Here is a 144,179-nt window from a genome sequence, read left to right on the forward strand (position 1 = left end):
TTGTTTTGACTCGTGTTTACCATACCAACTACTGATCCGTACTTTCCCTGAGCAGTAGCTATTTTGTGCATCCATCTTGCTTTTTGGTGTAGCGTAACTTTTTGCTGCAATGACACATACCTCTATTGGTTTTCCCACAACTACAACATTTCCTCTCACATTAACCCCTGCCATTTAATTTTCTCCAACTGATGTGCCACATTAGTAGTTTTTCAATTGTTCAGTTTCAATTGAGCTGCATCCACTCCTGACAAAATTAAGTTCAGTATGCCCACAACTAATCTGTTTTCTATAAATCTATTGTACGTGGGTCCAAAATTGCAGTTTCACAATTTGGAATACAGGGACATAATAAACAAATCAACAATCTTATTTGGAAGTTGCATTCTGTGGTTGAATTTTGCTTTCTCATATATAATATTAACATTAAGTACAAAATACTTTTGCTTAACTGTGCCAAACTGTCACTTCTCTTCTCCATTTAAATTTAACTCTTTTAAATTGCATCTGCCTTGTCCCCTACTCAGTACATCAAAATGTTCTACAGAAATATGCTATTGACTAGTAAACTGAAAGTTTACAAACTGTCTGATCCAAATCTCCCCTTCAAATTGATTTGAAAAATTTGAACAAGTCAAGAAGCTGAATTGTGAACATGGCATTAGTGCTTAATGACCACCCAACTTTTGCTGTCTCCTTCACATGCTGCCTTTGCTTGATGAATGTCTCTGTTTTTGTCTTTTTCCTTTTTAAGCTGGGAACCAGTATTACAGTTTTGTATCACAGCACTCCTGACACCTTGCTGAAAAGCATTATTGATTTTTTGCCTTTATAATATACAGAATCACACTGTCACTCCAAATCTTTATCTTTATCTTTGTCCTCTTTTACAGTTCATAGTAACTACAGTACACATTTACTCAGAAAATTGGCTTGCTACTGGCCACACAGTCTAAACTGCTGCATTTTTTCAGACCTGGGGGCTGCTGCAGCTGCAGATTTTTACTCCAAACAGTTTCAAAATCACAGCCTCTTTCTCACTTTTAATTACTCTCATTGTTTAATGAGCTGTCATTTATATTGTTATTTTCATAAAATAGTAAATATTTGTATTTTTGGCAAAGCTTCTAATGCTTAAGTTTCCTTTGCCATTTTCTTTTTAATTCACCTCTTTCTGTAAAGTTTGACCCCTTAATTGTATACAAATGCTGACAAAGCTGAATGCTAAACAGAAACAATTACATCAGTGCCTTAGTCACTTGTCTGCTCTTGTGTAGGAATCATTTCTTAATGAGCAGAGAAGTGAAAATGGCAGTGAAGTAATTGTTCTTCTTTAGCAGTCAGTCTTGATTGCACCCTTATCTGAACTGTTCATTGCTAATCATCAGTGTTTGGATAAAGTTAAGGGAGCAAACTATATAGAAAAGGGTAAAGAAGATCACCTCAAAAATGTAAGGATTTAAGCAAATGTCCATGAATTTCTTATAAATATTTGTAACTAAAAACAAGATTAATTTAAAGTAGTAAGGATACACTGATTGTGAAATTGGCTGGAGTAAAAACAAACAGCAATGGTGGACTGAAATTGAAAAGCGTTGTCTAAAGTGTAGTAGAAGCAAAGCTGAATATAAAAAAATAAAACACACTTTCTCCTAACAATCCAGAAATATTAACATTTAGCAGCAGCACCCGGCATTGTCTGAGTAAATAATTTTAAAACAGAACTATATAACTCCTATCAATGGTGTATCTTAAACTGTAATGTAAGAAAAAAAGGGATCTCTGTTTCATTTTCCAGCCAGGATATCAGAAAAAGGGACAATAACAAAGAATACAAAACATAAAATTACATTAGCTTCTATAGAAAGGGAATGTAACTTAGGAATTCAGTCTCTTGGCTTAGATAATTTTTTTCTCTCCTATAGAAAAAGGCATATAGCATTTGAATTCTGATCTTTCAATTCATGGAGTAAGATGAATAAGTTCTCTAGATGGTTATTATGCTTCTATTGTCTGCATTGCCACTGAAGGTGGCATTGTTTTACTTACAGCTAGTCTGACTGGCTTAAACCCCACTTTTAAATTTGGTGTGTGCATGTGTAAAATGCTGCTCTTAGCTTTTCTTTACTGGATTTAGGAAGAAACTTATAACAGCTAGAAGTTATCCTTCACAAAGGTTTGATCATTTTATTATTATTATCTTTCAGTTGTAGTAAAGTCAATACAATTATACATACATTAGTCAGCTTTGTCTTCAGTGTAAACAATGCTTTGTTACTTTCCTAATTGGCTTTCTCCAGACACATGAAAGGATCTTCAAAGTGCTTTTCTTTATTTGTTTTAAGAGCTCATTTTCTTCTTCACCATGGACAAAGCTTCTGGTTGTGGGTGATCCTGCAGTTTCTCTTCGAGGATCAAACACACTGCGTCATTCCTCTTGTTTCTAACAAAATCACGTCCACTGGGCAGCTGGTGATCAATCAGCTAATGTTTCCATCACGACAAACACGACTCTGTGTAGGTCTTCCACTGTTTGTGTACTTGCTATCTTAGCAAGATTTTAACTAAAAGCACCTCTCCTCCAACTTCTTTTAAGAATGGTCTTCCATTTTTCCTGTCCATTGGTTTCTGGGGTGTACATAAGCCCACCCTTCATGGTTGACTATTGGAGCAAAGTTTTGTCAATCAAGGCTGCCAGTCATTGAGTTACGGCTCTATGTTTGAGTTTGGGTATTTAGATGGTACCTTGGAGAGCCATTTCTGGGATGTCCCTTGGCTTGTGATTGGGCATATTATCAGATAAGGCAGTGCTCCCCAACTTTTTTGACAGCAAGGACCACTTTATTAGATGCAAATTTTTCCACGGCCCGGTGGGGAGGCTGGGGGGGTGGGGAGGTGATTGGTTTGGAGGTTTGCAGTTTTGTACACAATTTACATTACATTTCTATTATTATTAAGTTATTAAGCAGTTCGCAAACGTTTGCAACCCGAGATTTTTCTTCTTTTTTTGCATATACTGTAACAAAGACATATGCTTTGCATTTTCCATTCCAACAGATTGCACATCACAAACATTAACACTGCTATCTTTTTCTCGCATCTGCCGTTTCTATAGGAGGGTGACAATGAGTTAAATTCCAATGGATGTTTTTCAAATGTTGACGAGCAATAAGTAAAAGATATCACAGAAAACCACAGAAAACAAAAACAGCAAAAAAAAAACTACGAGGAAAGTTTGAAGAAAGAGATTTTTTTTTTTACAATGTTTCTGTTTGGGGATCTTTGTGCAAACGTGCACAACTGAGCTGTGACCACAGATCTAACTGCACTGTGGATGACTCATTCAAGCATTTCAAAGTCACTTCGTTGTAATGAAAGTATCTGCTGAATGTACTTCGTAGTAACGAGATTTCTATAGACTCATGTCATATGGGGAAACTGTCAGGACCATAAAAATACATTGTTGTAATACTCTCTCACCTCGGTCTCTCTCCTCTCTTTGCGCCGCTGCAAAGCCCCGCCTGCCAAGCGTTCTGAAAAGTCTGAGTGAGTCTCCGTTGCTGGCAGTTCTCTCGCGGCCCAGCTGTCAGACAGCTGCGGACCGGTAGTGGGCCGCGGACCGGGGGTTGGGGACCCCTGAGATAAGGCACAGAGGCCGCAGTTTGAAGAGAAGCCCTGTTAGGAGGACTGAGGCTCTTTAGCTGACATTAAAAGTGCCTAGCAGTGGCTTTTTAAGCCAAAGATAATGTCAGCCTGTCCTACAGTACCTCCCAGCCACAGACAAATTAATGTAATTTATTTCAGGGCTAAAAACCCAGGAAAAGGCACTGTCCTTAAAATTCATTGTAGTAAAAAGGAACCCACCCATAAAGGTACCTGCAATGTCAAGATTTTTAATTCCAAAGTATTCTAATGTCTCTTCTTAAAAAGCGTGGTTATGTGTGATGCATCATTTTGTTGAGACTGGGCTAAGGGTATGGAATTGTATAAAGAACAAACACACCCACATTGTGTGTTATGTATTAGATTTAGAATCCATGCAGGACTGTGGGCATTGAGATAAAAACTGAAGAATGTGAAAATACAGTGGATTTATAAAGTATTTAGACCCCTTCACTTTTTGCTATGTTGCAGCCTTGTGCTGTAATCATTCATTTTTTTACCACTTCAAACAATGCTCAACATCCCAGAATGACAAAGTGAAAACTGGGGTTCAGAATTATTTCCACATTAATGAAAGTAAAAAACTGAAATATTACATTGACAGAAATATTCAGACCCTTTGATATGACACTTGAGATCTGGTTCAGGCACATTTCATTCTATTGATCCTCACTGAGATGTTTCTACACCTTGTTTGATATCCACATTTCAATTGATTGGACATAATTAACAAAAGCACACATTTCTGTAGTTGACAATGAGTATCAGATCAAAATCCAAGCTATGTGATCAAAATAATTTTAATAAATTTGCAAAAAGTCTAAAATTCTATTTCTGCTTTATCATTCTCGGTTATTAAATGTTGCCTGATGGGGGAAAATGAATTTCAGTGATTTTAGCATAAGGCTGCAACATAATACAATGTGAAGAAAGTGAAAAGGTCTGCATACTTTCAGAATCCACTGTATGGAATATCAAAGGTTGCTCACAATGGAGCTTTCTTTCCTTTTATTTGTATTGCCTGGCCCAGTGGTAACTAGTCTACAAAACAATTATCATTTTATACCTACAGTATACAGAACCATTGAATGATCCATGCACGGGGTGAGACCAGATGATGGTTTTCTATCTTATAGTAGGAAATGCTTCACCTGCTAATATTTGTTCTGAAAATAGGAATGCTGCCTCGGGCACACTCTAAGTTTGTATAAAGCTCATCCTCACAAGAATACAATAGGAGTGGTGGTTTGTAATACTTTTAGGAAGCAATGGGCTCAAGGCTTTGTATGCACCCACAGAGTTGCATTTTTTGTGTGGTGTGTGTTAGGAATCATGTAAGGTCTTCCTGTCTGCTATAATAAAGTCCAAAGACTGACCAACCCTTTAAATGCGCTGAAAAAGTGGAAATAATGTTCCTTGTGGGACAATTTGTTTTTAAACAAGTTGAAAATAAAGTTAGTTTGTAGGACAAGGTGGCAACTACCCTCTTTTCTTTGGCATGCTACATGAGACATCAGCTGCATCTGCAAACCTGAGCTGCAGACGTCCCTCTACTAACACTTAGCAGCAAGCCCTACTTCAACTAAGGGGTGAGTTTCTCCATGGGATTGTTACAGTTGGCCTTTGGAATGCAGCATCTGGATCTGATAAAGCTGTATCAGTTGCATCTAGGCGTGGAGATGCCTCAGCCTTGTTTTGTTTTCATCAATGACAAAAATTGTTGTAATTCAACCTCATCAATCTTAATGGACAAAACTTCACGCCCATTATCAACCAAAGGGTTAGTCTTGTGTCCACTCAAGAATAGTATCAGAACTAACTCCCCTTTCTCTCTCTGCAACAGCAAAGACTTGAGTGTTACTTCTGCCCAATAGCAGTAACCCTATTGCCTAGGTGGTTGTCTGCAACAAAAGGCTGGATCAAACTTTCATTTCTAAAGATATAGACCATAAGAGTCAATAATGGAGCTGGATGTGGGTGCTACATTGAGTTCATACTTGCTAAAAGAAAGTTAAGTGCACAAGCAGGAGAGATTGTATGTAAAAGTAATGCATTTGTCCTGCTAAAGAGAAGAGCTGACAAATCCAAAACTCTCAGCAGATGTATTTTATGCTAGCAAAGCAGTACCTCTCTGTAAAACCTCAAAGACTGTAACTGTGGTATACAGCTGTCTATCACAAGGACTGAAAAGCAGCTGGATAATGAAACACAAAGCATGCTGATTCATCTCCTTTCATATGACCCTGTGAAAATCTCCGTGTAGGCCATTAAGAAATAACAAAGAGTAAGTGCATTCATATTTATGCTTTTGACTATAAAATTAATATTGTGTGTAAACTTGCAGCTAGTGCAGAGGCAATTAATGTTTAGCATCTGTATTTCTGGTTGATGCCCTGCGGTGGGCTGGTGCCCTGCCCGGGGTTTGTTTCCTACCTTGCACCCTATGTTGGCTGGGATTGGCTCCAGCAGACCCCCATGACCCTGTAGTTAGGATATAGCGGGTTGGATAATGGATGGATGGATGGATGGATTTCTGGTTGATTGTGTTACTAAAATTAAAAGTAGTCCTACCCTGTGTGATGGTTAAATCTTAAGCTTTTATAAACTTCCCTTACTAAAATTAATAGGACAACTAAACCAATAAGAGCACCTTCCAGTAATTCACAACACCTTCAAACAATGTGTGACATAATCACACACCCTCAAAAAGGAGATGAGAAGAAATTCATTGCTGCCATAGCAAAGCACACTGGAAATGAGAAACCTATAAACTAGACAAAGATAAACCTATTCCACTGGCTGACACAACAGAAATCTTACCTAAGCTTTACAAACAAGCCCGGACTGAAGAATGTTTCCTTTAACAATTCAGTAAACAAGAATAAAGAAGGGGAGATGTAATTCATAAGTGTGTTTCTCTTTATGGGAAGAAAGGGAGAGCCCATAGGAATGAAAAATCAAAAATGGTATCTTTTTAATATCGTTTTGGTTTCTCCTAGACAGCAATGAAATTAGAAATAAAGAAAATGGAGACATTTTTCTTTTGTCTCCTGATTCTCAGATTTTTCTCCTGAGAAAAATACTCCAGAATTCTCACCGGTGTCTCCTCTTGAGTTTCAGCAGAGATCTCAGCAATGTCACACAATGGGCTCTGATTTTCCAAGTAGTGTCTTGACATTTTCTTTTTTTTTTGTAAATTCAAAGTATTTGCATTATATGCTGTGTAATATATTGTGATATGTAGTGACTGTAGTAACAAAACACTTTATTATAATTACAAAGCTGTAATTCTTGCTTCTTAATCTTACTATTAGTTGCTCTAATTTATATTGCTGTTCACCAATTAGATCATTCTCAGTGTGGAAAAAAGGCAGGCAGTGTGGCATAGTGGTCAAGACTTTGGACTTCAAATCCTGAGGTTGTGGTTTCAAATCCCACTACTAACACCACTGTGTAACCATGAGCAAGTCACTTTGAATGCCTGTGCTCCAACTGAAAAAACAAAAGAAATGTAACGGATCAAAAGTTGTAAGTCACCTTGGATAAAGACATCAGTCCAGTAAAAAAATACTATATGAAATTTTAAAAGAGACTAAAACAAGGCTAGAAACAAATCCCACAAAAAATTCTGTGCTTTTCAAACCAAATTCTGACTTCTTTTATTTCAGTTGTACCTCATGTCTTCTTTTTGTCTGTTTCTCCCAAGGAATTTAAGGAGAAACGTCTATGACAAAGTTGATTATTAAATGAGACATAAATGAGTCTCATGAGCCATCAAAGATCAAGCTTTGAGTGGTATTTTTTTTCTATGGGAGAGAAACTAACTAACTTGGATGGATGTTTTGTGTTGTCTGTTTACTGTCTGTGTTGTCCTATGTCTGTATACACCTACTTACATCCATCTTCGATCATCCAAACACAATGAATACACTGTTACTTTGTTTATTGCAGCAAAAAAGTGTTTGTCTTATTTGTTTAATAGTTATTTATCGCCACATGTGAACCACAAACCAGGAAAGTAATGGTTGATTTGTATGCACCTTCACCAATTTATGAACTTTAAATTTTAGACTGGCTTGGTTCCTGCCTTGTACTCCATATTGTTGGAAGAGGTTGAAGTCTTGATGGCCTTAAAATGGATGGAGGAGGCTGTAAAAATTAATGAATAAATGGATGCAATGTACAAGAATGTTAGGTTAGTCACCAACTTAAGAATTTTAGCTTGGCTTTCAATTCTTTTAGTTATTTGCTTAATTTTGCTGTTTTGAAAAACACTATCAGTCACAATTAAAATACAGAAATGTAAATAATGAAATGAGCTATCAATGAAATGAAACACATAGTGAAACATGCATAGAAAAGAATAATGAATAGTAGCTAGTAGTTTAAGTACACTGTGGCCGGGTGAAGGAATGACAGAACACTTGATCAATATTTGGGGAACCAACCAGGTCGTCCCATTTAATAGATAGGAAAAATAAATGAAAGTGCTGAAAGTGCATCTGCTCCGGCTTGATGGCCAAAACAAAAGAGGAAAAATTACATAAAAACTTTAGGCAGTGTTTTCGGGAGCTCCATATCATGAGTAGTCTATCAGCCAAATGATTTTGCCTTCCAGGAGCCTAGGGTCTTTCCAGCTGGTGAACCAGAAGGGGTGAAGTCAGGATGCCCTCACTGGACAGTTTCCTGTTGCTGAGAGGAGAAAAGGAGAGAAGACAATGAGCAATAGCACAGCCTTTCATCTCAGCAGGTTATTACATACCTTTGATAGATCCCCAGAGGAAATCCTGAAACGCACATGCATGACAACTTATACAGGAAACTACACACTCGATTTGGCAAAGAGTGTAAACAACTTAATCAAAGAATGCAGCTTAGTTTGTTATTCTACCTTTTATGTTATGTTAATACAATATAAGTATTGTGGCACCCAGATGGGACTCATGCCCAGCCGGGATGCCCAGGAAGACAGGAGGAGGGCTCATTCCTCCTCCAGACCACGAGGGGGCGTCCGCCCTGGTTGTATTGGGGGCCACGGGTACAGGGCTTGGAAGCCCAACCCTGTAGAGGCCCGTGGTCACCACCAGGGGGCGTCCCCCTGCCTGAAGGACCCTGGACCCCAGTACTTCTGCCACACCAGGAAGTGCTGGGGGGAAGAAGAAAGGGAACACCAGGGGTGCTTCCAGGAGGACAGCCGGCACTTCCGCTACACTGGGGCGTGTCCGCGGGATTGCCGGTGCACACCTGGAACACATCCGGGTACGGATAAAAGGGGCCGCCTCCCTTCATTCGAGGCTGGAGTCGGGTGGAAGCAGGACAAGGTGCAAGAAAGAGAGAAGGAGGCGGTCCGAAGAGGCAGAGTGGTTGGCCTGGACTTTGGGGAAGTTTGGGGTTTGTGGCACAATAATTGTAAATATTAGTAGTATAAATAAACGTGTGGTGGTGATTAAAACATGTCTGCCTGTCTGTGTCCTGGTCGAGTTCCACACTGGCATAGCCGGTAGGATGTTCCACCTGATACAAGGTGGGGACCTGTGTTTAAAAATGTTGTGGACGGCCCAGCACAGCAGGGGAGCCCACCCATGTGCCTCGGGAGCAGCATGCCTACAACTCCGCGGAAAAATCTTGCTTCACGGATCGTCAGCGGACCGCGATCACGAGGTTCTCTCCTGGTGCGGCAAAACTTTGATGGGCCTTACCTGGGTGCAGTGGGCTCAAGGGAGCGTGCCGTTACAGAAGGCGCCCAGGACGGCGCGGTGTCGAGAGGCCATGCCGGGGACATTTCCCCGGACAGACAGAACCCATGAGGTGAGTGCCCTGCTTGTCGGCAACCGACCCTGTGGGGCCACGTGTGTTCTATGTTTAGCAGGCAGGGGCTGCCCGGATCCTTGTCGGTGGCAGACTAGCGCTGGTCTGCGGGGCTTCCAAGAAGCGGCAGCAGCAGCAGAGGCCAGCCCGTCACCGCACTAGGAGGCGAAGAGCCAAAATGGCCGCGGACCGGATGTCCCTACTCGTGACAGGCACGGGATTGGTCGGTGTGTCTTGTGTACCCGCCAATGACTGTATAGAGGCAGGACCAAGGAATGCCAGTCTCGTGCCGGGGGAGACCCAATTGGGCCGGAAGAGGAGGCCCACAGGAAGCAGTCGAAGCAAGGGCCTGACAGACAGGTAGGCTCTGCTCCGGCTGACTTCCTGTCTTTGCCAGTAGTGCTGCAGGTCTTGGAGGAGTTCCTTCAGGCTGCAGCGCCGCTGTTACAGATGCTCGGTGCACTCCATGCAGACCTGCAGGAGCTGGTGGTGAAGGCAGGCGCATCATCACAGACGCTGCATGCCGCAGTAGAAGGACGTGTCGTTGGATCCTTTGGCCGGAGTCGTACAGCGGGGAAGGTAGGTAAAGCCGACCCCGTACAGCATGAGGAGAGCCTACCGAAATTGGCCGTGATCCGAATGAGCGGTATGAAGTAGGGGGATCTCCGACAGCGGATGTGGCAGTGCAGGCTGTTCGCAAGGTGAGGGGAGCAACATCGAAAGGGCAGGCAGGACAGGGGCTGATGAGTGCCCTGGGTCCTAGTGCCCGACGCCCCGAGCCTGCGACAGTCTCCCGTCGTTCTGTATGGACGCAGATGGGCTTGGATCTGTGCGTTTCCCATGCGCAGACCCACACCGTCGGGGCGTCCAAGAGTGATAGGAGGAATCGAGGGGTGAATGCCGGTTCCTCTGATAGGAAGGGACATGCAGCTGGGTGCGCACATCCAGAGAAGGGCCAATCCCCAAAGTCAGCGGAGAAGGAAAGAATGCAGGCGGTCCTGTCAGTATCATCATCAGGAGGGACACGGAACCTGCGGAGGGGGGTGCCGAACAGACAAGTTCCGGTGTACCCGTCAGGGGGGGAGCGCTACCAGTGTGTGGCACAGAGGGACGCCAGGGAAGGGTGTCCAGGCAGTGGCTCTGCCCCCTTGTTTCAGGACCGGGCCCGGGACGAGCAGTAGGACCTGCTTCGTGGGAAGCTGGCCCTCATCAGACGGACTGTCTGGCAGGAGGACACTTCGCTGCCGATGGAGCAGCCCCACAACCGGAGGAGGCTACGAAGATGCAAGCGGCGCAGAACAGAGGAGCGCGAAGACCTCGGAGAGGGTGCTGAAGAAGAAAGTTCCAGGGTGCCGGATTGGACCATGGACAAATAGTAGGACCCACTTCGGGGTTGAGCTGCCCTCACGGGTTGTGTCGCTCAGACCGACATGTCTTCACTGGCGATGGGGCACTGTGGCACCCGGACGGGGCTCATGCCCGGCCAGGACGCCCAGGAAGACAGGAGGAGGGCTCATTCCTCCTCCAGACCGCGAGGGGGCATCCGCCCTGGTTGTATTGAGGGCCACGGGTACAGGGCTTGGAAGCCCAACCCTGTAGGGGCCCGTGGTCACCGCCAGGGGGCGTCCCCCTGCCTGAAGGACCCTGGACCCCAGTACTTCCGCCACACCAGGAAGTGCTGGGGGGAAGAAGAGAGTGAACACCCGGAGTGCTTCCTGGAGGACAGCCGGCACTTCCGCTACACTGGGGTGTGTCCGCGGGATTGCCGGTGCACACCTGGAACACATCCGGGTACGGATAAAAGGGGCCACCTCCCTTCATTCGAGGCTGGAGTTGGGTGGAAGCAGGACAAGGTGCAAGAAAGAGAGAAGGAGGCAGTCCAAAGAGGCAGAGTGGTTGGCCTCGGACTTTGGGGAAGATTGGGGTTTGTGGCACAATACTTGTAAATATTAGTTGTATAAATAAACGTGTGGTGGTGAAATTAACATGTCTGCCTGTCTGTGTCCGGGCCAAGTTCCACAGTATAAAACTCGTATAAGCTTAATGTGCAGGATACAGCACATTTTACAGTTACAGCATATACCTTCTTTCAGTGACAAGAGGAATGATGCAATCATAAAATATCAATGGGATTTCCCATAATAATGAGGCCTCTTCAATCATTTGCCCCTTGCTTGCTTACTAATGGATGTGTATTATGCTTTAGATGAAATAAAAAGTCAAGGACCTTGCCGGTGCACATGACCCTTTTTTTTTTGTGCTTCAGTATTGATGTCAGTATATTCTTTTTATAGACATTGATCACTTCTATAAGATATGCATTATTAATAAGCAGATTAGTTCTTGATATTTCACTAAATTGTTTTGAGGAAGTGAACATTTCAAGAACCTTTTAAAATAAATTTATCCATTAAGGCCTAATTTTAAATGTAAATAGGAAAACTGAATGTACTTACAAAATACAAGCATTACTCAGTCTAAACAAGACAAAAAAGATTATTTCTTCTCAGTGAGCAATTTAATTCAGTTTATTTTTGTATAGCACTTTTCACTGACTGATCAGTTTTACAGTAATTCGTATTTAGTGTTGTATTATGCATAAACTTTTTAGGATCATGACTTTCGCATGGTTTCCTCTGGGCGCTCCAGTTTCCTCCCTTAGTCCAAAGACATGCAGATTAGGTGGATTGGCGATTCTAAATTGGCCCTAGTGTGTGCTTGGTGTGTGGGTGTGTTTGTGTTTGTCCTGCGGTGGGTTGGCACCCTGCCTGGGATTAGTTCCTGCCTTGTGCCCTGTGTTGGCTGGGATTGGATCCAGCAGACCCCCGTGACCCTGTGTTCGGATTCAGTGGGTTGGAAAATGGATGGATGGATGGACTTTCACATGGTGGAGGAACTTGCTAACTGCAGTGATTCTTTAAGCTAAATTGTCAAGTGTCAAGTGATCCTGGTAAGGTTACTCTTAGAAAATATTATCTTTAGAAACAGCCAAAAAGATGAACTTCTATGAAGGTTCATATGATAACAAATAAAAGGCTGCATAGAGCTGGGATACTGTGGCCCCTTGCTGTGAGCCGTTTCTGAGGTTTGATGTCTACTGCCACATGGCCAGGTGACCCACATATTCTGGTTGGACTGACCCTGAAGATGCTGCATGAATCTTCCAAAAAATACATAACATTGCCTCTGGGACCTAATTTTTCAATCAATGGTTGTCTCTCTTCAGTTTGTCCATTGGAAATTCTCCAATACTCAAGTCCACCATGTGCACTAAATGTAGAGCTTGTACCAATGATGAGTTATTTTGATGTGAATTAGAGTTGCAGAAAGGCTTTGCTCTGCACCTAACTCTCTTTCATTGTACATGGCATTTTTAAAGATAGTGGGTTTAATACAGAAAAACATTTTCTTACTTCTCTAGTACTTCTGGGAGATTTTAACATCATCAAGGAAATGACAGAGATATTTGAAGAGGCATCATTGAGAGTAGTATTTCTGCCTGTTCACCACGCTAAATCTGTATGGTGAAAGGTGTTTGGATTTCTGTAGTAGTTGTAGTTTGTCCATAAGAAATCATATGATTGAGCACTAAGTTGCTAATAAGCATATTCAGGACCTAAGGCCAAAGTCAATGATCAGTGCTGTAGTTGCCTCATTTGATCTGAGATCATACTATATGTAGTGGGCACATGAATAAAGTGAAGTGCTGGACTGTCAGCAGCCACTAGACAGGCATGGAGGACCCTAAAGGGTTGTGAGTGAATTCTGGAAGTGTCTAATGGACTTGTATATATATGTTGCATGCTATGTATACTTTTTATTTATTTATGTATATTTATTTATTTTACTGAATTTTTGTCAAGTGTTCTGAGGAGAAAGGTAAGTAAGAACTTCATTGTACTATGTACACTTGATGGTAAACTGGACTTTGATCTTGGTTGCTTCTGTTCAGAATGAGTTCATCTCTCCACTTCTGAACAATTTCTTCTTCCCTTAAAATATAAATCCCCTTTTCTCAAATGCATGGATTTGTTTTCTCTCGAAGACTGTTATATGTTACACCTCTGTTGCTACTCATGTTTGTCTATTCTTACACTTACAAACCTTTAGATGTTTACAGTCCACAGTTGTAATGCACTTGCACCTTAGACTTACAGTCCACTAACTAAAGATTTCACCCAGATATGATTGTCACTGTAACTTATTTCTTACACACTTGACTGGCCTAGCTGACAACTCACTTTCTCCATTCTAAATAATAAAATATAACAAAATGTACCAGCAGGAGGAAAGCAGGCTTTATACATTTCAATCTTTAAATATTACTAGGGGGCTCCGCCCCCCTGCTCGCTTTGGCCGCCCACCCCCAATATACAATTTTAAGAGATTGTTATTTTCATGGGAATTGTTACATATGTATTATTTTCATTTTTACTTTAAAACTTTAGTATAAACAATATTTGGAAATAACTTTTCTTCAAGATTGCATTGAATTTTGATTCCGTGTTTGAACTTTCATCGTGACAACGCAGTGTATTAACTGCCTGTTAGTGAATATCGTTTCTTTCTCTCTAATAAATAAAACAACTTTTTCGAATGTTTGTCCATGCTCTTTCTTCTTCGCTTAGTTGTTGACGTATCATCTAGAACGTATAAAATTATTGTCCTGATAAAATTTATAAGAGCTGAGAGCGCAGGAAGTGTGTCTGACAAAAGCATTCACACGACTGAGGTTAGATGACAGTGGTCTTGTTTGAAAATAGTTGTAAGTAGGGCATGACTTGAAAGAATCTCAAGTTAAAGGTCTCCATCTAACGGGACGTCATACCGCGCCAACACTTTTGGCGTCTTTTAATTCTCGCTGGCAACACGAATTACACAATCTACAAGTCTCCGACTTAAAGTTTGAATTCCGAACAATATATTCGATCTCTTCTTCCTGTTCCATTATTTCACAGAGTAATAATTTCCATTTGTTTGCGCTAATGCGATTTTTCCTATCATTTTTTTTTGAGACTTTCAAATTTTAGTACTTTCATTATGTCTAACCTGCTCTGCATGTGTACCACACCAACATTTTTGAATTCTTTATGATGTTCTACTTTGTCATCTACTCTTTGTCCTTTATTTCCAGCCCCAGGTGTGGACTCGTCTCACAGGACGTATAAGTGTCTCTCCGAGAAAATCACGTCTCGTCTCCTTCCAAGATCTCCTTCCAAGATTTTTTTTAATAGGGAGATAATTAGTGCCATAAACAAAAGAAATCAGAAATGTATAATTTCATATCATAAGACCTGAATTATACTGTAGTTCTGAAAGCAGGCAAAGATCAGCTGGAAATTCACTATGTGTGTGGTGATCCTAGGCAGCCTTAACTTTAGCTACAAGAACTCTTGGTTCTGTCTTTTCAGCTGTTGTGATTCTGGCACCACAAAATAACACAAACAGGAGAGGCCTTCAAAAAGACTCACAAAAAACAAACCAGAAACCTGACTGGCCAGCTACAATATCATAGGCAAGCTTTATTCTAGGCAACTAGTAAGCATTTAGGCCAGACTAGGTCCCAAAGTGGAGAACAGGCTTTTAAAGTAAAAATAAAAGCAAATGGTCTCAAAAAGCTTCAAGTATGACCCTTCCTGGGGCTAAAGACGTCTATAAAAATCTTATAAAACTGAAGATCTATTCACAAAAATATGACAAATATAACAAAATTCTCAAAAGAGTGAAAAAGAGGCAAAAGAAGTTGTCAACAAGGCAATCTGAATGCAAACAAGTCTCAATACAAAATACTAAATCAAAATTCTTTTTTTTTATTTTATTGATTTTATTGATATCACACAACATTCCATACAAATAAATCAATTTGTACAAAAATAAGATCGAAAAACAAATCAACCCCCACCCCCGAGAAAGAGAGCTAAGCCAGCACAGTAAAACTTAAAGCTAGTAAAAAATAAATAAATAGATGAATTAATAAGTGAATAAATGGAAAAGAAAAAAAAGGACAAAAGGGGAGAGAATCTGCTTCTTCAGTGCTTTAAAAGCTTATTTTAAAATGTTATTGATTAGATCCTGCCAGATTTTGAAAACGTTCTGTACAGATCCTCTAAGTGAGAATTTGATTTTTTCCACTTTCAAATAGTATATAACATCAGTTACCCACTGACTTAGAATAGGAAAGTTAGGATTCTTCCGGTTGAGCAAGATAAGTCTACGTGCCAATAGTGTAGTAAAGGCAATTTCTCCACTTTAAGCCCATCTGGGAGTACACCAAACACAGCTGTTATTGAGTTAGGAGAGATTGTGACACCAAAGCTGTCTGACAGGCATTTAAAGATTTTGGTCCAGAATGATGTTAATTTGGACCAGGTCCAGAACACGTGGCCCAGTGAGGCTGGAACTTGATTGCAACGTTCGCAGGTTGGATCTTGCTCTGGAAACATTTTGGACAATTTTAAGCAAGACAGATGTGCTCGATATATAATTTTGAGTTGAAAAATTGTATGCTTTGCGCATATGGAGCTCAAGTGGATTCTCTGCATTGCTACTTTCCACTCCTTTCTGAAATATTGAGTGAGAGATCCTTTTCCCACTGTCCTCTTTTATCTTTAATAGGGGGGCTGTAAAATTGTATTATATATTGCAGAAATACTATCTGAGTCTTCAAGACAGATCAATATTTTTTCCAGCATCGAGGTAGGTAGGAGGTGAGGAAAATTGGGCAGGTTCTGTTTAACAGAATTTCTGATTTGAAGGTAGTAAAAGAAATGTCTTGCTGGGAAGTTAAATTTGGAATGTAATTGTTAATAGGATGCAAAGACGTTGTCTATGTACAGATCTCTAAGTGATTTAATCCCAAATGTTTTCCAGACATTAAAAACTGCATATGTTTGAGTGGGTAGAAAAAGGTGGTTCTTGTGCAGAGGTGCCACAGATAAAAGCTTCTTTATCTTAAAATGCTTCCTACATTGGCTCCATATTCTGAGTGAGTGAAGCACAATTGGGTTGTAGTATATTAGTGATAACTTGCATTTATTGGGGTACAAAGCAAAGAATATAACAAGTACTGCAAGATTTTATTTAAAAATTCTAAGATGGAAACAAAAAGATTAAAAAAAAACAGAAAATTCAATAGAAATAATTACAACAACAACATTTATTTATATAGCACATTTTCATACAAAAATGTAGCTCAAAGTGCTTTACATAATGAAGAAAAGAAAAATAAAAGACAAAATAAGAAATTAACATAAGACAACATTAGTTAACATAGAAAAAGAGTAAGGTCCGATGGCCGGGGGGACAGAAAAAACAAAAAAAACTCCAGACGGCTGGAGAAAAAAATAAAATCTGCAGGGGTTCCAGGCCACGAGACTGTCCAGTCCCCTCTGGGCATTCTACCTAACATAAATGAAATAGTCCTCTTTGTATTTAGGGTTCTCACGGAAGGACTTGATGATGATGTTCATGCAGACTTCTGGCTTTTAATCCATCACTGTTGGAACATCACGGTGCTTTGCACCACCACCAAAAGGACACCGGAAAAGGAAACAGAAGAGAGAGTAGGGGTTAGTACAGATTTTAGAGACACCATGAATAGTTATTATAATGAATTGGATATACAGAGTATCAGGATTAAATTACAGTGAAGTTATGAGAAGGCCATGTTAAAACAATGTGTTTTCAGCAGTTTTTTTAAAGTGCTCCACTGTATTAGCCTGGCGAATTCCTATTGGCAGGCTATTCCAGATTTTAGGTGCATAACAGCAGAAGGCCGCCTCACCACTTCTTTTAAGTTTTGCTCTTGGACTTCTAAGGAGACATTCATTTGAGGATCTGAGGTTACGATTTGGAATATAAGATGTCAGACATTCTGATATATAAGATGGGGTGAGATTATTTAAGGCTTTATAAACCATAAGCAAAATTTTAAAGTCAATCCTGAATGACACAGGTAACCAGTGTAGTGACATCAAAACTGGAGAAATGTGCTCGGATTTTCTTTTCCTGGTTAGGATTCTAGCAGCTGCATTCTGCACTAGTTGCAAACGATTTATGTCTTTTTTGGGTATTCCTGAGAGGATTGTGTTACAGTAATCTAGTCGACTGAAAACAAACGCGTGAACTAATTTCTCAGCATCTTTCAATGATATAAGAGGTCTAACTTTTGCTATGTTTCTTAAGTGAAAAAATGCTGTCTTAGTGATCTGCGATTTAAAATTCAGATTACAGTCAACAGTTACCCCTAAGATTTTTACCTCCGTCTTGACTTTTAATCCTAATGTATCCAGTTTATTTCTAATAGCCTCATTGTATCCATTATTGCCAATCACTAAGATTTCAGTTTTCTCTTTATTTAGCTTGAGAAAGTTACTATTCATCCATTCAGAAATACAAGTCAGACATTGTATTAGTGAATCAAGAGAATTGGGGTCATCAGGTGCTATTGATAACTACAGCTGTGTGTCATCAGCATAGCTGTGGTAGTTCATGTTGTGCCCTGAGATAATCTGACCTAACGGAACCATGTAGATTGAGAAGAGCAGCGGACCCAGGATAGAGCCTTGTGGAACACCATATAGGATATCATGTGTCTTTGAGTTGTAATTACCACAACTAACAAAGAATTTTCTCCCTGCCAGGTAGGATTCAAACCAATTTAAGACACTGCCAGAGAGGCCCACTCATTGACTAAGGTGAATTCTAAGAATATTTTGATCAATGGTGTCAAATGCGGCACTCAGATCTAAGAGGATGAGAACAGATAAATGGACTCTGTTTGCATTTACCCGCAAATCATTTACTACTTTGACGAGTGCAGTTTCTGTGCTGTGATTTGTTCTAAAACCTGACTGAAATTTATCAAGAATAGCATGTTTATTGAGGTTGTCATTTAACTGCATAATGACTGCCTTCTCTAGAATTTTACTCAAGTAAAGTAGGTTAGAGATGGGTCTAAAATTTTCAAGAGCAGAGGGGTCAAGATTATTTTTCTTAAGTAGGGGTTTAACTACAGCAGTCTTAAGACAGTCTGGGAAGACCCCCGTATCTAATGACGAATTTACTATGTCAAGAATATTATCAATTAGCACGCACAATACTTCTTTGAAAAAATTTGTTGGTATGGGGTCAAGGACGCAGGTGGAGGGTTTCAGTTGAGAAATTATTTTATGTAAATCAGGTAAATCTATCCTACTGAAAAAGTTTAATTTGTTTATAACGGAGTACTGGGGTTTAGGAGGATCCTCAGTGTTGGGGAGATATACTATGTTATTTCTAATATCATTAATTTTTTGATTGAAAAATACAGCAATAGCCTCACAGGTTTTACTGGAAGTACTTAGGAGGCATTCCTGTGAGTTACCTGGGTTTAGCAGATGATCAGTCATCGAGAATAGGACTCTAGGATTACTAGCATTGTTATTTATAATCTCAGAGAAATAGCAGCGCCTCTCAAGACGTTATTGTATTCTGTTATTTTAACTTTTAATATTTCATAGTGGATAGTTAGTTTAGTCTTCCTCCATTTACACTCAGCTCTATGGCATGTTCTCTTTAAATCAGACACTCTTTGGGTCTTCCATTGTATAACAATGCTAGAAGATTTTTTAACTGTCTTTTCAGGTGCAACTATGTCAACAGCAGCTCTCACTTTAGTATTAAATCTTTCCACCTTATTATTTACATTATCCTCGCTATTATAGTTGGCACTATAAACGGACTGATTGCTTAGAATGTTTGTAAGTTTTAAAGCTGCTGATGAGTCAAAGAAGCGTTTTTTAACAATATGCTTCTCATGAGTGTTTTCTATCATTATTTCTATATTAAAAAGTAGAAGAAAATGGTCTGATAGACCAATATCAATGACCTGCTTTATATCAACTTTTAGTCCTTTAGTAATTACTAAGTCTAACGTATGACTTGCTATGCTTTAGTCCTCACAGGTGGCGCAGTGGTAGTGCTGCTGCTTTGCAATAAGGAGACTGTGGAAGATTGTGGGTTCGCTTCCTGGTTCCTCCCTGTGTGGATAGCGCTTTGAGTACTGAGAAAAGCGCTATATAAATGTAATGAATTATTATTATGTGTAGGCTGATTAACGAGCTGTCTCAAATCAAAAGAGTCCAGGAGGATCATGAATTCTTTTACTTTTTGGTCACACTGATTATTTATATGAAAATTAAAGTCGGCGACTATTAAGAGTGTGTCATAGTTCGTAATTAAAATTGACATTAAGTCTGAGAATTCCTCAAAGAAAGACGCGTTAAATTTAGGAGGTCTATACACGGATAATACTAGAACGTGAGAATCTCCATGAATAACAATGGCAAGATACTCAAAGGACTTGAATTTACCAAAACTGACATCTTTACATTTTAACCGGCTCGACTAAATGTTTGCTAGTCCATCGCCTCTCTTTCCTTGGCGATCCGCATGAGTAAAACTGTAATCCAGAGGCGCAGATTCGATTAAAACAGCTGCGCCATCTGAGCTAAGTCACGTTTCACTTAATGCAATAAAATCCATTTTGCTATCACTAATAAGATCGTTGATAAAAAACGTCTTGTTAGTTAAAGCTCTAACATTTAATAGTGCCATATTTAATGTTTCGGAGGGGCAGAGATGAATACTATGTGCGTTATTGATATTTGGAACAGGAACTAAGTTATTTTTATTAGCGCCGCTCTGTGTGTATTTTTTGTTTAATCTATAGTTTGTTTTTATAGTTTTAATACATTGTTCATCTAAAGTAGTAATTTTAATTAAATTATTGGTGTTTATGCCGTATTGCCTAGATTTTCTATGTGCATTGAGATTGGTTATTAGAGTATTAATGTTGATCATTTTTACGGAAGATTTTATTAAACAATTGTCATGTCCTAGCACAGCAATAGCATTTCGGAAGGGGTTAAGAGTAGAGATGGATAGTCAAGATAAACAAATTACCTTAGATATGTTTTCGGAGAGGACCCAGGCGCCGAAACTGTTCAGATGCAGGCCATCTCTCTTGAAGAAACGCGGCCTTTCACAAAAGAGGTCCCAGTTGTTGATGAATACGATGTCTTGATTCTTGCAGAAGCCTTGCAGCCAGTTGTTTAATCCTAGCAGACGACTGTAGTACTCATTTGATCGTCTGACGAGAAGTAGTGGACCCGAAATGAAGATCTTTGCCAATGGGGTCCTCTTCTTCGTGTCTTTAATTAGTACTGCGAAGTCAGCCTTGAGGATTTCCGACTGTCGGTGCCTTAACAATACCTCCAACTGACCTCTTCTTGTGCTTCTCGTAGATTGCCGGCGCACGTCTCATCACATCACACAAGCACCGGGAAAACAAGAAACAAAAGATTTTCGATTAGGGCATGCGATATTGAGGTTTCTAACAATCGAATCACCTACCACTATTACATCATAAGGGGTTGAAGGCAAACTGGGGACGCAGAGAGGGTAGAACCAGTTCTGAGTCGAGATGCTCGCCTGCGCCGATGGAGGTGTTCTAGCCTTGAACCCCCGCCTGCATAGCTGAAATACGCTGCGGTCTTCATCAGTGTCGTCGTCGCTCCTACGAGGCGCGGGGGTGAAGTTTACTTGAGTGGCACAACGCGGGGTTGATGTTACGCCAATTTCAGATGGCGAGGATGGTTTATCCAGCAGCCGAGCCTTCAGATCCCTAAGGTATCTTTGTCTGGACAGGAGTTTCTGAATCTGTTTGTCAAGTGCCTGGAGTTCTTCTATGATGACGACAACGCGATTCATCTCACTGTCGGCCATTGTCTGCTTCTGCTTCCGCTTCGTGCCCTAGGAAGAATGAGAGAGAGAGACTGGTTACAGATAAACCACATTCCACCAAAGGTGAATCACTGTATTACCCATTATCTTTTGTAGGGTTAGGAGCAGCCCTTCAATTGTGACGGACTTTTAAATAAACAGTATATACATATTTTTAAATATAAAAAAAACTATAATACATTAAACGTATTACACAAAACACACATCATCTTATTCCTGGTCAGCTTTGTGGTCAACTCCCGCTTGTCTGCTCTCTATCTCTATCTCTATTCCTTAGTCATTTGTCTGAGCTCATAAATCTAAAATACGTCTGTCATCCCTCAAGCTTTCTTTCTGGATGAGGAATGGGTGCTAATGCTTCAAAAACCTGCCCCCATTATGGAAACTTATGTCTCCACTATTGAGGGCTCTAAATGCAAGCTACTGACATCATAGGTAACATTGCTTGTAAACAACATCAAAAACAGGAGCTTCACATTCAGTGGGGGTGGAGATTATGCTCTAGTGTTACCAGTTACAAGCAGGTCTTGCATTGTGCCCATGGTAGCTTGTATTCTTAGGCAATTTCTTCAGCTGATCACTTCATATTGTACACCCCAGAGAAGCACTTAACAAAAGTTCTTATCAGTGATAGAATTCCTAAAAACCATGGCTTGTAGCATCATAAAACAGAGCTGTTCTTAGCAGTGAGGCATGCCTTCTTAAAAACTCTGAATTTACAGTGCCTCTTTTTATGTTTGCCTTTTAATATACAGTATATCCTTATTGTCAGAAAGCTGTTTCTTTTTTAAATTTCCTATTCAAATTAATCATCAACTGAAAATTTAAAACAGACAAATTATCACAAAATGCTAGATATCACAAACACACAGCAACAAAGTAAAACAACAGGTAAAAGAACATTTTTGAATGGCCCATTAACACAGGTAATTTCTTCTCTTCATTTCTGAGCATAATTTTAATCTTCATCTTTTAAACTGATTATTATGTAAAGAAGACAAACGTTTCGAGTAAGGTACCTGATAGTGAGAATTTCATAATACTCTGTAATTTTACATGTATTAATCTGTAACTGTGGTGAATAGAGTGCTTGTGTTTTGGTAGAAAAATACATTTTTGTAATCTTCAGATATTATGCTGGTTCTGGTAACACTTCTGAAACACACAAGCCTAAAGAACACCTCATTGGCTCTAATCAGGTATGAATGACATGGAAGGAAAAAGGTGTGACATAGTCAGTAACCACCTTTAAATTGTGAACAGTAGGGGGCGCCACCAAGTCCCCAAACCCCAGATGCACAAGACCCAACATAACGACGGGTTTAGTAAAAGGATTTTTATTCCCAGCAGCTTTAATAAAAAAATAATCACAGTCAATACACAAATTAAATACTTTCTTGTTCTCTCTCTTTTCTCTTTCCTTCTTCCAGTGAGTTTCGCCCTCTTCCACCCAACTCTGATTCACTCAGTTATGGCTGCAGGTGCCTTTTAAGTTGGACTCAGGATTATTTACAGAGCCACATTGTGACTTGTTGGAAGCACTTCAGGGTCATAAGGAAACTAGGGAGATTCTCCCCAAATAGTGCCCTCTATTGTCCTCCAAGGGCCTGTAAAGGGCTACTCTTCTGGACTCCAATTCCCATGCAGCCTTGTCTGTGTCCAAACTGGGACTATTTGCGAGGGACATTGCCACCTATTAATTTTGGGGGTGAATTGCTCCTGGCTTCTCACTCATATTAGTCATTATTTTATTATGAGGTGCCGTGGCCAGGTTGTGTCTGCAACCTGGTCATCGACCATTATGCCTTCCCTACTGGGCAAGAAATATTCCTCCACCCTGGTTGGGGTGCCCATTCGTCCTCCTGGGTACCTACACTATGTAAAATCCCAGTGAACAATAAAATTTCTTCCGCCACATCACCCTTTCTAGTCCTGCTATTTAAAGAACATGCAGACTAGAAATCACCATTCATTTTGGACCATTTCAATAGAGGGCAGATCTAAGAAGCAGCAGCTGCTTAACAGAGTCCCCTCTGTGCTTATCAGACTGCCAGTCTATCCATTTCTTTTTCTCCATTTTTGTATTTTGTTGGCTAAACCTTCCTTGTAAAATGATATACCAGGCTGGCTAACCAACACTTTGATGTGCCACAGTGTTTCTTGTTGCACACCTATATTTTGAAACTTGACCAATAGTTTTAGATAAATTACTTAAAATGTAATCTTCATACTGATGCCACAATCCAATGTATTTGGATAGGAAAATTTCAATATTAGGATGCAGGGTCTGCTTGCTCATTGAGCTTCTTTCAATTGTCTTTGAAATGATCTAAATTAGAATATTATCTCAATTGTATTTCGTTTGATTAAAAGGTCAAGACTAGTTAATAAAAGTGTTCTTTTTTAAATTATTAAGTATAAATACTATTGCAATGAATCACTCAGTGCTTTGTTCAATGTTATGTGATAACCATTTTACACTTAAAATATATTTTTATTACAATCAATAAAAAAATACTTGTTATGCATATATTTCTTTAACTGTTCCTTTTATAATTTATATTTATGCAAGAGCAGAGGATGGTGTCAAGGTAGGCAATCAAATCCTTCCTTAAACAACTCAACTCTTGGGCCTAGTTAACCTCCTTGGGCTTACTCCCCTCTAGTGGTTCAACACTGTCTGCACTAGTTTATGGATGGAATTTCTTTTTTTGTTAGTGAAAAAGAGTTTTCATATATGGCTACTATAAGCTTTGACCCATAACTCTTTATAGAGGTGTCTCTTTTTCCATTAAAACACCTATAAAAGAAGTTTGAGACTTTATTGAGTGTCTGGGAGGGGTTCACTTACACATGAAAAGTCTCACCTTGGATGGAATCCCAACCATACAGTACATGCACACCAGTCTGAATATAATCAGGCAGGCTGTTTCACAACATTGGTAATCTTGAAAGCTTGTCATTACATTGTGAAGAATATTGAGTACTCAAAGGCAATCGAAATGACATAAAATAAATATAAGCATTTTATTGGAAATGCAGCCTGACCTGCAACTGAATTTAAGAACAAAGTGTAGTGATGCAACAAATACTTGCTTTAATATCATTTTTTGGACATTGTAGATTATGTCTAATTAAGGTGTCTTTCTTAAAATAATATTGCATAGGGCATGGCTCAGGATAATAAGACAAATTATGATAATCAAAATAACATATCCAAAATAAATCCAGTTAACACTTTTAATGGGGCAGTTTTTATGCTAATTACATACATTTTAATTTATAATGTTCTGGTCACATAAGATAATTAAATATAAATAAAGCATGTTTGAATGACACGGTAGCAATGTCACTTCACAGATTAAGCACTCTAGGATCAAATCCTGCTCTCAGTTTTTGTCCATGTGGATTTTGTACATTCTCAGCCTGAATTTCCCTCCACATACTCTGATTTAATCCTAGGTAACTCATTGGTTAAATTAACTGTTTTTTCCAAATTATGTGATTATCGGTAAGAGATAGGCTCCAGCTCCTCATGACCCGGAATTAGATTAAGAGAGGTCTGGCATACTATTGGGACCTATTAACCTTTTCATGCTGATCTTCTTGAGGTGCTGAGCAAAAGAAGTGGAGCAGAATGGAGCGTGGACAAACCTAAGTAGGACAAAGTGTACTTGTCAGTCTGACAGTGACTCAGAAGTCTTGGTGCAGCTTGTGATGACCCAGGGTGGCTCCAAATTCCATGGTTGCTTCTGGAGCCTCATGAACCCAGAACATTTGATAACATACCCAAGGATGAGCCAGGCAAATGAGGACACAAAAGTGTGTGCTTCAAACTGGGCCTTAAATAAATGAGTAATCCATTAATACAAAGCTGCCATATGGGGGTTAAAATCCAATTAAATAATTCCCATAAAACAAGGTTAAAATCCCAGGCTGGTTCCTCTATTAAAACAGTGATAAACCCCAATGCCTCTTCCTAAAATCTAGCATGTCTTCAACTTATCCCATCAGGACCTTGCAGCATGAGGAGATGCCCACCATCAGATGCAGTCATCCAATTAATCCTGGGTTCAGGTTCCTACTGCCACTCCGTCTGCATCTGTAGAACTCCCCTCCGAACCCAACTAATGTCTCACTCAGCCAGTCCGTCAGCATCAAAAGGGAAATGCTGCATGACAGGGCAGCTCCTATTCCCTTGCTTTGCACTAATGAGTGCCTCTTCTCCAGCCCCAGACCTAAGTGGAGGCCTGCCGCTCGCTTCCTTAGTGCATATTTTCCAGCCATCTACTGTATCTCCTTTCTTCACGACACAGGCTCATCACTATCCTGTCTGTTACTCCTTCTTTAACCTACGTTCATTCCCTACTCTTTTTTCAATGTCGTCCCCCTCTCTGCCATGCGTAGCCCTGATTGAGTAAAGGTGCTATCCTCCACCTACTCCTAGGTGTGAATAAGGCACCTGACTGTCCTGCTGACACTTGCATATGAATGAGCGATCAGCCAAGCACCCAAATCAACCTTAGAGTGGTGCGCGTACACTCACATGTGCACCAGCATCTGCTCGTAGCCTGGATGCTCCAGGACTTGATTTAAGTATTTAAAGTAGAGAATGCCACAAACTACTGTTATCACACATCAGTAGAAGATCCTATAGCTAGGGTTCTTTTCAGCATAGCACTAACCCAACTGAGTACACACCAGTCTTATAATCAGAGCAACTTCACTCCTGTGTGAACTATTCTGTGGGAACATGCATATATTTACAGCAACTCTGACCTACAGTATGTGTGAGCAACGTTCAAAGAAAATGAGAAATGACAACACCCTTGATCAAATAGGGAAATGCAGGCAAACCAGCTAAATGACGACTCATACACATAATAATTCATATCGCTATTATATTATATTATAATGTGCATTGACTTGACAAACATAGTACACCTCAGATGTGATGCATATGATGTACAAACTGAATTTCAGTTCCCTTTTAAGGTGACCAATGCTGCGCATTTGCACTGAAGAACATTTTGTTTATTTTTTTGGTGTTTATATCGACTACTTGTTGTCACATCTCAGGGAACTGGCCGATAGGTCAAGAATACAATCGTTACCTCATCATGCCCACTGTGCTGCAAACCTTTAACTAACCAACAAAGTACTACATCCAGTTTTCGTATGGTGTGGATGCATATACATACAACATGTTGTTATCAACATTAAAGGGCAATTTGCACCTGTGTCCAATCTTTCTATTGTAATTGGAATTTGCAATTTATTGCAATAAGGGCACCTAGCAAGAAGGAAGCTGCTTTTGTTAACAATAAGCAGTTACATTCTATTAATATACTTGATGCCAAGATGAGATTAATAAATGTCAGGACTGCTCTGGCCTAATTCTGAATAATAAAGGCCCCTCCAATTACAGATGTTATTCACAGATTGAAATCGGAGAGTGTACATGTATTTTTTCCTTCAACCTTTACACACACATTTTCCCAGTGACTAGTGATATGCTTTGTTGCCAGAGATTGGACCTTTTTTTTTTTTACTTTTACTTCAGGCATAGTGTGACTGGAGCCCACGTCATTTTATAGCTGCAGTAACATTATACTGTTCAACCTATTTGTGCTTGTTGCTGACACCTGTACTTAGGCCACCGAATAAAGGTTCTTTGTGTCTCTCTAATTTAGATACCAGAAGTTGTATCTTACACTACTGGATGCGTCATGTAGGAGGCTGCTCTACCAGCCTATGAAGGTCTGCAGCATTGTAATTGCATATGTATGACGTTGAATAGCATGATTTCATATATCGTTGTTTTAGGGTGGAACCGGGTGGGTTTTGAGACACGATCATGAAAACACATTTACATGATTATTGTGATTTATAAAGGGTAAATTGCATTGAAATGTGCATTATCCAGGTTTTATACATCTGATTTTTTCTTTTGATGCACATATTTTCATGTTTTTTTGAACAGAGCGTATTTTAATGCTCAAAATCACACAAAGCTTTATAAATGAGGCCCCAGAAGTAGTCTGAAAAACATTTATTGCTAATTCTTTCCTTTATATTGTAACAAAATCTTGATTCCACTTAATAACCTACCTAGCAAATATATAGCATCATAGCTGCTAAATACACAAAACAGTAAGGCCCATAACACTCATTACAAAATAATCTTTCAATATTTGAGACATTTCTGAAATAAAGGTAAAAATATTTAATAAATAATAAAACAAAAATAAAGCATCATTTGTGCTCCCCTGACAAATTCAAACCACCACAAATACTCCCATCAGTTTTCTGCACACATTTGTTTCTCATTGACAGTTACAGCAGTATTTACCAATGGATATCAACATGTGATTGTCTTTCTCCAGAAGTATTAACTACATTAAAAACTGACCAATGGAGGGATTTACTGGTTTATTCAGTCACTAAAATCTGACATTGTTGCTCATTGGGCCTTTCACTTATACTGCTAATCTTAAGAGCGGAACAACATAAATCAACTGGAGCTTCTTCTAGAAATCTGATATTCAGAAACAGGCTAGAATAGCTATGGCACAGGTTATGTCTTCCTGTAGAATTTACAACCACCATATTTGCTAAACTGGAAGTATACGAGCACCCCTAGCCAAACTGCCACCCAAGCCAACCTGGTGCCCTGAGCAGAATCTTCATCGGGCTCCCTGACCAAGCCCACCATACCCCACCCCTCCCTGAACCCAATACATTAGTATTTCTTATAACAACTTTAATTTGAACAATAAATCTCTCTATATATAAAATCCAACATCTGTCTGTCAGTACGTCTGTCCACTTTCCATGAGAGAACAACTTAATGGATTTAGATTGGGTATTTTCTATAATTTGCTTGAACATTCCAGTTGATTTTGCGGCTTCTGCCATCGTGGTAAGGATCATAATTTGCTTGTAAGAGCGATATATTCACACTAATCCGAGACAGAGGCTACAGGCAGAGGGGAGGGGGAAGCATGATGTCAGAAGTGGGGAGTCGGTCTACCTCTGTGCTTTGGAGCATAACTTGCCTCTGCTTAGCTAGTGATACCTTTTGTTTATTGATTTTTAAATTTTGTCCTGTTTCACTACTATGCGAGTGGAGCCGTGGGGAACAGCTAGTATATAAATAAATAATGAACAGACAAAGAAGCACACATCACAAACTTAACTATGACTTTTAACATCAAATAAAAATACTTAATTTAGAATAATCAAAAACCTAAAAGTGAATGTTAAGGGTAACCCTAACCAATCCTACCCTAATCCTAACACCTTCCCACATCAGTCCTCTATCACACACACAGTGATCTGCACATTGTTAGGGTCAGCTCTGCTGAAGATAGAATCATTAGTACCCTATTTTTGAAATCTTACAGACACTAATTTCTTGGGCTTTTATTTAATTGTCAAAAGCATAATACGTTTGGCTGCACTATCTACAGTTGAAGTCAGAAGTTTACATACACATTTGGTGAATTATTTAAAATTCACTTTATAACCCTTCCACAGATTGTATACTAACAAATCCTAAATTTGGCATATTGTTTAAGATATCTACTTTGTGCAGGGCAAAAATATTTTTTTGCAACAATGTTCACAGATAGATAAATTCACTTTATATTGACTGTATCACACTTCCATTGGGTCACAAGTCTACAAACACTTTGTTAACTATGCCTTTAAACAGCTTGGAAAATTCCAGAAAATTATGTCATGCTTTTAGGCAATTAGACAATTAGCTTCTGAGAGCCAATTGGAGTTGGAGTCAACATGTGGATATATGTTAAGGCCTACCATCACAATCACTGTCTCTTTACTTGACATAATGGGAAAATCAAAAGAAATCAGCCAAGACCACAGAAAAAATTGTAGACCTCCACAAATCTGGTTTATCCTTTGGAGTAATTTCTACATTCCTGAAGGTTCCACATTCATCTGTACAAACAATTCATCTGTACAAACAATAACACGCATACATCATACTGCGACACATTCTGTCTCCTAGAGCAGAACTACTTTGGCACAAAAACTGCAGATCAATCCCAGAACAACAGTAAAGGACCCTGTGAAGATGCTGGAACAAACAGGTAGACAAGTAACTATATCCACAGTAAAACAAGTCATAAATCGACATAACCCAAAAGGCTGCTCAGCAAGGAAGAAGCCACTTCTCCAAAGCCACCATAAAAATGCCAGACTGCAGATTGCAATAGAACATGAGGTTAAAGATCTTACCTTCTGGAGAAATGTTCTCTAGTCTGATGAATCCAAGATTAAACTGTTTGGCCATAATGACCATTCTTATGTTTGGAGGAAGAAGGGTGAAACTTGTAAGGCAAGGAACACCATCCCTACTGTCAAGTATGGGCTGGGGAGCATCATGCAACATCTCAAGCACTCAGGAAGGAAGTTGAAGCTCAGTTGCAAGTGGGTCTTCCAAATGGACAATGACCCCAATCATACTTCCAAAGTTGTGGCAAAATGTCTTAAGAACAACAAGGTCAAGGTATTGGAGTGGCCATCACAACACCCTGACCTTAATCCATTTGAAAATTTGTGGGCAGAACTAAAAAAGTATGCGCGAGCATGGAAGCCTACGAATCTGTCCCAGTTACACCAGTTCTGTCTGGAAGAATGTGAGAAAATTCCAACAACTTATTGCAAGTTGCTTGTGGAAGGCTACCCAAAATGTTTGGCTCAAGTCAGACAATTTAAAGGCAATGTTACCAAATATTAACAAAGTGTATATATGGTGTCAATGTCCTGCTCCACTGACAGACTGAGGAGATCGTTCCTCCCCCACACTATGCGACTCTTCAATTCCACCCGGGGGGGTAAATGTTAACATTATACAAAGTTATTGTCTGTTTTACCTACATTTTTATCACTCTTTAATTGGAGTATCCTCTTAAGATTAATAAAGTATCTATCTATCTATCTATCTATCTATCTATCTATCTATCTATCTATCTATCTATCTATCTATCTATCTATCTATCTATCTATCTATCTATCTATCTATCTATCTATCTATCTATAAACTTGTGAACCACTGGAATTATGAAATACAATTACAACTGAAATACAAAGTAGATGTCTTAAACGATATGCCAGATTTAAAGTTTGTTAGTATAAAGTCTGTGGAGGTGTTATGAAGTGAGTTTTAAAGAATTCACCCTAAGCGTATGTAAACATCTTACTTCAATTGTGTAGGTCATCTGCTTGGCAGAATCATATAACCTCACAAGTTCCAGCCATTCTGCTGTAGTCATTTCTCCCACTGCTTTGAAGGAATGTCAGTTTTAGGAGTATTGCAATGATTCATTACTGTTTACATTGTAATCTAAAATCAATTCTATCAGTCATTAGTGTTTTTTGAGACAGTGTTTTTTTTAACTGGTGGCCATTTTGTGCATAACAATGCAATCTCATTGTAATCACATGAGTCTAGGAAGTTGCATGTCATGAACGCATTACTTCCTCTTCTCAAGATTCTGAACATTTCTAAAATTATTCTTCATTATGTTAGACTTGGTTTACTTAAAGATTTTTCAGGGCTAAAAGACTTTTTCATGTTTACTTTGATTTTTGGGTTTATACAGGGTTTGCCTGCAGGTGCCCCAAACCTTTATACTTGTGTATGTTTTTCATTACAATGTGCAGACTTCTCTATCTTAAACATTACATTACCTAATAATAATGACCTCAGATGACATCAAATTGCATACCACCAGCCTGAAGCTACTTTTTGTTCCAGAAAAGATATACAGTCTGTAATCTGCATATTGAGCTCAATCTTTAGCCGAGAAGAGAATCCATGTGAACTGGATTCAGTTAATGGAGTACAATTGATGGCAAGTAGGTTTACAGAATTCTTAAAACACAGGGGAATAAAGCACTCGAAATCATCAGTCTACTGCCCTCACTCCAAAGAAGAGGTAGAAAGATTTAACAAAGTGCTGAAGTACTGTTTACAACCAAACCATCTAAGGAGAACCATGGAAGTCACTCATCCACAAGCTTTTAATGGATTACAGATCTATGCCACATGCCACCATTGGAGTGTCTCTATCCAAGACACTTCATGGCAAGCAGATGAGAGCAAAACTCCAGATTCTTCATTCACCTGCACCTGTAACTGATGGTGATAATGTCATGCTGAAAAAAGTAAAGCAAAAGGAGAAAAAATTAAAAGTTACACTGATGTTAAAAGATGTGCAAAACAAGATAAGTTCACAACCAGTGAAACAATGAGAGGAACGAAACCTTGGATGGTTAGGAAGGTAGGTAGGTAGGTAGGTAGGTAGGTAGGTAGGTAGGTAGGCATTTAAGTAGGTAGACTTTCTTATCCAAGAGGGAATTTTGCTTGCAGCAGGATAGTACAAAAACATAAGACATTATTACACTGATACAAGAAAAAAAATACACAACTTCTGACAACTTGTGTTATCGTAAGTAAGAGAGAGAGACTGGGAGCATGCGCTGAGAGCGCGTTGCCTCACCTACCACATGATGAACCACCTGGGATCTGAGTGCAGCGGGTGACACCTCAGCACCCTCAATATTAATTCAAAGATGAATAATTAGCTTTAACAATACATGTAATAATTCAGAATTTTGTTTTTAGCAGCATCCCTACAAGTAACAGAAATCAAAACACTTAGAGCTGTGGGAATTTAAGAGTTCTTAAATTTGTTTCTCATTATCCTACATCTGCAGCCTCATGGCAACAGCTGAAGTTTAGGAAAAAGAGGGTGGCTACTGCCTGACAGAACTGAGTTGGCCTTCTTTCTAACCTTTTTGTACAACATCTCAGTGACAGAGGTCTGCTGTAAACCAATTATTTTACTGCTAGTTTTTATAATGTTGTTAAGATCGTTATGTTCTTAATGTTGAGGTTGCCAACTCAACAAATAAAAGCAAATATGACAACAGATTCAATAAATGACTTATAAAAAAAGTGTGATTATGGTTTTGTCCACTTATAACCACTTACAGTTAGGTCCATAAATATTTGGACAGAGACTTTTTTTCTAATTTTGGTTCTGTACATTACCACAATGAATTTTAAATGAAACAACTCAGATGCAGTTGAAGTGCAGACTTTCAGCTTTAATTCGGTGGGGTGAACAAAACGATTGCATAAAAATGTGAGGCAACTAAAGCATTTTTTAACACAATCCTTTCATTTCAGGGGCTCAAAAGTAATTGGACAATTGACTCAAAGGCTATTTCATGGGCAGGTGTGGGTAAGTCCGTCGTTATGTCATTATCAATTAAGCAGATAAAAGGCCTGGAGTTGATTTGAGGTGTGGTGCTTGCATGTGGAAGATTTTGCTGTGAACAGACAACATGCAGTCAATGGAGCTCTCCATGCAGGTGAAAGAAGCCATCCTTAAGCTGCGAAAACAGAAAAAACCCATCCGAGAAATTGCTACAATATTACGAGTGGCAAAATCTACAGTTTGGTACATCCTGAGAAAGAAAGCAAGCACTGGTAAACTCGGCAATGCAAAAAGACCTGAACGTCCATGGAAGACAACAGTGGTGGATAATCGCAGAATCATTTCCATGGTGAAGAGAAACCCCTTCACAACAGCCAACCAAGTGAACAACACTCTCCAGGAGGTAGGCGTATCGATATCCAAGTCTGCCATAAAGAGAAGACTGCATGAAAGTAAATACAGAGGGTGCACTGCAAGGTGCAAGCCACTTATAAGCCTCAAGAATAGAAAGGCTAGATTAGACTTTGCTAAAGAACACCTAAAAAAGCCAGCACAGGTCTGGAAAAACATCCTTTGGACAGATGAAACGAAGATCAACCTCTACCAGAATGATGGCAAGAAAAAAGTATGGAGAAGGCGTGGAACAGCTCATTATCCAAAGCATACCACATCATCTGTAAAACATGGTGGAGGCAGTGTGATGGCATGGGGGTGCATGGCTGCCAGGGGCACTGGGACACTAGTGTTTATTGATGATGTGACACAGGACAGAAGCAGCCGAATGAATTCTGAGGTGTTCAAAGACATACTGTCTGCTCAAATCCAGCTAAATGCAGTCAAATTGATTGGGCGGCGTTTCATGATACAGATGGACAATGGCCCAAAACATACAGCCAAAGCAACCCAGGAGTTTATTAAAGCAAAGAAGTAGAAAATTCTTCAATGGCCAAGTCAGTCACCTGATTTTAACCCAATTGAGCATGCATTTCACTTGTTGAAGACTAAACTTCAGACAGAAAGGCCCACAAACAAACAGCAACTGAAAGCCGCTGCAGTAAAGGCCTGGCAGAGCATTAAAAAGGAGGAAACCCAGCATCTGGTTATGTCCATGAGTTCAAGACTTCAGGCTGTCACTGCCAGCAAAGGGTTTTCAACCAAGTATTAGAAATGAACATTTTATTTCCAGTTATTTAATTTGTCCAATTACTTTTGAGCCCCTGAAATGAAGGGATAATGTTAAAAAAATGCTTTAGTTGCCGCACATTTTTATGCAATCGTTTTGTTCACCCTACCGAATTAAAGTCTGCACTTCAACTGCATCTGAGTTGTTTCATTTAAAATTCATTGTGGTAATGTACAGAACCAAAATTAGAAAAAAGTTGTCTCTGTCCAAATATTTATGGACCTAACTGTATGCTAGGTGTCCTGCCAGTGGGACACTGCCATATTTCAAAGTTGTTTGTGTATGTTACAATAAACTCACAAGTCAATCAAAAGCAAAAGCAGCATTCTTACCCAATGGTATCTTCTTTCAAATAATTCATAGGTTTCCTTGTTGTCTCCTCTATTTCATTAGTAAACTATGCGTTTTGCACACGTATGTGTCTAGGTTAACATGGTATCACTGCTGAGTTAATATTGCTTTTAAAAACGATCCCACTTACATCGAGCCACATACAGTGAAAGGGTCATTACCATTGGATAGCTGAGTTTCAGGACATTCCAATGATGTACAGTATAATTGTTTATAATTGATCATTCATATTACATGTCACAGCCGTATGTAATAGGCAGGAAATAAATTGTGTGCATGGTAGCTCATGTGTATGCACATTTATGCACAAAGCTTCTGTGAGACTGCATGAGGATTGTTTGGTTAATGCGCAATAAGACTTGGATGTTTGTAGCAGTGAAATGTCTTTGTCTTCTTCAAAAATGAAAACATACTGTTAAAGAAGTCCTAGAAAAGTTACAGAATGATAGAATATGAAGACCTTGAGTCAGAGTTATGACTCTATCGAGAATGACACATTTGCTAAAGAACTCGATGCTATGCTTGATTTTAAGTATTGCTTAGGCCGGATTTATACTTCAGCGACGCGAAGCATGCTGTAGCGGACGCTTCTGCTACGCAAGCATTGTAGTGTTTATACTTGCGCGCGTACTTTGCGTAAATCTGGAGGAGTCCGCCAGGTGGCAGTGTTTGGCTTTTCTGTGGTGCACACTTTGATGTTTGATAAATGGTTCGATGTGGTGAAGCAAAATGCCGACATACAGATGTATTCGTGGAGCTTTTATATTCAAGCATTGCATATTCCCGATCGTAATGACACGATACATTTTAAAAGTCTCACATACCGTCTTCTGTGCCGTCTTGTTTTTCTAGGGCTTCCTCTGGTCCTGACAGCAGCGGATCACCAGCAATAGATCGCCACACTGAGCACATTAAATGTATGATATTCCAACTCTCTGCACATTTAGAATCCTTAGATTTATACTTGATATCACTTTCATGATGAAAAGCATTAAAGTATGTATATTACATTTTACAGATAAATCGGTAATTTCGTTTAAATAATGAATACTGTTAATAATTACACACATGGGAGTGACACAGTGGCGGATCGTTAGCACTGCTGTTTTGCAGGGAGTCACGTCGCTGATATTCCCTGCCTGGAGTTTACATGTTTTCCTGCTGGGTTTCCTCAGTGTGCTCCAGTTTCCTTCCAAAGATATGCAGATTTGGGGATTTGGTGCCGCTAAAATGACACTAGTGTATGTGTGTGCTTGTATTCACTTTGCAATGAGCTGAGGCCTCATCCAGGGATTGTTTCTCACTCATGCCTAATGCTTGCTGGAATGGACACATCCCTGGATTGATGGATTTAATCAATAAACATCCTTTTCAGAGATATTGCGATAAGGTGTCATCTGAATTTAATGGGTGTTCTAGGCAATTCACAACACAGAGAAGCCGAACATGTTCTCACCATGATAATATCTCGCACTGCCACCTGGCGGATTCCTCCAGATTTACGTAAAGTACGCACGCAAGTATAAACACTACAACGCTTGCATAGCAGGAGCGTCTGCTGCAGCATGCCTCGCGTCGCATGAAGTATAAACCTGGCCTCACGCTGTACTTAGTCAAAGTCTGATGTTAGGACCCACCTGCCCTGACAGAAAATCACTGAATCACACTAAATGAATTTTCACGGGGGGCTGCTCTTTGATTGAGTGTACTTGTATCGTGCTGCGCCATGTCCTGCCGCTGTTCGCAGTTTCACAGGGTGAGGCCCCATCCCCACTTCCATCAAATGTCACTGTTCCACTCCACTACTCCAGAGTATGCCAGTTGTTGATGTTGTGAGGTTTCTGAACTCTGTTGGGAACCCCCCAATGGGACAACATGTCAAGGCACGATTGTCGTGTCTGTGGAAGGCTGCCTGTCCTTCGCTGAGGCAACCGCAGGTTCACAGCGCTGCAGCACACCAGAGAAGCAACTCCGAGAAAGATTGCTATCAAGCTATAACTGCCTGTCATAGATGGGTAATGCAGGGAACAGTATTACTTGGCCACTAACTTGGCCCCAACCCTGCCGGTTTGCTGTGTCTGTGTATAGGAGAGTGATAGATCTCACTACAATAAATAACAGTGCTGTTCCTGTTTCAAGCTGAATAAAGCTGGTTTTGCTAAAGCACTGAGACTCAGCCCCGTGTTTTGGGGTGCAAGACAGTGACTCACGCGTCACAATGTGCATAGCAAAAAAGGTGCTGATTAGATTGATTGGGCCCTGTGCGAATGGTTTAGGTGTATGTACATGCCCTTTCCAGGGTTGTTTTCTGTCCTGTGCCCAGGAATGCCAAGAAAGGCATTCATTGCACAGAGCAGTTGAAAATCTGGAATGAAAATGTATATACATATTTAGTTTATTGCAAATGTGAAATGCAAGGAAAAGTAACAACGACAACAGCAACATTTAATAAATAAAAACACATTAAATCTTTGTGAGGCAACTGAAGCAGAAGGCAGGAGAAGATGTGTGAACTGAAGCACAAAAACACCCAATCTCTTGTACAAAATGTAAGGTCTCTTGGTGATCTATTCGTTCACTGACAGTGCTGAGAAATGCATTATTTATATACATTTACTAAATTTAGTGAGAAACAGCATTACATAAACATGTAATAAATAAACATATATATCCTTTGTCTTAGAAATATTTAAGGAACAATCATATACTATTGAATAAGCTCATCAACAGTTGGTCCATGGGTGTCCTCCTTATCTTACAGAAGACTTGTAAGTCAGAGTCGTCTGCATATTTTGGGAAATGTCTGTCCTTGTGTGAACTTTTGCATTCAATTGTAAATGAGATAAACAAAGATGTGATAGGCAGCAGCCTTATGGGGTAGTGATACATTTATTTAGGCTGTCAGAAAAATGACCATTAACACTCACTTTTTTCTTTTTGTTCTGTTAATTATAAAGTCCAGATTCCACCCTTTCAAGTTAGGGTTCAAACAATTAGGGCTGAATTGTATTAAAAGCTATAGAGAAAAATCAATAGCAATCTCATATGGTTTTTTAATCCTTCCAAGTGCTCATACAGTAAATTCAGAAGTGTTTGCTCTGTATGTAAATTGGTAAAGGTCCAGATTGGCTTGGATTTCGTTTAGTAGTTGTTTTGTAATAAACGTCTCAAAGGATTTCATGAAATGAGAAGTTCAGGCCACTGGTCCTGATTCACTTAATGTTTTTGGATTTGCAGATTTTGCTACTGGAGTAACATTTGCCTGTTTCCAAAGGCTGGGCACTTGCTGTAATTCCAAAGAAATCTCAAATATGGAGTGGAATATTAGACGGATCTGCTCTGCACAGAAGTTAAGCAGTGCCCTCTTGTTAAGTCTGGACCTGAGCTTTTTTGATTTAAAAAAAAAACAAAAAAAAACCTTTCTGACATTATTCTGGTCAAAGAAAGGCTGATTCCTGGCTCCTGTCCTGAGTCTGATCTTTTGCTGACTAGTTTCTGAAGAAAAAAACCTGTGTCTCAATCTTGAATAGAGTGAGTCAGAATAAATGCACAAGTCACTTATCTTCTAGATGCTGGCAAGATGTGGAATGCTTCACATCTTTCGGCTTTGCCAGAAAGTTTACACAAAAACAAGCCAGAGAAAGTGCAAGGTCATGTCTACTGTGAGGATACATGCCAGACTTTTTAAGGGAATAGGCAGTGAGAGGTCAAGTACAAGTATACAAAGCCTTCTGCAATGACTTTGAAATGTAACTAAATTATCTTAGTTCTAGGTGATTATAGTTATTGAGCAGTCAAAAAAGAATAATACACTGCTGTTAGACAACATAAACTAATTTTTGTTCAAAGGGAGGAATTTTATATTGTGATTTGCAAACTATACTGGAAGTTCCAGTAAACAGTGCTGTTTGGGAAACTGTTGCTTAAAAGGTTCTGAGACGCTCTACTTAAAAAAGTGTGCAGAAAGGAGAAGGTGTATTTGAAATGAGAACAACCTACCCTTAATGGTCTACTGTTTCATTGAACAGAGTCCATATTGTTGATGCAACAAGTGTCCTGTTCCCTGTAGATAAGAGGTGAGCAGCTAGCCCACTAGGATCTTGCTTACAAGTCAGCCTAGAGGTGATTGCAAGTTTGGTAAATGAATCAGTGCAGCAGCACCAGTTTTGTGGAGGTAGTATCACATCATGGTGGTGAAGTGAGAGTTAAATCCTCATACCAAATTTTCAATTTACCAAATCAGTCTATATCTCCATCCTCATCTATGGTCATGAGATTTAGGTAGAAACCAAAAGAATAAGACAGCAAGTATTGAGGATGGTGAGATGAAGTGCTCAGTAGTACAGGAATACATTCCAGTAGAACCCCTTCCTCTCTGGATCGAGATGAACTAGCTGAAGTGGTCTGGGCATGTAGTTTGGATCGCCAAGAGTACCTCCCATGGGGGGATGTACCAAGTGGTAGGCTTATATCTCCAATGAAATCCAATGATTACGCAGCATCATCCAATAACGTTTCGAATAATGTGCTATTTACAGCCATGCCTACCAATAGGTAAGGAGCAGGGGGCATATTAAGCGATGTCATTACCATCACTAAATGTTGATTAATTTAATTATGGAAACTTAAAAGTAATCAAAACATGAATATATTATAGAGAGAATGAGCTAGAAAGAGAGTAGCTGTTCCAGTAAAATGGGTACTGGATGGCATAAATGAGCAAAGATAGCACGTGCCACCTTGTAGCTGATGGGGAGCTCCTTACCCATAGTGAGAAAAAACAGGGTTTCTGCACTCCTGTCCCGAAAGAGGTAAAGGGATCAAAATGGTTAGAAATTGTTCTCCTTGACGGTCTCACTAACCGGTTTATGTAATGCTACTTCTCACTAAATTTAGTAAATATATATATAAAAAATGCATTTCTCAACACTGTCAGTGAATGAATAGATCACAATATATTTTCATACTAGGAAATATGTAAAAACAAACACTAAGTTCTCAGCAATGTCAATACAATAAATAAATAGTCTCAGTATGTTTTAATATTAGTACATTTCTCATCAATTTTAGTAAATTCACACATTTAAATATAGTTGCTATCTGTTTATATGAATGTGTTCAGGTGTTAATACCACAGCTAACAGATCAAGTTGTAATCAGCCCATAACCGGACGGCTCTGTGTGGGATTAAAAGCCTCATCATAGCCTTAACAAAAGCTCTTACGTACTCTTTTATAATCTTCACAACCTACAGTGGTTGAATTGGGCGCATTAACGAAACCGAACTGAATGCTGCCAAGGATTCATAATTACATCACGCGACAGCGCCCTCCTGCTGCAATAGCATGGAAGCAGAGGCGGCCGGCAGTCTCACCTGTGACGTCATCACTCAGCTGACAGTTTTGTTTTGCTGCTTAAGGTGGACTAACCAGACGACAGAAACAGGAAAGATAAAGAGGGTTGCAGTGTTATTGTGCCTCAGACAGTAGCTTTAAAGACGCATATATAATAATATCTTTTTTCATCACTTTTATATCAGCGTGTTCGATATTTAAGCCTTAACAAATCGTCTGTATCGATTCGAAGAACGATGCCTTCTGAAAAGACCTTCAAACAAAGAAGGACATTTGGTACGTACTGTATTTATCAGTATAATAAAAACAATCGTCTGTTTGGCTTGCCTTTCTTTTTATAATAGTTAGGTTTTTCTACTCGTTACCTTTGTTGTGTTTTTTCCTTGCACTGATCTAAATGTCATTGCGTTCACCATAATCGTCCGCTCTTCGTGTTGATTGGTCTTCTTAAATATTTTTCCCTTGAAATAATTTAAAAATTGTCAACAAAGCAGATAATGTTGTAGCCGAGTCAGATAATTTGACGTTTTTTATTTAATATCTTAATGGGTGTTGGCAGTGCACAATCTTCTTAAGGGGACTTCGAACCGTGTTTAGTGATGAAAACTTGCGGAATCTATAATCGGAAAATGGTAATTAGTTGTGCGAAACGTTTCTGTAAGACCTTGTCCGGCTGTACGGCGTGTGCTGCAGCTGAGGTAAACAGAACGAAGATCCGAAGTCTAAATGCAGTTACGTCCGCTGCAGGATTGGGGGATGGGATGACGTTTATATGTGCTTCTCATAGGCCTCAGAACTAAACGAAACAAAAATAAAGGCGAAAATGCAAATCTAGACACGAACCTGCTTAGGAATCATCTGCCGCGAGGGAAATGAGAGTTAAGTTCGGTATTGGCTGCCTCCAAAATATTGTGATAGTTGATGATCCGGAACTCTTCAAATTAAAATAACTTATGATTGTGATTGAACAAAGTTAGCAGCGAAGGTCAACGTCTACAAAAGTAACTGGGCCACCGGCCATTGTAGAATTTTAAAAATCGATTTAAGTACAGGCCATTGCAGATTTTTAAAAATCGGTTTAAATACAGTCGCTTCAGCTTTGTTTGAAGTTGAGGTATGGTGCACTTTTACTTGTATTTTGCAAGTCACTGTTCAACAGTTGTGGTAACACCCTGACAAGTCGCAATTTTTCTGTCGGCAGAAAGATTAGGAAAAATCGTTCCATATAATTCAGTTATTCAGAAACTGTCAGTATTGCTTGGAATCCGTGATTTACTGTCAAGTTGGAAATTGATGTATTAAATAAGCATCATTTCTTTACAAATGCCTGGATTGTTGTTGGAACCATGTTGAGGTTTATAACATGGGCAGGGACTGAAAAAAGAGAGACTTGGAGAAATATCTATTGTTCACAACCCATTCATAATCAGCTAAAAACAAAACTCATGTTATTTGGCTAAAAAATACAAACAGACCAATCCTTAAAATATTATTGTGTAAGGCAATCCGATATATAAACCATAAAAATATAATCCTATATAAAATGAACACAGATTATGTCACTTTAACCGTCCATCTATCCATCCATTTTTCAAACCTACTTATTATTCTAAGCAGGGTCATGAGGAAGCAGGAGCCCAACCCAGTAAGCCTTCTTTTTTAATTGTAAATGGATTGAAATGGATTTTGCTTACAGAAATGTGTTTTTTCCACTTCTATTTTAAACTGCCTTGTGCAGTACAAAGAAAAGCTTTGCTAGACAAAAAGTCTTTAAACTGCCAAGTTTTGGGAGGTACCAGGCCTCTAAGTGATTGAGACAGAGATGTAAGAACTTTCTAAAAATACAGGATTAGTAATTTCATTTTTTTTTTGTCTGTTGCTAATTGAATGTTTTTTCCTGGGGAAATGCAGTTTCTAATGACCCGATTTTGCTTTGTAACATAGTAGGCTTGCTTGTTGAGTGAAATGTGGTGGCAGTTTTACAAAGAAGATGATGTGATATAAAATGAAAAAGATGATGCGATATAAAACCGAAATTCATCATTTTCTAAAAGGTGCCGAGTCATTGCATTCTTTATTAGGTTCAGAAATGTTTTGCTGTGTTCCAATTGACTGTTGCATGTCCTGCTCCTTCTGGCTTCTGAATGCCCAGCATCAAAAGCAGCAGAACTGCCATTGCTAAACATTTGTTCTATCTATCTATCTATCTATCTTAAGGTTCCTTTTGACACTACATGAATTCATTTAACATTGGGAAATTTAATTTGAAGGAGACAGAGTGTATGAAATGATCTTACTTGTGGGAGAGATCTTTGTTGATGTACCAAACATGACCAGGTTAGAATATAATTTAACTTTAAATATTTGTTAGTGGAAACTTACAGGATTAATAGCAACATGATGATTGTTATTTGGAGGATTCTCCTCCTTCCCTGTAGCCATTTTCTCCATACTGTACTTGGTGGTGTTTGTAGAAAAGAGCTCTGAGGTTGCATACGTTGGTGTTTGATTATGAAAGTAATGTTTACTTAGTGTACTGTAGCTGCTGTTGTTTTTGACAAGGAAAAAGGTTTCTTGTAGTCCCATTGTCATGTGCACAGAGTGCAGTGAACTTCTCAGTTTGCCAGAATAACGAGCACTCTCTAGTCTTTATACTGTAAGTGCTGAAAACAAAAGTGCCTAGTTTAGTTTCTAGTTAGTTTGTCTAGCCCTTTGCATTTGGAATACTAATTATGTTTGTTAGGGAAATGTTAGCTGTGACAATAGATACTACAGTTTGGCATGAGATAAGGTATGTGAACCGAGTATGTTAATCTGCAGTTATTCATTTGGTGTGTTGCCTTAATAAGGTATGTGAACGTAATATGTTAGGCTGCAGTTATTCATTTGGTGTGTTGCCTTACTTGGTACAAACAAGAAGAAGGTAATAAAGAATACATTGTGCTGCATTCAGTTAGGTACAACTACCCTTCCCACACCATATAGGCACAGGTTGCTCTTTAGAGTTGCTAGGCATGTACCAGTTGGTCATGTGTGTGCAGTTGAGAAAAAATGGGTAGGGCTAAAGATTAGTGTGGCTTGATCTGTCATGGCAGTGGGCATCAGATGTGCAGGCATTGAATTTGTGGAGAACAGCACGCCTAGGGATTTACACATGTATAAAGAATGGGTCACCACCTAAATGGCATCCATTGAATGGCAGACATGTAAATGAAAACAGTCTGTTATTTCCCACATGTTTTGCCAACCTCCATTCACCTCTTTCACCAACAATCGTTCAGGTAACAGAGTACAACAGCGGAGCTATAAGAAATCCATATTACTAACCGAGCATAAACCGGATATGGACGCAGGGACACGGCGATGCGGTTTATGAGACGTGCGCCTGCGCAGTACGTCTCATGGTCCCAAGCGAAGTCTTATCCACCGCAAACGAAGGAGTCACCGCCCAAGAACGAAAGAGCTCAACTAACGTGAATGAGAAATGAAGCAACAACGCGCCCATAGCTAACGACTAACAACACAGCCTCACACAAAAGAGGATTCTGCGCTGCACCCCAGAGTCAAACGTGAGAGGCTACGGAGGCCCCACAGGTCCACAAAGATAGTACAGAAGGCGCATGCGTCACCGCCATATTGTGAGTGGCACTACTGCGGAGTGAAGTTAGGAATAATGTGCTGCTTGGGATTGTACAAACCGCTGAACGCTTTACACCAAATTCAAACACAATACAGCTCAACGATACAAACACGAGCCCACCTGGATAAGATCAGTGAACGCAGGCGCCTACAACGCGCGTCTGAAACTGCGGAAGCAAAGCAGGCACGGGTTCAAAACGAATGAGCTCGACTGACGGATATACAAGCACGAGCCCGCCTAGATAAAATCAATGAACGCAGGCGCCTACAACGCGCGTCTGAAATGCCGTGGGCAAAGTGGGCACGGCTCCAAAACGAACGAGCTCGACTAATGTATTTCAGGATACCCAACTCCGGGGGTAGGCGAGCGAAGCGAGCAGGGGGCGTAGCCCCCTTATATACCAGGATGCACATCATATCCTACCTTATGGATGTGAGATAGCCAGTGACCTAGCCAAATTCAAATCATTTCAGCAAAAAACAAGAACATTATAGGACTGGAAAACATTGCCTGCTGAAAGGTCCAGAATATGCCAAAACCACAAGGGTCTCTTTTGCCAGGTTTAATGGTGGCATACTGGCAGGGCTGATCAATCCATTAGGTGACATAGATGACCACTTAGGGCAGTGTCATCCGAGGGGCGTCATTAATAAAAGTTAAGGGACGTGTGCTCTGGAATCTGCTGTTCTATGGACACCAAGGGGAACTGTTTTGATAACTGAAGGGGCATGTGATCCAGATGCTGCCTAGGGCTCCATATGGGTTTTAACTGGCACTCTGTATTGGCATGGGGTTTTGTGACAATGATTTGATCCCGTTAATAAGAGTGAAGGATGCACATTTTCAAGGGTACTTTTTATCAGGGTGGTAATGCTCCCTTCAACAAGGCTCTAGTGTAATGGTGCGATCTCTCCAGTCAGCAGTCTACAACTTAGTGTAGCACATGTGGAGTGAGACAGAATAAGCGTTTTGGAATAGATTGGTAATGCAGATAGTTACATAGTGGAAGTTAAAATAAATGGGTTGTATGAGATTTGACTTGCAAGATTTGCAAGGCTGCTGAAGTGGCATTGAATGATGAGGATATCGGTAGATGGGGTGTCCAGTTTGTTAGTGGTGTGAAGTGTCTGAGAAAAACATTTTAGATGGCTGATTCCAAAAATTAACTGGATAATTTCAACTACCCAAGGCAAAGACTTGCTGTCTTCTGCAGTGCAGTTGCCACAGTGAGTGAATCAGTTCATCAGTGTGCTTTCTTCGCTGTGTGTATTAGGTAGGTAGGTATGTAAGGTAACAGATTGCTTCTTTCTCGGCCTTTTCAATAACCTTGTACAGTCTTCTTATCAAAGATAGGCGGTGATGAAAAGAGCAGAAGAAGCCCTAGTTGAACTTAGTTACTTGCCCCTTCTTCATCACCTTCATTAATATCACTAGGTGGATGACCCCCTTCAAGTCTCTTGCAGTCCGCAATTGGGCATTTTTGAGTCCTTAACAGTAAGGGAGAGGCAGCTGTTTGTAACTGCATCATTCACTGAAGCATTTACCTCCTCATTGTGGGATGCTCAGTCATTGTTGATAAGCACACCCAGCAAATGTGGAATCTTCAGCAGCATTAATGATAGAATATGCGTCTTGCTTGTCAAGAAGACTGTGTGTGAAAACCGTAAAACCAGCAATTAGCTTACATTATTAGGAATGCATGACATTCGGGTGATCTACCTGGTCAGGGAGACCTGGACTATGCATTTTATATTCTAGTGTGTCATGGCTGGGTCATATGACGTCCTCAAGATCTATATTACTAAACGACAGTTTAATTTATGCACGGCGGACGCACCAAAGCGCATGCGCACTGCGCCACGGCGCCCCAGAGTCAAACGCAGCGGCTTCCCAGAAAAGAAACCGCTTTAGTACAAATATGTTTATTTAATTAAATGAACTTTCCCATGACGCACCCACCCTACATGATATTTCATCCCTCCAAATATCGCAGGGAACAGAAAGTGATTGCCATTCTTGGATTTGCGATTCTTTCGAGAATCGCGGGCTTGCTAGTTATAATAGAAATCCCTGGCTCTGTAAATGAGAGATGAGTGTTATACTTAGTTGGTTTAGCTACAATTAACTTATTTCAATATGAATAACAAAATTATGTTTTCAGTCCATTAGTGAATGGCAGTTTTGAATTACCAGTGGGAGGAAATCAGAATTTCATAGAAAACCTATTTATAAATAGGATGGATGTATAAACTCCACAGAGACCATGTCCAGGTCAGGATTTGAACCCAGGATTCTGGAGAACCTTTGGTACAACTGAGATGCGTCTTTTTGTATATATTACAGTAATCCCTCCTCCATCGCGGGGGTTGTGTTCCAGAGCCACCCGCGAAATAAGAAAATCCGCGAAGTAGAAACCATATGTTTTTATATGGTTATTTTTATATTGTCATGCTTGGGTCACAGATTTGCGCAGAAACACAGGAGGTTGTAGAGAGACAGGAACGTTATTCAAACACTGCAAACAAACATTTGTCTCTTTTTCAAAAGTTTAAACTGTGCTCCATGACAAGACAGAGATGACAGTTCTGTCTCACAATTTAAAGAATGCAAACATATCTTCATCTTCAAAGGAGTGCGTGTCAGGAGCACAGACTGTCAGAAACAGAGAGCAAAGCAAACAAATCAATAGGGCTGTTTGGCTTAAGTATGCGAAGCACCGTGGCACAAAGCTGTTGAAGGCGGCAGCTCACACCCCCTCCGTCAGGAGCAGGGAGAGAGAGAGAGAGACAGATAAAAACAAAGAGTGAAAAATCAATATGTGCCCTTTGAGCTTTTAAGTATATGAAGCTCCGTGCAGCATGTCGCTTCACTAAGCAGCTGCACACAGAAGGTAGCAACGTGAAGATAATCTTTCAGCATTTTTAGACGACCGTCCGTATCGTCTAGGTGTGCGAACAGCCCCCCTGCTCACACCCCCTACGTCAGGATCAGAGAAAGTCAGTGCAAGAGAGAGAAAGAGAAAAGTAAGTTGGGTAGCTTCTCAGCCATCTGCCAATAGCGTCCCTTGTATGAAATCAACTGGGCAAACCAACTGAGGAAGCATGTACCAGAAATTAAAAGACCCATTGTCCTCAGAAATCCGCGAACCAGCAAAAAATCTGCGATATATATTTAAATATGCTTACATATAAAATCCGCGATAGAGTGAAGCCGCGAAAGGCGAAGCGCGGTATAGCGAGGGATCACTCTATAACATTGTGTCATGAGTGGCCATATAATAAAACATACAGTGGCACATAGTACTGTAAGTGGTTGAGCTGTTAAAACTCTTTGTGTATCTCTTGAATAAAAGAATACAATTGAATAAGGAAATGTAACTGTACATTTACTTTGAACATGCGCCCTGCTGAAAACAAGCCATTTTTCCGATGAGGACATGAACCTGTGTTATGCCTAGCATTGCCAATGTTTCTTGCCATATTCTAATTGTGGTGCTAATTTTTTATTTTCCATTTTACACATACATCATGTATAATGAATGGTATACAAAATGTATAACTACAATGACAAAATATTAAGCAGTTTTATGTGTTACAGTGTACAAAGATTATGTAAGCTGTTTGCCTGAAAAACAAAACTTTGTTGTATGGTATATAGCACACTGCTTTACAATACAATGGGGCAGTTCTGACAACTGATGTTACAATTCTCTGTCTTATGACTTGCCTCTTCTTACATTTCATTTGTAAACTGTAAAATTTTATATGTAACTTTTATTTTGATTGAATACTGTAGTGTATGTAAAATACATTTAATAGTGGAGTAAAAGTATATTTGAATAGCTCTACCCTGATGCTCATGAATTTCACATGTATGTATGCAATTTTTATCACTTTAAAAATATCTCTCTATCTCTCAAAAGAGATTTCCTTCATGTTCTGACCGGTAAAGATTTTCATGGAAACATTTCCAATTTTATCAAAAATGAATGCCTGCCTATATTGAAATTTCTTGACATTTTAAGTGGTCAATCACATTAGAGACGACAGTAGTGAAATGGAGCAAAGCCACTGCCGTCTCTATAGGCTTGGCCAGCAGTCATGACTGCCTTAGCTCTAATAGTTGTTAGAATTCATTTATTTAATGTGAATCTTGTGAAGGCTTAAGCTTTGCAACATTTTTCACCTTTGAAATAATTATAGTTGCATTTAGGAATATCCACTGTTTATGGTTTAAACAAAATGGACGCACACACATTTTCTTTAAATGATGTAGTGTATATTTACTGTCATCTTACTGTGAATTGGTGCCATCTGTAGCTTTTTACTCCGTGATCAAGCAAATGATCTGTCAAGCTCAGTTATCGATGATTAGGCCACAAAGCCTGCAGTTTACAATGCTGCCCTTACTCATATTTCACTGAATATTTAATTAGTGCCTGCCTACTCCTAAACGAGATGGGGGATTCTAGAGGATTTTATAGGAAGCAGCTGGTAAGTAGCACTTTAAAAAACCCTCATTTATTTTAACCATTAGCGTCCTTTGTCTTGCTGAAAAGCACTTAGCCATAATAAATATCATAGATTGTTGTTGTTGGTTTTACATGGGCTGGAGATATGTAGTAAAAGAGAAGTTTAGAAAAAAAAACTCTAGCATGTTTTTAACAATGCATTTTTTCATATTATGTATGTAAGGAGCTGAACAATAATGTACTGGTAATTAAAATTTAATATGCTTTTAAAATTCAAATGTTGAAGATTGCATGAGCGACTTTAAGTTATTGTAAAAATTAGTTTTAAAACTCCTCAAAGAATTTTATGGAATTATATAGTAAAGCTAAAGTGCCTAATTAGTTCTACAAAAAATTTAATTCATTGATTTTTTTCTAAATATGATGCAACTGCTCTCAGTGTCTCACTGCCATCATTGTCAAGATTATCACCTATGTCTTTTTTGTTCTTCGCTCCTGGTTTTTAATAAAAAATTTCAAGAGCCACATTCATATCCTGCCTCTTCTGCTTCTTTTTTCTTTTCTCACACCCTCTGTGGTTGTTTGTCCCTAATTCTGCTTGGGATCATCATTTTTTTTCCACCAGTTAACTTTTTTATTTCATGGGAGATTATTTGTGCTGCATTCTGAAATAACATTTAGCTTATAATTGATACAGTAGTTAGTGTAGGACAGACATTCCTCGGGTTTGGAAAGTGCATCTGCTCTCCTACTAGTTTTGAGTTGTCATACTATTAAAGTATTTAGACATGTATTCATATTTTATATACATATGAAGAGAGATTGCCGATTTATGGAAAGTTGGCCACTTGCTTCACTTTTGAGTTGGCCCTGTTATGGGTTTATTGGAAGATTATTGACACTTGTACACAATATAGTGAAATTCTTGACAAGCACATGCTAATCAACATACAACAGATTCTCATATAACTCTGCTTTCCAGTCTTGCAGCTGATTCTGGTAGGATAAGTACCATCTTCCTGAATTAGGCGGGATCAACAAATGGATGGATATTTGTGTACAATTATACAAAAATGGTTTGAAGTTATCAGGACCATCCCTGATAGGCATTATTTGTCTGTAATTCAGAATGAATGACCTTCCTCTTTTACATTCACAAAGATTGCAAGACCACCAGAATGTATTAATTTCTCCCTCTTTCTCCTTCCAATTAACTTACATATGCTATGAGTTAATTAGGTAGGATAAACTCTTACGAGAATGATAGTTATCTCTAGAGACAGTCTTTGCATATATTTCATAAGACATGCAATTGTAAAAATAAATCTAATCCATATCACATTGTTATATAATTAGGTTAATTAAACACTTTTTTCATCATGTCTCTTTCTGTCTAAGTGATCATTTCAAGTAAGGATTATGTCTGGTAAGCTTATATAAGGTTGTGTAACCTTGTAAAGCCAGGGAGTCAAATCCTCAAGCCACATTTTTTGGGGCATTGAGACTAAGAGGGTCTGTTTTGGGAGTGGCTTCTGTTAATGTGGTTTCTTTAATATTTCTGTTGTCATTTTTTGTGTGCTTCATCATCAGTTGCTGCTTAATGAATCACAAGGCATACAGGGAACTAGGGTCTTCCAGCGAGTGATGTTGATCAAACTGTTAGGCAGATCTTTTGAGTGACATTTCTTAAACCCAGATTCGTTGACTCCCAGGTAGGATGGGAGGACAGATCCTGGAGTGACGATAGTCAGAACATTCTAATACAGCAGCACATTCATTAGTTTGATAGAACTGGTTCTGAAGAATCTTGATTTTACCTTTGTCTCAGTTTGGATCATAGTATTAGTGCAGCAGTTCAAAGAGTTTATATGTTGAATTTCTCAAATGTTTTAAAGTGACAACAGTAAGTAATCTAGGTCCTATTTCCATACAGAAGAGCAGCAGTGTAAATGATCCTGTAAATCATTAACTGGACTTTAATATTGATGTCTCAGTTCTTGAAGACCTAATACCACAGTTTTCTGAAGGAGATTTTGCCATGGTTGATGCTTTTTGACACAGTAAAAAACCAGAGTATGAAAATTTTTCCAGAGGTAGTCAGTTACATGATATTGGACATCTTGGTACAGGATCTTGGATTTTCTGATGTTGGACGACAGTCCTCAATTCTTGTACGCCTCTGCCAAGACATTCAGGGTAGCTTGGAGTTTTATCATGTAGAGAGCAAAAATTGTACAAAGCATACAGATAGTCTGCTACAAATACGTTTGGTTCTGAAATAAGAAAGACTGATATATGTATTCAAACCTGACTGTATAGTATTGTATAAGTAGTCTCTTTTAAGTCATATATATTTGTTTTATATCCTTTTCTTGTCGTCATTCTTAGTGCATTGTGTCGATGTTCTGACTTTTTTTTTTTATTATTTTATAATTTTGTTTCGTTATTACTGTTGCTCACTTGGGTGCTGTTGTATGCTTTCTGTTTTAACATTTCAGCCTCTTAATAATAATCATTAACAGATAAAGAAGTTCAGTGTGGTTTCATTACCCCTTTGTGGCAGTTCACAGAAGCTTCGGAGGTTACCCAGATTCAAAGCCGGAGTGCATTAGTACAATGCATGCGGTGAACACTGGCTACATTGGGATGACTTGAAGTCACATGCAATCACATTCGCTTTCTTTCTTCCCTCATACTGCTTGATCACCTTCATTTCTGTATCAAGATCATTTACATTTTTTTCCTGTAATTGTAAGACAAATGTAGCTGAACATAGTTGGAACTGCTGCAGGTAATAAACCGAGATCGAGATGAGTGAGTCACAGCATACGGAGCTTTGCATTGTGAGCACTGTTATTTGCCCATGAGATGAGGTTGCGGTTGTAAGTCAAATTGGTTGCAAGATGTATAGGTTGTAAGTCGACGACTTCCTGTACTGAAAGTCATTTTGACATCATTTTGACGGGGTGGTTTGGTTTTGGTTTCTCCGTCTTTTGTAAGGTAAATTCCATGGAGCTGTTTTTGAGGTGAACAGCCTAGGAATGTGGCAGTTCAGATTTACTGTGGAAAATAGCCCTTGTTGATTTATTTTATCGTTGTATTGGCCTATATTCAGTTTCAAATGAAAATCAAATTTGATACCATGTAGTACTTTGCTTGACAATGCACATGCTTAAAAAACAAAAACTCAAATAACTAAAGGATATTTTTGTCAAAATTAATTTTCATAAATATTATAGTCATGTGAAAAGTAAATACACCCCGTGAAATGTTTTTTCTCTTTTAACATACGTGGATATATCAAGATTTGATCTTCATTTAAAAACAGTAAGTGTAGATAAAGGAGCTATAATATAAGAAAAATATTCTGTTATTTAAATAAACATGTGGAAAACGTAAGTACTCTTAGAAGCCAATTTTAAACCACAAGAACAGGCATGGTATTTTTTAAAACATTGTAAAGAAAATGCTTCACTTTAGTATACAACTTTGTGTGGCAAATTTAAACCATGAATGTAAATAAGTAAGTTTGACTAAAAAACAAATAAAAATTGGTGTTTCTCCATTACTTGTTTTTGCAGTATATTTTGAGCAATGGTCACCTTGTAGAGTAATAGAGGAAAATTCAACTGATATGATTTGAATGAGGTACATGTTGGAATATGTGAAAAATTTGCACCTAGTTCAAGGTTCTATCAATGAGGATGAGCCAAGACCCTTTGAACTTTTTTCTGGGGGTCATGTGGACTGAGGGTTATGATTTTGACAGTGGTTTTGCCCCTTGTAGGTTATAGGTGGGGTGTGCTGTCAATATATGTATGGCTTTTTATCACTCAAAACATTGTATATGCATAAGCCTGGCATTCATTCTGTAAATTTAATGTTTGCACAGAAAATACAATTTCAGTGCTTTAAGATTTTTTTTGTCTTAATGCATATATATTTTCTTTACTTTAGAGCAAAGAGTGGAAGATGTGAGATTAATTCGAGAGCAACACCCAACCAAAATACCAGTAAGTTTTGCTTTTTTTATTGTTTTTCTTCATTTTATTAATCTCTTCATCCATTATCTGAACTTGAACAGTAAATGGTTGCAGAGACTGTTGCAGAGTCTCATAACATTTCTCGGCAGTGATGAGTGCAAAGCAACGGCCATTTCTGGATGGGATACCAATTCATCACTGGCACACTGCTACATATGTAGCTGGCCAGTTTAGAGTACCTAGTTAATTAAACATGCACATCTTTGAGATCTAGAAGTAACTGAAGATCACAAAATAAACCTCATGAACCTCAGGACAAGGTGCAGTCTCCACTTAAATAAAACCTGGCCTAGAGCTGAACAGAGGTTATGTTTTTAATTCTATTTAATGCTGTTTATATATGTATTTTAAAATATCGGGTTCACAAAGGGTTATACTGTATCTCTCTTTCAAGTAACTGACATTGTTGACATCAACAGACCAATCTAATTAAGTACAAACATTTTTCAGACCTTGTTTTTTTACATTTCATGTGTTATTTGACTAATTATTTTCTTTATTTAGTGTACCATGAGAACTTTTATTAACGTATTAGAGTGAAAATAAGCTAATCATAGACAACTTTAGAATGAACAGTGAACACTGATTTCATTGTCTTTAGTACAGTGGATTTTCAACTGAAGTGGTACAAATCCAAAAAAAAAATTAATTTGAAAGCATAATTGGATGAATGACTGCAGTGATGATGGAGACTGATGTTAAAAAGAAGTTTTATGTAAAAGAAGGAGCATTTTGTTTAGACTAGTTGCATGTCCTCCTTAAGGTTGTATGAGTTTACTCTGCTTGTTTCCAATTCTTTCTACAGTCAAACAAACAGCTGTTTGCATCTTCTGTGTTTCCATACCACCAGAGTCATTTTGTGGTTTCTGCTTACATCTGTTATGAATCAGCGTGGCAAATAGTCACACATTTCTGACTGTCACCTAGTTGGTTGTTGATAATGGTAATAGTCTGTTATTAATGACACGTGTCTTTGCTAATAGCCTGTAATAAACATAGACCTCAAGATTTAAATCTTTATTTCTCAAAAAATGGTAAATATGTAACCATGTTTCTACCCTACCCCATGTCCACTATCGGAAGGAGCTTTCATTTGCCTTGCTTCTTTGAGTATATTTGTTTTTATGAAGATTTGCAAATGCATATTTTAGATGGACAATATAAAGAGTAGCCTTGTTGCATCACCTTGTTCTGTACATTTTAATACAAGTTCAGGAAAGCCTTGTTTCTGGTACAGAATTTTTTCTCCCCAAGTACCATTGGTTAATGCATTGTTTCAGGGTATCCTTCATTGAATACAGCGAACACGTGACACTTTTTTTTAATTTACCTCGTATATAGAAGTGCATTGTAAAAGAACAAGAGCACAGTGCTAAATAGATTTACAAATATAAAGTAATGAACACTAGCATACACAAAAGGCTGAAAAGGAATGAAAACACCGTGCAGCTTATGTATGCTGTATACAAGTAGTTTCCTTTTATTAAATCAAATAAATTGAAAAGCTTTTATACATTGAGCTAAGGGAAGCTAGCAGTGGAGAGGAAAGCCTTTGGCTACCTGGCCAATCAGCCTCACCCTGGATTTTTTCCATTGTCCCATGGTACAAACAAATTCTTATGATTTTGGCAGACATTGAGTCTGTTGTTATAACACCTTATAAGGTGTTCTTCCATTGTGAGAAGGATAGATTGTTGAAGAGGGCAGTGATATCAAGGTCCACAAGAGCTAGACAATGGGAAAGACTTGGTAAGAATTAATCACCATGATTTCCAACATTATCAAGTTAATATGAATAGGCTCCCTATAAACTCAAAATGAGTATTACTATAGTAAAATTATTCTTCACATTTTATTTAAATGCAGTGACTGACGTGATGTCAGTCATTTGCAAGGAGCCTTCCAGAATTTGGTGCCCTTGTGACTAAAAAATCTTGCCACCCACAGTTTTATTTATTTATATAGTAGTAATGAAGTGATTGAAATAGTTCAACAGTGCAACAATACTAGTCAATTTTACTTGAAGAAACCACCTTAATTGTACTTAAAATAAGATGACTAAGGTTTAGATAGATATAGAATTCTTTATTGTCTATGCATACTGTAAAAGAAGCACACAAGACGTGTAAAGGTTTGGGGTTTTTAGCCCCATATACTGTATCCAAAAACAAAGCATTCAGGGTCAATAATTTTAACAAAATTCAGAGACACAAGAGGATGGGAAGACGGACGACTTATAGGAGCGGACCGGAAATTAATCGATGGGATGCTGGAAAGGTGTGATGGTGGACGGGCAGCTGACGTCATCAAGGGGGGACCAGAAGGTAGAAAGGAACCTGAAAGCGTAGTAGATTCTTTAGCCGTCTGGGCGGTATTATGGTGGCGGTGCTTCGTTCTTTCTGAAGGAGTAAAGAAAGACAGGTTAGTATGCTGCCTTTGCCCCCCCCGGCACGGCTCTCTATGGTGCGCGTTGGGTCCTTAGACTGCTCCCTATGCGCTCGTGCGTAACATGACAACCCATCCCCCGTCCCACACCCCAGTGCCCAGACCCATTGGGTCGGGCGGGCCCGAACCGAGAGGTCGTGTGAACTTGTGAGAGAGCGTCAGCGTTGGCCTGAAGGTTACCCCGGCAATAAGTGACGGTGAACTTGTATGGCTGCAGGGCCAAAAACCACCTAGTAACCCTAGGGTTCGAGTCCCTGTGAAGAGCCATCCACTGGAGGGCGGCATGGTCCGTCACCAGGGTGAACTCTCAGCCCAACAGGTAGTACCGCAGGTGAGTTACTGCCCACTTGATGGCCAGGGCTTCCCGTTCCACCACTGCATACCTGGTCTCCCGGTCCAACAGTTTCCGGCTCAGGTACAGTACGGGGTGCTCGACACCATCAATGCTTTGGCTCAACATGGCACCAACACCTATGTCTGAAGCATCGGTCTGGAGGAGAAAAGGAAGAGAAAAATTAGGAGTTCTCAGTATAGGTGCCGTTGTGAGGGCCAATTTTAAGTCACTGAATACCCATTCCGTCAGATCGTTCCACACCACATGTAAAGGGGCCCTTTTCTTTGTCAAATCCTTCAAGGGGGCGGCCCTCTCAGAAAAACGAGGTACAAACCTGCTTCTTGACCATCGGACGGGGCCATTCTAGGTAGTCTTTTATTTTGGAATACTGTGGTTTCACCAATCCTCCTCCCACCAGGTAGCCCAAATATTTGGCTTCGCTCATCCCGAAATAACACTTCCGGGGATTGATACGAAGCCTGGCTTTCATTAGCATCAGGAGAACTGTGTAAACCTGCACTACATGCCGGAATAGATGACAACGTCATCGAGGTAAGCGGCACAATAGGACTGATGGGGCCATAGCACTCTGTCTACCAGATGTTGGAAAGTCGCTGGTGCTCCGTGCTGCCCAAATGGGAGGACCTTGTACTGCCAGTGTCCACTTGGGGTACAAAATGCCATCTTTTCTTTTGCGGATGCCATTAAGGGAATTTGCCAGTAGCCCTTCATCATATCAGAAGTAGTCAAGTAACGGGCCGTCCCCAGCCTCTCAAGAAGCATCTACTCAGGGCCTGGGGTATGCATCAAATTTGGAGACCTGATTAAGACATCTAAAATCGTTGCAGAATCTCCACGACCCATTTGGTTTAGACACGAGGACAATAGAACTGGACCAGGGGCTATGGCTGTCCTCGATTATGTCCATGTCCAACATCCGTTGAACCTCTAGCTCGACCTCTGCTCGTTTCACCTCCGGAAGACGATAGGGTTATTCCCTGACAACCACCCCCGGGTCTGTCACGATGTCATGCCGAATCAGTGAGGTCCGGCCGGGTGCTTCACTGACTACTTCTGGGATGGACAGGATTGCTCTTTCAAGCTCCCATCACTGGGGGACAGTGAAATTGAAACCGAGGTTAAGGTTAGGTGTTTATGAGAAAAGGGAGAGCGTGTGCCTGGAAAGAGTGTGGTCCTCCCTGTCTTTCAATGGCTTCAACAGATTCACATGATACACCTTCTCACTCGGTCGATGATTTGGCAGCAGCACCAAATAGTCAACGAGTCCTTTTCTCACTTTAACCTCGTACGGGCCTTGCCAAAGAGCCAACAATTTGGAGTGGGAAGTAGGCACAAGAACCATCACACGATCCCCTGGCGGAAATTCGCGCAGGGAGGAGTTTCTGTTATAATTCCAGGCCTGTGCTGCTTGAGCCCTGGATATGTACTCTTTTAATATGGGTCAAATCTTTTCTAATCTTATCGTGTAAGGGCGTGATATACTCCAAGAGGTTAGTGGAGGGAAGTGCCTCCCCTTCCCAATCTTCTTTTAATACATCCAAAATGCCCCGGGGTTGGCGTCCATAAAGAAGCTCAAAAGGGTAAAAACCCTGTGGAGGCTTGTGGCACCTCTCAGTAGGCGAGAAGTACGAGGGGTAAAAGTTGATCCCAATTCCTACCGTCCGCACGAACTACCTTAAGGAGCATCTGATTGAACCTTTCAACCAGCCCGTCCGTCTGGGGGTGATACACGGACGTTTTCAGATGCTTAATACGGAGCAACTTGGCCACCTCCCTGAACATATCTGAAGTAAAGGGCGTACCTTGGTTCGTAAAGGACTTCCTTTGGTATGCCCACTTGGGGAAAAAAGCCCTACTAATTCCCGTGCGATGTTTTTAGTGTTAGCGACTCGCAGGGGAACCGCTTCTGGATATCGGGATGCATAGTCGACCATTACCAATATATATTTATGGCCTCGTACCGAAATGTTCCGGGTGCCTACCAGATCAACACCGATCCGTTCGAAGGGAATATCTGTAAGGGAAATCAGGACTAGAGAAGCGCGATACCTCCGCGCTATCTGACGTAGCTGACAGACTGGGCAAGACTGACAGAAACGTCGGACCTCCTCATTGAAGCCGGGCCAATAGAAGCGGAGTTTCACCCTCTCCAGTGTTTTCTCGGCCCCGAGATGGGCGCCTAAGAGGTGGGCATGCGCTAGCTCACAGACCTCCCGCCGGTAGGTCCGGGGAACTAACAGCAACATCCGTACCTCACCTTCGTGTTCCGCAACCCAATATAACTGGTTGTTTTCTAAGACAAAGTAGGGTCCTGGTGGAGTGGAATCTGTTGACGATATGTTGTTTGCGGACACGATGGCATTCCGAGCAAACTTCAGGGAATCGTCACTCCACTGTTCTCTTTTAAAGGATGCCAGCATAGACCGGAGTTGGAGGTCTATGCCGATGAGTGGGTCAGGGGACTGATCTGAGGTAGCACTCTCCTGACCCAGAACCCCACCCGGTTGCACTTCCGGGTTGAGGTCCATCATCGTAGAATGCTCCCCCGACACTCTACGTCACTATCAGTTGCCAGGGAGCACGGCGTGGGAGCAGTCGGAGAGACCCCTTGTCCCTCCATAATCAGACCCAACCTAGGTGTAGGAGTGGTGACAGTTCTACCGCTGTTACTTTCTGACCACTACCGCTGTTACTTTCTGACCAGTCTTGTCCTAATATAACTGGAAACGGGGGACAGGGCAGTACATCGACGAGCAGTTGTTTTGGTCTCCCCTCCAAGGTTATAAAACACTTTGCGAACCTGTAAGATGTGGTCTCTCCGTGCACACAGGTTACGCTCGTCTTTTGAGTCAGCCATTGTCGCGGTAGAACATAACGGCGAGCAACAATGGTGATGTTACTCCCAGAATCAAACAATGCCACAGCCGAGTGCCCATTCAACAACACCACACCCTTATTGGTGACCGCCAGAGGGTTTGACAGCGCACAATATCTCTCTCCTTTTGCCCAGCTGCAGTCCATTGGCTCCGTGTTGAGGGGACAGGTAGGGATGATATGCCCCACCTCGCCACACTTGAAACAGCGGGGCGGGCACCCTGTCTTTCAGCTTAGCCGGAGCCTCCGTAGTGTGGCGAGTGGGCTCGGTGGTGACGACCCATCCCCATCGGTTCCTATGAGCCGGCTTCTCAGACCCCCCGATTTGGTTCACCGCCAGTTGGCGTTCGAGTACCTCCAGAAGACTGTTCATGTCTTGAAAAGGGTGTCTCCGGAGCTGCTGGGCGAGGTTGTCCGGCATCGCGTGGACCAAGCCTTCACAGGCAACCTGCTCGACCACCTGGCGAACCTAGTTGATGTCTGGCCGTAGCCAGTGTCCGAGCTTGCCCCAAAATTCGAACGCTTGGGCTCTAGTCGGGAGGTCAGGGTTGACTCTCCACTGCCGCCATACCCTCGCCTGCTGGCTGGAGGTGACGCTGTAGCGGTTGTAAATTTCGGCCTTCAGGAGGTCATTGGGCGGCTTTCTCTTCGGGGAGGTCATGATGTCCCCGCTGCACAGGTCCCTTCAAGTAGGGTGCCAAGATGGACGCCCACTCTGCCCGCGGCCACTGGTTGCGGGTTGCCGTCCTCTCAAAGACGGACATATAAGATTCAGTATTGTCTGCTTCAGAGAGGGGGACAATTGGAGGTGGTGGTGGCCGCGCGGGCTCTGGCTCTACTGCTTCCTCCGCCGCCAGCCACCTCTTAGTTTTGGCGAGCTCCGTCTTCGAGACCGCCTGTTCCAACTTGACGGTCTGGAGCTCATTCTCCAAAGCAGTTAACACTGCGTTTAGGTCCTGCCCTTCCGACATCTTCGGGCTGGATCCTGCCGACTACGCCACTGTAAAAGAAGCATGCAAGACGTATAAAGGTTTGGGGTTTTTATCCCCATATACTGTATCCAAAAACAAAGTATTCAGGGTCAATAATTTTAACAAAATTCAGAGACACAAGAGGATGGGAAGACGGACGACTTATAGGGGCAGACCGGAATTTAATCAGTGGGATGCTGGGACAGGCGTGATGGTGGACGGGCGGCTGACGTCATCAAGGGGGGACCAGAAGGTAGAAAGGAACCCGGAAGCGTAGCAGATCCTTTAGCCGTCCAGGCGGTTTTATGGCGGCGGTGCTTCATTCTTTCTGAAGGAATAAAGAAAGAAAGGTTAGTACGCTGCCTTTGCCCCCCGGCACGGCTTTCTATGGTGCGCATTGATCCTTGGACTGCTCCCCATGCGCTCATGCGTGACAATACACATAACAAAATGTTTTGTTGGTAGGACTCGGCTTCAAGGCAGAATACTTGAATACACAATACACTATAAATAATAAAATAAATAAACATAATAAGTATAAAAGAAAGCAGCAATAAAAAATCATCAAGTCCTGAGGCCTGTTCGTGAGAAAGTCCCTGATCCAGAGACACAACGATGTGGATAGACCCAAATTATGAAGCTTTTGTATCAGTTTGTCCGGGATTACGGTGTTAAACGCTGAACTAAAATCGATGAATAGCATCCTAACATAAGTGTTAGGGCACTGCAGATGAGTCAGGGCTGTGTGAAGTACTATTGAGACGGCATCCTCTGTAGATCTGTTCCTCCCATAAGTGAACTGATGGTTGTCAAATCCAGCAGGGATGGCATCCTTGATGTACTTTAGGAGGATTCTCTCAAAACACTTCATTATTACTGGGGTCAGAGCCACAGGGCGGTAATCATTAAGGCAGGTGACCGCTGATTTTTTAGGCACTGGCACAACAGTGAGGCAGACAGGGACCATTGCAAGTTGTAGGGTAAGGTTGAAAATGTTTACACTATATTTGTGTCAATGATAATGCATAAATTGTGTGTAGATTCAGCCAAACCAAATTTCAATAAATTTTAAACGAATACTCCACCACATAAATGATATTTTTTTTTTATCTTGTTACTTACCAAGGTAGTTTATAGTGATGGCCAAAAAAATATAAATCTTATGTGCTTATGGAGAAATGCGATAACAGTGCTGAATGGAAGCCTATAGTGATCTGTGCTGAACAACAACAAACTATATCAAAAGCATCCATGAAGAAATCTCCCGTTACGCATATCCTGTAATCCATAATTAATTCATAATCCATCCACTCTGTTGTCCACCTATAAAGATGGGTCTCAAATCGATACCAGGCATACCTTGGTGAGGTTTGTTCTCAGAATCATGAAGCACACTGGTAATGTGGAGGCTGAATTTGCAAAATAAATTGCATCCTTTGATAGTGCTGCACTGACCCACTCAACAGAAATTGGTACCAGCTGTTTATGGCAGTTGGCCTATATGTAGCCAGCATTTTTCTGATTTTTGTTAGGCAAACAATGAAAGCTTAGTTACTGTTTTGATTTAGTGAATGGTACTTTGAATTGAGTACAGCATTATGGACAAGGCTTATGTTTATAACAGGCAAAAAAAAACAACAAAAACATTATGAACTTCAGGTACATCTGAACAAGCAGTCTGCATTGCTTGTGTTCTCTTCTTAAGTGGAAGAACCCTTTAGTAATGGAGGAGTGTGTGTGAATGACAAAAATAGTCTTTGGATGAGCTACATTCCTATATTTTAGTAAGAAGATGAGTGAAGAAGAAAGTCTATCACATGAGTCTTAAGTGAAGTGGATGGCATGTGGGGAGACACAAGCTGAGGTTTTGGGGCTTTTAGCAGTGTTTAATTTGAATAGTTTATTGTTGTTATCTGATATTGTGTGGTACTAGATAGATAAATAGATACTTTATTAATCCCAAGGGGAAATTCACCTATTCCAGCAGCAGTATACTGATAAAAAACAATATTAAATAAAAAAAAAAAAAAAACAATATTAAATTAAAGAGTGATAAAAATGCAGGTATAACAGACAGTAACTTTGTATAATGTTAATGTTTACTCCCCCGGGTGGAATTGAAGAGTCGCATAGTGTGGGGTAGGAACGATCTCCTCAGTCTGTCAGTGGAGCAGGACAGTGACAGCAGTCTGTCGCTGAAGCTGCTCCTCTGTCTGGAGATGATACTGTTTAGTGGATGCAGTGGATTCTCCATGATTGACAGCGCCCATCGCTCAGCCACGGATGTCAAACTGTCCAGCTCCGTGCCAACAATAGAGCCTGCCTTCCTCACCAGTTTGTCCAGGCGTGAGGCGTCCCTCTTCTTTATGCTGCCTTCCCAGCACACCACCGCGTAGAAGAGGGCGCTTGCCACAGTCGTCTGATAGAACATCTGCAGCATCTTATTGAAAGACGCCATCCTTCTAAGGAAGTATAATCAGCTCTGTCCTCTCTTTCACAGAGCATCAGTATTGGCAGTCCAGTCCAATTTACCATCCAGTTTCACTCCCAGGTATTTATAGGTCTGCAACATCTGCACACAGTCACCTCTGATGATCACGGGGTCCATGAGGGGCCTGGTCCTCCTAAAATCCACCACCAGCTCCGTGGTTTTGCTGGTGTTCAGTTGTAGGTGGTTTGAGTCGCACCATTTAACAAAGTCCTTGATTAAGTTCCTATACTCCTCCTCCTTCCCACTCCTGATGCAGCCCATGATAGCAGTGTCGTCAGCAAACTTTTGCATGTGGCAGGACTCCGAGTTGTGTTGGAAGTCCGATGTATATAGGCTGAAAAGGACCGGAGAAAGTACGGTCCCCTGTGGCGCTCCTGTGTTGCTGACCACAATGTCAGACCTGCAGTTCCCGAGACGCACATACTGAGGTCTCTCTGTAAGATAGTCCACGATCCATGCCACCAGGTATCAATCTACTCCCATCTCTGTCAGCTTGTCCCTAAGGAGCAGAGGTTGGATGGTGTTGAAGGCGCTAGAGAAGTCCAGAAACATAATTCTTACAGCACCACTGCCTCTGTCCAAGTGGGAGAGGGATCGGTGTAGCATGTAGATGATGGCATCCTCCGCTCCCACGTTCTCCTGGCATGCAAACTGCAGAGGGTCTAGGGCGTGGCGGACCTGTGGCCTCAGGTGGTGAAGCAGCAGCCTCTCCATGGTCTTCATCATATGTTTGCGTCAGAGCAACAGGCCAGAAGTCATTCAGCTCACTAGGACGTGATACCTTTGGGACTGGGGTGATGCAAGATGTTTTCCAAAGCCTAAGGACTTTCCCCTGTTCCAGGCTTAGGTTGAAGATGCGCTGTAGAGGACTCCCCAGCTCCAACACACAGCCTTCAGCAGTTGTGGCTATACTCCATCTGGACCCACTGCTTTGCTGGCACGAAGTCTCCCTAGCTCTCTGCTTACCTGGGCTGCTGTAATTGTGGGTTTAGGGAAACTCTGTCCTATGCTGGTATCAGCAGAAGGATGGGTGGAGGGTGTAGTACTCCGAGGTGAGAGTGGGTTAGGGTGGTCAAACCTGTTAAAGAAGTTGTTCATCTAGTTTGCTCTCCCCACGTCTCTCTTGATGGTGACACCCCGCTTCAAGCTGCAGCCAGTGATGATCTTCATCCCATCCCACACTTCCTTCATGCTGTTATTCTGCAACTTTTGCTCCAGCTTTCTCCTGTACTGCTCCTTTGCCTCCCTGAGCTGGACTCGGAGTTCTTTCTGCACGAGCTTGAGCTCTTGCTGATCACTGCCTTTAAAAGCCCTTTTTTTCTGGTTCAAAAGGCCCTTGATGTCACTTGTAATCCATGGCTTGTTGTTAGCATAGCAGCATACTGTTCTTACTGGAACTACAATGTCCATACAGAAGTTGATGTAGTCAGTAGTGCAGTCAACAACCTCCTCAATGTTCTCACTATATGATCCCTGCAGGATATCCCAGTCCGTAGTTCCAAAGCAGTCTCTCAGAGCCAGCTCTGCCTCAGGGGACCACTTCCTGAATGAGCGTGTGGTTGTAGGTAGCTCCCTCACTCTTGGTTTGTAGTGAGGCTGAAGCAGAACCAGGTTATGATCTGCTTTCCCAAGCTCAGGCAGCAGGGTGGCGCTGTATGCGTCTTTAACGTTTGCATACAGTAGGTCAATAGTTCTATTTCCCCGGGTGTTACAATCCACATACTGGGAGAAGGCAGGTAATGTTTTGTCCAGTGTCACATGGGCACAAGCGCCTCGGGGTGCTGCGTTTGTAGTTTAGAAACAGTGGAATGGATGATGTCATCCGCTATCTCCACGTCTGCGTGAGGAGGGATGTAAACAATAACAACAATGACATGTCCAAACTCTCTGGGCATGTAATAGGGACGCAGACTTACGGCCAACAGTTCGATGTCCCTGCAGCAAGTGGAGATTTTGACTTTTACATGTCCAGAGTTGCACCACCTTGTATTCACATAGAGAGCGAGTCCTCCTCCTTTCCTCTTCCCGCAGGTATTTGCGTCTCTGTCCGCTCTAACTGTGCTAAACCTGGGTAGCTCCACGTTAGCATCTGGGGTGTTAGTTGTTAGCCACGTTTCACAAAAACACAACAAACTGCATTCTCTGTAGGTCCTGACATTTTTCATCAACGCAGCCAGTTTGTCGATCTTATTTGGTAGTGAGTTCACATTTCTCAGGATCACAGAGGGCACCGAAGGCTTGTATCGCCACTCTTTTGCTATCCACTTAGCTTTTAGCTTAGCGCTGGCTCTGCTGTCACGATACGACCTTCTTACCTCGTCGGGTAAATAGGCAACCACACCGGCAGGGGCCTTTGTTCTCAGCGCTTGAAGTTGATTACCTGAATAGACGAGTCTCTGCGTGTAAAAATACATGTCCAAGTAGTAAAAAGTGTCTAGGGAACGAGTCCACATAAAAGAAAAGTGGTAGGAGTGATCAGTGAAATTGAGAAAAAGGTAGAAAGATAAAGTCATACACGGAGCTGCTGGAAAGGCTGCCACTCGCGGCTGCGCCTGAGTCATCAAGAGGAGAGATGACCACTGAATACCACAATGCATCATATCTTCCCTGCTGGTATTCGTCCCTTTGCAAGTATATTTCAATAGAAAAAATGTGGATTGTTTTGTTTGCTCTCACATAACATTTGTCAAAAGGCATTTTTCCAAAGTCTCATCCATTCATCTTTTAATTTTTTTTCCAAATGGACAAGCTCTGTTTACATGCTCACAAATAGAGTGCATTTTCGGAAAAGCTTTAACACACAAGCTTGAAGTCGGCACACCATGGCAAATAGATAGTGAAGAATGGCACAGTGAGAGATGTGGAGTGAAAGAAAGTTTTGTTTTTTCATTTTATACTCTATATTGATGGGATATTTGGCAAGTGTCAACAAGGTTGCAATTTACTTAATTTTATATTTTTACTTGATGAGATCTAGTTTTTTAACCCTTAGTAGTATCTCTCCCAAAAAAGTCAAATTGAAGGTTAAGGCATCCATCAGTGTGAGAATGCCTCACAGATGTACAAAATCTAAATTTTAACACTTGTGCAATACTTTACCCTGATAATACAGAAATCTGTTGCCTGTCCTTGTTGAAGATGACATCCTGTGTGTTTCTCTCTTTTTTAATACTGATTATTATTAATATTAAATTAAGAATTTAAGTTAGGAGGCCACCAAGGTATGTTTGCACCAGGAGATAAGCATCTTTTTCTGTTGGAATTAAACGTGAACTTTGTTCGTTTTTGTAATCACAAAGCTTAGGGGGGGCTAAACTGCATATTTGCATTGCATATTTGAATATTGTTGAAACTGAAAGCAAACTGCAAAATTTTGCAGATACTACTGGATTGGAAACAGTTTAACTGTGTGTGAATCCTCTGACATGGCAGGTGGGTTTACTAGTGCCCTTTCGGTTTTCTATGTGGGGGGTTTGGAGACAGAAAAGTTCTAGTTACGTCTGGTGAAAAAATCAAGTCGAAGGAGGTAATGTGACTTAAAATAATGGATAACCGTTGGCATGAAATTCAGTGTCCTTTAAATAAAGGAACAATGCACCCAGTGTCACCTTGACTTAAGCAATTTAAAAAGATCCCTGTGTGACACCATTTGTTGCTAACACCAGCTGCAGTGCAATGTGCTATGTGATTATTAATTGGGGTAAGGTGGTAAGAAAAAGGATGAACAGACAGGAAAGAAGCTGTCCTCAGTTTTCTTACTTGATTTCTGCACTCAGGTTTCACTTTTCTAATTGAAGTGTAAAATGGTAAATTTTAGTAATTACCCTGATCAGAACTCATCAAGTAACACATGCAGACGCACTAGTACCTTGAAATGGATGAGTAGATTCAGAACCAACCAACTATCTGTCACACATCACACAAATCAGTGTAATTTTGTCTAGTACATCCTATAAATAAGAGCGTGAGTGTGTGTGTCTGTGACAGGATAACAAATATTGGCATTATATTTGGATAAACTATAGAGACGTCCAATGCACACTGCCTTCACAATAGGTAGATCAGTGGGCAATGTAGTGTAAGCACAGAACAGAATAAAAATATTTTATAGGCAGCTGAAGTCAACAGAATATTGCTGGAAGTGAGTGAATGTAGTACACTTCATAACGTTTTCTCAGGACATGACAAATGAAGATTTACATCAGTATATAACAGACATTGCAAGTTTTCAAATCTGAATATTTCTGGGTATACTGTAATTTAATAATGAACATTTTATATGGTGTGTTTATTTTTGAAATGTTTATTATATTTTTCTGTCTTTACATGATTTTTTTTTTCTTTGCCAGGGAACCCAACACCAAAAAAATATATTTTCATATATTATTGCTTTACTTTCATATTATTACATTGCATCAGATCAATTTATTATCAGGTCAGTATGCCATGTAAATTACCAAGAAAAGGTTCAAAATTTATGTAGCAAAAAGTCAGAGATATGATGAAAAATAATTTTGGACGGCGTTTTCCCTTGCCCGGACGCGGGTCACCGGGGCCCCACTCTGGAGCCAGGCCTGGAGGTGGGGCTTGATGGCGAGCGCCTGGTGGCCGGGCCTGCACCCATGGGGCTCGGCCGGGCACAGCCCGAAGAGGCAATGTGGGTCCCCCTTCCCATGGGCTCACCACGTATGGGAGGGGCCAAGGAGGTCGGGTGCAGTGTGAGTTGGGTGGTGGCCGAAGGCGGGGACCTTGGCGGTCCGATCCTCGACTACAGAAGCTGGCTCTTGGGACGTGGAATGTCACCTCTCTGAAGGGGAAGGAGCCTGAGCTAGTGCGCGAAGTTGAGAGGTTCTGGCTAGATATAGTCGGACTCACCTCGACGCACAGCTTGGACTCTGGAACCAATCTCCTTGAGAGGGGCTGGACTCTGTACCACTCTGGAGTTGCCCCCGGTGAGAGGCGCCGAGCGGGTGTTGGTATACTTATTGCCCCCCGACTTGGAGCCTGTACATTGGGGTTTACCCCGGTGGACGAGAGGGTAGCCTCCCTTCGCCTTCGGGTGGGGGGACGGGTCCTAACTGTTGTTTGTGCGTATGCACCGAACAGCAGTTCAGAGTACCCACCCTTTTTGGAGTCCCTGGAGGGGGTGCTAGAGGGCATACCTTCTGGGGACTCCCTCGTTCTGCTGGGAGACTTCAATGCTCACGTGGGCAATGACAGTTAGACCTGGAAGGGCGTGATTGGGAGGAATGGCCCCCCCGATCTGAACCCGAGCGGTGTTTTGTTATTGGACTTCTGTGCTCGTCACGGATTGTCCATAGCGAACACCATGTTCAAGCATGGGGGTGTTCATATGTGCACTTGGCACCAGGACACCCTAGGCCTCAGTTCGATGATCGACTTTGTGGTTATATCATCAGACTTGCGGCCACATGTCTTGGACACTCGGTTGAAGAGAGGGGCGGAGCTGTCAACTGATCACCACCTGGTGGTGAGTTGGCTTCGATGGTGGGGGAGGATGCCGGTCAGGCGTGGTAGGCCCAAACGTGTTGTGAGGGTCTGCTGGGAACGTCTGGCAGAGCCCCCTGTCAGAAGTAGCTTCAACTCCCACCTCCGGCAAAAGTTCAACCACATCCCGAGGGAGGTCATGGGTCCGAATGGGCCATGTTACGTGCCTCTATTGTTGAGGCAGCTGACCGGAGCTGTGGCCGTAAGGTGGTCGGTGCCTGTCGTGGCGGCAATCCCCGAACCCGTTGGTGGACACCGGCGGTGAAGGATGCCGTCAAGCTGAAGAAGGAGTCCTACAGGACCCTTTTGTCCTGTGGGACCCTGGAGGCAGCTGATAAGAACCGGCAGGCCAAGCGGAATGCGGCTTTGGTGGTTGCTGAGGCAAAAACTCGGGCGTGGGAGGAGTTTGGGGAGGCCATGGAGAACGACTTTCGGACGGCTTCGAGGAGATTCTGGTCCACCATCCGGCGTCTCAGGAAGGGGAAGCAGTGCAGTGTCAACACTGTATATGGTGGGGATGGTGCGCTGCTGACCTCGACTCAGGACGTTGTGGGTCGGTGGGGGGAGTACTTCGAAGACCTCCTCAATCCCATTAACATGCCTTCCAATGAGGAAGCAGAGCCTGGAGACTCAGAGGTGGGCTCCCGAGGTGGTCAAAAAACTCCATGGTGGCAGGGCCCCGGGGGTGGATGAGATACGCCCGGAGTTCCTCAAGGCTCTGGATGTTGTAGAACTGTCTTGGTTGACACGCCTCTGCAACATCGCATGGACATCAGGGACAGTGCCTCTGGATTGGCAGACTGAGGTAGTAGTCCCCCTCTTTAAGAAGGGGGATCGGAGGGTGTGTTCCAACTACAGAGGGATCACACTCCTCAGCCTCCCTGGAATAGTCTATTCAGGGGTCCTGGAGAGGAGGGTCCGTCGGATAGTCGAGCCTCGGATTCAGGAGGAACAGTGTGGTTTTCGTCCTGGTCGCGGAACAGTGGACCAGCTCTATACCCTTAGCAGGGTCCTGGAGGGTGCATGGGAGTTTGCCCAACCAGTCTACATGTGTTTTGTGGACTTGGAAAAGGCATTCGACCGTGTCCCTCGGGGAATCCTGTGGGGGGTACTCCGAGAGTATGGGGTACCGGCCCCCCTGATAAGGGCTGTTCGGTCCCTGTACGATCGGTGCCAGAGCTTGGTCCGCATTGCCGGCAGTAAGTCGAACCCGTTTCCAGTGAGAGTTGGACTCCGCCAGGGCTGCCCTTTGTCACCGATTCTGTTCATAACTTTTATGGACAGAATTTCTAGGCGCAGCCAGGGTGTTGAGGGGGTCCAGTTTGGTGGGCTCAGGATTGGGTCACTGCTTTTTGCAGATGATGTTGTCCTGTTTGCTTCATCAGGCCGTGATCTTCAGCTCTCTCTGGATCGGTTCGCAGCCGAGTGTGAAGCGGCTGGGATGAGAATCAGCACCTCCAAATCCGAGACCATGGTCCTCAGCCGGAAAAGGGTGGAGTGCCCTCTCAGGGTTGTTAGCGAGATCCTGCCCCAAGTGAAGGAGTTCAAGTATCTCGGGGTCTTGTTCACGAGTGAGGGAAGAATGGAGCGTGAGATCGACAGGCGGATCAGTGCGGCATCCGCAGTAATGCGGGCGCTGCATCGATCTGTTGTGGTGAAAAAGAAGCTGAGCCGCAAGGCGAAGCTCTCAATTTACCAGTCGGTCTATGTTCCTACCCTCACCTATGGTCATGAACTATGGGTAGTGACCGAAAGAACAAGATCGCGAATACAAGCGGCTGAAATGAGTTTCCTCCGCAGGGTGTCTGGGCTTTCCCTTAAAGATAGGGTGAGAAGCTCAGTCATCCGGGAGGGGCTCAGAGTAGAGCCGCTGCTCCTCCGCATCGAGAGGAGTCAGATGAGGTGGCTCGGGCATCTGATCAGGATGCCTGCTGGACGCCTCCCTGGTGAGGTGTTCCGGGCACGTCTAACCGGGAGGAGGCCCTGGGGAAGACCCAGGACACGTTGGAGGGACTATGTCTCTCGACTGGCCTGGGAACGCCTTGGGATTCTCCTGGAAGAGCTAGAAGAAGTGGCCGGGGAGAGGGAAGTCTGGGCATCTCTGCTCAAGCTGCTGCCCCCGCGACCCGACCTCGGATAAGCGGGAGACAATGGATGGATGGATGGAAAAAGTCAGAGAGCTTTAAATAGACACACAATGGATTCATACTGCTTCACTTTCTGCACACTTTGTTGTGTTGTAGATTTAATGTTAAATCGGTACATGTGCCGTTGTTGCCCATCCTACATTTAATAACCCATAATGACAAAGTGAAAGGCTTGAAAATTTATTAAATATCAAAAACTGAAATCTTCAGACCCTTGACATCAAATTGTAGTCGGTTGCATTCTGTTTGTTTTAATTGTCCTTGAAACAGATGTGTCAAGAACTTGATTGGAGTCCACCTGTTGCTTATTAAATTGATTGGACATCGTTTAAAAAGCCACACACACCTGTATATATAAGGTCTCTCAAGGTCGTACTGTATGTCAGGACAAAAACCAAGCTATGAAGTCCAAGGGAACTCTCTGTAGACCTCCTTGATCAAACTGTGGTGATGCATAGCTCAGGACAAGGGTATAAACCAATTTTAAAGTTTTGAGTGTTCCCAGGAGGAGCACAGGGACCTTAATAATTATGAGATCAAAGAAGTTTGAAACCTCAAGGACTCAGCCCAGAGTGGGCTAATCTAGCCAAACAGAATAACCTGGCAAGAAGTGCTTTGGTCAGGGAGGTGACCAAGAACCCAATGATCGCTCTGAGATTCAGAAGTCACCTTCTGAGAAGGGAGAACCTTTTGGAAAGACAGCCATCTCTGAAGCCACTTTTTGGTAAAAGGCTTACTTAGAATTTGCTAAACAGCATTTAAAGGACTCTGAGAGCATGGAAAAAAGATTCTGCGGTCTTATGAGGCAAAAAGTGAAACCTTTGGGCAGAACTCCAAGCAATATATCTGGCAGAGACCAGGCAGTGCTCATTACCTGCTTAGCATATCATTACGGTGAAGCATGGTGGTGGCAGCATCATGCTGTGGGGCCCTTCTTAGTGACTGGGACAGGGGTGACTGGACAGAATTGATGCAGTGATGAATGCAACCAAATACAGAGGCGTTCTTGAAGAAAGTCTGCTACAGAATGCATGCCACCTTAGATGGGGTGACAGTTCATCCTTTAGCACAAGCATAGACCTGAAGCATAGAGCCAATACAATGATGGTGTAGCTTTGGGATAAGACTGTCCTTGAGTAGCTTAATTAAACCCCAGAGTTAAACCCATAAATTCATCTTTGGAGAGACCTAGTGGTGTCAGTTTAGAGATTTTCCCATGTAATGTAACAATGCATGAGGGGATCTGCCAGTATAAATTGCCAAAATACAGGTGTGCAAAGCTTGTAGAAACTAACTTTAGGAGAATCCTAATTGGTACCAAAGTGGCTTTCACAAAGTACTTAATTAAGACACAGAGTACTCATCTGAATGAGAGATTTTAGGATTTGAATTTTATTAAAGTAGCAAAACTTTTATGTTTGCAAACATGTTTTTAGTGCATCATTTACCCATTTAAAATTACATCCCCAGCACAAATATGTGCAGAAAGTGAAGGGGTTTTAATACTTGCTGAATCCACTCTGTTCAATTATACCTTGGTATTTGATGAAAAGAACTGTTGTAATTGTTTTGAATTGTTTTGAACTGTTTGGGAGTTTCAGTGTTACTGACACATATTCCTAAATTCAAATTGCAGAACCTTTTAAGTCTCTGGTAAATTTAAGCAATTGATTACTTAATGATAGCACAGGATTACAAATAATGACCAAATTGTTTTTGAAGGAAAATGAGAACTGGAAAAGCCACTTCTTTATTTGCGAATATGTGCCATACCAAAGGCTTTCCATTCAAGTGTTAAAGGCTGCGATTCAGAATTTAAATTTGTATTGTGTATAATATAAGCTTAGGGGCATACTTTTTAAATTATGTGAGAACAGATTTTAGGACTCCCTTCTATTTTTGGATGATATACTACTGTGCAAAAGTTTTAGGCAGGTGTGAAAAAATGCTGTAAACAAAGAATGATTTCAGAACTGGAAGTGTTAATCATTTATTTTCATCAATCAACAAAATGCAGTGAATGAACAAAAGACAAGTCTAAATCAAATCAATATTTGCTGTGACCACCCTTTGTCTTCAAAACAGCATCAATTCTTCTAGGTACACTTGCACACAGTTTTTGAAGGAACTCGGCTGGTAGGTTGTTCCAAACATCTTGGAGAACTAACCACAGATCTTCTGTGGATGTAGGCTTCCTCACATCCTTCTGTCTCTTCATGTAATCCCAGACACACTCGATGATATTGAGATCAGGGCTCTGTGGGGGCCATACCATCACTTCCAGGACTTCTTGTTCTTCTTTACACTGAAGATAGTTCTTAATGACTTTGGCTGTACGTTTGGGGTCGTTGTCCTGCTGCAGAATAAATTTGGGGCCAATCATGCGCCTCCCTGATGGTATTGCATTTTGGATAAGTATCTGCCTGTATTTCTCAGCATTGAGAGCACCATTAATCCTGACCAAATCTCCAACTCCATTTGCAGAAATGCAGCCCCAAACGTTCAAGGAACCTCCACCATGCTTCACTGTTGCCTGCAGACACTCATTATTGTACCGCTCTCCAGCCCTTCAACGAACAAACTGCCTTCTGCTACAGCCAAATATTTCAAATTTTTACTCATCAGTCCAGAGCACCTGCCGCCATTTTTCTGCACAACAGTTCCTATGTTTTTATGCATACTTGAGTCGCTTGGCCTTGTTTCCACGTCAGAGGTATGGCTTTTTGGCTTTTTTCCATGAAGACCATTTCTGGCCAGACTTCTCCAGACAGTAGATGGGTGTACCTGGGTCCCACTGGTTTCTGCCAGTTCTGAGCTGATGGCACTGCTGTACATCTTCCGATTTCGAAGGGTAATAAGCTTGATGTGTCTGTCATCTGCTGCACTAAGTTTCCTTGGCTGACCACTGCGTCTACGATCCTCAACGTTGCCCGTTTCTTTGTGCTTCTTCAAAAGAGCTTGAACAGCACATCTTGAAACCCCAGTCTGCTTTGAAATCTTTGTCTGGCAGAGACCTTGCTGATGCAGTATAACTACCTTGTGTCTTGTTGCTGTGCTCAATCTTGCCATGACATGAAACTTTCTTCCACAACCTCACCTTGGTAGCAGAGTTTGGCTGTTCCTCACCCAGTTTTAAGCCTCCTACACAGCTGTTTCTGTTTCAGTTAATGACAGTGTTTCAACCTACGTGTGACATTGATGATCATTAGCACCTGTTTGGTATAATTGGTTGATCATACACCTGACTAGAATCCTACAAAATCCCTGACTTTGTGCAAGTGTACCTATAAGAATTGATGCTGGTTTGAAGGCAAAAGGTAGTAAAACCAAATATTGATTTGATTTAGATTTTTCTTTTGTTCGCTCACTTTGCATTTTGCAAATTGATAACAATAAACAATCATTACTTATATTTCTGAAAGCATTCTTTGTTTACAGCATTTTTTCACACCTGCCTAAAACTTTTGCACAGTGCCGTGTGTATGTATGTATGTGTGTATGTATATATATATATATATATATATATATATATATATATATATATATATATATATATATATATATATAAATATATTTTCGTAGCATTCGTAGCATATATATATGTGTATATATATATATATATATATATGTATATATATGTATATATATGTGTATATATATGTGTATATATATGTGTATATATATGTATATATATATATATATATATATATATGTATATATATATGTATATGTATATGTATATATATATATGTATATGTATATGTATATGTATATATGTATATATATATATATATATGTATATATGTATATATATATATATATATAAAATATATATGTATGTGTATATATACAGTGCATCCGGAAAGTATTCACAGCGCATCACTTTTTCCACATTTTGTTATGTTACAGCCTTATTCCAAAATGGATTAATTCATTTTTTTCCTCAGAATTCTACACAAAACACCCCATAATGACAACGTGAAAAAAGTTTACTTGAGATTTTTGCAAATTTATCTATAATAATAAAAGGCAAAGCCCTCACTGACTGACTGACTGACTCACTCACTGACTGACTGACTGACTGACTCATCACTAATTCTCCAACTTCCCGTGTAGGTGGAAGGCTGAAATTTGGCAGGCTCATTCCTTACAGCTTACTTACAAAAGTTAGGCAGTTTTCATTTCAAAATTATACACGTAATGGTCATAACTGGAACCTCTTTTTTGTCCATATACTGTAATGGTAGGCAGCAAGATGGCCGTAGGAGACTGAGTTGCGTGTCGCGTCATCACGCCTCCCACGTAATCACGTGAACTGACTGTGAACTCAGTACGTAGAAAAGAAGGAGGAGCCCCAAAGAGCGCAGAAGAAAACATTCATTACACAATTGACAAGGCAGCGAAACAATAAGAAGCGAGTGAGTGACGCATACAAGCATCTTCATAAGACACGAGGTATAAAAAAGCACGGTGTAAACCGTAAGTCTAAATTAACTTTATAGAAACGCTCCCGCTGCCGTTTGCAATACCATATTCGCGAGATACAAGTTTAATGAGAAGACACGAGGTATAAAAAAGCACGGTGTAAACCGTAACCTTAACTTTATACAAACGCTCCCGCTGCCGTTTGCAATGCCATATTCGCGAGATACAAGTTTAATGAGAAGACACGAGGTATAAACGACAGTTTGCATCACTTTGTAACAGAGTTAAAATTGCTGTAGCGAGAAACTTTTAACTGCCGGGTCTTAGCTAACATTAAATAAACCCGTGGACATCGCAACATCACACAAGAGAGTGGCTCACGTGAAGTGAGTGAACGCAGCAGGAGTGATCACTTGCATTAATCAAACCTGTTCAAAAAACACATTACACAATTGATAAGGTAGGAAAAGAATATGAAACAAGGCACGGTATAAACCGTAACTTTAAGTTTATAGAAACGCTGCCGTTTGCAATACCATATTCGCCCCTGCGAAGCGCGGTGATTTTGCTATATATATTAAACTATTTCAACCATTGTATGATCTGCTTCTTGCAACTGAAAGAGGGCACCGTGGCAGAAGTTTGCCGACTTGCTCACCAACCACAAGCGTTACCTGGTAGGTAACCACCCATACAATCAGATTGTGAATCAGACTACGAATGCCTGCAATGTAATTACCCCGATCTACATGCTGTCAAATGAACGAACCTCACGCCGTGGCACAACGTTAGGGGCTTCGCCTCTACGTCCGAGGATCGATTCCCGTAAGGGAGTGCAGTGACTGTGTACTCCTGATGAGCCCACAATTACGGCGAAACACGTGTCGCATACTATGCATCTTCAAAGCACGGTGTAAACAGTAAGTTTAAATTGAGTTTATAGAAACGCTCCCGCTGCCGTTTGCAATACCATATTAGATGACTTTGTAACAGAGTTAAAATTGCTGGAGCGATAAATTTTTAACTGCCGGGTCATGTCGCGTGTTCTTGGGTAGGTACACCAAAAAATTTATACATTTATGCATGTAATGGGCAAACAAAAAATGTACTATACCCGAAAGCACTACAGTAGTACTCAATGTATCTTTACTTCCTAAATGTTAATGTTTTACTGTTTAATAATTTATACGATTCTTATATGTTATTCAGATTCTTTTATCAAAATACCAGTAACAGCGCACTCCACGATAACGTGGAGTGAATACACTTGACATGACCATTCATAGTATTTATCCTCTTTCTCTGTACGTTTACCATTCGTTTGCTCAGAGGTTGATGCGCTTGCTGCTTAATGAGCAGCTCTTGACCCTAGCGTCCCGCTGCTTCTCTTCTTTCGTCGGCATCTTTTCCCTTTAAAACTGATTTTTTTTAAAACTTAGTATGTTTTCTTTAATTTTTCAGTTAAGCTGGCACTTAAGTCTTCAATCTGCCTCAAGAATGATTAGCGAAGGTGGTAGACAATGAAAACGTCAGCCATACGCATCCGCCACGCACGCACTGGTGCGCGCAGCAGTGAGTTGATTCTACAATAAAATAAAAGATAAAAAGAGTAATAACTTGCACCACCGCTATTCAATTACACTTGCCTAACGCCTCTCCTAAGGGGAAATACTGTGGGATCTGGGCATCCGTCAAAGCAGCAATCACAAGCCCGATTAGAAACCGGGAAGCTGTGATTTGTCCTCTCCCTCCCATGTAACAATCGCAGCCCGTGTTGCAACGCACTATGTATGTATATGTGTATATGTGTATGTGTGTGTATATGTATGTGTATATATATATATATATATATATATATATATATTTGTTCATATGTGTGGGAAAGCGAATAGTAGACGTGACGTAGTATATGTGTACCAAATTTCAAGTTAATAGGTGAAACGGTTTGCGAGCTACACTTGATTTAAAATCCTGGACAGACAAACGAATAGCCACGGTAGCGTATTATAGAAGAACATTTTACTGTTTAATAATTTATATTTATATGCAATGTGCTTCTTATATATTACTTCATATTCTCATATGATAATGATGTTAATGTTGTTTATATTGATTTCTATGTTATTGTAAGTGCCCTTTATTTGTGGAAAAATAAATTTGGCAATTAAACTTATTTTATACATACATTTTATTTTTTTCTCTTGCACTCAGTGAGCGAATCCACTGGGTAATCAGCTATACATATATATATATATATATATTAGATATGTATGTATGTGTATATATATATATATATAGATAGATAGATATATGTGTATGTATGTAGATAGATATGTATGTATATGTATATATGTGTATATATATGTAGATATACAAATAAGTATATGTATATATGTGTATATATATGTAGATATACAAATATGTATATGTATATATGTGTCTGTATGTGTATATATATGTTGATATATGTATATATATATATATGTGGATGTGTATATGTATATATATATATATGTATATATGTTTATGTATATATATGTTTACATAACCTCTTTAACACACTACTTCTCCGCTGCGAAGCGCGGGTATTTTGCTAGTTAAAAATAAAAAAACTGAGAAATCACATGTACATGAGTATTCACAGCCTTTGCTCAGTACTTTGTCGATGCACCTTTGGCACCAATTACAGCCTCAAGTCTTTTTGAATATGATGCTACAAGCTTGGCACACCTATCCTTGGCCAGTTTTGCCCATTCCTCTTTGCAGCACCTCTCAAGCTCCATCAGGTTGGATGGGAAGCGTCGGTGCACAGCCATTTTAAGATCTCTCCAGAGATGTTCAATCGGATTCAAGTCTGGGCTCTGGCTGGGCCACTCAAGGACATTCACAGAGTTGTCCTGAAGCCACTCCTTTGATATCTTGGCTGTGTGCTTAGGGTCGTTGTCCTGCTGAAAGATGAACCATCGCCCCAGTCTGAGGTCAAGAGTGCTCTGGAGCAGGTTTTCATCCAGGATGTCTCTGCATATTGCTGCAGTCATCTTTCCCTTTATCCTGACTAGAGTCCCAATTCTTGCCGCTGAAAAACATCCCCACAGCATGATGCTGCCACCACCATGCTTCACTGTAGGGATGGTATTGGCCTGGTGATGAGCGGTGCCTGGTTTCCTCCAAATGTGACGCCTGGCATTCACACCAAAGAGTTCAATGTTTGTCTCATCAGACCAGAGAATTTTCTTTCTCATGGTCTGAGAGTCCTTCAGGTGCCTTTTGGCAAACTCCAGGCCGTCTGCCATGTGCCTTTTACTAAGGAGTGGCTTCCATCTGGCCACTCTACCATACAGGCCTGATTGGTGGATTGCTGCAGAGATGGATGTCCTTCTGGAAGGTTGTCCTCTCTCCACAGAGGACCTCTGGGTTCTTGGTCACCTCCCTGACTAAGGCCCTTCTCCCCCAATCGCTCCGTTTTAGATGGCCGGCCAGCTCTAGGAAGAGTCCTGGTGGTTTCGAACTTCTTCCACTTACGGATGATGGAGGCCACTGTGCTCATTGGGACCTTCAAAGCAGCAGAAATTTTTCTGTAACTTTCCCCAGATTTGTGCCTCGAGACAGTCCTGTCTCGGAGGTCTACAGACAGTTCCTTTGATTTCATGCCTGGTTTGTGCTCTGACATGAACTGTCAACTGTGGGACCTTATATAGACAGGTGTGTGCCTTTCCAAATCCTGTCCAATCAACTGAATTTACCACAGGTGGACTCCAATTAAGCTGCAGAAACATCTCAAGGATGATCAGGGGAAACTGGATGCACCTGAGCTCAATTTTGAGCTTCATGGCAAAGGCTGTGAATACTTGCGTACATATGCTTTCTCAATTTTTTTATTTTTAATAAATTTGCAAAAATATCAAGTAAACTTTTTTCACGTTGTCATTATGGGGTGTCGTGTGTAGAATTCTGAGGAAAAAAATGAATTTAATCCATTTTGGAATAAGGCTGTAACATAACAAAATGTAGAAAAAGTGATGCGCTGTGAATACTTTACGGATGCACTGATTATATATATATATATATATATATATATATATATATATATATATATATATATATATATATATATATATATATATATATATATATACACAGTAATCCCTCCTCCATCTCGGGGGTTGCGTTCCAGAGCCACCCGCGAAATAAGAAAATCCGCGAAGTAGAAACCATATGTTCATGTGGTTATTTTTATATATTTTAAGCCCTTATAAACTCTCCCACACTATTATAAACATTTCATGCACAATTATACAGCATAAACCCTTTGTATTCTCTTAGATATTAGGTAAGATTCGTTTTAAATTATGTATGTAAACACAGTTTACATACAGTAAAACCTAAATATTATTTTAAATATATCGAGCGTCTCCAATATCACATGTTACAGCCATTACGACAGACAGGCCACCATCAATAAATACGTACAATGCAAGAAAAATTGTATACAGTAAAATGTGTGTACAGTGACACTAAACTATGTACATGTAATAAGTACTGTACGTAAATAATTAATTATGGTTACTCACCAACAATGACACGACGACTTGTCCGATAACGATGAGGTTAATTTTACTGCACAACAAAGGATAGCGTTACAGCTCTTCTAAAGGAGCCACATCAGGCGACTGTTTAGCACCGCCGTTGTTCTTCTTCCATCACTCTTCAATCCAAATCCCTAAAGCAGATTCCATCCACACTACTGCCTTACAACGTCCACTTGCAACTCATTGTGCGACCTGGTTAAAAGACACTGCGGCCGTAGATCTTATATGCTTTTCCTCCTTTTTAAATAAAAAGAATCGTGGACTCATTTATGCTGTAATGGTGTCCTGCAGCGGTGTAGTTGTTTCCTTCCTTCAATATATCCAAAACTTTTACCTTTTCTGCAATCATTTGCATCTTCTGTTGGTGCTTGTGCACGTTACTGCTGAATGAGTGAGATTAGTACTTCCTGGTTAATGCAGCACTCCGTCGCTGAGCCAATCAGCAGCACACAGGAACTTAACCACATGCTCTGATTGGGTAGCTTCTCAGCCATCCACCAATAGCGTCCCTTGTTTCAATTCAAATGCGTCCCTTGTTTGAATTCAAATGGGCAAATCAACTGAGGAAGCACACGTACTGTAGACCGCAGACATCCGCGAAGCAGTGAAAAATCCGCTATATATATTCACATATGCTTACATTTAAAATCCGCGATGGAGTGAAGCCGCGAAAGACGAAGCGCGATATAGCGAGGGATCACTGTATACACACACACATACAGTACTGTGCAAAAGTTTTAGGCAGGTGTCAAAAAATGCTTTCAAAAATGGAAGTGTTAATCATTTATTTTCATCAATCAACAAAATGCAGTGAATGAACAAAAGAGAAATCTAAATCAAATCAATATTTGGTGTGACCACCCTTTGCCTTAAAAACAGCATCAATTCTTCTAGGTACACTTGCACACAGTTTTTGAAGAAACTCGGCTGGTAGGTTGTTCCAAACATCTTGGAGAATTAAACACAGATCTTCTGTGGATTTAGGGTTCCTCACATCCTTCTGTCTCTTCATGTAATCCCAGACACACTCGATGATATTGAGATCAGGGCTCTGTGGGGGCCATACCATCACTTCCAGGACTTCTTGTTCTTCTTTACGATGAAGATAGTTCTTAATGACTTTGGCTGTATGTTTGGGGTCGTTATCCTGCTGCAGAATAAATTTGGGGCCAATCATACGCCTCCCTGATGGTATTGCATGATGGATAAGTATCTGCCTGTATTTCTCAGCATTGAGAACACCATTAATCCTGACCAAATCTCCAACTCCATTTGCAGAAATACAGCCCAAAACATTCAAGGAACCTCCACCACCCTTCACTGTTGCCTGCAGACACTCATTATTGTACCGCTCTCCAGCCATTTTTCTGCACCCCAGTTCATATGTTTTCGTGCATACTTGAGTCACTTGGCCTTGTTTCCACGTCAGAGATATGGCTTTTTGGCTGCAACTCTTCTATGAAGACCACTTCTGGCCAGACTTCTCCGGACAGTAGATGGGTGTACCTGGGTCCCACTGGTTTCTGCCAGTTCTGAGCTGATGGCACTGCTGGACATCTTCCGATTTCGAAGGGTAATAAGCGTGATGTGTCTTTCATCTGCTGCACTAAGTTTCCTTGGCCGACCACTGCGTCTACGATCCTCAACGTTGCCCGTTTCTTTGTGCTTCTTCAAAAGAGCTTGAACAGCACATCTTGAAACCCCAGTCTGCTTTGAAATCTTTGTCTGGGAGAGACATTGCTGATGCAGTATAACTACCTTGTGTCTTGTTGCTGTGCTCAATCTTGCCATGACATGAAACTTTCTTCCACATCCTCACCTTGGTAGCAGAGTTTGGCTGTTCCTCACCCAGTTTTAAGCCTCCTACACAGCTGTTTCTGTTTCACTTAATGAATGTGTTTCAACCTACGTGTGACATTGATGATCATTAGCACCTGTTTGGTAGAATTGGTTGATCATACACCTGACTATAATCGTACAAAATCCCTGACTTAGTGCAAGTGTCCCTATAAGAATTGATGCTGGTTTGAAGGCATAAGGTAGTAACACCAAATATTGATTTGATTTAGATTTTTCTTTTGTTCGCTCACTTTGCATTTTGTAAATTGATAACAATAAGCAATCATTATATATATTTCTGAAAGCATTCTTTGTTTACAGCATTTTTTCACACCTGCCTTAAACTTTTGCACAGTACTGTATATATATATATATATATATATATATATATATATATATATATATATATATATATATATATATATATATATATATATATGTGTGCAGTTGGAGATCCACAAAGGGAGAAAATGAATCGCGTATCAAAAGTAGTTTTTTATTCCTGAGCTTTCAGCCCCTGTCAGGGGCTTTCATCAGGGGATAATGTTTAGACTTACAAGAATCAAAGGCAATATATAGTAAAAAATTACGTGGGTGGGGGGCTTGCTAAGTCAGTGTGATCAGGAGGGGAGCAGAACTGGACTGATCAGCTACAGGCTGCTTCTACCAAGATGCCTGTCCTGCTTGTCGCTCTGCGCGTTCTGAAGGGGGGGGGGGGGGGTGAGGGCTGAATGCATGCTAAGGAGTGCTAGGATCATCTGCTGGGTTTCTGCAACTGCTGCTATCAAGCTGTGTGTTCTGCTTCTCGCCAAAAGCATTCCAACAACTGCTAGGTTAGATGTCAATGAACTTGTTTTAAGTTGTTTGTAAGTAGGGCGTGTCATCAAAGTGCCTGTCTGAGATGATTTGGTCTCGATCGCTTTGCTCAAACTAACCTTCATCCTAAAATCAATATTTAATTTACTAGATTTTCTCAAACACTGTCATAAGTTATGTAGCACATTAAATGCTTTGTGTTAAGTGTTCCCCGAGCCATGTCGCTACATGCTTCTTAAATCGCTACATGCTTCTTAAACTGACTTCCTCTTGCACTAATAGGAGGCGTAGGCAGCATTCACCATGCAGAATACATTAATTTCATGATATTCCTGCTCCCTGAACATTTAGAATGCTAAGATAAATACTTGATATCATTTTCATGGTGAAATGCATTAAAGCATGTATTAATCATAGAGAGCATGGTGGCGTGGAGGTTGCACTGATGCCTCACAGCGAGGGGGTCCCAGGTGTTCCCTGCCTTGAATTTGCATGTTTTTCTGGTGGGGTTTACCCGGTGTGCTTCAGTTTCCTTTCAAAGTCATGTAGGATGTGGGGTTTTGTTATGCTATATTGACTCTGCTAGTGTATGTGTTGCTCATATTCACCCTGCGATATGCTCCTGCCTCACACACAATGCTTGCTGGGATGGGCGCATCTCTGAATGGATGGCATAATTAAACATGTATAACAAAGATTTTTTTAAAGTTCTGAACGCTCCATGGTCTGTTTATAACTAGTTTTAATTTCACAAAGACGTTTATTGTGTGGTGATTGATTGGTTATGTGGAGAAAACATAGGAAGGATAGGAACTGGGGGTTTGGTACGTCAGACGGAGACAGCATGCGTGCAATAAAGAAAGTCCGCTCGGTAGAACATCCATTGAATTCTGTGTTCGTGTCTCCAACCACCAGATCACAAACCCAACATTTACACACTATTTTAGTTAAACCTGCGAAATACCCATTCATACATCGTTTTTTGGATCCTCGTCAGACCTGCCATAAAGTTCTCTACACTGAACATACACTTGGGGACCCCTTACTGTGAGGGAGCAGCACTACCACCTCACTACCACTGTGCATGTTTAATACCTGCTTTAATGCATTTCATCATGAAAATGATATCAAGTATTGATATTAGCATTCTTCATGATATTCCTGCTCTCTGAAAATGAAGTGAATGTATTCTGTGCGGCGATCCCTGCCTGCGCCTCCTGTTAGTGCAGAGGAAGTCAGTTTAAGTAGCGCGTAGTGATTAACAACTGGGTCGGGGAACACTTAACACAGAGCATTTAATGTGCTACGTTAACTTATGATGGGGTTTGAGAAAATCTAGTAAATTAAACATTGTTTTTAGGATGAAGGTTAGTTTACGACATTCTACTTTAATGACAAACTATGAGAATAAAGTGGAAATGTTTACTTTAATCTCTACATAAGCGTCGAGATTAAGTAGAAATGTCGAGAATAAAGTCAACATGTCGACTTTATTCTTGACATATAGTTTTGTTTTTTTCTTCACCGTGGCCCTAATACGCTTCTGTTGGGCTATACCACAAATAGCATTATAAGTGCAAGTTGTAGTTTTATTATTTATGTATATAGCTTCGCTTGAAGCAAGGTCCATATTAATGCAATTTGCCTTAATGATGGTTCACTTGGTAAAGATGTCTCATGAAGTTTCACTTGTTTTATTTTTATTAGGTGAATACTGTGTAATGCACCTGGGCTTGAAGTCTTGAAGTAATAGTATTATTAGTGGAAGTTGTACTATTATTTACTTTATTGTTGTTATTTATTAGTTTAAGTATGTATGTATATGTATGTATGTATGTATGTATATGTAAATGTATATATATGTATATGTTGCTTTTTAGTGGGAAATAAAGGTACATTTTATGCTTTAAAATCAAACCAAAAATATAGTTTACAAAGAGATTTTATATTTTAATAAATTTCAATAAATAAAGAAGTTCTTAAATTAAAAAATGGTTAACACCTTGGATTAGTACTACCCATAATTTTTTTTTTTTTTTTTGCATCTATTAACACTAGAATTACCAGAGTCTATGAAAAAACTCGTAGATCTGGCCCACCTTAAAACAGTTTTCACCTCTCTTTTGTCTTCTAAATGTATCGATTAAGACGAGCAGCAAAAAGCCATCTATTCCATCCTCCACCATCGCAAAACGTTCACTAAGTTTTCCCAGCTCATGCCTTGTTTGATTATCTGGGAGTGACTGAACTGGAGTTTTAGAGTGGAAATAATAGATCGTTATTTGGAACACATGCATTTCATGTGTGTTCCGTTTTTACAGTAATCTGTATAAACACATTGTTAAAACAGAAACTTTTTCATATTTTAGTAATAAATGTTACAAAATGTAGGCATAAACTATAGAATGTGTGAAGCCTGACGGCCAAACATCAAATAAACACTTTCACAAAAGGTTCAAGGATGTAACAACACCTTCCGTGGCGTAACGCTGAGATTTGCTGCCTCAGAGCACGGCAGCCCTGCTGCGCCATAGAGACCGGAGTTCGATTCCCTGCTGGGGAGGAAGTGTTTTTTTTTTTTTCTTTGTAGCCTCAAACGGACATAAAATTTATAAATTGGTATGCACTGTAAATCGTTAAGTTTAAAATGTTGATCGCGGTTATTTCTGTTGATTAATTCATGCTTTTTTACTTAGAGTCACAACAGGAGCTTATTCAGCTTCTGATCTGACTCTAAGTAACAGCGCCAGTATAAATCACACCCAATCTGACGCTGTTCGTTTTCAAATAATATTGCATTACTTCGACGATGTTTTCTGATTGGTACTATTCGCATCATAAAATGATTTCTTCAAAACGTCACATATATTTGTTTTGAGATAATGAATAGAGCTGCAAATTACAGGTGCTTGTTCAGTGTAATAGGAACCATAGCACAGAGAGGTGTGTTCACTGAAACAAGTATACATATCGTAAATGTAGGAAGGGCGCTCCTTGGGTGAGCTATAGCGCGTCTTTTATGTGAAAACAGCAGTGTCAGATGGGGAGTGTCTGATGATTGCATATAGCGCTGAAGTTACTGCTCTTTACTATGCTTTCCTCTGCATGTCCTGGAGTACAAAAGAAACAACATACAGCAACATGTGGGGACTGGCAAGATTGGGGGAAAATAAACACACGGTCGTATGTATCGTGACACACTACAGAACTATAACACGTCTTTATATGAAAACAGCAGTGTCAGATGGGGTAGGGAAGGATCCTGAACGCGACTGAGAGAATGAAAAGTGAATTAAAAAAAAACAAAAACAAAGCTAACCTTTACAAATATCATAAATTACACTGGCTGTTACAGACTGAAATCAAATGTATCCTTTTATTCTAAAATAGTAAAAATAAGAGCAGTTCACTTCTCAAAAGGGAGTCGAGCAGGATCGAACTCGTGACCTTTTGATTCCCAGTCTGCAACTGATACTGTTGCGCCACGGGGCCGTCGTAGTAAATGAGTGTCAATGTCGCACACTAAGGCAGCTTTTTTTTTCTGCAGTTATATTTTTGAATAAAAGCGCACTTGTTCTGTTATATTTGTACCTTTCGTGAAAGTGTTTCTTTGATATTTGGACTTCAGGCTTCATACATTATATAGTTTATGCCTACATTTTGTCATTTACTACTAGAATATGAAAAACATTTCTGTTTTAAAAATGTGTTTACACAGATTACTGTAGAAACGGAACACACATGAAATGCGTGTGTTCCAAATAACGATCTATTATTTCCACTTTAAAACTCCACTGCACTCCCAGATAATCAATCAAGGCATGAGCTGGAAGAAGTTCGTGCACGTTCTAAGTCGGTGGGGGGATGGAATAGTCGGCTGTTTTGCAGCTTGTCTTTATCTGCACATTTAGAGGACAAAGGACGCTGGCGGAGAGGTTTGAACGGATTTAAGAAGCGATTTAAGGTGGGACAGATCTACGAGTTTTTTCGTAGGCTCTGGTAATTCTAGTGTTAGTTACACAAATTATGTAATACCGCACAAATACCATAATTAAGTGGTTATTCATCTCTTTGTATTGTGGCATATTAAGAGTTTGTGATACACTGGTAAAATGAATTATGAATATGAGACCATCTTTGGTCTTGCTAAAAGTAGTTAAGGATTCACAAGCCTTATACTGAATTGCGAAGGAAGTTCAAAAAGTTTCCGCACTTTTTTTTTTTAACTCTATTTATTAAGAATTTCAAAAACAAATTACATCACTTTTGTACAGTCACCTTTGTTTCCAATGAAATTTTCCCAGCGTTGTACCAACTTTTTAATGCCCAATTACTACTACTTCCGCCTTCACTGTTTCCAACGAAAATTTAAAGTGCAGAAACTTTTTGAACGTCCCTTGTTTGTAATACTGAGAGACACATTATCACTGACATAAGCCACCAAAGTGATTTTCGTATGGCACATCGCACCAAGGTAAATAAACACTTTACAGACACTTTGTTATTAACAACAACAACAACATTTATTTATATAGCACATTTTCATACAAAAAGTAGCTCAAAGTGCTTTACATAATGAAGAGAAGAAAAATAAAAGACAAAATAAGAAATTAAAATAAGACAACATTAATTAACATAGAAAGGAGTAAGGTCCGATGGCCAGGGTGGACAGAAAAAACAAAAAAAAACTCCAGAAGGCTGGAGAAAAAAATAAAATCTGTAGGGGTTCCAGGCCACGAGACCGCCCAGTCCCCTTTGGGCATTCTACCTAACATAAATGAAATAGTCCTCTTTGTAGTTCGGGCTTTTCACGGAGTCACTTGATGCTGATGGTCATACAGACTTCTGGCTTTTAATCCATCCATCATTGTTGGAACAATTAAGACCAAAGAAAGCCTTTTAATGTCTTCTTACATAACACTGTATGACTAATTAGTTACCTATTAATATAGCCTATTCTAAAGTGCTATCCGGCAAAGCAAATTTCTTAGTTATCTTTCTATATTCTATATTGCTCACAGGAATGTTGAATCTTCAAGTCCACTGTGAAGGTTTAGTATAATGTTCATTAATGTGCACTTAAATTTGACACTGATGCAATTTATGCAACCATTGTTGTAAAAACAGGCTTTGACCCTTATCAGCTGTACTTAGGCTCAGAAATTGAAAGGATAAATAAAATGTTTTTCCAAGATTTTCTTTTTCTGTTCTGCAACAGATTCATGTGACGTAAGTTTCAGTAATACAATCCTGTGATCACACACCAGTAAAGTGATAGAAAACCACAGATACGTAAGACAATGTCAAGTTCAAGATGAAGTTTATTTCCCCTGAAATATTTATTCATTTATGCAATGTTTTAGATTCTGAAATTTGCATTGAAGAAGGTAGTATACTTTTAAACATCACATTTTTGTTCTTCTTCTTCTCCTCTGCATTATACTGACATTATGGGAATGTCTGAAGAATATTACGATGTGGTAGTTTGGGCATATTGTCCTTCTCACCGGTATCATTCAGTTCTTTGTAACTAGCACATACATTTTTATCATAAAAAGGCATTTGACTTTTTATGAATTATAAACTTTTTATTAATATGTAGTTTCTTGACAGTTCTACCAAATGTTATTTTTTGTTTTAGGTGATCATTGAAAGATACAAGGGGGAAAAGCAACTCCCTATTCTGGATAAAACAAAGTTCCTGGTTCCTGACCATGTCAACATGAGTGAATTAATCAAGATTATCAGGTATGAGGTTTTTACATTAAACAGAGGTTGCATTCTTTTGAATATTAAACTAACGTTTTTTTGGTCTTGTCTGATATGTGAGCGAAGTTCACACTCCCATTGTATTTAGCTTTTTTTGAACATTGCTGCCATATCATATTTGCTTTGCAGCACGTCTTCAGCTCTCAAATCAGAAATGCTGGACTTTAATTTCATTGTGAAAATCATCCTTACTATATTAAAGTAAGAGATTGGTTTGGTTATGTGCCACATACAAAAATGGCAAAATATCAAGCAGTACAAGACAAATTGTACAGTAAGCCACAGGAAAACCCTACACTTGTATACAATTTGCATAGAAACTTTTATTTCAATTTAATTTTGATGGTATTTTTGACTCCACAATACATGAGCAAGAAAATACATTGGATGCAGTCATTGGTTTAATGACAGGTCAGACACACAACCTCTGGTCAAACAAATGAGGAGTTTTCAAACATGTTCATTAATCACTGTAGGCAAACGGCCATTAAAATGGGAGGATGCTAAGATCTGAAATATTAAAAATAAATTAATTAATAATACCTGCATTAGCCTGTTGTTTTCAGGGATAATCTGAAGTCCCACTCTGTTTTGAGCCAGTATGCTGTTTATTCATTATTTAAAATATTTCTAGCCCTGAAGTCACAATCGGTGCATCTCTCTTTCATTCTGCTTTTTGTGCTCCCCGGATTAGTGCTTATTTCAGGTGACATCTTTGGAAGCAAAACTCTGTACATAATTTCTTTTTTTATATTTACATTTTTTTATCATTAAAAATAAATAACACCGCAGTATCAATGCATGAAGAAATCCTTGAAGTTGTTTGCCTCCTGTTATCTCCTCTTCTATACTGAATTTCTTTTGCTTAATTGTCTTGTCTATTGTCCAGAATTGATACCATAGCTGTTTTGTTGACAAGTCCAAATCACAGTGTAGAATATTAGAACAGTCTAGACGAGAACAGGCCATTCAGCCAAACAAAGCTCCTATCCATTTAATTCTTCTAAAAAAAACATCAAGTCTAGTTTTGAAAGCCACTAAAGTCTTACTGTCTGCCACGCTACTTGGTAGATTATTCCAACTGTCTATGGTTCTCTTGTAAAGAAAAATTTCTTAAAGTTTGCTAAATTTACCCTTAACAAGTTTCCAACTGTGTCCCTGTGTTCTTGATGAACTTGTTTAAAAATAACAGTCTCGATCCACTGTACTAATTCGCTTCATAATTTTAAACACTTCAATCATGTCACCTCTTAATCCTGTTTTGTTTAAACTGAAAAGGCTCAGTTCTTTTAATTTTTCTTCATAATTCATCCTCTTTAGCCCTGGAATGACACCCATTTGCTCTTTTCTAGTGCTGCTATGTCCCTTTTGTAGTCTGGAGACTAAAACTACACACAGTACTCCAGATGAGGCCTCATGGTGCACTACATAAGCTTTACCTCAACCTCCTTGGACTTCTACTCTACACATGACCTAACATTCGTTTGCCTTCTTAACTCTTTTAGGGCGGATGTCGACTTTTGTCGACAGGAGGGGTTGAAGGCGAATGTCGACAAAAGTCGACATCCAGGGATAGGGGACGACAATCAGCTGTTAATGGCGACAAATCTCACTGTCACGTCACAGGCATTCCCTCTGTGCTTGGAGGAATGCTAGACTCGTTGACTCGGCAAATAAACATTGCGTGTGCGTGAGTTGTGAAATGTAAACAATGGCAAGATGGCACCGACATGTGAAAAGGCAGCGAAGCAAGTGCAGAAAAGAAAACACTCGGCAGGCAATGTTTTGCGCATTATCGCAGAGTCGGACTCTTGATTTTTCAGAATCGGACTTTATTGGCAATGATCAGGAGATCGAGCAAGAGAGTTAGAAGCAGGCATCAGCTGATCAGACACCAGCCGATGCCGCGCCAGCGGATCTGCTGCCAGTTGAGTGCCTTCGCGCAGCCGATGCATCGACGGCAAAGTTCGCATGGGATAAATACACAGACATTGATCCGTTGAGAGCCGATCTGGCTACCGGAGTTTACAAGACGGCATGGCTTGCTGTTGGACACGACAGATCACCAGCTGCTGTACTTCAGGCTGCTCTCTCCTGATGCTGCTTTTCAGCTACTGTCAGACGAGACAAACAGGTAGGCAGAGATTTTTTTTTGAATCGTGGGCTGCGTTTGCATCGCATTCTCGTTTTTCAAAGTGGAAACCCACAACGAAAGACGAGATGAAGTGCGCTGTGGCATTACAAATAGAGATGGGACAGAACTGGTGATATAACTTCAGGGAGCATTGGTCCAAACGTGTTTTGTCCCCTCGTGGCATAGGTACGTGCTGCTGCAAAGTTTTATTCACTTCTGGAATAAACAGAAGCAAATCCCATGGGGTGAGCCAGGCTATAATGCCATACATAAAGTTCATAAAGTTTCAGAAGATGAAAAGAGGTGACAATACGGTTTTCATGCAGGCAGAAAACTTGGTGGCAGTGGCATGGCACGATGGCAAATGGGTGACTTGTCTCTCTACAGTACACGCTAACAATATATGTTAGAAAGTGCAGCAACAGACAATTGAAAAATAGGCACCAAAGCAACACATATTGTAAGGAGTGCAATGTGGCAATGACTGAAATTGGCTGCTTTGAGCGAGATCAGACTTTGCTGTGTAAAATGTATGTGATATATATGTGAAATCATAGAGTATGCAGGCTCATACAACATGCAAGACAGTAACATTTGTCAAAAGTAAATTTTTTTGTTGATTTGATGTGTTAAACAATTGCTTTGTGTTCTTTTTGAAAAATGTTAGTTTTTGGAAAAATATTCAGCCCTGGGAGAAAAGAAACAAAAAAAAAATTAGCCCTGAAAGAGTTAATGGCTTCGAAACACTGTCCGGAAGTTGATAGCATAGAGTCTGCTACGATGCCTAATTCCTTCTCACAAGATGTACAGGCAGTCCCTGGGTTATGTACAAGATAGGGACTGTAGGTTTGTACTTTCGTTGAATTTGTATGTAAGTCTGAACAGGTACATTATTTTAATAAATGCTATTGTTGACTGACTGTAACCAAGTGCTCTGCCAGTGAATGATGGAGTTTCACCTCTCTCTGACCTTTTTATTATTTCTACTTTATTTTCAGTGGTGATGGGTTTTCTCTTCTTTACTGTATCACCAGCACTTGCATCAGATGTGTGTTTCAGAGACATTCTTGAAGGGTGAAGACAAAAGGTTAATAAGATGAGCTCTTCTGCACAGTACTGTACAGCTATCACAGCAGGCAGGCATCCCTCGTCAGCACGTCTGGTGTACTGACAAGAGACAACTTCCTGCTATATACGTAACAGTACAAGCAGGCTTGCTATTGAGAATGAATGGGAGTAGCGAGGGGCGGTTCACCACCCACCCAACACACAGTCACCTCCACTACAGTATGCAGCCTGCAGCGTGCGTCCGCCCACCAAGAACAAACACGGTGCAGCCAAAGGCATGTAGTGAATCGCCCATCACCGCCCCCATTCAACAGGCAGCCACCCGAAGCACACTAAAATGCTACCCCCCACCGCCCCGTTCAGCCACAACCGGGTCACCGCTTGCAGCATTACCAGCCGCCCACCGAAAACAATTCGGGGGGAGCCGTGTGTAGTGGGCGGGCAGTGAAACGCCCTACACCGCTCCATCCAGCCTGCGTCCAGTCAGGAGCAGTAGCTGCGGCCCCAGTGACTATGGACCATGGGTCACCGCTCGCTTGCCTCCGGGAGCCGCCCGAGGGACACTACACTGTGCATGCAGCAAAATCGCACCCCTCCAGCCACTACTTGCAGCGTCCTCCGGCCAAAGATGACAGAGCGGCAGTTAATGAGGCGCATGCGTCACAGCTGCGGCCTCGTTCGTAAGTCGTAGGTCGACCGTAACCTGGGGACTACCTGTACTCCTCGATTTTCAAACCTCCCATTGTATTATGTGTATTACGTGATTAATCACATGAACAGATGTTTTTATATTACTGATACTGTATTACTCTTGTGTTCAAAGATTTTGTTCTGCACAGATAATCTTTTTACCTTTTATAAAATGCAAAACATGAAAAAAATGCAAACAAATATAAACAATTTTAAGGATCAGTCAAAGCAAGTCACTCTACACACCATCACTCTGCTGCACATCAGTGCCATTACACATGCCTATTGTCCCATTTCAGCAATGGCTAATCATTTTATTGAAAATTGGTTACTACAAAATCACCATTGTAATGCCACCAGGAGGAGGTAAAAAAAATAGGTGGTCCTTTATTAACACATCTTCACATTTTAGAATTCTGTTTTATATTCTCTACTTCATCATGTTGGCTTGGCTGGAGTAAGTTTAAGAGTTAACCAACCTGTCAGAGATCAGTTGAAACTCATGGTGTACTTGTAAAGTAGTCCTGCTGCACATAATTTTTTCTTGTGTGATAGTCTGAGCTTCTGCATAGCCTTTGTTCCAGTCTGATATTCACCTGTAGAATTGCCGATTCCCCTCCGCAAACCTTTGACTCTTAGGTGACAAAAGTCAGGCTCAGAAGCAGCTTCTTAATGTGTGGAGCAATAATGAATTGTTTCTGCCTCTGTTCACATGAGCAACTTCTGAGCTGCTGTAGTGCAGTGAGCTTCCTGGTGCCCTCACCCTGTGTGTAACACTGCTGGATGGCTACACACACTGTAAGCTAACCTGCGTTCCTACATGGTAATGAGTGGGTCTATCAACAAGAATTGAAATTGGTTAATTTATTATTAAAGGATCTGAATATAAAAAATGATTTGCAACCCCCCAAGCAGACATGTGGTCCAGTCCCAGCTCCCAGAAATGTCCATCTATCTGCCAAAGGCAAACATTACATAGGCGTTTCCTTGGCCTGGTCCAGCCTCTCGGGTCCTCAGCAATGTCTCATTATTTCCTTACGATAATACACTTCAGGGTGCAAATGATGCCCAAATCTAAAGGCTAAAGCACTGCTGTGCAATTGAGTGGGAGGAATTCAACCCTAACATTATCTAAATGTGGATGGATGTTGTGGGCAGCACAGTTACCAATCAGAAGCCAAATCATCCTTTACATTAATAGCAGCAGTTTGCAACCTGAGATTTTTCTTCTTTTTTCACTCGGTCTTTCAAGAAGGTTGACAGTGTCGATGGCGAAATTCCGAATTCACAATGTTTCTGTTTGGGGATCATTGTGCACAACTGAGCTGCGACCATAGAAGTAACTGCTCTGGGAATGATTCATTCAGGCATTTCAAGGTCTTTTGGGCACTTTGTTGTGTCTGCTGAAATGTATTTCGTAGTAACAAGATTTCTATAGACTCATGTCATAAGGGGAAACTGTTGGGACCATAAAAATACTTAGGTTTAATGAAAATTTCTTTGTAAAGATATTTGTTATAACGGAATTTTACCTATAACAAAATAAGGAGCATCAGGACTCTAAAGACTTGGACCTTCAACCGTTTGCAAAGATCGAGAGTGCTACACACCCCTTTCCAGCGACAGTGACCTCATGACCCCCCCATACTCTCCCAATCCATCTACTGACTTCATAGGAAGAGTCACCAGAGACATGAGTATTGCTGCCAAGGTAAGTAAACCTCTCGATGAGGTTGATATTCCCTCCCCAGGCAGAAACACAGCTGATGGCTGTGCCCAAGAGGTCATTAAAGGACTGGATCTTGGTTTTTACCCAGGACACTTGCAAGCCCAGACACTTAGACTCATCGCTCAGTCTCGATCACTGCCTCCATTGACTCAGCGAAGACTCAGTTAATCTTTTCACCAACAGATATCCCATGACCCTGCCCAACCTCCAGTCCATGCAAACATTGAACAGAGTAGGGGCAAGAACACACCCCTGACAAACCCCACAATCATCTTGGAAAAACCCAAGAGGTTCTGCCTCCACTCTGCACAGCACTCGGTGTACAGGCCAGCTACGAAATACAGCAACTTTGGGGGGTATCCCGAGAAGTCTCAGGATAGTCCCACATGGCAGGTCAATCAAAGATACTCTGTCAATATTTGTGTTTGCGTTCAAAACAGAGTCGCGCAGGTTCGAACTCGTGACCCTCTGATTACCAGTCAGCAGTTCTTACCGTTACACCACCAAAGCAGTTGTGTTAAAGACGTGTCACTGTCGCACCCTAACGCAGGTTCTTTTTCTGCATTTATATTCTTGAATAAAAGCACACTTGTTTCGTTATACTTGTACCTTTTGTGAAAGTGTTTATTTGATATTTGGACTTCAGGCTTCACACATTATATGCTTCATGTCTACATTTTATTTAAAAGACAAAAGACGCTGACAGAGAGGTGTGAAAGGATTTGAGGTGGGACGGATTTACAAGTTTTTGGTAGGCTTTGGTAATTCTAGTATTAAACAGTTGCTCAAAGTAGCTAGCTGAGTGAGTCACAACTGCAGCATCATCTGTAAGGACCCTCCGAGGAACAGATTTGAATGTGCATCATGCTTCGATTCCTCTGTAAGCAGGACACGGGGTAACTAGACCACATATGGTGTATCACTTGCTCACAGATTCCTCTAACAAATGCCTTATTTTCTGCTCTCCGAGCCCTTATAGCCATCTTTCTCAGTTCCTGGTACAGACCAGGGTTACCATCAAGCCGTGTGCTGTGACTCCTTTTGACGATAGCCCTGATAAATGAAATAACTCCTTCTGGGAACACCAGCAACAACAATATAACTCTCAACAACCTTCTGGGTCCTCAAGTCCTCCCACATCACATTAGGATTGACAGTTGCACCTAAGTCTGCAAGTTCCACACACAAAGTGCAGGCAGACTCATTGGAAACAGCCTGATCTTTGGAGTCTGGCGAGGTCCAGCTTAAGCTGGCTCTTCAGAGTAGCAATAACAAATCTGTGGTCAGAATTCACAAACTGGGCACTTGTGTAGACCCTGCAGCTCTGTTGGAGCCTCCAGTGTCTGCCCATGAGGATGTGATCGGTCTCCTTCACCGCAGGAGCATTTTTCTTTGTCATATGGGAAAGAGGTGTGAAATATGATGAAAATGGACTTTGGTGGTGTCATATAGCTTCCAGGTAAACTTGACTCTCAGCAATTAAAGATTTAATACTGGAATGCCATATGCAAACATTGTTTTTCTTTTTTTTTAATATTGCAGGAGACGTCTTCAGCTCAACTCCAATCAGGCCTTCTTCCTCTTGGTTAATGGACACAGCATGGTCAGTGTCTCCACTCCAATTTCGGAGGTCTACGAACGTGAAAAGGATGAAGATGGCTTTCTCTACATGGTTTATGCATCTCAGGAAACCTTTGGCACTGGAGTCAGCCTGTAACTTTGACAAATGTACTTCTTTGCATCCTAAGTCAATTTCATCCCTTGTCTAACACCTGAGAAAAGTCAACTAGAAATTCAAAAGAAAAGGATGTCACTGAGCAGAGAATTAATTAACCAGTAAAGACTTGTCTGTTTTAAGTGGGAGCAAGTCATGGAGGTTTTGATTTCCTCCAGCATTCTTAACTTTTGCTGAAGTGTAGTTCTTCTGTAAAGCAAATCACTTGATAAGAAATGGAATAAGAAACCAGGCCAAAACCCCCCACCCATCAAACCTGTCAAGTGACAGCCCTTTTCTCCTTTTCCACTTGCCAACCCGTCCATCTTACTAGGCTTTGATTGTTTTTGTTAATTTGCTTGATTTTTTTTTCCTGCCCTTTTTGAGGACGCTAAACACCAGTTTGCTTCTTTAACAAAAGAAACATAATTTAAACTGACATCATTTATGCAAAAGCAGAACACGTTGAATCTATTAGAGTTTTGTCGGATTTGACATTTGCTATATAAAGTAAAGACTGGTTGACTGGGTTAGTTTCGCTACCTAAGCCAAGCAATTCCCGCCTTACCATGCCTTTTCACATCCACTCTTAACATTTTGGGGCTGTGGGGGGGCCACAGCCCGTTTTGGCTGCAATAGGGGCAAGGCAGGATCTTGCTAAGCTTATATTATCACTGTGCAAAAAGAAAAAAAGCAAAGTTTAGTGTACATGGATTGTCTCCTTGGTACTTGGCCATATTTGGTTGTCATGAATGAAGAGCTAGTCAACTTTTATTTTCAAAGCCATCTATTTGGTGGTCATAGATGCAGCCACCATCTCAAAGATATCATCATAAGACAAGTAGAGGACTCTGCCGTTAGTAACCGCTTGACTTAGAAAGTTTACTTTGTAGTTTCTATTTAAGCCATAGCTGTGTTACATTTTCCCTCTTGTCTAATTCTGTAGTCACATTCAGTTTGTAAATGGAGTCGCCCACAAGTTATTTTGCCCACTAACGCCATGTCTAATAGGTGTTTTTCATGTTTTTAGAAATAATAGCTAAGAAAAGCGGTTATTTCTATTTATTTAATTCTACTTTTTAATAAAACTGTGTCTGCCTTTGGAATAGGAGATATATTTTTAGATAAGTACTGTAGTTCTGGTTTTTGAATATAATGTCCTTTCTCTTTATCAGTTTTAGTAGATTCTGTTTTGACTCGTCTCCACTTTCTGTTGCATTAAATTAAGCGCAATATATTCATTTTGTTTAATCACAAAAATGTTAATATTTTATGTATTGTTTATGTGCATGTACCTTAATGCCCCTTTTTATCTAGTTTGTAAAATTTGAAATTTTTATTTTCATCATGTACATTTATTATGTTATTGATTATACAATTTGCATATTTTGTACATTTAAAGGTTTGTTTGTATTTGGTTGGATTTTGCAGTACACGGACTGTTGAATGTTTTCTGCAGCTGAAACAGATGACCATTCTTGTAAAAGTAAATAAAAAGGTGATCCTGATCTGCTTCAGTGAATGAATGATTTCTTCTTATGCAGTTACACTTTGTAGACAGAGTAGTATTGTACTGTTACAGTGTGTTGCCACACCCAACACAAGATGAAACAGCTTGGGATCCCAGTTGCCAGCCCCCCGGCAGACACATGATCCAGTCCCCCTCCCCTCCCCTCCCCAAATGACTGTCTAATTCCCGCATCCAGGTGTTACACAGGTGTCCCCTTTGCCTGGTCCAGCAGCCACTCAGGTCCTCAACAATGAGGATCCTGTGATCCAGATCACCCTTGGGGAAATCCCGCTACATGGCCGTAGTGCCGTACCTGATGCTCCTTCACAGTGCAGGTAATGTGCCTCATTCGGGACTCCATGAACAATCACTCCTTTAACACAAAGTCAAACCAGCGGTACCCAAGGATTCTCTGAAGAGACACAGTACCAAAGGAGTCTTGGGTCACTGGATAGCGTTCATGTCTCACAATGATATAACAAAAGAGGAAGCACCAGAACTCTAAAGACTTGGACCTTCATCCTTTTGCAAAGATACCCACCCCTTTCCAGCGACCTCATGCTCTCCCAATCTGTTTACGGACTTCATAGGAAGAGTCACCAGAGACATCAATGTCGCTACCATAGGTAAGTAAACCTCTAGACGAGGTTGAAATTCTCTCATCAGACAGAGACACTGCTGATGGCTGTGTCTGAGAGATCATTAAAGGCCTGGATCTTGGATTTTATCCAGGACACTTGCAAGCCCAGACACTCGTACTCCTTGCTCAGTCTCCCAAGAGCCCAGAGCAGAGCAGAGCCTCCATTGACTCTGCAAAGATCACACCATCACTGACAAAGTCAAGATCAGTGAATGTTTCCACACCAACATATGCCCCATAGCCAATGGAACCCACGGCCCTTCTCAACACCCAGTCCATGCAAGCATTGAACAGAGTAAGAGCAAGAACACACCCCTGATGAACTCCAGAATTAACTGGGGAAAAACCCAGAGGTTCTTCCCCCACTCTGCACAGCACTCATAGTACCAGTGTACAGGCCATCCATGACATCCAGCAACTTCGACGAGATCCCACAAAAGTGTCCGGATGTTGTACAGGGCAGCTCAATCAACTGAGTTGAACGTTTATGAAAATTGGCAAAGACTGCAAAGAAACTCTGCTGATATTTGCGTTTTTGCTCGATGAGAACCCTCGCTTCCAGGATGTGGTCGATGGTACACTTCTTAGGTGTAAAACTGGATTGCTCCAGTCGCATGTAGGCAAGTAAGTGATCATGGATCCTATTGAAGCAAGGACTTGACCCAGCACAGAGCAGTGTTAACCCTTGTGTAGTTCTCGCAATCAAGGGGTGACAAGTCCCGTTTTTGAGCCACTTGGGATGATGCCTGTCTCCCATATGAAAGTAAAGATTGCAATGGCAAGAGGACAGTCTTATCACGAGCCTGGAGAGGTTCTCCCCAGATACCACAGTATCCTGCAGCCTTTCCCATCAACTGTTTAACCACTTGTGCAATCTCAGAGATTGGGTGGTTCACAGCTAATTGGAGGATCAGCTCAAGAACTGTGGACCCAGAGACGTCAAGCTTCCAGCGGGAGGATCAGCTTTAAACAACTGCTCAAAGTAGCCCTGGGTCATCCGTAAGGACCGTTCCATCATCCCCCCGAACTGTGACTCTCCAAGGAACAGATTTGGTTGAGTGTAATGCTTCAAATCCACTGTAAGCAGGACATGGGTCGCTAAACCACAGATGGTGTGTCACTTGCTCACAGATTTCTCTAACATGTCTCCTTATCTGCCCTCAGACCCCTCACAGCCATCCTTCTGAGTTACTGGTATAGATTGGAGTCGCCGTCAAGCTGACTTCTCTTGATGATAGCCAGGGTACCTGTTAAGATAAAATGGCCCCTTCTGGGAACATGAGGTACAGCAACACATCCCTCAGCAATCTTCAGGGTCTTGTCACAGAAGGGATCCCACATCACATCAGGATCGGAAATCACACCCAAGTCTGCAAGTTCCTCACACAAACTTTGTGCAAACTTGTTAGAAACGTACAGACTCCAAGATCAGGCTAAGTCCAGCCTCATTCTCCTAGTAGTCTTTTTTGTCTCCTCGCAAATGTAAAACCAAACAATACATTCCAGAAGTCCTTTCTTGATTTTTAGCCTACCGCTAGAGTGGGTGTTGACAAAAGTTATCAAGAATTGTTCATTCTTTTAAGGAAGCAGTTGGTTTCCACTTTATTAGGTACACCTACCTCAAAGTGAGTTGGTCCCCTCCAAAATGAGGGGAAAAAAGAAAAGCCCGGTCCAAATTGTCCTTAAATAAGCCTTAAACTAAACCCAACAGACGACCCTGCCCACATCCACAGTGCAGGGTATTTGATATGGTCTGGTTCCAGGTCTGTCACCATGGATGTCGTTGTCTCCATTCATTTGTGGGTCTCCTTTAAAGCTGAGGTGTGCTGGCCATTTTGTGTGCTGGCAGCTTTAATCGTAGCATCCTAGGCTAACATAATGAACTTTCAGCCTTGACTTACATTTTGAGATCAATGGGGTATCCTAAACATTTATAGGTAGGCAACTCTGCCTTTTGTGGCTCTGTAGATAAAGGCACTGACATCTGTAAGGTAAAGGAGGTAACAAAGTCAGTCACAACTTTATATCCAAAGCAGTAAATCTGTTTGAAGTACTAAATCAAAGCAAACATGCTGAAGTTCCATGGATGTAAGTTTTAGTTATAGTAACAGAATGTTCTTTACAGCCCAAAACTCAAACATACACACATTCTCCAATGGCTTAATCTGATTCAGAATTGTGGGTTGTCAAAGCTGTCTCGGGTGCACCCATTAAGCATCCCACACTATAATTCTGTCTAATTCAACTGGTCTCGTCCGTTACAGGAGATAGACGTTTGAAGCGGAGCTCCGTTAGCAGCGGCTTTATTTTCTCACGTATTTCTTATTATTTTGAGGTATCCTGTATTTACCCGACCTGAGGAGCTTCCATAACAGTACAATGGGGCAAAAAAGTATTTAGTCAGCCACCAATTGTGCAAGTTCTCCCACTTAAAAAGATGAGAGGCCTGTAATTTTCATCATAGGTATACCTCAACTATGAGAGACAAAATGAGAAAAAAAAAATCCAGAAAATCACATTGTCTGATTTTTGAAGAATTTATTTGCAAATTATGGTGGAAAAAAAAAGTATTTGGTCAATAACAAAAGTTCATCTCAATACTTTGTTATATACCCTTTGTTGGCAATGACAGAGGTCAAACATTTTCTGTAAGTCTTCACAAGGTTTTCACACACTGTTGCTGGTATTGTGGCCCATTCCTCCATGCAGATCTCCTCTAGAGCAGGGATGTTTTGGGGCTGTCACTGGGCAACACAGACTTTCAACTCCCTCCAAAGATTTTCTATGGGGTTGAGATCTGGAGACTGGCTAGGCCACTCCAGGACCTTGAAATGCTTCTTACGAAGCCACTCCTTCGTTACCCGGGCGGTGTGTTTGGGATCATTGTCATGCTGAAAGACCCAGCCATGTTTCATCTTCAATGCCCTTGCTGATGGAAGGAGGTTTTCAGTCAAAATCTGACGATACATGGCCCCATTCATTCTTTCCTTTACACGGATCAGTCGTCCTGGTCCCTTTGCAGAAAAACAGCCCCAAAGCATGATGTTTCCACCCCCATGCTTTACAGTAGGTATGGTGTTCTCTGGATGCAACTCAACATTCTTTCTCCTCCAAACACGACGAGTAGAGTTTTTACCAAAAAGTTCTATTTTGATTTCATTCCTCTTCTGGATCATCCAAATGCTCTCTAGCAAACTTCAGACAGGCCTGCACATGTACTGGCTTAAGCAGGGAGACACGTCTGGCACTGCAGGATTTGAGTCCCTGGTGGCGTAGTGTGTTACTGATGGTAGCCTTTGTTACTTTGGTCCCAGCTCTCTGCAGGTCATTCACTAGGTCCCCCATGTGGTTCTGGGATTTTTGCTCACCGTTCTTGTGATCATTTTGAACCCACGGGATGAGATCTTGCGTGGAGCCCCAGATTGAGGGAGATTATCAGTGGTCTTGTATGTCTTCCATTTTCTAATAATTGCTCCCACAGTTGATTTCTTCACACCAAGCTGCTTACCTATTGCAGATTCAGTCTTCCCAGCCTGGTGCAGGTCTACAATTTTGTTTCTGGTGTCCTTTGACAGCTCTTTGGTCTTGGCCATAGTGGAGTTTGGAGTGTGACTGTTTGAGGTTGTGGACAAGTGTCTTTTATATTGATAACGAGTTCAAACAGGTGTCATTAATACAGGTAATGAGTGGAGGAAAGAGGAGCCTCTTACAGAAGAAGTTACAGGTCTGTGTGAGCCAGAAATCTTGCTTGTTTGTAGGTGACCAAATACTTATTTTCCACCATAATTTGCAAATAAATTCTTCAAAAATCAGACAATGTGATTTTCTGGATTTTTTTTTTCTCAGTTTGTCTCTCATAGTTGAGGTATACCTATGATGAAAATTACAGGCCTCTCTCATCTTTTTAAGTGGGAGAACTTGCACAATTGGTGGCTGACTAAATACTTTTTTGCCCCACTGTATATAAACATGAGTAACAAGAAGAGAGGTCAGAAAGAACCGGAAAGGAAACTTGAAGCTACATCAAAGTCTAGACAGACATCAAGCCGAAGTCGCGAGGTACGGTCTCTCGGAGACTGACCTGGAACAAGCAGACGAATGCGCAGACTTCCTAGGACCCCGCTCCACTGCATCATCTCATAAAATTATAATGGCTGGGGACTTTAATTGTGTTTTAAATCCACTCTTAGATAGGACTCCTGTCACAGGGGGGATGACATCTAACACTGCAAAGACAATTACACAGTTTGTAACCGACCACAACTTATCAGACCCCTGGAGGTTTCTAAACCCAAACTCAAGAACATATTCGTTCTACTCACCAGTGCATCATAGCTACTCAAGAATTGATTATTTCTTTATAGACTAGGGGGCTCCGCCCCCTGGTCGCTTCGCTCGCCAACCCCTGGTGTTGGGAAATGACAAAGAGCGTGATGTATGAATGAGATGTAGAATAGTGTGAAGGTGTAGATGATGCATATAGAAAGCAAACAATAAAGTGTGTGGCACAGTGTAAAGGTTTATTGGAAAATTTCTTTGTAAACGCCATTTAAGTGTAAAAGGTAATTCCAGGTCAGAACTTGTAAGGTCAATGAAGATGGTCATTGTCGTGATCAGAGTCAACTTTGTCAGAGCTTAGAAAGAGTTGTGTCTCTCCAGGAAGTAATGCAATGACTTGGGTATTTATGTTTTACACATTAATATTTTTTGGACATAATATAGTGCGTTGTGTTAAAAGGGGCATTTGGTCTAATGAGATTGCTGTTCCAAATATCTCTGTAACTAAGTCGTCGCAGATAAAGGCTTGAGGAATTGTAATAATATCTGGGTGAAGTCTATCTGTATTGGTGAGTGTACCATCTCCCAGTTGTAATAACCAATTGTTATGATCTGGATCTGGACATCGCATGTTTTGTACTAACTGTATCTTTTGAAAGCAATGTTGAGTAAGTGACTGGATGCCATTGTACATTCATCAATAATTAACAGTTTTGCAAGACGGATGTCACGTGCAGTGCTACTGTTCATGTTCATAGTGGATACCGATTTGTAGGATCTAATACAGTTCATAAAGTTTTTACTTTCAGGTACATCGTTAGTTAGAAGCTTCTGTAGATATTCAGGATATGAATGTAAAGGAGGTAGTCTAATTTGATCCTTTTGACAACAACGTGTAAATGTATTACTTGTATTGCCAGTTGTTTCTTCAGGGAAGTTAAGTGAATGACAATGATTGCAAATGACATTCATTAATCCGAATGAATTTTCCTGAATAGTGGACTCATTATTGAACGCGTTGTCAGCTAACTGGCGTAAGCGTTTAGCAGGTGTCTGTCGTTGATGTCCGTGACCTGTATGTTTTGCTTGTGCCGTTTGAGAGGCGCGTCGTTGTATGTCCGGTATTTGGGACGTGTTGTTTTTGAGCTGTAATCGATTTGCCTGTGCTGTGTGAGAAGCCCGTTGTAGTTTATGGCGTGCATTGTTTGTATTGAGCCTTGCCCGTTTTTGTATGTAGGTCAGTTGAGCTTTCTGTTTTTGGAGCCTTGCCTGCTTGTTTTCCGGCATTCCAGATGCGCGGTGTAGATGTCTGCGTTTATTTATTTTGTCCCTTCGCTGTCGTTTCTGTATGTCTGAGACGGGAGGTGTTTCGTTTTGAACCCGTGCCTGTATCGATGCAGCACTGTGAGACGCGTGCTGCATGCGTCTACGTTCATGTTGTACCCGTGATCGTGAATTCATGACTTGTTTGTTCTTCAGCGTGAGAAATATGGATAAGTAATAAGGAGGATCGCACTCACTGTTAATATGGAGCCTTTTCTGCGGTTGAACGGTTAATAGTGCCACATTGTAATGAGATCCACCTATGCTGCATAGTGTGAACGTGTTGAGATGACGTATGTTTAATAGGGACGGTTCATTTAGAAATGGGGCTTTGTGTGTCATTTGTTATTTATGTTAGTGTGGTCGTGGGTCTGAATCGTCGTTTTTGTGTACGTTTCGTGTGCTATGTCCATAGTCTGTCCCGTTTTGTGTCCAATAGGTTTTGTGTGGTGCTCGCGGCTTCTTTTTTTTTGTGTGGTAGGGGCTTGTTGAATCGTCCTCTTTGTGTGTGTCCCGTTTCGTGTGCAATGGGTTTCATGCACAGCGCCGGCATCTGACTCCTTTTTTCTGTGGTCTGACTCCTTTTTTCTGTGCGCGGTGCCTCATTTCTTATTTTAGGTTGCAGTACGTCTTTTGCATCCACGGCCCATTGCCGGATGTCCCTGCGTCCATCCGGTTTATCATTCTCGGTTAGTAATGTGGATAATAATAATTTCTTGCCTACGATTAAATCTTGCAAATACGACACAATTGTTATCTCCGACCATGCACCTCTGATCTTGGAGCTAAAATCATTATGCTCCTCACACTCACCTTGCAGATGGCGTCTTAACCCACTTCTATTAGCAGACGAGAACTGTACAGAATTTATATCCAAACAAATCTGTTTCTTCCTAGAGACAAACACACCCTCAGAGGTTTCTGCAGAAACACTCTGGGAAACTCTAAAGGCCTTCTTAAGAGGACAGATTATTTCATATATTTCCCACAGAAATAAATTAGTAACCAAGAAAGTGTCAGAGCTAAGAATCGAAATTACTAGAATAGATGAAGAACAAGCCAGGCATCCAAGTGAGGCTCTTCATAGGAAAAGGCAGGCTCTGCATACAGAACTCCACATCTTGACAACTAAAGAAACTGAACAATTTATTTATAAATCAAGACATCATTACTATGAACATGGAGAGAAAGCTAATAAGCTTTTAGCTCAACAAATCCACAAGCAAAAAGTTCACAATGTAATCCCAGTAATCACCAACATGAATGGAAATGAAATCATTGACCATAAAAATATAATGCACACATTTAGAGACTACAGTCATCCCTCACCTATCGTGGGGGTTACGTTCCAGAGCCCCCCGCAATAGGTGAAAATCTGTGAAGTAGCGACCTATATTTATTTTATTATTTATACATATTTTAAGGCTTTATAAACCCTTCCCACACTCTTATAAACCTTTCTCACTCTCTTGTTAACCTTTCCCACACTCTTATAAACACTTCCTATGCTCTTAAACACTTTCTGCATTCTTAAACACCGCAGACCAACACTGCACACTGCACGCAGCGATCAGACGTCGATGTGTCTGCACTCGCTTTGTGAAGGGGGGCAGCTGAACTCACGCTGAGCAGAAATGGACTTTGTGCTTCTTCTGCCAAAATGCCTGCTTGTCGCTCTGCGCGTTCGGAAGGAGGAGGAGGAGTGGGGGTGTGTGAAGGCTGAATGCACGTTTGCTCAAACCTCCCTCCCCGGAGGCGCAGTACGCTCCTGCCACTTCGCATTGTCAAGGGGGTGGGGAGCTGAATGAACGCTAAGGAGAAGTGGACTTTGTGCTGGCTTTGTGCTGCTTGTCGCTCTGCGTGTCAATAATTTAAAAGTCTGTACAGCACCTATTTTCCTGTCTCACTGTCTTGTCTTGCGTGAAGTTAAAATGTTTTATAATAGTGAGATGTTATTCATATCCTTAGCCCGACATCCACATATCATATGTGTTAACAAAGTGTGTTTTTTAAGTTTACATGTGTTTAAAGCATGTGGGATGGGTATTTTAAGGCTTAAACTATAAAAAATGTTTATTTATATGGTCTTTCTATATCGCGGATTTTCTCCTGTTGCTGATGGGTCTGGAACATAACTTCCGTGATAGGTGGGCAATCACTTGTATTTAAAAACCCGTGAAGTCGTGAATCCGCGAAAAGTGAACCGCGAAGTAGCGAGGGATTACTGTACTATAAAACCTTATATTCTACTGAGTTTAAAGAAGACAACAAACAATCTAATGCATTTCTGGATACATTACAGATACCACAAATAGATACTTTTAGTGCTGAGGAACTGGATAAACCTCTGACGCTATCAGAATTACTATATGCTATAAAGTCACTTCAAGGCGGGAACTCAGCAGGCCCTGATGGCTACCCTGTAGAATTTTATAAGAAATTCTCCACTCAGCTAGCTCCCCTCTTATTGGCAACATTTACAGAAGCTAGAGACAATCAAATTCTACCTCAAACCTTTCGTCAAGCATTAATCACCGTCTTTCCTAAACAAAATAAGGACTTGTTACAATGTGCATCATCATGACCAGTTTCACTTCTGAATAATGATGTTAAGATACTCTCAAAATTTATAGCTAGAAGGATGGAGAAAGTGCTGCCTTCGGTAATATCACAGGATCAAACTGGATTTATTAAAGGCCGACACTTATCTTCCAATTTTCAATGCCTGTTTAATGTAATATGTTCACCAGCAAAGTCAAACATCCCAGAGATATTATTATCATTGGATGCAGAAAAAGCATTTCATATGATTGAATGGAACTACCTTTTCACTACATTAGAGAAATTTGGGTTTGGCCCGAATATTTGTGCTTGGATCAAACTACTGTATACCAATCCAGAAGCATCAGTTTGTATTAACAACATTTGTTCAGACTACTTTAAACTAGAATGTGGTACCAGACAAGGATGCCCCTTGTCACCACTGCTGTTTGCAATCACCATTGAACCACTGGCAGTCCATTGTCGAAATTCTTATCAGATAAAGGGGATTATCAGAGAAGGACTGGAACAGAAAATTTCTCTATATGCAGATGATATGGTTTTATATATATCAAACCCAGAAAATACTGTGCCTGCAGTTTTAACAGCACTTACAGAATTTCAAAAGATCTCTGGTCTCAGAATTAATTTGAATAAAAGTATACTCTTTCCAGTGAATTCTCAAGCATATAAAATTAGATTGGACACCCTACCTTTTACCATAGCAGATCAGTTTAAATACCTAGGGGTAAATATCACAAGTAAACATAAAGCTCTTTATCAACAAAATTTTGCCGTCTGTATGGAAAAAATTAAGCAAGACTTGCATAGATGGTCAACCCTTCATCTCACTTTAGCTGGAAGAATTAACGTTGTTAAGATGAATATCCTTCTTAAGCTTTTTTTTTATTTCAAAACATTCCAATATACATCAATAAATCATTTTTAAGCAATTAGATTCAACCATATCCTCATTTATTTGGAACTCAAAACATTCACGTATCTGAAGAGCGACCCTACAAAGACCTCAGGCAGAAGGTGGCATGGCTCTAACTAATTTTCAGTTTTATTACTGGGCAGCAAACATACAAGCCATAAAAACCTGGACACAAATAGATGAACATACACAGGCTTGGTCCGCAATAGAAGTAAAATCCTGTAGTACTTCTTTATATTCCCTGCTCTGCGCCCCAATAAATGCAAGTTATCGCAAATATACTAATAACCCAATTGTGCTTTACTCACTCAGAACATGGAACTAATTTAGAAAGCATTTTAAGATGGAGAATCTTTTATCTGTGGCACCTCTGCAAGAGAACCACCTCTTCAAACCCTCGCAAACATATCTAGTTTTTAATATCTGGAAAAGATTTGGAATTAAATTGCTCAGAGATCTTTATATAAACAATATCTTTGCATCCTTTGAACAATTACATTCCAAATTTAACCTTCCAGCTACACATTTCTTTCACTATCTTCAAATTAGGAACTTTGTTAAACAGAACCTGCCCGATTTTCCTCATCTTGTACCCTCCACCATGCTGGAAAAAATACTGCTCAATTTCGAGGACTTAGACACCATTTCTGCAATATATAAAATTTTATTAGAGTTCCTTCCTTTCAAAGATCCAAGAGGCCAATGGGAAAAAGATCTCTTAATTAATATACAGTGGGGCAAAAAAGTATTTAGTCAGCCACCAATTGTGCAAGTTCTCCCACTTAAAAAGATGAGAGAGGCCTGTAATTTTCATTATAGGTATACCTCAACTATGAGAGACAAACTGAGAAAAAAAAATCCAGAAAATCACATTGTCTGATTTTTGAAGAATTTATTTGCAAATTATGGTGGAAAATAAGTATTTGGTCACCTACAAACAAGCAAGATTTCTGGCTCTCACAGACCTGTAACTTCTTCTGTAAGAGGCTCCTCTGTCCTTCACTCATTACCTGTATTAATGGCACCTGTTTGAACTCGTTATCAATATAAAAGACACCCGTCCACAACCTCAAACAGTCACACTCCAAATTCCAGTATGGCCAAGACCAAAGAGCTGTCAAAGGACACCGGAAACAAAATTGTAGACCTGCACCAGGCTGAGAAGACTGAATCTGCAATAGGTAAGCAGCTTGGTGTGAAGAAATCAACTGTGGGAGCAATTATTAGAAAATGGAAGACATACAAGACCACTGATAATCTACCTCGGAGGGAGTTGAAAGTCCGTGTTGCCCAGTGACAGCCCCAAAACATCACTGCTCTAGAGGAGATCTGCATGAAGGAATGGGCCAAAATACCAGCAACAGTGTGTGAAAACCTTGTGAAGACTTACAGAAAAACGTTTGACCTCTGTCATTGCCAACAAAGGGTATATAACAAAGTATTGAGATGAACTTCTGTTATTGACCAAATACTTTTTTTCCACCATAATTTGCAAATAAATTCTTCAAAAATCAGACAATGTGATTTTCTGGATTTTTTTTTTTCTCATTTTGTCTCTCATAGTTGAGGTATACCTATGATGAAAATTACAGGCCTCTCTTATCTTTTTAAGTGGGAGAACTTGCACAATTGGTGGCTGACTAAATACTTTTTTGCACAACTGTATCAGAAAAGGAGTGGAAGGTAGCAATGCAGAGAATTCACTTGAGCTCCATATGCGCAAATCATAGAATTATTCAACTCAAAATTATATATCAAGCTCATCTGTCTCGCTTAAAACTGTCCAAAATATTTCCAGGGCAAGATCCAACCTGTGAGCACTGCAACCAAGCTCCTGCCTCACTGGGTCACATGTTTTGGGCCTGCACCAAATTAACATCATTTTGGACCAAAATTTTTAAGTGCCTTTCAGACAGCCTTAGTATCACAATCCCTCCTAACCCACTAATAGCTGTGTTTGGTGTTCTTCCAGATGGATTTGAAGTGGAGAAGGACAAGCAAATTGTGATTGCATTCACTACACTTTTGGCACGCAGACTGATTTTGTTAAATTGGAAGAATCCTAACTCTCCTCTAATAAGTCAGTGGGAAACCGATGTTTTATATTATTTGAAATTGGAAAAAATCAAATTCTCATTTAGAGGATCTGTACAGAACTTTTTCAAAACCTGGCAGGATCTAATCAATAATATTTTAGTATAAGAAGAAATAATTATCTCCGCATTTCTTTTTCTTCTCCATTTATCTTTATTGCCCTATTAAACTCAACAATTTAGGTATGTTTACAAGCTTTAAGTATTACTCCTTTGGCCATGCTCTCCTTCTCAGGGGTGGGGTTTGATTTGTTTTCAATCCTATTTTTTGTAAAAATTGATCTATTTGTACGGAATGATTACAATAAAATTACTAAAATATATATTAAAAAAATTCAACTGGAGGAAAAAAATAGCTTTTATTTAATAGGCCTATTAAAAATCTGTGAACTTGAAAGATGAAGAAAGCAGCTTTTACTGCTCAGATGCAGGATTACCTGTAGAACATTTTTGAGAATAGCAGGCCAGTCAGCCCAACATCAGGCTATTCCAAGAATTTAACAGTAAACTGCTGACTTGAGAGTATGTGTGAACAAACCTGAGTCAACATGACCAGGCAACTTCAAGGTCTTGTCAAAAGGCAAAAAAAGTGCAGTGGCAAGCATACAAAATATGACAACAGCCTTAGGTAAGAAGTACCATCATTAATGTATGCAAACAATTCTTATATCAACATAACTGAAGAAGTATTTGTGTTCATTTGACTGAGGTTACCCATTTGAGAAATGACTGGGAGTTGGATGGACACTTTAATATGAAATTAAATGTCCAGCAGAGTTGAAGAGGGAGCCATCAGGCCTTAGTTACCACAGCACCCTGACCTGTGCCGTCCATTTCCTTTAGTAACTTCTGCCACCAAGTGTACTCTGTAGTCACAGACTGGAGATGGTATGGCACTAGCACTGCACCTAATGCAGTTTTCAGAAACAGAAAAAGATGTTGCGGCACATTCTTAAGATCCTTGCTGCTCTGATGTTTTTCAATTTCTCACCTGTAGTTTCATATCTCAAATGTATCTTCCTCATTGTAGGTTTTCTTGAATGTTGCAAAAAAAAGAAATGCAGCACTTGATCACTGTTACGCACCAGTTAATTGTCCTTTATGAAAAATGACCATAATTTTAAAATCTGTGGTTCTTCTACGATGATTTCAAAATTCTCACTCCAGGTTTGCCCTGTTCATACCAAGGAGGACATCCCATGTATTGTCAGTGATGCTTAACTCAAGCACATCTGTGATTGTGATGGGGGTCAGCTCCTGTGTTGATTCACTGAATTAAGTCCTGCCAGCACCGGCTTGCTACATGCAGAATGGTTATCTTTTCTTAGGGATTTATTATATCCAAGTTTGTAAATAAATAATTTTCACAAATGAACTACATCATCTCATAAAAGCAGTTAATTAATGACGTGAAGAGGGGGGCTGAACGCACCCCGAGGAGATGCAGTCGTTCCTCCAAAACCCCCTTTTAAATGGTGATACAATGGGAAACAAATTCAGATTTTTTTTTTACCTCCTCTTTGTTCGATCAGCTGCTGGCTTGCTGCTGCTGCTGCCATGCCACATGATCTGCATCTTGTGCGGTGCCTCGAACATTTAAAAGCCTGTACAGCAGCTGTCCTACTCTTTGTCTTTTGTTTCGAGCCCCGGGTGTGGTTAAATCTCTTGGCACAAAGTCTCGTCTTACAGGATGTGAGTTCTTGATATTTTTTAGTTTATAATTAAATTATAATTAATTATAATTAAATTAAAAAATTGAATAAGAATCTGAAAATCTAACAACATCACATTAAAAGTTTGATAAATTCTGAAAAGAATATCAAACATATATATGTAGGTTTTAAAATAAGCCCGATTTAAAGCGTGACAAAAAACATGACATAAAAACGTTATGTGAAATCGTTGCACTTTTAGGCTTAGGATTTTATATAAATAGAGTAGATGTAACTGAGCATATCCAGCAGGAAGCATTAACTCCACAAATGGACCAGGTTTAGTGCTGTGGTCCCGCTTACAGTATCACCTTAAAGCCACAAGGGCAACCATATATCCACAGCAATGACAAAAGAGCAGTCATGACACAAATAATTTTATTAAGTAATCATTCAGCATGCAATCTAGTTAAGGAGACCTCAAATGAAAACAGACAGGGTGAAGGTTTCTGTAGTGTTCAGCGTTCTCACTCTCATCTCTCAGTGCCCCAGCTGTTATATCTCGTCCAAGTGCAGGTTTGGAGGGCAAAAGGTTACTGAGAGCCACAATACACAAGGCCTGAGGTTTACAGGTCAGCACCTATAGTGCTCTAACATGTCAGGGGTTCAGCCATTGAGGGGTCTCAAACACCAGTGTGTGGTGACCACAGGTGGTGCAGTGGTAGTGCTGCTGGAGATTACGGGTTCGCTTCCCGGGTCCTCTCTGTGTGGAGAGCGCTTTGAGTAGTGAGAAAAGCGCTATATAAATGTAAAGAATTATTATTATTAAAGAATTATTAAGATAATTCTGAGCCAATCAGGGTCTAACTAGGAGTGTCAACCCACAGGCATGTTAGCACAGAAGCTAACATAAGATCCGACACTGTCCCTCAGCTCATGAATGTTTTCACAAGCATTTTTAAAGACATCCTAATCAGTGCAATCAAACAAACCTGTGCATTTTCAACTACCTCAGCAGACCATGAACATGCAGATTTTCTTGCTAATTTAGCACATTTCAGTCTCTGTGTATTAGTGGGTAAAAAGTGTAGCATTACAAGGGCAGTATTACCCAGGTTAAGCCCGGTATGTGTTCTTAGTGCAGTGGCAGTGATCCAAAGTCTTCCCATCTCTGAAAGGTCACTTAACAAGCTGTTTCTATCTGGAAGCTCAATTTGGTATTGGTGTCAATGTTAAGTTTGAACAATTAAAGTCACTCTTCACTATAATGTGGGAATTCAGATGACTGCTGTCAAAACTTCTGATATAATCTGCCAACCGCAGCTACACTTCATTCATGTTCGCCTCAGGCTGGATGTAAACTCTACCAAAAACTATTAAAGAAAATTCTCAAAGTGAATTTAACAACTTACACTTAATAGCAAATAATTACAGATTGCCAGAGCAGTGCTTTAACAAAATGGAAGCATCAGTTTTAATCAATTTAACTACCACCATCCTTGTGAAATGCACGAGAGACCCTGCGCGCTTCCCCCTCCAAGGCTTCAGGTTCACATTACCTGGCTGGGACTCCACATTTGTAGCCGGATGGCTCACAAGTACTGTAAGTGTTCTTGTTTCATTCAAGCTGTCTGAAGTCAGTTCCCATTAGTCAGCAGCTGATCTTGAGTGTCACTAATTCTCATTTTATTACAAACTATGGGGCTTTGCCCCCTGCTCGCTTCACTCGCCAACCCCAACCTCCGGCCTGCACTATGCACTGGCCACTTCGCATCTCTGCTGCTCACGCTGTGAAGAGGGGAGCTGAACGCACCCCAAGGAGACACGGTCGCTCCTCTGAAACCCCCTCTTAAATGGTGATACAATGGGAAACAAATAGTTTTTTTTTTTTTTTTTTCAAACCCCCTCTTTGCTCAAGCTGCTGCTACTTTTTTTTTTCCCTGATGGCAATACAAATTAGACAATCTACAAGTCTCTCCGACTTAAAGTTTAAATCCAAACAATATATTCGATCTCTTTTTGCTGTCTCATTATTTCACCGAGTAATGATAATGTGACATGGATAGCAAAACTGGTGCACACGGCCCTGTACAACTAAACCAGGATATGGCAGGTGAACGCAGCCCAGTGAAGGTTCACAAACAGGTGTGTGGCAAAAAGGCAAACTGATTTAAGTAGAAAGACGTTAGCCCCCTGTTCATAATGCACCAAGTATTGCTTGTGTTGAAGGAAATGTAGAAGTCACTAAGCCTAATGCTGTAGTAGCCTACAATAACACAAGGGGCACATCCATTGTGCAGATCAGGCACCGACGTTCTACCCTCTCATGTGTAAGCAACAGAAAAAAAAAATAAAAGTGCACAAAGAAATACACTTCTACTGTCCTGATTCCAATGTGCTGCTGAGTGTTGGTGACAGTTTCAAAAAAATGTCCCACAAAAATGTACTAAATCTGCATCAATGAACTCTAAATATGCCTTTCCTACTGTATTTATATGGTATTTTGGTATTTAAGTTTCTGTTAAACTTGACATTTTTCATTGTTAAAAAAAATGGGGGCGTGAACATAACGCTAAGGAGGCTACAACAAGTGAAGCATGAAGTTGTTCTTTGGTCCAAGATTGATTTTAGATGTTGTGGTTTATGTCTCCATTGCGGCTCGGCGTCAGTACTATACTTTAAATGGAATGACCTTTCCCAACATTGAACCTGCTCCAGCTATAGAGCTAATGCCCCCTGCTGGACACAGAATTTAGCTAAACAGCAAAAGACTTGAAGGTTCATTCAGCTTTCCAGCAAACAGACTGGGGGGCAGATTTATAGAACTTGCATGTGCACAAAAAGAGGCCTGAAACGTGTGTATGTAACTTTCCACAGAAAAGAAAAGAAAACTTGACAGGAAAACACAAGTATATTCAAGGCAACTCTGACCCAGCATTTACGAATGGGGAAAATGGCAACACGAGTGGGAAATGGCAACACCCTTGATCAATGAGGGAAACGCGGTCAAATCAGCTACATAACTCATTCCCGTTACTGAGTCTTTTAGTAGAACGTGTGTTAACATGACAAACGTGACAGCTCAAAAGTGAGGAATATGATGCATTTTAGTTCACTTTTAAAGGGGTTAATGTTACATATTTGCACTGAAGAACATTTTGTTTTTTTGTCAGTTTAAATTGGCTTCTTGATGTCACTTCTAAGAATTAGAAACCAATCCAATCCTTGCTGTCCATAACTGCATTAAGTAAAAACAGAAGAATGATTAACTCTCTGCTGACATAAAGCTCTAAATCTCATGCCCTACAGCCTATTCATAGCCTAATGGTTTGATATAACATGACTTGTTTGGCACTCCTTGAAGACTAGACAAATTGTCATATATGAAGGGAATGAGCTTCCAGGGTCTGACAGTATTTTTTTTTTTTTCTTGCCCATCAAGATGACTGGCTTATGAGCCGATTTAGACTTTGAAGCATCATTCTCATGGAGCTATGTGCCAAGTTGGGCCTGACATTAGAAAGACAGACCTCCCGAAACCAGGATACACCCATTCATATCCTGGTTTTAACAAAAGTTGGCTTTCTGGCAAGTAGGGAAATGCAGATAAATGATGAATCATGTGTATAATAATTTGTATCACTAAGCCGTTATTATAATGTGCTGAAGATGATGTACAAACTGTAGTTTAGTTCCTTTAAGACAGACAATTCTGTGTATTTACACTAAAGAACATTTTTGGATTTTCATCACTTTATACAGACTACTTGTTGTTACTTGTCAAGGAACTGGCCAACAGGTCAAAAATATTTCGACCAAGCTACAGCTCCATCATTTCTGCTCTGCTGAAAGCCATAAACCAGCTGTCGAAGCACTACTTTCAGTTTCCATATGGTGTGGGTGAACATGCTAAGTTAAAAAGGCAACTTGAGGCAAAGTCCATTTTCCTAATGCAATGTGGGAAATTGATGGCACTCACATGGGCACCTAGCGAGAATGACACTGCATTTTTTTTAGCATAAGTAGTGACATTCCATTAATGCTTAAGTGTTCTGCGATACCAAAATGAGACAGATAAACGTCATGGTGTGGTGGCCTAGGGGTCAACCTATGATTTATTTATTTTAAGGCATGTGATGGCTGAACCCTTATGGTTTCATATGGCCTGTTATTTCTTGTAACAGCATGTGCCAAGTGACAGTGGCTACCTGCTTAGGTGGTAGAGCCTTACGTGTTTCCCCAACCCCCTTAATTGCTGTGTTTTGTGCGCTTTATTTATCACCGATTGGAGCAGTCGGCAGGATTGATTGTTCAGAAAATGACCTTAACACAATGCTCGTAACTATCCTGACAGAGTTACAGACCATAAAACTGCAACTGGGAGAGACCTGAACACAGTTGGCGGAAACAGAAGCCGACTCAACGCCGCGGAAGCGGTGAAGCCAGGGGCCGCTCAACCTCCATCCCATTTGTTAGTAGTTTTAGCGGAGGGGGACGGCATTGAGTCTTATTTACCTATTTTTGAGCGCTCTGTTACATGTAATCTTTTTGCCATGGGCAAACATACTTGCACCATACCTGAAAGGAGATGCGCAGTGGGCTTATCATGATCTCCCTGTGAAGGAGGCCACTGATTATGATACCCTTAAGGGAGAGATATTAAAACGCTACGGCATCACCTTGAACCAGCTGAGGAAATGGAGGCAGTGGAAATTTAATTCTGACAGACCCACACAGGGACAAGGCTTTGAGATCTAGAGAAAAATAGGGTGATGGCTAAGGCCTGATATAAATAATGCAGAGCAGGTCATAGAACAGATTTCCTGTGCGGCTTTAGTGAACACCCTGCCTGTCCACCTTGCCCAGCAGGTTCAAAGAGAGTCCTACAAAAACATGGACACCCTTATTGAGGTCATTGAGCACCACTAGGCGGCTTCCAAGGCAGAGAAGTCTGAGCAGTCTGCTCATCTAGCTCGACAGGCACATATCGCGAACACTGAGCCCATCCAGCGCAGCACCAAGTCTCCACCTAGACCAAAAGAAAAGGCGCCCAGTCTTCCCTACTGTTTTAAGTGTGGGGAGCTGGGACATACAGTATCATAACTGCCTCTCCGCTCTCCATGGAGCTGATGGACTGTACCTGAGCAAAAGGAGAGAGATATTGTGCTTTGTCCAACCCCTCATCTCTTCCTAATACAGGAGTGGTACTAGTGAATGGACATCAGGTGGTTGCTACAGTATGTTTGATTCCGGGTTAACATGTCTGTTGATGCTCACCGTTTTGTCTTGCCATGATAGTTTAAAAAGTTGATGACTAGTTTAACATGTATACATGAAGAGACCAGATATTATAGGTCCACCAAATATGTCATCACCTGGGAAGGCACACCAAAAACTTTATTAGTCGCGGTGTTGCCGAACTCTTCTTTTCCAGTGATTCTGGGGCAGGACTGGTCTAATACTAAACACTATATGGAGATCACCACTCCTACTGAAAGGTAAGGCCTTATAATGGATGGGGATTCCCTAGACTTGGCTGACCCCACGCCATTTAATTCGACTGAGCAAAGTGACGCCACAGACCTGAGTGGTGGAGCGAACACCTCTGTTGCTGACCTGGAAGTGGAGATGCTCTCTGCGGTGGTCGAGGAGGTTGAAACCCCACCCCTTGAGATTGCAAGCAATCTTCTATCGACCTTACACTATCAGTTTAAATGAACTCCTTCTTCCTTTAAAAAGGAACAGTGGAATGATTCCCTGAACTTTTCTAGAAATGTGATCGTAGCAGTAGATGGGTAACCCCCTACAGCAGGGGTGTCCAACTCTGGTCTTGGTGGGCCGCAGTGGCTGCAGGTTTTCATTCTAACCCTTTTCCTAATCAGAGAGCAGTTTTCACCGCTAATTAACTCCTTTTCCCTTCATTTTAATAGCTCTGTTTTTAAAGATTCAGTCCTCATTTCTTCATTAAATGGCAGCCAAACAGAAATGAGACATGAAACGAGCCAACAGGTGACCTGCTAAATTGGAACATCAAACTCCAGCCAATTTCACTCCAACCAGTTTCTTAATGAGACGCAGATTCTTGATGTTATAGAATATCAGGACTTGTTGATGCTCTCATTCTGCCACAGCAGACTGTTGATTTTCTGTTTTCCACCGTCAAAATGTTTTGGTAACCTAAGCAGACCAACATGATCAAGACCCCCTTCAGCTTTCTTTATTTTCAGGTTAGCTGGTCATGTGGCAGCTTGTCTTCTTATTGTTTGGCTGCTCATTAAGGAAAAAGAAACAACTAAGGGGTCTGTAAGAGCCAATTTTAGAAAGTTAAAGTTTTGAGTTAAACTCATATTAATGTTTGCTTTATTTGAATAGAACATAATTTCTTCTATAGTCATAGACAATGGTATAGTCTTTTTCCCCCTATAAGTTAGTAAGAGATAGAATCTTCTTGCTATAACTGAGAAACAGTATGATAATAAACTCTGTTGTGTTTAGAACGGGTCCCAGTAAAGAGGGACTTGATAAACCCATTTTAAGTTTAGAAATGGGATAAGCATACAGTTTTCTGACCGTTTTGAAATGGTTCAGAAATTATAAGAAATTAATAACGATTTAAGTTGTAACAAGATTAAGCTCAGAACTACATTTTTCTTATTATAATTTTTCTTTTTTTTTTTTTTGCTATTTTAATTTTTCTACTTTTTTTTTGTGTGAACTGTTTTACTTTGAAACTTAACTAAACTTTTAAAAACGAAGATATTTTGTCTGTGGAATAATTTCTGCGCGTCAGGCCTTTGCTGAATCCCATTTTTTGAGTTTGAGCTGCAGAATTTTAGAAACTTTGGGAAAACGCAGCTACATTTTCGTCAGAAAACCTGCCATTTTAAGGCCTTGAAACTGGACTCTACCATCTGAGGACAGAGGACGCTTCTGCTCCTGAACTCGTCAACGAAAGAAAAAGAACTGAGTCATCACGAGGTACTGTGCTCTTACCTTCTATCTCTACGTTATCGTAATGAAAGCAAGGTCGCCGCACCTGAACTTGAGAAGATTTTAAGAGACTGTGATATTATAAAGACTTTGTGGATGATCGCTTTTGCTTTTGCCTGAGTTTTTGAAGCCTCGCTATAAGGAAGTACAGTGGAACCTCGAGATACGATCACCTCTGTATACGAGAAATTCAAAATACGAGGAAAGTATGAGTGAAAAATTCAGATCTAAATACGAGCATTGGTTCGCGTAACGAGCCACGAGCCAGGCTGTGGGTATAGCTCGCGGCTTAACGAGGGGGCGTGGTAGCAGTTGCGAGCCGCGATCTGCGGTGTCTGCGTTTCTCACTTAAGTGCACAGGTGGGAAACTGCCCACATCCATGATTGTTCCTGTGGCTGATGGGCTGCAGCTGCCATGTCCTCCCCGCATATATAGAGAAGCGCGAGCCGGTTAAGGGGGAGAAAAAGTAAAAGTAAAAGAAAAGAGAGAGAGAGAGAGAGAGAGAGAGAGCGCGCGAGCGCAGGCGGGCAGGGCGAGTGAGTGACTGCAGGCTCGCGTGTAGCTGAACAATGAGCTGAACAGGCGAGCCAAACAGCTGAAGCAGGACGGTGTAGAGAAGGTCAGCTGCATTAAGAGTGTCTCGCCTGTTGCAGAGCCCTCAGGTGAGACGCTAACAGAGAAGAAGCACCGGGGATTGTCATCTGTTTTTTAAAGACAGCATCCTTTTGACGTTTTAACCTCGTGTTAAAGGATTGTTATTCTTGTGTATTTTAAACCTCCACTTCACAACTGTTTTAAGGATTATTTATTTAAAGATTTATTGAATGCTCTACTGCACTTTGGACACCTGTTTTGATTCTTTTAATAATCAGTTATATTATTTACCAGTGTTATTTATTAAAGGTAGACTACAGTATATATAATTTATCAGTGTTATTTGTTAGGAAAATTGATTTTTATGTTAATATATTTGGGGTGCAGAACGGATTAACTGGATTTCCATTATTTTCAATGGGGAAGTTTGTTCTAGATACGAGAAGTTCGCTATACAAGCTCAGTGCTGGAACGAATTAAACTCGTATCTAGAGGTTCCACTGTATCTGCTTTGTTGGAACGTTCCTGTTGTGACGTTTTTGCTGACAAGAGAGCCAGCTGTCAGTCTTTTGAGCTGTTATCATGACAATGTCTAAGTATAATTCCAGTGAAATTAGTAGTGAATGGAGTACAGACTCGAAGCCAGAAAATATAATCGGAGATCTTAAAGGTCACATAAGTCAGAGGAAAGATAAACTTTCTGTGCTTATAGCTGAAATAGAAAGTCTTAAAGATACTCCAGAAAATCATTCAGAAGTAGCTAAAAGACTTGAAAATTTTTGCGAGACGTACAGTGAGATAGAAGAGTTGAATCAAAGGCTAATATCAGCGCTAAATAAAGAAAGCGCGATTAAGAAACAGAAAACGACATTCGCCGAAAGTTCTAAGAATTGGAACGAATTTATTAATGTTACAAAGCTATGGCTGAAAGATGCAAATAGACTGTTGACACATAAATCTGACGAGCACCTAGTTAATCAATTCGAGGAGATGCAATTGCAAGAACGGAATCGCTCAAAGTCAAAGACACGAAAGGCTTCTCCGCAGTTAAAGCGCGCTTTGGAAATTAAATGTGACTCTTTAGCCCAGAAAAGCGCTGCAGCGGCATCATCACCCTCATCGACAGTCACACTTGAACGCACAGAACTTGATAGTATTCTACAAATGTTACATGAACTTAAAGCTAAAGCAGAAAAGCAAGAACAACCCACAACTAGTGCACAAACCGGCACTCAAAGCTCCAGAAATGATATACTAGATGTATTAGTACGAAATCAAGCCGAATATCAGAAGAATCAAGCTGAGTGTCAGAAAGCAATTACTGAAATGGCTAAATCGTTAACCCAACAAAACAGAGCTACTACTCCACCTCCAGCACCAACGCCACGAGGTGAAGTACCACATAGACAGGTTCCTTTATTTTCAGGTGACCTACTTGACTATGCAGATTTTATCAGAGCCTTTGATCATGCTGTGGGTGCTGTATTAGCAAACTCACAATATAAATTAGATTACTTGATCCAGTACACCAGAGGTTCGCCTCAAGAAATGATTAAAGGCTGCGCACGAATGTCACCAGATGAAGGCTACTCAGAAGCTAGAAAATTGCTTGAAAGATATTATGGCAATGAGCTATTCGTAGCAGACGCATACCTCAATAAAGCATTGAAATGGCCTCAAATAAAGCAAAACAATGGGGAAGCTCTAAGAGATTACGCTAACTTCCTCTCAATCTGCATGGACACTATGAATGATTCAGGGAACGGTGGGGAATTTAATAACAGTAATAATATGCGTGTTGTGTGTAAGAAATTTCCATTCTCTCTAAAAAACGAATTGATGAGGTATGCATATAAGCTTACAAGAGACAGTAAAAAGAGACCTGGCATACCTGAACTAATTACTTTTTTGCGTGACAAAGCTGAAATGCTTCTAGACCCTTTGTTTTCACAAGGTGACACTTGTATAGAGAAAAAAGAAAAGACTGAGAAAGCTAAGTCTCCTCAGAAATACGGACAGAAATCGGGAAGTATTTTTTCCACAAGTATTTTCGATGTCGATGAAAAGGAGGCAAGAGAAACTTTGGTCGAAAAGACTGTTAATGATAACTGCATTTAAAAATCCTTGTGTATTCTGCAATGGGCAGCATATCCTTGCTGAATGTAGTAAAATCAAAGAATTGCCGCACAGAGAAAGAATTGACTTTTTAAAATCTAAAGGTTTATGTTTTCGCGGTCTCAAACAGGGGCACCTTGGTAAGAATTGTAAAGAAAGAATGAAATGTCAGACATGTTCTTTTCAGCACCCAGACATCCTGCATATCAAAAAAAGATTCCGGGGCAACATCTAAATCTACAGCTAGTGTGGCGACATCTACTGACAAGGAAACAGAGACTGAAACTTGTGCCTTTACTGGGGCCGGAGAAGAATGTGCATTACTAGTAGTTCCTGTAAAGGTAAAATCTAAGAAAGGCGAAAGGTATGTAGAAACATATGCCTTTATAGACCAAGGCAGTACAGTAACAATTTGCACAGAAAGGCTCCAGAGACAATTAAACCTTCAAGGGAGAAGAACTCAAGTATTTCTCAAAACTATGAATAACTATGATGACGATTCAAAAATGCTAACTCAAAGTTCTGTCTTATCAGATTTACAAGTCTGTGGTCTCAATGATGATGAATATTTTGATTTGCCAAAGGTCTTTACACAGGTCTTCATTCCAGTGGACAGAGAAAATATTCCACTACAAGAAGATATTGAAAAGTGGGCATATCTTAAAGAGGTACGTCTAACTCATATTGACTCTGAAGTTGATCTTTTAATAGGAATCAACTACCCAGAAATCTTCAAGGAGTCACGAACCATATATAGCCAAGGAGGTGGACCCTATGCTATGAAGACTGCACTTGGATGGGTAGTTGGTGGACCATATAAAAAGATAGATGACCTCACAAAACAAAGTGGTAAGATGCACAAACATTCAATCAATCATGTGTCAATAACAGAGATTGAGGATATGTTGTTGCAACAGTATAACACAGATTTTCCAGAACGCAGCTGTGAAGAAAAGGAGGAGATGTCATAGGAGGATATCAAGTTCATGCGCATAGCCTCAGAATCTGCGAGTCTGGCAGGTGGCCATTACTCTTTAAATTTACCTTTGAAGGATGAAACACTGAAAATGCCAAACAATCGCTGTATTGCTGAACAGCGTGCTATTGGACTCAAAAGAAAAGTGAACAAAAATTCAGGTTTCCACGGAGACTATAAAGCCTTCATGAAAGACATTATAGACAAGGGTTACGCTGTTAAGGTACCCAAAGAAAACCTAAATTGCAACAAAGGCAGAGTGTGGTACATCCCACATCATGGTGTGTATCATCCAAAGAAAAATAAAATTCGAGTAGTCTTTGACTGCACTGCCACCTACCAGGGAATCTCACTTAATGAGTAATTATTAAAAGGCCCCGACCTAACTAACACACTCATTGGCGTCCTTACAAGATTCAGAAAGGAGCCAGTAGCACTAATGGCAGACATTAAGTCAATGTTCTACCAAGTTAAAGTACCAGATAAAGACACTGATCTTTTACGTTTTTTATGGTGGCCTGAAGGTAATCTAAGTAAAGACCTTGAAGAATACAAAATGACAGTACATCTTTTTGGTGCTACTTCTTCACCCAGTTGTGCTTCTTATGCTTTGCGTAGAACAGCCGAAGATGCCAGAGATACATTTCCTGAGGAAGCTGTTAACACCGTTCTCAATAACTTCTATTTGGATGACTGCTTAAGGTCAGTGACAACAGAGGAACAGGCTATAAAGCTGGCAAAGGACCTCCAAGCTCTATGCCTAAAAGGGGGATTTCACTTGACTAGGTGGGTGAGTAACAACAAAGAAGTTTTATTGTCTATTCCTGAAGAAGACAGAGCTCATGAACAAAAGGACTTAGACTTGAGCCACAGTCTCCTTCCCACAGAGCGTGCCCTGGGTGTCCAGTGGTGCACAGAAACGGACAGTTTAAAATTTTAGATTAAGTTACAAAACAAGCCCGCTACAAGGCGTGGTATTCTGTCTGTTGTTAGCTCAGTTTATGATCCACTTGGTTTTTTTAGCACCCGCCCTATTGCCAGCAAAACTTATTCTAAGAGACTTATGCAAAGATAAATTTGGGTGGGATGAAGAAGTAGAAGTCAAATACATTCAGAAATGGAAAAAGTGGATGGAGGATTTGCAGTCACTTACAGACTATAAAGTGAACAGATGCTTCAAACCTACTGGGTTTGGAACCATAAAGACAGCACAAATGCACCATTTTGCAGATGCTAGTGAAGATGGATATGGCACTGTCACTTACCTTGTCTTAACCAATGAAGAGGGCAAAAAGCATTGTTCATTCCTGATGGGCAAGTCAAGAGTTGCACCATTGAAACAGGTCACGATCCCAAGATTGGAGCTGACAGCAGCCGTTGTGGCAATTAAAATGGACAAAATGCTTAAAGGTGAGCTTTAAATACCCTTAGAAGAATCTACATTTTGGACTGACAGCACCACGTGCTAAAATACATTTCAAATGAAAGCACTCGGTTCAAGACCTTTGCTGCCAACAGAATCTCCGTGATCAGAGATCATTCACAGCCTTCACAGTGGAGGTATGTCACATCTGCCCTTAACCCGGCTGATCAAGCATCCAGGGGGCTAAGCATAGAAAACTTTCTCAAAAGCACCACATGGTCACAAGGTCCAAGTTTCTTATTGAAGCCTGAAAAGGAGTGGCCAAAAAGACCAGATCAACCAAATGATTTACTCACTGAAGATGATCAAGAAGTTAAAACCTGTGCAGTTAACATGACAAAAATAGAGGAAGCAACCGAGCCCATCAACAAACTAATCACCTATTTTTCAGATTGGCATCGCTTGAAGAAAGCAGTGGCTTTGTTCCTCAAGTTTACAGACTTAATGCTGAACATAAGAAATGAAAGAAAAACATTTCAATTAGAAGTCAGTCAGACTAAAAGTGATCCAGAAGAACAAAAATCACTCATTGCAAAGCACATGAAAAGGTATAAACTGACTCTAAAAACAAATCCAATTTCTCTAGACGATTTAGTTAAAGCCGAAACAGAGCTTATCCTCCTCAGTCAACAGCAAGAATTTCCAGAGGAATTAAAGGCTTTAAAGAAAAAGACTTGTGTTAAAAAGAACAGTCACATCTATAAACTTGACCCGATCATACAAGATGGAATACTGAGAGTTGGAGGAAGACTCTGCAAAGCTGCAATGCCCGAAGAAGCTAAACATCCTGCAATTCTACACAAGCATTCACATGTTGCTTCTCTTATATTGCAGCACCTTCATAAACGAATTGGACATTGTGGGCGCAACTACGTGCTCGCACAGTTACGCCAGAAATACTGGATACCTCAAGCGAATTCAGCTATTAGAAAAATAATTTCAAAGTGCACAACGTGCAGAAGATACAATGCAAAAGTAGGTGAACAAAAAATGGCAGATTTGCCAGAAGATCGCCTAGCACCAAACCAACCACCGTTTACAAACGTTGGAGTAGATTATTTTGGCCCCTTCCTAGTCAAAAGAGGAAGAAGCCTAGTTAAGAGGTACGGAGTAATCTTCACATGTTTAACAACCAGAGCTGCGCACATAGAGATTGCACATAGCTTAGACACTGATTCTTGTATCCAAGCCATACTCCGATTTACCGATAGAAGAGGACAAGTTAAAATCATGCGCTCAGACAAAGGAACAAATTTTGTAGGAGCAGAAAGAGAGCTATGAGAAGCTATTAAAAAGTTGGAACACAAAAAAATCAGTGACACTATGATGCAAGAACAAATCAAATGGATTTTCAATCCACCATCACCTTCTCATCAAGGTGGAGTGTGGGAAAGACAAATAAGGAGCATAAGAAAGATCTTAAATTCAACACTAAACCAACAAACACTCGATGATGAAAACCTTCCTACAATGATGTGTAGAGTGGAATCAATACTCAATAACAGACCCCTTACAAAGACATCAGATGACCCAAATGATTTGGAACCACTCACACCCAATCACTTGTTGTTACTGAAGATAAAACCTAAATTACCACCCGAACTCGTTTCAGAAAATGAACCATACCCAAGAAGACGCTGGAAACAAATTCAATACATGGCTGATTTGTTTTGTAAAAGATGGACTAAAGAGTATTTGCCAATACTTCAAGAACGTCAAAAATGGCTAGCACCAAGAAGAAATTTTGAACCAGGGGACGTTGTTTTAATTGTAGATAAAGCTACACCTCGCAATTCCTGGGTAATGGGTCGAGTCATCAAGACAATGCCAGATGCCAAAGGTGCAGTCAGAAGAGTTTGTGTGCAGACCAAAACCAGCACACTGGACAGACCCATGAAAAAACTGTGCCTGCTTCAAGAAACAGCCAAAGTTTGAAATATGAAATTTTTAAAGTGTTTGTATGCAGTGTTAATGTTAGTAATTTGAAAACAATAGTTAATATAAAGTTAACTGGCTCATATTGAAGTATAGTAATTGTCTCCGCTCCTGCATAGCCAATTAGGGGCCGGAAATGTAAGAGCCAATTTTAGAAAGTTAAAGTTTTGAGTTAAACTCATATTAATGTTTGCTTTATTTGAATAGAACATAATTTCTTCTATAGTCATAGACAATGGTATAGTCTTTTTCCCCCTATAAGTTAGTAAGATATAGAATCTTCTTGCTATAACTGAGAAACAGTGAGATAATAAACTCAGTTGTGTTTAGAATGGGTCCCAGTAAAGAGGGACTTGATAAACCCATTTTAAGTGTAGAAATGGGATAAGCATACAGTTTTCTGACCATTTGGAAATGGTTCAGAAATTATAAGAAATTAACGATTTAAGTTGTAACAAGATTAAGCTCAGAACTACATTTTTCTTATTATAATTTTTTCTTTTTTTTTTTGCTATTTTAATTTTTCTTCTTTTTTTTGTGTGAACTGTTTTACTTTGAAACTTAACTAAACTTTTAAAAACGAAGATATTTTGTCTGTGGAATAATTTCTGCACGTCAGGCCTTTGCTGAATCCCATTTTTTGAGTTTGAGCTGCAGAATTTTAGAAACTTTGGGAAAACGCAGCTACAGGGTCTAAGTCACATCAATTAAAACTAAGGCAAAACCAGTTAATCAGCAACAAACGTGGCTCACTAATTAAGAAGATGGTTAGAATGGTCCTGGTGGGCCGCAGTAGCTTCAGGTTTTCAGAGATGGACACCCCTGCCTTACAGGATCCTATATCACAAGGGCCCCACTTTGTATTAACTTTGTCATTGTAAATCACACTACTCGCTATCCAGTGGCCGTTCCCCTGTGAACGGCTAATTTAAAAAATATTACTTGGGAACTTGTAGGGGTCTTTGCAAGAGTAGGAATTCCAAAGGAAGTCCTTACGGACTAGGGAACTCCTTTCACCTTGGAGACATTCAGGGAAGTCGCCAAGTTACACTGTATCAAGCATATTAAAACCTCTGTCTTTCACCCTAAAACTGATGAGTTGGTAGAAAGGTTCAATCAGACCCTTAAACAGATGCTTCGCAAGGTAGTTAGCAAGGATGGGAGGAACTGGGATCAGCTACTCCCCCTCGCCCTTTTTGAATACCGGGAGGTGCCACAAGCCTCGACAGGGTTTTCCCCTTTTGAACTGTTATATGGGTGACAACCCTGGGGTATTTTGGATATACAAAAGGAAGGATGAGAAGGGGAGGTACTCCCATCTATGAATATATTGGAATATATCATGCAGTTACACGATAGATTGGAGAACATTAGACCAATACTAAAAAACATATGGATAAAGCTCAATCAGTGCAAGCCTAGAACTATAACAAAAACACCACCCTGTGAGAGTTCCTCCCGGGAGAGGAGTGATGGTACTCATTCCCACTTCTCACTCAAAACTGATGGCTCATTGGCAAGGCCCATACTAGATTAAAGAGAGAATAGGCCTCGTCAAATATTTCGTTAGATAACCAAACCATCAGCCAACTGAGCTTATTTATCACGTCAGCCTGTTGAAACCATGGAAGGAAAGGGAAGTAGATCTCCTCTCTGGTCAACCCTGCTCCCTTTTCTCATTTAAACCATCCCTTAATCTCGGTACCAATTTGACTCCCCAACAAAGACAGGAGCTGGAATCAGCTATCCTGTCTGTCCCAGAAGTGGTTAGCAAGTTACCTGGCCAGACTTCACTGATTAAGCAGGACATTGTCACAGAACCGGGGGTGATCGTCAGGGAACTCCCCTACCACCTCCTGGAGGCAAAACGGAATGAAGCAGAGCTGGAGATCAAGTGAATGTTGGATCTGGGTATAATTGAAGAAAGCCACAGCCCCTGCTCCAGTCCAATCGTATTGGTCCCTATGCCGGATGGGAGTTGGAGGTTTTGTAACAACTTCTGATGTCTTAATCAGGACTCTAAATTTGATACATTCCCCATGCTCTGAGTAGACAAACTCCTTGAGAGGCTGGGGGATGCCCAATACATAACTATACTTGACATGATAAAAGGGTACTGGCAAATTCCCTTAAAGGACACTCCAAAAGAAAAAACTGCCTTTAGCACCCCTAGTGGATACTGGCAATACATGGACCTCCAGCAACCTTCCAACATCTGGAAGATAGTGTGCTAAAGCAGTTCATATAGTGCCGCCTACTTTGATGACATCGTCATCTCTTCAGGCACATAGGAAGAACATGTGTTGCAGGTCTATACGATTTTGCTAATGCGAACTAGAGAAGGACTACATATCAATCCAAAGAAGTGCTTCTTTGGTTTGAACGAAGCCAAATATTTGGGCTACCTAGTGGGTAGGGGAAATCTTAGACCACAGTGTTCTAAAGTTGATGTCATTCTGAACTGGCCCCGACTGATCAACAAGTGGCAGATACAAGCCTTTTTGGGTTTACCCACTACCACCACTAGTTTGTACCTCAATCTCGGAAACCACTGCACCCTTAACCAATCGTAAAATGAAGAGAGCCCCTTTTAATGTGGTATGGTACAAAGAGGCTGAACTAGCATTTTGTGACTTGTAAAAGAGGCCCTTACTTCTTCAGCACCTATATTAAGGACTCCTGACTTTAATTCTCCTTTCATTCTCCAGACCGATGTGTCAGACACAGGTCTTGGTGCTGTGTTGAGCCAAAATATCAGCAGTGCTGAACACCCCATAATGTACCTGAGCTGGAAACTGCTAGACTGGGAGACAAGGTATGCGGCAATGGAATGGGAAGCCTTGGCGATCAAATGGGCCATGACCCAACTGAGGTACTATCTATTGGGACAGGAGTTCACCTTGGTTACGGATCATGCAGCTCTTCAATGGATGGCTGTGCACAAGGAGACAAACCCTCGTGTCACTAGATGATTTTTGGACCTACAGCCTTACAGGTTCAAGGTTGTTTATCGTCAGGGTACTCTTCAGGCTAACGCTGATGCCCTTTCCCATGTTTTTGACCTCTCGGGGACAGTGAAAAGGCTCAATAGCATGTGAAAGAACAAGAGATGGGGAACTGGAATGAGGCACTAATACTTTTCTCTCCTTTCATCTACAGAAAGACACAAGAATAAAAAAACTCTCCTACCTGAGGTAAGACTCCAATATTCACCTCCATCCAGACAATACAGAAGACTTCTCTTCCAGCTCCGTGGAATTACCTCACTTCCTGTCTCCTCCCGATGACTTCAGTTCCGTCCCTCCACTTCTGACGTCATCTCTGGCTACTAAATTCTATGACACCTCTGGTATTGATTTCACTTCCTTCTTGTTAATTGTACTTTCTCTATCGACTCCATAATAGCTCAGAGAACTCAGTTTTTGTCAAATGCTCGATTTATTTTTGACTGGGTTGCTGAACTGGACCCTGCAGCCAGTATATAGGGAGGCTCCCCAACACTTAATCTTCGTGTTTGTACTCTTTATCTATCATAATAAGCACTTGTGAAATTTAAGCAGCCTGAAGAACTGTTGTCGATAACATCGATCAGGACTCAAAAAACACAGACAAAGGTGCAATATCTGCAGACTGAGGACTTGTAGTCTCACTTAGCCAGATACACACACATATATATATATATAATTTATTTTGCCACACACGTGCAACTAGGAGGGAGCTGAGTGGACCAAGTGGAGGTAATTACCTGCCAGACCAGGGGGTGGCAGGGTGCTCTAAACCTACTTCTGTTATCGCTGCAGACCAAATACGGGAAAACCTGCCTGATTTAACATCACTTCCGGTTCCAGCGCCCAGAACGATGTCACTTCTGATTCCGACCAGATGACCATCACTTCCTGTTCCCAGCATATAAAGACACCATATCCCCAAAACCTCATCAGTTCAGTCCTGGAACTCAATCTATCAACAACTTCTTATTCCTTCTTTAACCTTTTGCAGCCAGGTACAATATACGGGTGGCTATCCCAAACCTTTCCAGTGTGCGGAGACTCATTCTTTCACAACATGTATATATCTGGAGACAACTATGAGGAAAGTTTTCTTAAAATTGGGTGAGAACATTTAGATGGCTCACTGAGTCACATTTCTAAACAACACCATGAAGGCGACGCTCAAAGTAGGGACAGTGATTTTAAACTGTGACAAGCAGTGGTGCTCTCATCAAGTCGTGGCTCCGAGGCTACGGATCTGTGCCTGCAATCAGAAGATTGCCGGTCCAAATCATGTATACACCAGAAATGACTCTACTCCATTGGACCCTCGAGCAAGGCCTTTAACCTATAATTGCATCATCCTGGGTATGACATTAATCTGCATTCAGCCCTTCAAGCAGGTCCTCCAACTTACAGGGTGTTTCCTTAAGAGGCATTAGCTCTCTGGAAATGTGTTCTTTTGAATTGCGGCGTTTTAATTAACCTGAATTTAAATAATTATAAATAAAAAAAAGGTATTATCCCCACCCCTCATGCAATATGACGGTTACAAGATTACACGTGAAGCATAAAGGATAATCTAGCTCTTTATTGACGGGTTCACGCGGTATTACAAAGGGGAAGCTTATGACAGACATATCAAGCATGTGGGTATCTTGATCTACTCAGTCTTGCCATCTTTCATTTGCCACGCTGAAAGGATTTTAACCGGACGGAAGACAATCTTCCGCCCGGCAGCTTTAAAGTGTTGGCCGTAGTTCCATCCTTATATTCGGGTTGCTCCATGTGCAGGCTTTTGGCTCCGGATCCAAACAAGGACAGGGAAGGAATCAAACCCTAGCCTTCAAAAATACAGGAATAGCACAATGCCTACATACAGTTCTCATACTCCCAACAAGGAAAGAGAATAGTGTACTGACAGAAGACAAAAATATACTGGTCTGTCTTTAGGCTGACTATTCAATTCTCCAGATAGATAGATAGACTTTATTAATCCCAATGGAAAATTCACATTCTCCAGCAGCAGCATATTGATACAATAAATAATATAAAATTAAAGATTGATAATAATGCAGGTGAAAAACAGACAATAAATTTGTATAATGTTAAATGTTAACGTTTACCCCCCCCCCCCCCCCCCCCCCCCCCCGGGTGGAATTGAAGAGTCGCATAGTTTGGGGGAGGAACGATGGTCTCGATCTGTCAGTGGAGCAGGACAGTGACAGCAGTCTGTCGCTGAAGCTGCTCTTCTGTCTGGAGATGAAACTATTTAGTGGATGCAGTGGATTCTCCATAATTGATAGGAGCCTGCTGAGCGCCCTTCGCTCTGCCACAGATGTTAAACTGTCTAGCTCCATGCCAACAATAGAGCCTGCCTTCCTCACCAGTTTGTCCAGGCGTGAGGCGTCTTTCCTCTTAATGCTGCCTCCCCAGCACACCACCGCGTAGAAGAGGGCGCTCGCCACAACTGTCTGATATCACATATTCAGCATCTTATTGCAGATGTTGAAGGACGCCAGCCTTCTAAGGAAGTATAGTCAGCTCTGTCCTTTCTTGCACAGAGCATCAGTATTGGCAGTATTTGTCTTTGGCTCTCTAGTCCTGTGCTTGGCTCGGCAATTCTAAATGGAGATGCTGTGCCTCTGTGTACCAAACTTGGTCTGCCTGTATGAATGAGTCCATAACAGTGGGCACAGAGAACAGTGACATTAAACTTAAATAACAAAACATAGTATAACACAGGGAAAACTTGGGGGTTGGTGGCAGGATTGGCATTCCAACCACCATAAAAAAAAACTCATTCTGTTCCAGTGTGGTGCTGAGGTGTCACTCGCTGTACTCGGGTCCCAATCCAGATGGTTTGGCATGTAGTGGGCGCAGCAAATTGCAATCAGCTAAATGCTCCCAACCTCCCACTCTCTCATTAACCTGACCCAACTGCGAGCAAACATCTGATTATGATAAGCTGTCTACAGCCAAAAAGTAACATCAGATTATGCACTGGCATTGGCGGATGAGTAGTAAACATGAAGAATATGTTGTCACAAGTGCAGTGTGCTCTTTGTTATTCACCGTTTTGATGTTAGTGTGAGGAGTCGATGAAAGTTTCAAAGAATTGGCAGCTATATTTGTGAAAATAAGACCTGCAAAATATGCATTTGAAATCAACGGCGTGTCACATTCTCTCAAAAGGAAGGCCATTGAGAAAGCCAATAACAAAGAGCCACAGAAGATGCAGAATTCAATACTCAAAACACCAGATTCACCAAATCTGCCTAATAAAACCAGTAAAGCAGGAGCAAAGCTGCACAGCACCCACCTTCTGACTCCACGTTTAAGTGAATAACTAAAAGAAGTTAACATTACTGCCTAACTGGAAACATGCCATGACAAAATAGTCACAGCGTTTTTAACACGTTTTATAATCATGGACCACAATGCTCATGTAAGGTCAGTTTTTTGTTGTTATGTCATAAACTGATGCAATAGTTAAAATGGCAAAGATATCTTACATATCTATCTATATATCTATCCCAATAGCTCTGGTGGTCTGTCTGTCTGTCTGTCTCTCTCCTCTATCGCAGCACTCATTAACAACATGCATTTATTTATTACGCTTCATTTAGCCGGTACTATTGAGCTCCTGAATGGATAACAGCAATTTTAACTTTTTGTTTTCTATCAACGTCAAGTCTTTCGTTCATTTTCTTTTACTCTTTCCATGAAAACCCGGCAGCAGTTTAAAACGAATGAACTGGAGAAATTGGGGGCAGGAATAAGCCCCCCGTGGGTGTAGCCTTTGGAGAGGCAGATTTTGCTGCTATTCACTTCAAGCTTTTTAATGGGTCATCCCCAGAATTTGAGAATCGCGTCTGGCCCCGCGAGACTAGAGTACCTGTGACGGCTGTGATGTATGGTGTCTTATGGAACAGCTTTCAAAAGTTATTTTATTCTCAAAGCAAAAGAACATATCTCAGTGACGGTCCTTTCAGCAGTTCATCAAGAAACAGTAGGTGGTTAATAAGAACACAAAAGGAAACGCGTGTGCTATTAAGAAAGCTAGAGAGGCTGCAAGGCAATCTACAGTAGACAGATGCCCAAGTACTTATCATTTATTATGTATGGGTTGCATAATTATATATTAATGGAATTATTCACATTAAAAAACATGAACATCATACTTGCGCTTAAAACAAGTATTCAGTAGCAATTTGAAGTGCATTTGGCAGCAACTGAATATTCTATACAAGAACATACTTCAGAATCCCTACAACTTACATTTATATGCAAACATATTAGGCATTTAGCAATCAAGGACCAATACCAGTTTGTTAAGCAGGAGTGACATCAGCGCATCACACCAATGACCAGTTTGCCCTCATCAGAATGTCAGATTGGACAATACGACTGGACATTCACACCCATGTCCATTAAAAAGACCGGCCTGTGCATGGACGCCATGAATGCTTTGTATTTAGAGTCTTTAGATTAGTTTGGCCTTGTTGTTATTCCAACACTCTACTGTGCTCAGTAAGTTTGGGAAGCTTAAACAATATTATCTACTTGAACTGATACAACTTTGATATAAATATATTTTACACAGACTCACCAAAAGTAAGTAAAGAGTCAAATTGATTCAAACAGTTTGCGCACCGGTCAGGCCATTTGCTGTGACAAGTTGACTTTGCACAGTGGTGTAGCTAGTGGTGGGCGGAGGGAGCGGTCTGCCCTGGGCGGCACATTTTTGGGGGGGGGGCGACATTATTACCCAAAAGGCTCAGTACAATTTGTGTGTAAGCAGCAGGGTTCGGAAAAATATCACTCATGAATGAAAAAGGTAAAATTGTCTGATTTTTATCCACAAATGCTTCAAAATTTATTTTCAGACTGTGCTTCTGTGACAGCATCAGACACAACAATTGAAATTTATGAGACAATAACAAAAATAAACACAAACACACACCGAAAATTTCTAGGAAGATAAACAACTAATTTACAATTTATAATTTTGTTTCGTTATCAATCTGAATGCGTTCTTGCTCTGCGCAGAAAACATCCCCACCTACACTTGTAAACTACACTGGTTCTGGTTTTTGCAGCTTAATTATATAAAACTAATTATTAGAACACGGCTTATCAGTGCATCTATACTATATTCTTGTCTAGTTTATGCTTATAAATAATTATATGTGAAAAATTATTGCTGTTTCTATGAATAAATCTATGCAAAATTTATTTAATTTTTTTCTATACATCATTTTAACTTCCAATTTAAATAGGTTAACATATTCAGATATGTTGGAGGGGGGCAAATTGAAGCACCGGCCCGCCCTGAGCAGCACGAACTCGAGCTACGCCACTGACTTTACAATGTCTGTCTTTAGCTACCTACATATAAAATTGTGTTTTGTGATTCTGTAGATGTCAGGATTTGCCTGCCAGGGGCCTTGTGTTGTTTATTTTTTATAGGCAATTGAGCTCCCGAGTCATCAGATTTTCCAGGAATAGACACGCCATGGATGATCTCACAGGATTGCTGAGAATAAACAGACTTTTTAAGCAATGAATGTGACCACAAACATCTGAAATAATCATCAGGATGACTACCAGACCAGACTTCACAAATTATATCATGAGTGTTTCTGTTCTACTGGTGTATTCTCAACAATTGAACATTTTGTATTTTTAATATTTTATTAGTGGCGAGATAACACAATATAGACAATATGAAATGAAGATGTTAAATTCCTTTAATTATTAAACCAATAATATACATTACTCTGTTATTTACAATGTACATATACTGTAAATACTGTCTTGACTTGAATCAGATATGACCAGGGGCTTTCTTCCTAATCCTTCCTTGTGCTGCTGATTTGAAAGCTCCTCGTAGTTTGCAAAGATCAAGAGGTTGATCCTAGAAAGGCTTGATGGGACACATCTCTGCACTATTGTAGTGTTAGAAGTTTACCGACTTTGAATTGATACTCTTTGTAAGTAACGATTTTATCTTTAGGAACATGCCCTTTCTCAAATTTTACATCACTGTATTTTTTTTTCTCTCTTCTTGACAAAAATGGAATGGGATAAATGGTGTAATTTAAACATGATATATCATTAATTGTTGCCATTTTTCAACAGTACAGCTTTTAATGTGTTACCACTTTGCAATGAATGGCAGAGTAATTTAAATAATTGTGTAACTATGAATACAGCAACATTAGATAGGCTAAAAGAAATCCTGTCAAAAACAAAAAAAGCATCAATGAATGACAATTTACATGGTGTTCATTATCAATCAATAGGTTAGGTTATAATGTTTTAGCATTTTGTAATGATCATGTAAGATGAATTTTAACAAGAATTCCACAGCATTAACTATATTAAAAATAAAAAAAAAATAAAATAAAAAAAAAACCCGGAACCTTTCTTGGAGGTTTTATTTCTCATCAAGCAGGCATTTCATGAACTCTTGATGCTCAACTCTCGAATAGACTCTTGCTGCAGGCGAGACAGTCTGAAGCCTCAGACAGATTCAATGACCTGAGACATTCTGAGGCCCGTAAGGGGACAACTCTAGCAGTGGCATCTTTTTGGTTCCGCCCACTTTCTAGGAGCCACTCCGCAGAAGGTGGGGGCCCTAAGCTATAGCTTGTGTAGCTTATACGTAAATCCTGCACTGCACGCCGACCACACCGAACCCTAACCTTAACCATTTATCATACATGCTAACCATATTAACCCCTAACCTTAACTTCTATCCTATAAGTGCAGGTCTAGAGCTGCGGTGATGTACAGTATGGTGCTTTGGCTCTGCAGTTGATATTATTGCTGTAGTTTTCATGACTGTGTATTCAGAATTTATTAAACTTGTAAACTATTGAGGTCTCTCAGTTCTGCATCCTAAGAAAAACCTAAAATAAAATGGATGTGCCTTTTCTTATTGGTTTTGTATATACATTTTCAGAAGTTAACTTTTTTGTGTGAAAAAAACAAAACAATCAGTTTTCTAGGTAAAGCAACACATTGCATTCTACGGAATCCAATTAGTAAATTATTTAATTGTACATTTATACAAGAGGTAAAAATAAACGTCATGTTTCTCACATGAATGCAAAGAGGCTGCAGGCCTCATAGTGTCTGTAGTGCTCGGATCTGTTGGAGGCCTAAAACTGTCCAGACTGCAGCAGGATACTTCTCCAGCACTACATTAAACTTCATTTTCAGTCTGGCACAGACCACGCTAATGGTTGGCCTAGGTTACCAAGCGTGATTTGTGCAAATCCACTTTGGTGGAACTCGAGGATAAGCGCAGCGTCTCCATTTAAGCAAGGTTTACGCACTAAGTGCACTTTATGGAAGACCCTTCCAATTTTTTTCTTTTTGGTGAACACGTAATTTCATGCTTGAATCCATGCAAAGTTTTGTAATTAAGACCCCAGATCTGAGTAGCCAGATTAGGAACATTATTTCAATGGGCATGTATTATTTTGCCCCACATGTTGTTATCTGTTATTTGTTGAGTTGTGCTCCCCCTTCATCTTGTTATTTATTAACACACCAGTCAGTCACGTCTCACACTCACAGTGGTGCTCTACAAGTCTATGAAACTCGCGTAAAGCATGTAGGTCGCCTAATAATCATTTGAATACAGTACACCCCATGTGTCTCACGTAGGCACCCCTTTATCTCTTGTTTCGGTCATATCCAAAGCGTATATTTAAGATATATAAACCCCTGGGTCTGTTTAGTCGTAGTACGCAGCAATCTGAACCTCTGTCTACGCGCTTCTCTTTGTCTTGATCCAACCGTGGAAATCACTCGCCTTGTAAGTGTCTTTTAAAGCTTCATTGTTTAATGTACACTTTCTGCAATGTATTGCTTTGTTAGTCATTCTTTATTGTCTTTGGTTGTACACCTGTATATACCTGTGTGTTTCTTTAGTATATATTTAAGTTTACAATGAGGAACGTCTAGTAAAAGTCTTAAAGAAAGCTCACTCCTTTCGTTTTTATGTGGATGTGTCGAGGTGTTTAAGCTCTCTGCGGCCGCGTTGCACGGACAGCGCGGAGTGAGGCAGAAAAGTAAAAAGGCAAATCCACGTCGAGGGACAGACTGCAAGAGAATCGTTAAGACAGCCAAGTTAAGGAATGTTCTGGCCACACGGATCAAAGAAGGATCCTACGGCAACTTAGTAAAAGGGCAATTCCACGGCGCGGGACAGACCACAGAACATTGCTCCTCACCTGCTAAGTAAAGGGACGTTCATGCCAGGGATCAAAGGGAGGATCTCGGGGCGACTTGGCTGAAAGACAGTATTTACACCGCAAATTGGAGTGCAGCATCTCCACGGCCTCTTTTAAATCAACTTATCCAACTGACAGTTTGAAGCGCAGTAAGGGCCGTTCATGCTCTGCTTTCCAATATAGACTGGCGTTTCTTATGCCCGTGAACAACAAGAAAATCAGTTCACACAGTGCCAAATTAGGATCTGATTGTCTTAAGCGTTTCAGCTTTATTCACTTTGCCTCTCCTGAATCGCCTGAAATTGGCAGTCTTCTTTTGGTGTAGCTCACTACATAAGCACTCGGTTCAACTTATACAGCCCAAACTCCACTGTTGCAGACATGGAGAAGGTATACAAAACCGAATCTGCTTCTGTGGCCAATTCAAGACACACGCGCTATTCCAACGCCTCAGCAAAAAGTTCCACGACCAAAACTCGTGCGTTGGCTAAAGCTGCGCGTGTACGCGCATCCTTCGCAATGAAGGAGCTTGCCATTAAAAGAGAACGAGCAAGAATGGAAGCAGAGAGACTTGCACTGGAGGCAGCACTAGAGGCTCTTCAGTCCAAAAAAGAAGCTGCTTGTCGCAGTAGCTGAAGCTGAAATATTAGCAGCTGCGACAAATCTACTAAATCATGAGGTCCGCAGCCGCCAAAGCTCATCTCAAGCTAAAGACGGCAGAGTATGTAACTCTTGAGGCTGACGCCTCTCAGCCTAACTCACCTACACACAAAGAAATGGAAACATCACCTGTAGCACAACAGGACGTCCTTCATGTATCTCAGGTGACCACCCATTTTCTACAAAGGTGCAGGCAGGAGAAAGTGAAGATGTCCGAAGAGTGTCATCACAGTCAACACATGCCATTTACCCAAGACTGCCCCACCAAGCAGGACTGCCTGATCATCACATCAAGACCCCTCCTCTAAAGAGTAGCCCATTCACAAACTCTCTACAAACCTGTGCTGGAGTTATTGAGACAATTGGATGGCAAGCAGTTGGATTCCAAATAGAGGCTGTGAATGGAGTAGTAAGTATAGCCCTGCCTCCACTTATTGAATGCAACGTGATTTTGAACAATCGCTCAGAACTTCCAACACCAGAGGCAGCACTTCACCACCCTCGCTTGAAGTCTGTGGCAGCCCATATCCTAGAATTGGACACTAATGCCGACATTCTGCTGTTGCTTGGAAGAGACATCAACGGAGTGCACAAAGTCAGACAGGAAATTAATGGCCCTCACAATGAACCCTTTGTTCAAAGACTTGACTTAGGTGGGGTTCTTATTCGTGAAGTTTGCCTTGGAAATGCACAAAAACCAATAGTTTGTACTTTCAAGACAAATGTGCTAGAAAATGGGCAATCTTCACTTTTTGCGCCTTTTTACAGCCACCTTCGCTTGAGAGAGAGGGTGACTTACATCAGGGAGCCAACACCATTGGCCTCTTTGATCATGTCTGTACATAAAGATGTGCTGGGCATGTCAATATTTGACAAAACTAAAGACAACAAGTGTGCCCCCTCAATTGAAGACCAAGTCTTTTTAAAAATTATGGAGAAGGAACCTAGCACAGATGAAGTAAATAGCTGGGTTGCTTCGCTGCCTTTCAGATTTTTCAGATGTCATCTCCCCAAGAATCATGAACAGGCTCTTTCTTGCCTTGTCTCTCTGCAGTGCTCTTTATACAGAAGACTCAAGATAAGAGTGTAGTTCACCAGCTATATGGAGAAAATATTTCAGAATGGACATGCAGAACCAGCCCCTCCAATGAAAGAAGGGAAAGAATGCTGGTACCTGCCACTTTTCAGAATATAGTGGAACCTCGGTTCACAAACGTCTCGGTACACGTACAAATCAGTTTACGACCAAAAAGTTCGCCAAACTTTTGCCTCGGTTCACGACCACACACTGGGTATACGAACAAGCCAGGTTCCCTTTCGGTTTGTACATGTTCAGTCTCTCCCTGTGCATTTCCTGTGCAGCGAGCAAGAGAGAGAGCGAGAGAGTGCGCGACACACACACACACACACACACACACACACACATACAGAGGCGAGAGAGAGGGGGCTGGACTCATAAGGTAGGAAGGCAGTTAAAGAATGCACTGGGCTTGATTTTGTTTTCACTTCTGTTTACAGTGATCGGTTCGTAGCCTGCATTGTTGCAATGTTACTTTTCTTGGTGGTTTATTAACGGATTTTTTCAAATGTTCATTTTTTTCCCTATGCTTAAAACTCATTAAAAAAAAAAAGTGTTTTTAGCCAGTGGTTGGTAGTGCTATAGCGCGAACTATTGCAGTGTTAGTTTTCTCTGTTGTTCAAGGTTTTCTCAGTGTTTTCAATGTTTTTACATTTAGTTTACTATTATGCTGTGCATTCTATGGTTTAATCAACTATATTTGTGCTTAAAAAACTTAAAAAAAATATATATATTTACATACAGTTCGTATGGTCTGGAACGGATTAATTGTATTTACATACAATCCTATGGGGGAAATTGCTTCAGTTCACGGCCAAATCGGTTTGCGACCAAAGTTTTGGAACGAATTATGGTTGTGAACCGAGGTTCCACTGTATATCCACAGAAGTATGGTCAAATGAGGACAATTTTTGACTCCATATTGCCACGGAACAGACTGTATGCACCTTCAGGTGGTTTCACAGAGAATAATCTCTTTAAAAGCCAGTGGAGACAAGTGCAAGCCTTGGCAAATGAAGGACACGCTGGAGACGTGAATACCCTTCCGCTTTGCAGAGCAGGCGTGAATGGGCTTACCGATCCAGAAATTTACAAATAGGAGACATTGTATTGTTGAAGAAGAGTCCACTGTCACGCAATAAATGGCCTATGGGATTTGTCACCTTGTTATTCCCTAGCAGTGATGGTACTGAACAAAAAACAGAAGTTAAGACTGACTCTCAAGGCATCTCCAGAAATTCTATCAGGCCTATCACAAAAATCTTTCTACTAGAAAATGGATAAGTTAACACAATGTTTGCCTCTATGTACTGTTTAGTGATATAATGTTATTATATCAGACGGGGAGTGTTCTGCCCCACATGTTGTTATCTGTTATTTGTTGAGTTGTGCTCCCCCTTCATCTTGTCATTTATTAACACACCAGTCAGTCATGTCCCACACTCACAGTGGTGCTATAAAAATCTATGAAACTCACGTAAAGCATTTAGATCCCATAAAACATTAGAATATGATACACCCCATGTGTCTCATGTAGGCAACCCCTTTATCTCTTGTTTCGGTCATGTCCAAAGCGCATCTTTAAGGTATATAAACCCCTGGGTCTGTTTAGTTGTGGCATGCAGCAATCTGAACCTCTGTCTATTCGCTTCTCTTTGTCATGATCCAACTGTGGAAATCAAGTCTGTGAAGACACTCTCCTTGTAAGTGTCTTTTAAAGCTTCATTGTTTAATGTATACTCTCTGCTATGTATTGCTTTGTACATCATTCCTTATCGTCTTTGGTTGTACACCTGTATATACCTGTATGTTTCTTTATCTCTATATATAAAAGAAAATCCTGGAATGGAAAGCAGGCTACGATACGTGATAATCTCGAAAGACATTTTAAAGACCCGCGAGACCAAGGAGACTTGCCACGGTGCGTCTCATGGGGACCGTAAACATGAGACTTGGTGCCAAGAGATTGTCCCAGGGCCGTAGCAAAAAGGACTGCGGCTGTACAGGCTTTAAAAAGATCGAAGGGCAGCGCGACAGCAGCTACCCCAACCGAACGCGAGCAGTGTTATACATCCTGCAAGAAAGAATTCAAACACACCCGGGGCCAGTAATAAAAGACAGGTTTACAACGTCACGTGAGACCAGGCAGTGAGCCATCATTTAAAACAAGTCAACAGACCTCTAAGGTAGCAGTTGTTGGATTGCTTTTGGCAGGCAAGCATCATGTGCTCCGAGCTCTTAAAACGACGACATGCGACAGGTAGAAGAGGCAGCTAGCAAGCAGCAAAAAGACAGCAAATGATCCAAAGGCATATCCTTAGTGTACGTTCAGCCGCAACACCCTTCACAACACGAGCAGTATTATATGTCTGGGAAGAAAGGGATGTAACCTCGCACGGGGCAGGAAATAAAGAAACAAGTATTGTTTTTACAAAAGTTTTTAAAGTAAAAGTGAAAATAATACATATGTAACAATTCACAAGAAAATAATCTCTTTAAATTGTAGATTGCCTGCCTAAGGTAAAGTCATCCCTGATGAATGGGGACGTGGGAATGAGGGGTCCTTTCATCGGATTAGCGCTATTTCAGATGTGGAATGGCAAAATGGGGGAGGCAGCTTGATGAATGAGGTCTCCAGGACTTAAAACAAATCCAAATCATATTATGTGAGATCATCTAATGTGAAATTCTACTCCGTACTTCTAGAATTTTTATTTCTATACTGTATTGAGAATTTATTCTGTTCTATGTATTGTACTGTATTGTATTGACCCCCTTCTTTTTGACACCCACTGCACGCTCAACCTACCTGGAAAAGGGTCTCTCTTTGAACTGCCTTTCCCAAGGTTTCTTCCATTTTTTCCCTACAAGGGTTTTTTTTGGGGAGTTTTTTCTGGTCTTTTTAGAGGTCAAGGCTGGGGGGGGCTGTCAAGAGGCAGGGCCTGTTAAAGCCCACTGCGGCACTTCTTGTGTGATTTTGGACTATACAAAAAATAAATTGTATATGCGGTAAACCAAACACAGGGGTTGGTGAGCGAAGCCCCCTAGTATAAGTATATATATATATATATATATATATATATATATATAGTCCTACCAAATGCAAAAGTTTGTTGACGTGACTGCTATCGTGGGCTGCATCAGGAGTGGGCAGGAGGAGGAGTATAAGAACCTAATCAAGGACTTTGTTAAATGGTGCAACTCAAACCACCTACACCTGAACACCAGCAAAACCAAGGAGCTGGTGGTGGATTTTAGGAGGCCCAGACCCCTCATGGACCCCGTGATCATCAGAGGTGACTGTGTGCAAATGGTGCAGACCTATAAATACCTGGGAGTGCAGCTGGATGATAAATTAGACTGGACTACCAATACTGATGCTCTGTGTAAGAAAGGACAGAGCCTACTATACTTCCTTTGAAGGCTGGCGTCCTTCAACATCTGCAATAAGATGCTACAGATGTTCTATCAGACGGTTGTGGCAAGTGCCCTCTTCTACGCGGTGGTGTGCTGGGGAGGCAGCATAAAGAAGAGAGACACCTCACACCTGGACAAACTAGTGAGGAAGGCAGGGTCTATTGTAGGCACGGAGCTGGACAGTTTGACATCTGTGGCGGAGCGACAGGCACTCAGCAGGCTCCTGTCAATCATGGAGAATCCACTGCATCCACTAAACAGTATCATCTCCAGACAGAGGAGCAGCTTCAGCAACAGACCGCTGTCACTGTCCTGCTCCACTGACAGACTGAGGAGATCGTTCCTCCCCCACACTATGTGACTCTTCAATTCCACCCAGGGGGGTAAATGGTATCATTATACAATGTTATTGACTGTTATACCTGCCTCGCACTCTCCACCTTGCACTTTTTAACTTGTACTATGTTTTTATCACTCTTTAATTAATGTTGTTTTTATCAGTATGCTGCTCCTGGAGTATGTGAATTTCCCCTTGGGATAAATAAAGTATCAATGTATCTATCTATTTCAATTTACAACGAAGTACGTCCAGTAAAAGCATTCAAGAAAGCTCACCCTTGTCATTTTTATGTGGATGTGCCGAGCTGTTTAAGTTCCCTGCGGCCGCGCTGCACGGACAGCGCAGAGTGAGGCAGAAAATGTATACTTGCCAAGATACAAACAAAATTTAGCTTGGGTTACTAAAATTACATTATATTTTGTAAAACAATTATATTCTAGTTTTCCTAGAAAACGGGTTACCACAATCCAATTAGAAACAGCAGGTTGTGTTACAGTTTAAACATTACAGTTACTCGAGTTCGGGTACTTGTGCAGCACATTTCTATCACACTACATCAATGTCATAAGTGTCTTGGAAGGCATCTCATAGAACATTCAAGGAGGTGCGTGTGTGGTGACCGATCTGTGTCCAAAAGCCCGATTTGCACTGCATATGCCCACTATTTTCATGCAAGCATACACCATAAAACAATTTCACAGAAATTAACTAATTTTCCACAATACTGTATTGAAAAATGTATTTTTTACTTACAGCAGGCTAAACCATCTTCCATCATAAGACAGCAAATTTCTCTAAAATTGCATTTGGACTCCTCCACATTACATTATGGGCCATTTTCAGTTTGTGCATTTTTGGTGTTTGGCTGATTAGATATTTTCACATATCAGCCAATCACATGGCAGCAACTCAGTGATTTTATACATGTAGACATTGTCAAGATGACAAACCAAGTAACAGAGTGAGGAAGAAAGGTGATTTAAGTGATTTTAAACATAGCATGGTTGTTGGTGCCAGACTGGCTGGTCTGAATATTTCAGAAACTGCATATATACTGGGATTTTCACGCACAACCATCTCTAGGGTTTACAGAGAATGGTCTGAAAAAGGGAAAAAATCCAGTGAGCGGCAGTTCCTTGGGCAAAAATGCCTTGTTGATACCAGAGGAGAATGGCCAGACTAGTATGAGCCGATAGAAAGGCAACAGTAACTCAAATAACTACTTATTAGAACTGAGGTATGCAGAAGAGCATCTCCAAATGCACAAGATGGGCTACAGGAGCGGGAGACCACAATGGGAGCCACTCCTGGTAGCCAAGAACAGGCAACTGAGGGTACATTAATTTAGCTAAGTGTTTCCTAAAAGCATTTCTTTCAATCTTGCCCTTCTTAGTATCTTTGAGTCACTCCATGACAACCACAAGATCGTGGGGGCCCACCTTAGTGAATTGCTGCCAATAGTCACAGCGGAGAGATATACATTATAATGTAGAATATGCTTATAATGCCCACAGCACATTTTACTGTACACGATTTCCTTTCCCATTGAATACAACGGTGCTTAATGGTTCTGTGAGATCCAAAAGCCAGCAACACTTGAAGTCCCATAGTTTAAGAAACTATGATTTAGTTTATTAATAATTGGTTAAATTCGGCTTTGTTCTTCATTGTATATTCTTCTGTATGAGTCTGATAATTTGTAAAACTCTTCTAAAAATGATAGCACACCTAACAAGTTTACCAAAACTAAAAATAATAGACTGCACCTGACAGCGAGTTAGACATGCCAGTGCTGTGCAAACGTCTGTTGTGGAACTGGTTTGGGATAAACAGAGGGCGAGAAAGACCGCACTCACCTGGTAAGATGCTCCAGTTTTGGACATAAGGGCATGACATGCTCAAAAGAGTGGAAAATCTTCACTCTCAAGTAGAAGAGGTTATGTGGAGATCTAGTTCAGCTCTTCAAAACTCTCAAAAGCATCAATAAAATGAATCCAGCACAATTGTTTCAATTAAATAGGGAATGAATAGTCTAACCTGTTTGATACCGAAATGTCATAGCAGACAAGCATGCAGGGGACAGTCTACTCCATCAAAGACAAGAGTCAGTCTTCAGGATGTTGTGTAGGCGTTTCCTCACGTGGTGTTCTGTATTCAGTATGTGCTCACTTTAGTGGTTTATGGAGGCCTGGGCGGGTCAGTTTCTTTGGAGAGACAAATTTTCTTCTTGGTATCTCAGGAGCACAAGGGTGAAGTCAAGATGAAAAGCATGGAGCCAACAGGGAGGACTTCAAAACGGCCGGATGCTAATTGGATACAAGCCAAGGTTGCACTGACAATGAGCTGAAAATGATGCACATATCCTTTAACTGCCTTCACTGCTTTGTGGCTTCCATTCTGACAGAATTATTAAGCAGCAAAGTCACCAGCTACTAACTAATAGGCTCAGTGACATTGGGGACTTGGAATTACAGCCCTTTAACCCAATTTCTTAAATGAGCTTTAGCAGTGAAGACTGATATTCTAACAAAAAGCACAGACTCAATAACAGTTTTAAGTTTTTTTTTTAATTAACTTTACAAAATAGTTTTTCTGTCAATATATAAAAAAGTTTGCTCTTTAATGTACAAGTTCAGCTACACAGGAAATACTAAAATATAAAAGTAACATCGTCACAAAAAGAAAAAAAAAATGAGATTTACACTTCAAGTTATTCATTTGCATATTCTTACATTTTAAAAAACTGCAACAAGATCTTGAAAAATACAAAGTTTCATGCACACTGATGAAAAATTCTGTACTTTTAAAAGTTGATGAATAAGAAAATGGCTCACAAATGGAGTTTCCCTTCATTCCTAAGTTTTTTCCTTGTTACAGAAGCTCTACTGTACTAATCATTAAAATGGCATTAAGGAAACTTGATCAGCAGTAGCTAGCAGTTTATAATACAAGAAAGCAGAACAAAAACAGTTGAATTAATCACTATCTCTTCTACTTTTTGGCATTTAAAAACATGTAAATTCAATTAACTGTAATTCATGTACTGTGAAAAATGACTACAACTACACAGTCAGTATGTGTTTGCAAGTGAAGTTTTTGCATTACAGACATGCCAGAAAAGCATGCTTTAAAAATAAAAATTCTTAATTTCAGATTCTGAATGCGGGTTAAAAATAATTAAAGAATGAGCATCTCAAACTGTTCAGCGTAGAGACACTTACTATCCTGTTCAGTTTTCCTTGAATTATAATAGTGATGAAGAGTAAGCAAGCATTTAGCTGTCAGCCAAGAGTCCGGATTAAATAGCAATAAGCTACTTTGTGGCCACTATGCCCAACACATGCAGATTTATTCATTTTTTTTTTTTGACACTTTATATTAAAATCACAAAATTGCCAGAGAAAGTAAACGTGGTAAATACTGGATGTGTCAAAAGTTCACAATCATCTTTTTTCTTTAGGCAGTGCTACATATGAAAGATGACAAGGCAGGCATCTCATACTGCATTTGTGTGTAATTTGTATCGTGTGTGTAAAACATTTTGCATAATTTCATCATCAATGATTGTCGGGTAGAGTTCCTTACAAAGTGGGATTAAACAGTGACTCAAGACGGCAAAACACTTTGTAAGAGAAATCTGAGATACACCTATGTCACTGAGAATCTTGCTCTGTGCTGTCCTTTCTCTTTAAACTTAAAAAATTCTTTCGCTATTGAGGGAAAAAAAATGTACAAACACACAAAAATAAAAAAAAATTAAACTTAATTTTTAAAAAACAGCTATGCAATCTTCCGCAAGCTGCACAGCGATAAAAGGGAAGCAACAAGCTTCTTATTTTTTTACTCACATATCAAATTGTCTCCTTTGTCAATCACTCACTCATGCGTTCCAAACGTGCCCGCATAACTTTACCACACAACTTTAAATGCCAGGGACACATTTCTTAAAATGAATACTTAAGATGTAATCAATGTGACACAGTGAGGTGCAGCAAAATGAAAATATCTGATGTGCACAGAAAATTGAAGCTGTCAGAAAATGATACATACATTGCTGAATTGACCTTCAAAGAAAGCTCCACCATTTAAAACTCCTCTTTGGTGCAGTATATATTTACATCCACGAGGTATGGATCACAGTGAGTCTCGAAGCTTCTGTCTCCTGGCATTTAATGAACCCTTGTGATGTCTGCTTCTGCAGAGACGTTTTGTGAGCTTTGCCAATCATGGGCTTAGCACTGGTACAGAAGCTCTGAAGTCTCAAACGCAGCCAACTAAAAGTAGAACCACACTGCTAAAAGACACTAGACAGAGTTCGAAAAACTGATCTACCTAAATGTTTCAAATGGAGGCCAGAAAACTAACATAGCACTACATAATAAAAACTACTCCAATCAGCCTGAAAGGAGGAACCACATAGAAAAAAATACTGTGCTTGAAGAAGAAAGAAATAATGCTGCATGGGAACATTTTTTTGATCACCATTTTTTCATACATACCAAGTATTTTATTGTGTGCTTTAACACACAAAATAAGCACTAGTTTGCATTGCTCTAAAACAAAGAACATTTTAGGAGGTAACCTGGTATCTTTTTCTCAACTTAAACATATAAACATATCATTTCTACTCATTACAGTTCATTATGATTCCATAACAGACAAAAGACAACAAATTTAACAAAAAAGAGTGCTGATGTTTGGCTTTTCGTTTCATATACAATGTAGTAGATGCTCATCTCAAATGTCCTTTAACACTGCTTGAAAATAACCCACGAATATACACACTTTCAGTCAATATTAATGACATGTATAACAAACCTTTGAATTAATAGCAAAAAACAACTGGCATTAGCAGAAAACATTGCAAATAATGGAAAAAAATACACCATGGCATTGAGCCTCTTATTGATAACTGGGCAGCTATGATTTATAAATATTATATGGTGATTATACAAAAACATTTTCAGCATCTGCAGGTTTTAATATGCTAACATACCCAGAGCAGAGGATTACCCAATCAATGGCAATCTCCAGTATTCATGAAGAGGCAGAGAGTGAATAAAAACTACACTTACAGTTATGTGGAGTCATTATGCCAATCAATCAGTACTGACTGGAGATAAGCCGTCACTGAAGAACCTCCAATAACATTCGAGGCACACATGTTGGTTGAAATTTATTTTTCTGCTAAGGCAGTTTCATAAGCAGGATCAGAGTGTCTACCCTGTGGAGAGTCAGAATGCCAACTGGGTACTCTTACAATTACTGGGTTTCTTTGATCAAGCTCAAACTGAACAGAAGAAGTTCATTAAACAGAGAAC

General features: G+C 40.6%; 2 protein-coding genes and 1 long non-coding RNA gene across 3 annotated transcripts in view; 1 reads left to right on the forward strand and 2 right to left on the reverse strand.

Annotated features, from left to right (window-relative positions):
• Window positions 1–16,233: 16,233 nt before the first annotated feature.
• LOC127529071 (uncharacterized) lies at window positions 16,234–40,371 on the reverse strand. The gene is made up of 3 exons (XR_007935737.1): window positions 40,242–40,371; window positions 20,416–21,264; window positions 16,234–16,985 (listed from the first exon to the last, which is right to left on the reverse strand). It is a non-coding gene; the product is annotated as an uncharacterized LOC127529071 (long non-coding RNA).
• map1lc3b (microtubule-associated protein 1 light chain 3 beta) lies at window positions 39,448–94,624 on the forward strand. Its single transcript, XM_028810110.2, has 4 exons — window positions 39,448–39,674; window positions 51,467–51,522; window positions 85,654–85,760; window positions 92,945–94,624. The coding sequence occupies exons 1-4, from the start codon at window positions 39,635–39,637 to the stop codon at window positions 93,117–93,119; spliced, it is 378 nt and encodes a 125-aa protein (XP_028665943.1). The 5' UTR covers window positions 39,448–39,634; the 3' UTR covers window positions 93,120–94,624.
• Window positions 94,625–141,445: 46,821 nt separating this feature from the next.
• Window positions 141,446–144,179, reverse strand: part of zcchc14 (zinc finger, CCHC domain containing 14) — a 335,331-nt gene continuing 332,597 nt past the window's right edge. Inside the window, exon 13 of the mRNA XM_051931455.1 lies at window positions 141,446–144,179. This exon is cut by the window's right edge and continues 2,577 nt beyond it. The gene's annotated coding sequence lies outside the window, so the exon portion shown is untranslated.

The sequence above is a fragment of the Erpetoichthys calabaricus genome, chromosome 9, assembly GCF_900747795.2.
Source record: "Erpetoichthys calabaricus chromosome 9, fErpCal1.3, whole genome shotgun sequence".
Lineage (NCBI taxonomy): Eukaryota > Metazoa > Chordata > Cladistia > Polypteriformes > Polypteridae > Erpetoichthys > Erpetoichthys calabaricus.

Excerpts from the sequence above, each read along its gene's own strand:
- map1lc3b (XM_028810110.2), top strand. The coding sequence starts at position 39,635 with ATGCCTTCTGAAAAGACCTTCAAACAAAGAAGGACATTTG. Across the intron at positions 51,523-85,653 it reads AACACCCAACCAAAATACCA|GTGATCATTGAAAGATACAA; the intron begins GTAAGTTTTGCT and ends TTTTTGTTTTAG. Across the intron at positions 85,761-92,944 it reads GAATTAATCAAGATTATCAG|GAGACGTCTTCAGCTCAACT; the intron begins GTATGAGGTTTT and ends TTAATATTGCAG.